The sequence below is a fragment of the Drosophila santomea genome, chromosome 3R, assembly GCF_016746245.2.
Source record: "Drosophila santomea strain STO CAGO 1482 chromosome 3R, Prin_Dsan_1.1, whole genome shotgun sequence".
Classification (NCBI taxonomy): domain Eukaryota; kingdom Metazoa; phylum Arthropoda; class Insecta; order Diptera; family Drosophilidae; genus Drosophila; species Drosophila santomea.
In genome coordinates this window covers 6,843,402-6,963,454 of record NC_053019.2, presented here as the reverse complement: position 1 = coordinate 6,963,454, position 120,053 = coordinate 6,843,402, and the positions used below count along the sequence as shown (strand labels likewise).

General features: G+C 39.5%; 2 protein-coding genes and 1 long non-coding RNA gene across 4 annotated transcripts; 1 reads left to right on the top strand and 2 right to left on the bottom strand.

The window, feature by feature from the left end:
* Positions 1-1,786: 1,786 nt before the first annotated feature.
* LOC120453779 lies at positions 1,787-1,954 on the top strand. The gene has a single exon (XM_039638626.1). It carries the CDS (start codon positions 1,787-1,789, stop codon positions 1,952-1,954), a length of 168 nt encoding a protein of 55 aa, XP_039494560.1.
* Positions 1,955-21,129: 19,175 nt separating this feature from the next.
* LOC120454387 (neuroligin-3) lies at positions 21,130-90,366 on the bottom strand. 2 transcript variants are annotated; one of them, XM_039639637.2, is made up of 14 exons: positions 56,380-56,563; positions 56,055-56,324; positions 55,128-55,511; positions 53,000-53,892; positions 46,787-46,950; positions 31,093-31,368; positions 29,960-30,157; positions 29,226-29,618; positions 28,683-28,719; positions 26,478-26,690; positions 24,875-25,013; positions 24,488-24,639; positions 24,191-24,303; positions 21,130-24,059 (listed from the first exon to the last, which is right to left on the bottom strand). In XM_039639637.2, exons 4-14 carry the CDS (start codon positions 53,644-53,646, stop codon positions 22,879-22,881), a joined length of 3,513 nt encoding a protein of 1,170 aa, XP_039495571.1. In that variant the 5' UTR covers positions 53,647-53,892; positions 55,128-55,511; positions 56,055-56,324; positions 56,380-56,563; the 3' UTR covers positions 21,130-22,878. The 2 variants fall into 2 exon arrangements, with proteins under 2 accessions (XP_039495571.1, XP_039495570.1); XM_039639636.1 differs by lacking the exons at positions 56,055-56,324; positions 56,380-56,563 and adding an exon at positions 89,801-90,366.
* LOC120454394 lies at positions 43,908-44,446 on the bottom strand. The gene is made up of 2 exons (XR_005616610.1): positions 44,343-44,446; positions 43,908-44,248 (listed from the first exon to the last, which is right to left on the bottom strand). It is a non-coding gene; the product is annotated as an uncharacterized LOC120454394 (long non-coding RNA).
* Positions 90,367-120,053: the final 29,687 nt, after the last annotated feature.

Below are 120,053 nucleotides of genomic sequence, written 5' to 3'. Positions count from 1 at the left end.
AAAAATTGTCATAAATCCCAAGAGTTTAACCCTTTTACAGCCGACTGGCCTGTTGAGAAATGGCCAAGAAAGGGATTGCTCGTATAATTTGAGCAGCTACTTAATTACACTTGCGCGCACTTTAATTTCCAGTTAAAAAATGCTTACCGAAAATCGTAAGCGACGGCAAAGAAATGTTAATTTTTTCCCTTCTCCTTCCTGAACCAAAGAATACCAAGTCAAGACGAGCCGAAACATTGTAAATTATAGGCTTAAGCCAAGAGATGTGGAAGAGGAGGTGAAGTCAGGCCCTCGAGTTGGTTACATGGGGGAGCTTATTAAATTAGAGGAAGATATTCGGTTGGCGGAGGAATCGGGGTGTGGTCTTAAATTTCCAGCATTCTAATCCCGATTTGAGCCATCGGGAGCAGCATCGGCGGTATCAAGTGAATTCAATGTCAAAAGGGTTAATTGAAAGTGGCGCAGCAGCTGTCAGCCCAAAATGAAATGTGGGAAAAGTGCCGTGGAGGTCTTTTCTGGTTCCCTGGTTCCATGGGTTACCTTCGCCAAAGTACACACATGGCACATATGCAGTAGTCATAAAATCAAAGTCTATAAAACGCTACCGACCCACCGCAGTGCATAAATATTTTTCTTTGGGTCTGGCTAGAAACTTTCATGTCTTGGGTCCAATTACGCTTTTTCTGACCGTCTTATTGCACCCACAGGGACTTTTCATTGACTCGTTGGGCCGAACTATTTCGAATTTGAAATGTAGAAAAATTTCTATGCGTCAAAAATTATGCGGGCCCCGGAGGGAATTTAAAATTCGAAGTGGGGTAGGCAGTGTCGTGGGAAAATTGTTTTCATATTTTTCGGAATATTGTTTAATTTGCCACGTGCCTGATTTTGATTTTGCCCTTTATTGTGCCGGCAGTAAGTTTACAATTTAAATTATTATTATTTTCAGTTCGGTACAACAATAGCCATATAAATAATTAGAGGCTCTGCGCAGCAACCTGACATAAAAATAGCTTTGTTCCTTCTCATAAATAAACCGAAATGAAACGGTTTAGAAAGGTGAAGAAATCGTTTTTAATTAAATACCAAATTTAAAAAACGGAAAACCCAAAAAACAATTGAAGAACTTATCAAGACCTAAAAGAAAAGGGTAAATTAACTACAAGCCGGTGACGCTAAAATCGGGAAGGTTTATATAGAAAATGGAAACCGTTTTGCATTTACTTTGCCATTTTTTACAAAGCAATTTGGTTAGAAAAGCAAAATGAGTAATTATTAAACTGTCGCCCAGGGGCTGAGATTGGGTTAAGCAAGGAGAAGCCCCTAAAGAGCGAAGGTAAGGGAAGTTTAAGGGTACTTCTTCCGTTCAAGGGGAAAAGGTGCAAACCATAAACTTAACTTTGCTTCTTTCCCCAAATACATACCTTTTGGGAGCCGGGAAAAAGCTGAGAAAAAGAAATAAATTAACTTTTCCGAGGGGAGAGCGGTATTTCTTAGGTGGTTGGGCTCGGCAAGTGCTCGGCCCCCATCAATGACAAAATAATGGACTGCTCGTCTCATTATTAACTGAATGCTTTTTGATCATGCTAACGCAAATTACAAGCTACAACACGCTTACTGCTTCGCTACCGCGCTGTTCAACGAACAAAGAAACATTATCTTGGCGCTGGTCCTGGTGTTATATATAACACTTTCAAATTGATAAGGACGGGCGTCGACTCCATCGTCATTTGCCAAGTTGGCACTGTCATTGTCTGGTGGCATTTGTAATTCACTTTGATTAAATATGCAAGGATGCTGGGCTCTCTCGCAGGACGCCACTGGACGAGGACCGCATTCAAATGCCGCAGCAATGCAACGACAGTCGAGGGACCCGAAATCCAGCAATCCACTATCTCACTACACTGGAAGAATTGTTGGGGATGGGTCAGATGGGTCAAAGCCTCCAAAATAACCTCTAGTAATATATTCTTAGCTGACATAGCATCGTGTTATAATAATATTCAGTTGCTGGTCATGTAAAAGAAAAGAAAATACTTAAAACGTAAAACATACTTAAAAGCTTACCTTCAAGAGTTCCAAACTTTTTTTCATCTTACTATTTTTTTTTTTACAAATTTGTTATAAATTTAAATTGACATAGATTGGTTTGGATTTATTTAACAAGTATTTGCTGAGTGCATCGGCCCGCTTCTTAGTCAAGTCGCCAAGAAAGCGCAAAACAAGTTTGTGAATTTCGGCAACGGCGTGTCCTCTGACAGGATATAAAACAATCAGTGCAAGCTAGCGGAAACGGAAGTGCTGCCCCACCCCCGCATCGCCCGCCCTCTATGCGATTCTGTTGTGTGAAATCGTCTAAATTGTGGGCGTGGCAGCCGCTGTCTCTCTTTGTTGGCTTTTTCTCCCTGGATGTGGGTGTGTGTGTGTGGTGTGTGTGTGAGACTCCTGTGAAATGTAGTCCAAAGTTGTTTTGTGGCCGCTGCCGCTCCAGGAGATGACTAACCAAAGAGTTGGACGGGAAACTGGGGGTGGGATATGAATAGTTGGGGGATCGCTCCGCCTTTGACTATTGTCTATTTTTGTGTCTTTCTCTCTGTGCTCCTGATTGCATTCCCTGGAGATTTTCAGCTGGGTTTATTAATGGGTTAAATTGAAATTTCACGCTTTGCTGGCTTTGCAACTCGTTGTCAGGGCTTGGAATAGGTAAGGTTGGTATCGGTCTCGTTCTCGTTCTCGTTCTCGGTCTCGGTCCTTGAAGGTATCCTTGAAACGAATGCATATTTATAGTAATGCGGGTCAGGTTAACCCAACCGAGAGATTATTTTAAAAGGATAATCGAATCCAAAGCAAAAGAATCTCTTTTCTAAATATAAACTTTTAAATATTAGAATAAAAATTGTAAATTAAATTAATAATCGAATTTCCTCATATATTTAAGACAATTCGACTTGAAGCACAATCACCGTAGCACCTTTTAGATCTTGACTTTTAAGAAACTATTGTCGGAGAAAGTTGTCATTGGCGTGGCTAAACTCAAAAACACGCATATATTGAATGACGAACTTTTACTTTTCAGCTGTCGCTTGCAGAATCCTAGGAACTCAGGACCAACAATGGGCCCTGAATATTTTTTGGCTGCTCCCTGCCCAAGATGTCAGCTGTCAAGACTTGGTGCGTTGTTTTCCTTGCTCGCCGCTGGGGCGTTTTGAGCGGGGATCTGAAAATGCAAGAAAACCAAACAGTTTTGTGGCATTTTCTTGCAGTTGGCCATCCTCTGCCCCTTCCCATGGCCCCCTTCGTCCGTCTCCCTAACTTTCTGGTCAATGCTCGTCGTTGTCGTCATCGTCATCGTCTCGTTTTGGTGGTTTATAAATGCCTTGGTGTGCTGTGGACTGCAGGCGGCGGAGGTCATCCTTTGTTCCTGTTGCTGACATCGTTGTCCTTCACTGCTGATTCGGCAGCTCCGAAAGAGACGGCTGTTGTGTGGGAGGGAGATGGGGAGTCGGGGAGCGGACTGGACCGGGGGCTCTTTCTCACAATGATAAACTGCTGCGCTGGTGGCTTCGGCTCATGGACATTTGGTACTATTTTGCTGGCCGGCAAGAAGAGTAACTCGCCCAAATGTTTGCTTCATTATACCCTAGAACGGGGTACCGCAGATATTTCCCAATCTGCCTTTATTCTCAGAGTTAAAAACAGTCGTTTATATATACATAGCTATGTTATATAGTGATTGTTTCATTTTTAGTTTTATCCTGTTTCTGCTCATGAGCTTTCTGAACATATATTTTACGCCTTAAGTTAGTCTAGAAAACGCCTCGAATCCTGAAGTGAATAAATAGAAAACGATTTAAATTAATATACATTATAATTATTTTATTCACTGTGGTGTTTTTTATTCAGCAAACAAATAAGGGTATTGCAAGATATCATATTGAAACCAGGCTTCCTTTCGCTTTACTTATGCAGTTAGTCATTAGTTGCCTGCGGTTTTGGTTGGTTTATATTGATGACTCTGGTGGGCTCCCAAACATTTGCTGTGAGGAATAACTCACAAGATGCATTTGGAAATGGGATCCCACCTCCAAGGGCCTCCGCATTTAAGTTTACACCCTCAAACAATTGCAAAGTCATTTGCAATTTGAGAAATTACTTGCCTGACATCGTCGAGGCTGCTCTCTTAATATTTAATGTTGTCTGTCTAGAAAATGTTCCTCCGTCGGTTCAGAAGCTAGGCGACATTTTCAGTTTCATATTCCTAAATCTTTTTTGATTTGTTCTGTCATACGAAAATTCACGAACTCAATTTAAATGATAAGAGCTGCTAAGAAACTATGTGGTACCTTTCACGCCAAATTTCTTGTGTCTGATTCGTTGAATAAATAAGCTTTATTAGCATTTGTTATCCATCATGCTGAGTGGAATTAGTTTCGGCTAAGCCCATTTAGCACAAAATGAAAAAATGTAAGCGGGACAAATAGGAAATCAGAAGCTCAAATATTAGCAAGTAAAATGTTTTTAGCAGCCACAAAATTGTTTGAATTTTAACATATTGGGATATAGTAAAATGAATTGTTAATTATAATTAGAAATCAATGCAACTGAACTTTGAGATAATCATAGACGTAGAACAAAGTATCCGAACCCATTTGAGATGGGGACTTAAAGTATCTCCAGCGCGGGCTTTCTCGCAACATTCTGATATGCCCCGCAGAGATTTATCATCTAATTTGGGGCAGAACTTGTCCCCCGAGAATCCTTCCCGTCTGAAGACATCGCTAATTAGCAACAGCATAATGTGCTTAGGTGTGGCGACACTGGCCGCAGAACCACACTCATTACAATGTCGCACCTAGTCGTCCTTTTCCCCAGCTTGCCCAACTATATGCCCCCGATTTCCCCGATCTCCCGGATCGGAGCCATAAATACTGAGTGCAGCAGACTCGGCGTCCCTGTCTCGTGTAGCTGTACTGTTCCGGAGCCGTGCCTCCCTGACATTCTGCTAATTTAAATTTATTGGAACGAAATTTATGCGCCGCAGTTGCAGCGGAGGCGGCTGGGCGAAGGGGCAAAGGGGCGTGGTCGCATCTTGGCCGTCGTCTGCATGCGAAATTTATGACATTCGCCTGCATTGACACTGGCAGGCTTCGAAATATGGCAGCCAACTGAACAACGGCCGTTTTTATTTTTGGCATGGAAGAATGGGCCGCTGTGAGCCCATTTGGGTATGCAAATGTTGCGGCTTGCCATGCTTGTTTTGTCAACTTAAATGTGAGACCGAGACCCACTTTTGTGCAAAACCACAGGGAGGTTATTGGTTCGGAAATGGTGTGCAAAAACCTCTCGAACTTAAAATAATAATAGTTAAGATGTAGACACAACTTTAGGTCTCTTTGATATATACGTAAAGCTTTCCCTTAAAGTTTTAGATATGTTTTGTTATATGTATGCCTGTTCATTGTTTTTTAACCCTATCCTAAAGACTTAAATTATAACATTGAAAGTGAACATTCTAAGGTAGGCTTACGTATCAATTAGGATGGAATTCGCATTACAAATTTATCTATAATCAAATAGTACTCAGACATATTTTTCCAGATGCTACGTTCGAGCGAATTTGTTATAATTCCACATCTAACTCACGTTTGCAACATTTTTTAGCACATACTTTGTTTGCATAATTTATAATGTAATTAAAGCGATTGGTGTTTGTTGTTGACATCGTTGTTTCGACCACGGGTTCGAGGGTGCCTAAGCCCATTTTTGGCCTTTGTTGTAGTTCTGTGGTCGTTAGTCATCCACCGAGTTTGCTCATAGGGGATACAGCCGAAAAAATAGCGGCATAGAGAAATTTTAATTGAAATTATAATAGCCTCATTATGCAAATTTCTTTTTTGTTGCTTATTTTTCGCCCGGTTGCTGCACACACAAAAATAAACACAAAACAAGCACACAGAATCCAAAATGTCGCTTTCTCAGTCGCCCCCCCGAGTTTTTGTTTATTTTCTATTTGTGTTAATAACACTTTTTGTCCCTGCTGTGTTTGTTTTGTTGCTAAAGCATTTTTATTGTTTGGCAGGGAATTTCCCACTTATACACTTTATTATTCAACAGTTATTTGTTGTTGTTCCATTTTCCATCGTTTTGTAATTTCCAATTTCAGCGCCGTAATTGTATTTGTTTGACGATTGCAGAAGGGTAACCACACTAAATTTTTAGGCAAGGGGATAAGGAACCATTGCGTCCAACATTATCCTACGAATATTTTATTGCACTCTGATTGCAATTTAATTTTTGCAACGTTGGTTTGGTCCAGTAACGGATTAATTTTAGACAATCTGAAATTTTCGTCGTAGTTCAAAACAATTTAATATTTGCCATCAAATTGGAACAGAAATAAAGCATGAAACCAAATTATAATTTAAAATTATGAATTCGTGTGTGCGAGTGGAACATGATTTGGTGTGGTTCCATTAACAACTAAGCAACTCCAATTGCAACCATTTGCCGTTACCTCTTTTGCCCCCTTTGAATGGGCACCGAAAATGGAGGCTGGACTCATTTACAAAAGGCATAAATAATGTAAGCCAAAACAAATTTTTAACGGCACAGTTTCGCACAACTGAATGCGCACATTGGGGGAAATGCACCTGTTCAGTCGGATTTTCGCCACTCCCTCACTATTTACATTTACCTGGGCCTGGGTCAACGGCCCATTTGCCCCGAGTGCGTGGAACGTGTGCGTTTTACCATTTAATAGCATTAACTTGAAATATGTAAAAGCAAACCCAACTCAATAATGGAGGACCAGCTCGAAAATTTCTGGTCGTGGGCATATTTCGTGACCACAAGAAGGATCATTTTTACTCTGTTAATCCAAACGAAATTTTTGAATATTTATTCTAGTGTAGTATGGCACAATACGTTTCATTTAAGTTTTTTAGTTTTTGACCGTGCTATAATACGTTCAAGCTTTGGTCAAGGGCTTTTCGGAAAGAAATCGCATTTGCAAACAGGAAAAACGAAATTCAATGTCGTCAGGCACTTCCCAAAAGTTCATTTAAAAGTCGCTTTGAACATTTCGTTTTTCGTTTTGACATTAAACGCCTGCTGCCTTTCGGGGCCATTTCATAAATATAACCAAAAGGGCATCAGCCCAAACGATCCGGACGAGCGCAGCCAATGAAATAACCCCGACAACCCTTTTTCCCGAATGCTCTACAACCAAAATGTGCAATGGGGCGTTGTGTATTGCATAAATATTTAGTCAGGCGATGCATTAAAATTAATGCAAAAGAGGCAAAACAAATTGGAGTCGTAAAATTCAGTGAACTTTGCGATGCCAATCCTTAAAGACGACTAAACTGAAAACGCCATAGCCATACCCATGGCCATAGCCATAGCCATTAAATGGAATCTCTCTTTATTTCCATTCCCGCCGCAAACATGTTCAAATGTCACATTAAAAATGGTTGCTACTGCTTTTGCATTAATTAAAACTGCGTTCGATCGATATGTTTGCTCGCCGGAGCTGGGATTATAATATTTCTGTAAAATGCAAAAATTGACAGAAAAATAATAACAATTGGCAGGCGCGAGTGTGTGTGCACAACAGATATTTCCAGAAAACATAACAATGCACAAATTGCACCCACATCGTACACTTTGGCTTTACGGTTCAAGTTATTTTGGGTGGGAGGTGCTCCCGATTATGAGCCAACTGGGAACTGCCGCTATAACCGCAATAATGGATACCAGAGTCAATGAAAATTAATTGTTGTTTTAATGATTTGCCTTTTCCTGTTAATTGAAAAATGCATTGAGCTTAGTGTTCTTAATTCCGAATGTTGTGGTTCGGGCATAAGGTGCATTCTATGGATTGTAAGCATTAATAGCACACATCTTGGCGTTGATACAGTGCTATTTTTGTTATGCGAGAAGTAGCCATTTAAACATGGGAAGGAGCTAATCCTTTATTTTGCATGCGGTAATATATTATATATGTATATTACCCTAAATCAGCAACATCAAACACATTATGTTTGCATTACAAACCCGTATAGAGAGTCGAATAAATGTAGAAAATAGAGGCCCTGTATATGCCCTGTATGTATACAATGCACGCTTTGTATTTCGTTACCGATCATAGATTTATCCCGCTCTAACGAATTAGGAATAAGAAAATATGTATAATAATTTTGTCATTTCTTTCGTTCATCGTTTGGTCGCAAATAAAATTCCGCAGCGAACACACGGTGTTTCTCTTATAAAATTCTGCCGCTCAATAGGTTATGGGCCCAGGCATTAGTGAATTTAATAAAGTTTTGATTAAGCGGTGTGTGACTCACGATCAAGAACAATGAGTGCTCTTTATCAAATTGAAAAGTTAGAGGAGAAAAACTATGATACGTGGAAAATACAGATGCGATCTGTATTGGTGCATTCCGGGTTATGGAGTGTGACGTCAGGAGAGCTAACAGCAACGAACATTCCAGAGGGACACAGCTTTGTGGATTTGGACAATAAGGCGTTAGCAACAATAACACTGAGTGTAAAGACATCTCAGTTGGCCTACATCAAGAATTGCTCGACTGCTGTGGAGGCATGGAACAAATTGAGGGACGTACATCAGCCAAGCGGGCCTGTACGAAAGGTACAGTTGTACAAGAAGCTCCTCAACAAACGGATGGAGCAGGGGCAGAGTATGTCGACATACATAAGCGAGTTTGTGGAAATTCTGGATGGTCTAGCTGGAGTTGGAATAGAGCTAAACGATGAGTTACGAACTATCGTTTTGCTGTCGAGTCTTCCAGAACAATTCGAACATTTCGTGGTGGCCATGGAAACACGAGATCAGTTGCCTACTTTCGAGATTCTGACCATAAAGTTGAAGGAAGAGAGCGAACGAAAAGGAATAGCAGAAGAGCGAATTGACAATACTAAGGCATTCGCTGCAACACAGAGGCAAAATTGGCAGACAAAGACGTATGGGCAAAAGAAACGAAAAAATATCGTTTGCTTTAGGTGCGGTGAGCAAGGGCACATTAAGTCCCAGTGTCGGAGTGAGAGCGAAGGAGATAGCAATCGCACGGTGCCAAAAAATTTGGTGAATCGACAAAGCAGTCTGCTGCATGCTTGTGACGTCAACAACGTACAGAACTCGATGTGGTGCTTAGATAGCGGTGCAACAAGCCATATGTGTTGTGCACGGGAGCTTTTCATAAAGTTTGAGAAGCACACAGAGCAGATCGGACTGGCCGATGCTGGATTTCTTCAAGCAGAAGGTATAGGTGACGTCAAGATTCAGACAGAACTGTGCATGTTGACTCTTAAGAATGTTCTCTACGTCCCGAAGATGACAGGAAATTTCATGTCCGTGAGCAGTGCTGTGCAGAACAGATGCAAGGTGACATTTGACCTAGAGAAGGCCATGGTGGTGCAAGATGGAGAATGCATCGTGAAAGCCAAAAAGATTGGCAATTTGTATTTGTTTGAAGGTGGTCGAAGCGGGTGTTTCGCCATGTCAGCAGTTGATGGGATTTTACTGCACAAGAGATACGGACACATTAATTTCTCCAGCATGAAAGAACTCGTTTCCAAAGGGATGGTGCGCGGCATAGAAAATATTGGTTTGCCAGAAAATATTAACTGCAAAACTTGTATGGTTAGCAAGATCCATGTTCAACCATTCCCAAGGACAACGTGTAATGGGGCAAAAGAGCTTTTGGAGCTGATACACGCGGATGTGTGTGGACCTTTCCCAACACTTTCTCTGGGAGGTTCAAAGTATTTTCTTACTTTCATTGACGACAAATCCAGGAGGATTTTTGTTTATTTTCTGCGTGGGAAGAACGAGGTGCTGTCAAAGTTCATGGAGTTCAAGAATCTGGTGGAACGGCAGACAGGCAAACAGCTGAAATGCCTGCGGAGTGACAATGGCGGAGAGTTTGTCAATAAGCAGTTTGATGAATACCTCAGGAAGTATGGGATTGCCAGGCAGCTAACAATACCGCATACGCCGCAGCAAAATGGCGTGGCGGAAAGGGCAAATCGGACGCTAGTGGAAATGTCAAGATGTCTTCTGGTCCAGGCGGGGCTAGGAGATAGTTTTTGGGCAGAAGCTGTCAACACTTCGGTTTATCTGCGTAACCGATCTCCGACCAGCGCGGTAAAGAGTATGACTCCTATGGAAGCGTGGACTGGTAAGAAGCCTTGCGTGAAACATCTAAAAGTATTTGGATCTCTTGCAGTTGCTCTGGACAAAGGTCCGAGGAAGGGCAGCAAGTTTCAACCCAAAGGCAAGGAGTATATAATGGTTGGGTACTCTGTGGCAGCCAAAGGTTATCGGCTGTATGACCCAGCAGCTCGACAACTGGTCGAGAAACGGGATGTTTTGTTTGATGAACATCATGCTGCGGCATCCAAAGATGATGTTGTGCTGATCAACTTGGAGGAACTCGACGAGCCCTGCCAGCGAGATGGGGCCGAAGTCGATGAAACCGTATCTGACATATCCGTCGATACTGGCAGCGCGGATGAGAGCATAGATCAGTATGAGAGTGCTGATGATAATGAAGAGCTGGTCCTAGAAGAGGCACGCAGAGGTCCTGGTCGCCCCAAGATTGTCCGAACTGGAAAACCTGGACGTCCAAAGAAACAATATAACATCTTGGGCGCTCTTGTTTCGGAAAATGTTCCGATCCCTTTGACCTGCAAAGAGGCGGTGGAAAGTTCGCATGCCATGGAATGGTGCGAAGCTATGGCTAAGGAATATGATTCCCTGGTCGCCAATCAAACTTGGCAGATTGCTGATTTACCGAAGAATCAGAGAGCAATTGGTTGCAAATGGGTTTTCAACGTGAAACGAGATAAGGATGGGCAAATAGAACGTTTCAAAGCTCGTCTGGTTGCAAAGGGATGCTCCCAGCAGTTTGGCGTAAATTACCTGGAAACTTTTTCGCCGGTATGCCGACTGGAGAGTGTGCGTCTAATGATAGCACTGGCCGCGGAGCTTAAGCTATATCTTCATCAGATGGATGTATGCACGGCGTATCTCAACAGCGATCTAAGAGAGACGGTTTACATGAAGCAGCCGGAGGGATATATTGACGAGAAGAATCCTGACAAGGTATTGGTGCTGAGGAAAGCAATATACGGCTTAAAGCAGTCAGGAAGGGCCTGGAACGAAAAGCTAAATAGCGTTTTGGTGGATATGGGATTTATCTCCTGCAACAACGAGCCATGTTTATACAAACAGAGCGGACAAGGTAACCTTTCACTAATTCTTGTATATGTTGACGATATACTTATAGCTTGCCAATCGCACGAGGATTTGGTGGAAATTAAAAACAGCATTTCACAATCGTTTGAGTGCGTTGACAAGGGTCCGTTGAGCCATTTCCTGGGAATGGAAATCGAGCGAGAAGGCGACCTTGGAGCCATTACTTTGGGACATTCGCAATATATAAAGGATTTATTGCGAACCCATGGAAGCGAATTATGCAAGTCAGCAAAAACTCCCCTGGATGCAGGTTTCCAGATAGATTGCACCAGCGACAAGTGCAAAAAGGTGGATCCCACGGTCTATCAATCTGTGGTGGGAGAGCTTATGTGGCTAGCTCTGACAACAAGACCGGACATACTGCATTCAGTGTCCAAATTGGCTCAACGAAACCAAAATCCGCATGCTGAGCACATGGCTGGCATAAAGCACATCCTAAGGTATCTCTCGTCCACAGTTGACGTGAAATTACATTATCAGCAATGTGGTCAATCGTTCTGTGGATACGTGGATGCGGATTGGGCAGGAGATAGGCTTGACAGGAAGTCTTACACTGGCTACATCTACTTGTTGGCCGGTGGTCCAATTTCTTGGCGTTCAGAAAAGCAGCGAAGCGTGGCGTTAAGCAGTACTGAGGCGGAGTACATGGCACTGTCAGCGGCTTTTAAGGAGGCGATAGTCATGCGAAGGCTAATTTTGGAAATTGGCTGCGGAGATGACAACACCCCAATCGTCGTATATGGCGATAATCTGAGCGCGCAGGCGTTAACCAAGAATCCTGTTAACCATTCCAAAACGAAGCATATTGACATACGTTATCATTTTGTTAGAGATGTCGTAAAGGAAGGGAAAGTTTTGTTAAAATATAAATGTACAACTGAAATGATAGCAGATATTTTGACCAAGAACCTTCCGAAGACCAAACACGAATTGTTTACAAAAATGCTAAATTTGTATTAAATATAATTTGTAGACATGCATGCATTGAGGAAGGGTGTAGAAAATAGAGGCCCTGTATATGCCCTGTATGTATACAATGCACGCTTTGTATTTCGTTACCGATCATAGATTTATCCCGCTCTAACGAATTAGGAATAAGAAAATATGTATAATAATTTTGTCATTTCTTTCGTTCATCGTTTGGTCGCAAATAAAATTCCGCAGCGAACACACGGTGTTTCTCTTATAAAATTCTGCCGCTCAATAATAAAGTCGTTAAAAACTATTGGTTAAGCCCACATAATTGATTATATTAAATTAACATTAAACAAACACAGAAACGTAAATATTTTTCATAAGCTGAAATCTAATTCAAATTGTGCAATCAACTGTAAACCTAATGAAAAACTATGATAAAACACATAATTAAATGGTAAACAAAGGCGTGAAAAAAGTGAATGGGAAACCAAAAAATATATACATGGCGTTTATATGTTTGCATAAATATGGCTTTTTTTGTATGTTTAACCAAATTTCAAAACGTTTTCACAACTGAGAAACAAGTTTTTAAATTAAGCTAATAAACTTTTATTTAGGTATAAAAAACATGTAATAATTTGTAACAGGGGAAATCATGTGTGAAATATATCTAATAATTAACCAGACTTTTAAGAACGTCAAATACTTTAGAATTTCTATTTTATAACGAAACTGACACACAAAGGCCAATAAGCCTTAACGAAAAGTCAATTTTAAAGGTTGAAACCCTTTTTTTTTAGATTTTATTTGTCACCCAACTGGAATCCATTTAGTAGCTTCAGATTAAATGTAAATTCAATGTCCATCGGAAAGTGTCAAATCCCTTTGTAGCAACTCCTGGCCACGTGCTAATAGCAGCAGCTGCTGCCAAGGACCTCCTGCAGTTCAACTGAATGGATATTCTAGTGTCCTTGGCTGCTGTTTTTCTTAAGACTCTTAGCTCTGCAACTTTGAATGCGGATTGCATCTGCATGGAGTTGCTCATACGCCATGTGGTCCATCCACCTCGAAACGAGAAGATAGAGGTTTATTTCCTCTTTGAAGCTTAAGCCTAAGGTTGTTAGTGAAATAACCAAACACAGTTTTGCAATCCCCTTTAAACGTGTTACTTTTTTATTGTCACTTAAAGCCTTTCAAAGGTGGGTTTGAAAATTTGTTGTGTACTTTAAATTAGATTTCAGATTTAAACTCTTAGAAAAATGCATTCATGAAGATTCTGCCTTTAACTGCTTAACCGAAACATGTTTGGCATCCAGAATTAAATAGCTTTGAGTTTCCTTTCTGTTTTTTTATACATTCAGATTGTTTTGTGATTTTATTTTAATGAGCAGGAAAAATAGTTTAATTTTTCAATTAACTTTCATTGGTTGAACACTATACGCTTCATTGAAGAGCCTTATTTTACGTAGCTGATTTGTATTTTTTAGAAGCTCCTTTGAATGGATAAAGGTAATTCCGTAAATTACTAATGATTTTGACTGACAAAAATGTAGCTCGCATTGTGCCCAGAAAAAGATGAGTGGCAAAAACACTCTTTTATGTCTCGTAAACACCCGGGTGTCTGGTAGACACTCAAGTGTCTGTGCTAACATAATTACTGAAAAACGAAATAGATTATGCCCAAAATCTATAGATAGCCTCCTTTTTTACCTTAATTTTATAAAAATTTAAACAACACGAAAGAGACATTTCATTTTATATATTATTTTATATGCTTTGTTAAAATTTGTAATATTTGCTTCCCATAAAATGTATAATTTTTCTTTTTAAAATGATAAAAGAAAACAAGCAGTCACAGAAGCCGCAACCAAAAGTCAGCAAGTTAAGCGTTCCTGTCCACATCCCCACAGGTACTCACACCTTTCCTCAACCTCTTTCCACGTCAGGGCTGATAGCTGGTTGTAGCTCCTGGAAAATAGCTAGCTCAGCTCCTCTGCTGCCACATAAAATCATTGCACCACTCACAATTAGTATTTAAAAAAAAAACATAGAAAAAGTTATTTAATTAAGTAGGATTTATGAGAAGCGCATAGAAGGGCACATATATTTCGGTATTATTTAGTATTATTTAACACTAAGTATTTAGTATTATTTGGTATTTAGTATTATTTAGTACTTAGTATTATTTAGTATTTAGTACTTAGTATTATTTAGTATTTAGTACTTAGTATTATTTAGTATTTAGTACTTAGTATTATTTAGTACTTAGTATTATTTAGTATCAAGTATTATTCATTATTTCCTCTTATTGTAACGTAATACTTTCAGCTATCTTACTTACATATATGTAATTTTAAATACTATTGATGCAGAATCCATAGTCATAGTGTTGCCACGCCCACTATAACGCCCACAAACCGACCAAGACTGCCACGCCAAATAATTTGAATAATTTTTAATATTCTCTTAATTTTATTATTTTGTTCCTCAATTTCTACTAATGTTCCAAAAATTCGACCAGCTGAGTAACAGCTTTCTGCAAGTCGAGTGGATCGACTATAGCGTTCTCCATTGCTTCTTTGTCTATCTGTATGTGAATCATTAGCAAAGTCTCTATGACAATGTCGTCCGAAACGCAGGATGTTTATCTTCCAATGGTAAATATGTTCGTTAATTATAATTAATTATAATTATAATGAAATACCTTTTATATATGTAACCCCTGCGAAGTGAATCTATCCATCTGTATAATAAACATCTTTGAATTGTGAGGCTTTGTTACAAACTTTCAGCAAAATAATAACATTTAACAGAACAGAAAATAAAATTGTCTTAAGTTTAAATAGATTAAGTGTATGTTTGGTAGAGGGTCCCGTAATGTTTTTCCCTGTGTGTGATGACTTGCTCACCGTTGCCGCTGCCATTAATTACCAAACTCATCCTAAGTAATTCTATGGGAAAATTAGTTTAAGCGGGCGTGGCAGCCGCCTTCGGATGATTCAGAGCTGTCAGAGTGTGGATTGCTGTTGGTGGAGCTGCCACTGCAATTATTATGCAATTACTGGCGGATGGGCGGCCGAACGTGGTGGGCGGTAGGAACAAGGGGGTGTAGGCCGACATCGTTTTTCCATTGGCTCTCGGAGGGATAACTACATAAAACTGTTACCTAAGCAACCTGCTGCACAAAGTTATGCCCCCCGCCTCCGAAGAGGAAGGCAATTTAGCGGTGGCAAAGCGTTTCAGCCTCTCGCTCCCACTCCCGTCTTTGAGCACTCCCTCTCGTTTTGGCCTTTTGTCTTCTTTACGCGTCGTCGGTGGCTGTGTAATATTTTGCTTTCTTTGCCAGCCAGCCGACTGCTCTTTTTGTGGGGCCCCGTTGCATGGAGGAAAAGCTCATAAAACTTTTTCAATTTCACTTTAATTTCGCCGGCATTCTCCGCTGTCTTCATCGCCATCTTTTCGACGGCGCGTTTTTCTAGCAGCAAAGGCATTTGGCGAATAGGCCTCTTCTTTAGTTGTGTAAAAATTCAATTATATGCATTACCTTTCTTTGCCCACCCCCACACACATACAAACAAAATATCACTAAAAAAATTGCAAATTTTTAGGTTCAGAAGTCTATGTAAAAGTTTTGTACCAATCGTCTAAACTAATCAGTCCAAAGTCCAGATAAGTATGTTTGGGCCTTTAATAATTTTTATATGAGATTTTTATAGGAAATAGGTGTTTGTATAATTTATTTTTATATTTAGAGTTCTAAATATTTTAAGTGTACGCATTATGTTCATGCAGAAGGTTGGATGAATTTGTTTCTCGCCTTCGCTGTCTAATGACAATCAAATTAGCGGCATTTTCCTTGGCGCCAAAAACTTTTTCCATTAAACGTGCAATTTTTTCTTAATTTATTTTTTTTCCCTCAATAAATTGATTGAGCAAAGTTACGCTGCGTTTGGCTAAAAGCAATTTTTGTGCTGTATTGTCGCCAAGCTTGAAGCGATTGGCAGCTTGGACTGCACTGGGTCAGATAAACTTATCCATTGCCGCCGCATTCCCAGTCTTAATCAAAATGTTTACCTCTAATTGAAGTTTCTTGTTACCGGTTTAGTTTCATGTTCATAATCTTATGCAGAACACCCGATTAAGTTTAGAACAGCTTTCTGAGGGCGAAGTACATAGTGGGCGGAGATGGGGGGGGGTCAAATGTGGGATCTACCTATCTGAAGCCATGTTTGCCCATACACTGTAGCTAGATTTATTATGATTTATTATCCAGAGATGAAAAAATAAGTTATATTTTAATTCTACACTACAGTTTAAAGAGATATATAGGGTGTTTTTTTTAGAGGTATAGAACTTTAAATTGCAATAAAACAACGATGGATTATTCGATTGACATGAATTTTATTGACATGAAAGATAATCTTGTGGCATTACATTTTAAATATGATTTCTGGCATATGACCGCCACGGCTGGCTCGGATGTAGTCCAATCTGGACGTCCAATTTGCAATGACTTTTTCCAACATTTGGCCGTATATCGGCAATAACACGGCGAATGTTGTCTTCCAAATGGTTTAGCGTTTGTGGCTTATCCGCATAGACCAATGACTTTACATAGCCCCACAAAAAGTAGTCTAGCGGTGTTAAATCACAAGATCTTGGAGGCTTATGAAAAATCGGGAACAACAGCAATCTCGTTTTGGGCCCATTCGACGAATCTACGCCTTGCTTGATGATCGTTTGGTTTCAATTCTTGCACGAGTTGGATTTTGTAAGCACGCATGACGAATTGCCAAACCAAACTGAGAATAAATCACTTGACAGCTGTTAAATCGGTCGCCATCTTGAACAGTAATGCCAACTTAAAGTTCTATACCTCTAAAAAAAACACCCGTTACTTGCCTAAACAAACGAGTTGGTAATTATATAGATGTTTTTAAAAGCACTTTGGAAACTTTGCTAACGGAGTTTGATGTTAATTAAAATGTTAATAAAAAATATAAAAATTATTAAAATAATGGCCTTCAAATTCGAATCTTAGCCTTATGCTAGGCAATACATACTGCTCCTTCGTCAATGACCCTACCGCAGAGCAGATATTTCCATTCGGTCATTTATAACTTTTCAATCTTAACCAATTTGATGCCATGCTCGTGACTCAACTTGCTAATTTTTGCCAGTGTCCCATTCCTTTACCCCTTTTAGTCATTCGTGGCTTATTGTAGAGTGAAAAGTGAAGTAGAGCCCGATTTCTGAAGAAAGGTGAACAGTTGGCAGTGTCATCGCATCATAAACATGAATAATTGCGATGCTTAACGGGCGTTGAGAGCTGGGAGACCTCTGATGGAAGATGAGTTTCCCTTTCCACATTATTTAGTATGTGTCTTGCCTTTGCTATAATACCTCCTAGGCGAAGAGATAAAGAAGCACTAACACCTATTAGTTCGGTTCGAATTGGTTCAACGTAAACTATGTTATGATTTGTGCGTAATCTTAAGGTATGTTAGGCAAAAGGGACCGTTATAGATCAATAATCCTTAATGTTTTAAGTATTACTTTCAATAATTGTTGATAACGTATTCCTCTATTTGGGATATGACTCTCTATAACCAGGTATTCCACGGTCGAACCCTTGGCTGATCTATTGGATTTGGTTCTGTGTGCGTTCGTGCGCAAGTTCGAAGTTGCCACAACTAAAGGAAAGGGGATTGGATGTTGGGGCATACATGAAAAGTAGCTTAACATTAGACAGGACGACATACGACACTTGTCGGGCAGTTGGTGCCTCCGACTCCCCTCCCTGCCACCCTGCTCGGGACGAAGCTATCATTGACAGCCATCGAGTGTGACCCTCGATGGGACGGATGAGAAGGGGGGATACAGAGGTGGATCGGGTGGGATTGTGTTGTGGATGGATTGAGGGCTGACCTAGTCTTCATTTTGCACTCTGCGTATTTCAGAGTGCGCTGCATCGGATGTAAGAACTCCTCCTTTCTCCTTTGGTGCATTTGTGATTCGATTTGATTTGGCTGAGTGGATAGATTATGGTTTCCATATATGTGCGAAATTTGGGTTAGTTGGAGATTGTATCGAATAAGGCGGATCGAAATTGTAGCAGGCCATTATTGCCGTGTGCACTGCATGTGAGATCTAAACTCTATAAAAGGGCCCTCCTAATAGTAGACGAGAGTTTCCACTCTCAAAACGCACTTCTATTCTATCGAATTTGATTTTCAGGAAAAAATCACCTAAGTCAATTGAGTAAATCTGGCTAATGAGCGGTTTTGACGGTTTTAAGACGGTTATTCATAGCTGTTGCCAATTGGATTAGAGTTTATCTGGCTACTGAATGAGAGTGCAAAGTTTTCACTCAACAATGGCAAAAAGACAATGGGCAAACTTTGTTATTTCTGGTTTTTGTGCCACGGGAATTGTAACGAAACCAAACGCGGGAAGCAAAAAGAAAGGTATTGGTAAGCAACTAATAAAACTTTCTGTGGCATTCAAAAAGCGTATAGTACTGAATCCTGTTTTCACCTGGTTCCCAAAAAAAAATGCGAGTGCAGCATGCAAAAGCTGCAAAAACACACTATATAAATATTTTAAAAGTTAAAAAATGCAACTTGGCACTGGTGCAAAAAGAACAAATATATATGGCAAAGTAAACTGAAAAATAATACAAACTAATTGCCGTCCAAATAAAGTTTACCCAACGAAAAACTGTTATAGGGTATATAACATTTTTTGCTCAGCTACTTTTCTTCGATTTCGTTTAAACTTTTCCAACGGCTTCTGGAAAAAACATTAACGAACTTTCCGCAAATTGTGCGAATTTTTTTTGGTCGTCGACCAATTTTTGTTAAGCAATCCCGAACTCAATTTTGGTTGGGATTAACGTTGAAGTGCTATAAAACTGGAACTAGTTAAACTTTTAAAAGTACTGCCAGGCCCAGCATGAAGATACGTTTGCGACTCCAATTCTCTCGCAAAGCAGTAATGGAGATATTTGCGACACCAACTAGTCTTTTATATACGTAAATATATGTTATATATCAGTTATATGTCTCTATGCATGACACGTTTTTAAAAGTGTTCTGTGTATTTCAGCTAAAAATTATAAGTCGTGACAGAACACTGCATAATTAAGCTGACACGGAATTAATATAAAAAAAAAACAAAAATGTACTTCCTTCTTTGTACGTAATGTTTTGGTTTTAATTTGATTAAAATCAGTTTAAAAATTCATTGCAAATTATAAACAAGCTAAACAGTTCGTTGCTGCTCACCAAAAAGTGGTCTACAAACTCCGGCTTGCCAAATCTAACTTCATTTCTTGACTTAGGTTGTAGTCATTAGTATAATTGAATAGGCATTAAAGCTACCCCTTGGACTTAAAATTAAATCATAAGAAAATAATAAGATTTACACTTAATATCAACTAGAAGTGCTCCATAGTTTCCGTGCAAATCTGAATCACCTTATATTAAGTTGTTCGCTATCCCTTTGGAGATACTTTTATTAGCGTATAAGGCAGTTTCCAGCAGATTTCGCAACATAAATTATCAACTTCTCTGGACTTCGGGTAACGGCAGGACGGATGTTCAGCTCGCCAGCCATCGAGGCTTTTGGCCTCACGCCCATCAAAGGGTCGAAGGGGCGTGGCGGGCCCCTGGCTTGTGACCTTTTTGGCAGCATTAAAAGTGATAATTTTCACTCATACGATGAAGGGGAGCCACTTGGAGGACTTTTATTATTTAATTTTGCCGGGCTGTGCTTATAAATTAAACACAGCTTGACTAACGCCCACCATCTTGGTTCCTGATTTTAAGTGAAACTGACGAAGAATAACACGTACGACCAATGAATGCATAAAGTATCTCAAAAGCTCAATTACGAAATTGAAACTTTTTCCAAGGGATTAAATGCCATGACTCGCCTTTTTGCCCCATTGCTATGCGACTTTCAATTGGATTTTGTCATAGGTAATGAAAATCAGACAAATCAGCCAAAAGAGGAGAGGGGGGAAGAGAGGACGAAAGCTAAGCTAGTTTGAAATTGTTTTGATTCAATTATAACGTTAAGCATATATGTATGTATGTACGTATGAGCTTCCCGAACAGAGGAAGAGTGCGGTTTTCCTTCTATTTGTTAATTAAAGACACTGATGGAGTAATAGCGAACTCACTTACGCCCTCCAAATTTACATAATAAATCTATTTGCAATGGATTTTACGTTCTTATCCATCTCTTTTCCGTTAAGGAAACTTTTATCCATCGAGCTCTGCCTTTGCCATTCTATTTTGCTATCAATAGAACCATTATTGTACTTCAGTCCGCAACCCACCCAACTATTTCCCCGCAAGTCTGTATTTTTCCTTTATCCTTGGGGCTGCAGCTCTGCGAATATTTGGTTAAAAGCTGCAGATGTGTGGATCCAGTATCTGTGTGAGCGCCAGAGCCATATTTGTTTCGCATAAAGATGTAGGAACTATCTGTATCTCAATAAACGAGTGTTGGCGCCCATGTGTGCAGCTGTTTAATGCTTCGATGGGAACTTAAAGCTCACATGCCTCCATTTCTAAACACTATCGTTTGATTTGGCAATTTTCATTGGAAATGGAAAATTTTTGGAAATGGAAATGTATTTTTACCTAGTGCCCATGCTGGTATTATGTGTTAGAGCACTGGCGCCGTCTAAATAATTCTTACCTCTCTTGCTACGTTTTTTAATAAAACACCTCAGTCGTAGTTTTTATAATTTTTGCAACTTTATTATTATTTAAATTTTTATTTCATCTTTATGCCTGCAAGTTGTTTTGCTGCACATTTTGGTTGTAAACCATTAAACTAATTTTTCTTCTCTTCTCTCATAGGGTTTTAATTTTATGTTCTTCTGGTTTTACTATACTTCAATTAGTCCGAATTTTTTAATGCTAAGTCCCTTTCGCAAAATCGTTACACATTTTCTAACGCAATAGATTTTATGACTTTTGGTTTTAGTAGTAGCCTTTTGTTTTGCCAGTTATGTAGCACTCTATATATAATTTATATATATTTGTTGTATTATTTTGCTAATTATTCTATGTTTACACCATTACATTAATATATAAATTTAATTTTAGATGTATGTATATGCATACAGAAGCTATAAACATACATTCTCAATGGGGCTGTAAATGGTTTCCGTTTTTCATTATAGTTTTCTTTTCGCTTTTGTTTTCACTGCCGCTAAATGTGTTTATATAATATACAAGTATTTTAATAAGCGTTGTAAATTGTTGCCATTTTCGTGCTGTTTCACTTTAATGAGCTGTTCCATTGCTTAATTTTCCCATTCCGTTTTTCTGGGGTATCATTTCCATTTTAGTTACAATTTTGGGCAACCGTTTGTAAATGGTTATTATTCAGAACGAAAAAAAATATAATACAACAACTAAAAGTAATGAATATCTGTTATGATTTCAATGCGCATTTCAATTGCCCCGCTGAACTCCTAATGGAATTTTTAACTATCCCGCAGCTGGAAATTTGTGTAGCTATATAGAGGAAATTCATGTTTTTTATTTTGTGTGGGCTTATATACGCATTTAATTTTAATGGCTATATAAATATTTATTTAGTTACATAACAAAGTACCTGCATGCTTATTTTTCGTTTGCTTTCTGTCGACCAAAGCTTAGTTCAGTTTTAGTGTGAGTTTAGTTTACGTCTATTGTTTTTCGGGGTAGTTGTACAGCTTTTATTTTACAAATCTTCTGCAAAAATTTAAAGGAACAGCTCCCTTTCACCTGTACATGATTTGATTTCATGGTTGCCATTTTTCTTGGACTTGTGTCTTCTTTTGGTTTTCGGTTTGGTTAAAAACTGCTTTCTCATATTAATACTTCTGAAAACTAAAATATACATATATGAGTGTTTGTTTGTACGTATAGAGTAGTACTTTTAATTCTGCAACTAGTTTTATTTACACACAATACACAATTATAATTCAGTCTTTGGAAGAATAACATTCATGTTCTTTTCATGTTCTTATTGCATTCAGAACACTCTTAGTTTTTCCTATATTTATTCTACCACAATTTTTTATACTAACGCCAACAGAAGGAAGAGAAGGAAACTTGTCCGTAACTTGGAATCGTATAGTTTTGATTGGTCCTAATTAGTTGCTAAACACATAATGACATGGAAAAAATACTACTTGAAACATAAAGTGAGATAGATATTGTTGTATTAAATTGGAAGAAACTAAAGCGTACAATCACCCATATGCACTAAATAAAATAATACAGATAAATGAAATTTGAAGAAACTGTAACTAGAATTTAGTGTTAAATGCTCTCCATCCAAAAGAAAATAAACACTAAAATCTAAAGACTTTGCAGCTTAGTAGTAATTCCAAGTTAACATTCCTTAATAAAGAGTTCGACAACAATCTACACTTAGTTACCTATTTACAGAATAATTTTTAAAACCAACTAGCAACAAAGTTGAGCGGAGAGGAGCATCTGTGCATATTGGATAGACACAGATCTTACTCTTTCGGGCTACCATATAGACTATGTACTTTATATATAGAGACAGCTGAAACGCATTGGGAAAGGAGTTCGGGTTGAAAAGCTGACGAGGCTGGGGAGGCTGTGCGTTTAGAGATCACATTTAAAACGCACGGTCAATTAATGTCACACACGCAGCTCATCCATCAGTGGATGTTGCTGCTGATGCTGCTGCTGCTGTTGCTGCTGCTGCTGCTGATGCTGATGCTGCTGCTGATGCTGCTGATGCTGCTGCTGCTGGTGCTGTGTGGTGGAGGCCACAATCACCGGCACAGTGGGTGGCGTGGGCACCACCAATCCACCGGCCGTGGTCAGCACAGTGGTCATGCTTTGATTATGATGATTCTGCAAGTGCTGCTGATGGGTGACCACATGTTGCTGCTGCTGTTGCTGTTGCTGCTGCTGCTGCTGCTGGGCGGGTGAGTGCTGCTGGGTTTGGGCCTGCGTTTGCTTCATGCAGCTCTTTTTGGTCAGAGTGCCGCACTGATTGCCCATCACTTGGAGGGCGTGTGGCGGCGGCATTTGCACCACACCGGAAACGCCCACCGATCCGCTGACCGAACCACCGCCCCCCGGATCCTGCAGCGATTTCATGTGCTTCGGAGGAGGCGGCGCTCGGTGGGGTATGTCTGCGAATTCCGGCGGCGGCAGTTGGTGGTGCTGCATGGCATGGTGGTGCGACAGTATTGTGGCGGGATCGCTCTTCGCGTGGATGGTCAGAGTTTCCAGATCCCCGCATATGTTATTCGGCATTTGTCCGTTTTCCTGCCTCTTCAGCTTGGTTTGGGGTCTGGGCTCGCTTAGTCGTGTCTTGTCCCTTTGGTAGTAGACTCCCGCGAAGATCAACACATTTAGGATCAACAGCGAGCATCCTATGGCGATAGTCACACTCAAGGCTGTGGAGTAGGCCGCAAAACCATCGTTATCCTGCGAGGCACTAGCCGCCCCACTTGCGGGATCCCCGTCCATCATATCGTCCGGATATACCTTACCGCCCCCGTAGCGTGTCCCGTTCCTTTGAAGCGACGAGGACGGTGAACTGAGATTGAGCAGCGAGAAAACCTGGTTGGTGAAAATCGTAAAGTTTGCCATGGCCGCCGCATTGGCAGCCCGTGAAATGTAAGGCGGATTAAGAGGCTTCACGGAGGCATCGCTGGGTATGTTGTTGTCCTCGTCGTCATCGTCGTGCAGTTGGTGGTGTGCGGCGGGCACGTTGTCGCCTCCTGGCTTATGCAGATCCGGGATAAGATTTAGCCAGAAGGAGAGGCGATGCGCTCTATAGTGGTTCTTGAGCTTTGGCTTGGTGTCTATAGGAAACATTTGAAATACAAAATAGAAACGGAATCCTAGTTAAATGTATTGTTCAAAAGCTAAATAAGCTACACTTAATTGAAAATGCATTAAGCTTAGACTGAACAGGCTGAATATGCATACTAACCAAAATTTAGGTATTTCTTGTGCACACTTTCGTAGGCTGTCCACTCGATTGTTTTATAGCGACTCCGTTCCTGGCGACTCCCATGCTCCGTTTCCATTTGCTCATTTGGATTGCTGCGAATCGGGGAGAGTGTGTGTTTAGTATCGGCAGTGGACGGATAGTGCTTGCATAAATTTGAATTGAGTTGCGCACACGGAGAGCATATAAGTCTAGTTAACACTATTGCTCAATATAAAAGGCGCAAGAAAATATTTCTCTCTCAGTGTTCGTGCCCGTGGCATTCAGAACTGCACTTACCCCGTTCGCACAAAGTTGGACCAATAGAACATCACAACTTCCGATAGACTGATTTCGGTTTTCGTGTAGTTGCGCGTGAAGTGATTAAAACCGCCGACGAGCGGGGCACCAAAGATGTAAGGCAGGTCCTCGCCGTGAATGCATCCCTGGCGCTGAAAAATCCCGGAGAAGCAGAAACCAAAGTAAGGATGGGAACTAATTAATTAATTAATTAAGGAGGGGCATACACACAAACCAACTCAGGTATTCGCAAAAGGACTTTAAAAATGTATGCGTTTACATTAAAAACCAGGAGCTAAACTATGCTATTGTCAAAAAATTTATATAGCAAAATAATTTGTTGTACATTAATCTGCCTTGTGATTCCCAAGCTGAACCTGAACTCACCTGAGGATAATCACCGAATCGCGTCTGGTAGTCGAACACGTACAAGTACGAGTTGCGATGATCCGCCGAGTGCAAATCCACCGTTTGAGCCGCCGGAGCCACCACCTGAGCATCGCTGAGCGCCTCCAGTGTTTCGTCCCTGCGGTAAATGTGGGAAAAAGCACAACATTAAAATCAAATAACAATTTTTCAATATTTGCCCGCCGGCGCCCTTCAGCTCGATTCCAATTTTCCGGCTATTTTGCCATTGCTCTTCGCCAATCGAGCTGTGTTCAAGTGCGCAACTAACAAGCCACTTTGAGTGCTGCCACTTTGGTTGATGTGGCTCGTATTTACCTGTTTACCGAGTGGAGCCCTCAACGCTGGCCTAAGCCTATTTCGGTTTAAGTTTTTTTTCACCCGTCCGATTTTCCGAATTTCTCTTATTTTTGTCTGTCCGCCCTACACACTTTTTTAGTTTGTTTAGCAGTCGAAATGCAGCAACGGAAAATTTGAATAAAACCCATTTGGCGCATTTGCATACATATCTTTTCAGTGCAGAAAAGATGAAACCACCAGGAGGTATTTGCGCCCTCGCTTTTTTTTTGTATTTCCGATGTACTCGCACATTTCGTGCTTAATTCTGAGTGTTCTTTAATGTTCGAAACTATTTTCAGTGCGGTATAAAAATTAAGTTTTAAGTGAAGTAAGTAATTATTCACTGCACTTAGTATTGTTGTTAAACAGAACTCTCTTAGGAAGCGCGGCTGGTGGCAGAGCAGCAAATCCATTTCTTGTATTGCTCCACCTCGCAGCACCTGCATTTCCATCCTCGGCACCTGTGATCAATGCTCCGGGGAAATGCGGCCTTGGCGGAGTTGAGGCGTAAAACGTTTGCCGTGCTTCATTGCAGGCCACTTAACGCACGTCCGCACAACTCCGGGAAATGCTTGGCAGCAGGCTGTGAAAGGCAGTATAAGTATTAAGTATACGCAACGCGTCGCGGTGGGGGAATCAATTTGTTTGGCGTATTTCTTTCGAAATATTGAAATGTAATTCCGCATAAATTATGCAAACACAAATAAATTGTTTGAGGAAATCGAAACGAGAGTCGAAATATATATTGGACATGATATGAATGCATTCTGCGTATGCCAGTATGCTAGCTGCGCTGTCACTTTGACCTAGTCGCAAACATAAATATTGATTGAAATCGAAAAATGAAAAGCAAATCATATATTTGATTGGGCTTGTGTGCTAGCAATTTCCATGCCACTTATGCGACCCGTTTGCGCACAAATTGCAGCCAAACATTATTTATGAAGACTGGCAGGCAGGCTTGCCGGCTGCCCGTTTGGCCGACAGCAATGGGCAAAAAATTTGCATTTCATTTGCCACAAGATTGAAATCAAGATTCATTTAAGCCCCTTTAATTGAAACCTGCTTGGGAAGCGAGCACCGGAGCAGCAGATCGGGCATGTCACTGCGTATTTAATTAAGAACGAAATATTTATTTGGCACACACCAGCCACCTGGCTCCCTGAAATCTCCGTCTTTACCCTTCCGCCCGTCTGGAATCTCGGGTTCAAGGGGCTTGGGTTCGCATACAAACGCAATTACTCACCGGATATTAATTGGATGCTGCACGGGCCTCTCCCAATCCGTATACTCATTGACAATCGTGGCGAATATCTCGTTCAAATGAAACGTGTACGTGTTCCGTACGTAGGCCTTTAAAATTCTCGACCGTCGATCCGCCTCGATTCCATATTGCACGTCGCCCGAATTGAAGCTGAAAAAGGCCTCGGCACGTGTCACGCCGGCCATCAGGTCGTACCTGCGAAAATTCGGTTGAGAAAGAGGAGTCAAATTGTGCACTCGAAAGTGGTCTCAAGCAGTTGGGTTAAGCCTTACAAATAAGTTCGAAATTTCGGTCAGATTATTGGGGCTTCGCTCAATTTGTATACAATTGAATGAACTACTTAACCCTTATAGAGTGACTGCTATATATTTAAAGTCCTATGTAGGTAGGGATATTGAAAGTAATGGTGGTTCAGGTTCCACATTTGATAACTCATTGCAAGGAGGAGATTCTTCTGATAAGTTGGGGAAGCCCAGTGGTCTCCCACGAATTAAGAAATAAACCAAAGGCGGACTTAAGTTATGCCTTGTAATTACAAATTTGCAGCCCACAAATTGCATTCCTCAAGCGTCAATTCACATTTATCTCTCTGCCACAATAATTTGGCCCGAAAACTTTAGATCCATTCATTTGTTAAGCAAGTTGAAGCACGCCCTTGCAACTAACCGCACTCTTGATAGATATAAAACTTTGAAGTAGCTCTTGGTCAAAAGCAGCTGGGCAAGTATATGCTGATACTCCTTGCAGCATTTGCAATTTTAAATTTATTTTTGCCCTATTTGTTTACGCACAGCGTGCGATGGACTTAGACGAAAGGAGAGATTGGTCGGTTGAAAGTTTTGCGTTTTATATTTGGCAAATTTTATTTGCTCTTTGTGCATGTGTTTAATGGAATTCCTTTGGATATTCGGTGTGTGCGTGTGTGCCCGGCAAATTGCTTTTAAATGTGCACAAAGAAATATTTATACTTCTTTGGCAGGGCGACCGACTAATAGCCCCCAGGACATTGACAGTTTACAAAGCGCACGCAGATAAATTCATGTTGGACCGACCCGACCCACAATGCAACGCTGCACTTTAGTTGCAGTTCAAAGCCAGGACCCCAAAGTGCTCCAGTTTTCAACTTAAAAAGAGTTCTCATTAACTATTGACTTGATTGCGTTTGATTGGCTGGCAGTCCAATTCCCTGTTAATTATCTATTCAATTGCAGTTCGCCGTGGTGCTTGACTTGAAATGTAGCTAGCCAGTGATTGGAAATACGGAAATACTATATGCACATAGATAAGTAGTTACCCTGATTATTGGATTATAGTCGGATATAAGGTATAAACTACGCACCAGTGACGATACTAGTAACACTTTACTTCCTAATACTTCCCAAATGGTGTTACCGTAACATAAAATCTTAATTGTCATTTATTAGGATAAATATAGTAAATGTTTCCTTTGCAACTACCCTATTTGAGTAATTGAGTAAGTAGTTTATATTACTTCCATCACTATGGCTAACAGCAGAGCCGCACATCAAATATGGAATCGCAGCTAATTAGCTGTTAATAATATATATTAACATTGTAGAATGCCTCAAATACAAAGTGCATAAATCAAGTGGCCCACACCACTGGGCTCCAGAAATTTACAAAAGCCACAATGGCCAGCAGCGAGTTGAGCATTGCGAAACGAAGCCCAACATTTGCGTGCCTAATGTGCATAAATTAATTATTTGCAAGTGGGCCCCAAGCAGGTTTTTGCCCAAAATCTTATCGCTAACTAAACTGACGACTCGTGCCGCGGCAAAAGTCAAGATAAAGCTTCTTTGACACCCAACAAGGCAAACACAAGCTTGCCTGAAAAGAAGTCGAAACTTTAAATTAATTATAGTCACAGTGTGTACATGTAGTCATGCACTGCGGAAAAACATCACGCTAATTGTTCAACCTTTACTTAGGATAAACATTTATCATAAAATTTGTACTTAAGCTAATGTATTAGCCATTTATATATTTCAATACCAAAATATACATTACAAATGGTTTCGAGTAACAACACTATACAATGTTGAAGCTATTTTGAATGTACTCGTATTTAGCTTTGTGTAAGCACACCATATACATATGTACGTGTTTGTGTAGGGGCAGGAGTTCAGGTAAAAATAATTAAGCATTTGCTGGCCTGGCCCAACTTACCTTGACAACTTGTTAATGGCAGTTTTTCTCATTAATACTGCATTAATTAAAAAGTCCGCCGCGCGTTGTGAAAGCGTGAGTGTTGTTGGGCATTCGTGCAACCATATGTGTGAGGAAACATGATGTTCATCATCGTCAAGATCATCATCATCGGCAAAGCCATTGGATTCGTGTTGGGATGAAAAGTGCGGAGGGAAAACCATCGCATTATAATTTATTTTAATTATGCAAAGGAAATGAAAGTAATTCCCGAGTTAACGAAAACCGCGTTCAGATACACTAATACAAAATGTAATGAATTTAATTAACCCCTTTTCCTTTTTTTTACCGTAATTAAATGAAGCAGAGTGCATTTGCTATAAATACTTTATACAAAACGTAATTTTGTAATAATGAGGTCTTTTCCAGTAGCACATTGCAATAAATAATTTCAACTAAACAAGAAAATTCATAATACCAACACGGAATAAAAATTATATACATTTTAACTAATGTCACACATTAATTCTGCATGCAACCAGCATGATGGGTTTCAAAACCCACCGATATTCTCGAGTTGTCCCGGTGTTCCCCAGCCGCCCGCAGCTGCGATTCCCGCCTCTCCGCCCAGTCCATTGCCGGCGGCCGTGGAAGCTTGAGCCTGAGCCTGGGCCGCCGGAGATCCGGGGGCGGGGGGCACGTAGTCGCCACCGTCGATGACCACGCCGTCGATGCTGGGCCCAAAGGCAAAGCCAAACTCCGGCGGACGAATGGGCACGCTGAGGAGCTGGTCCAGTGTCTTCTCGCGCAGGCACTTCATGAGGTGGGCGTGTGGGAGGTCTGAGGCGCAGTTCACGTGGTGGGCCACGATGGCAGCGTACTTGGCCGGATTACTGACCAATGACCATGGTGCCAGGCCTGATCCGGACATCAAGATGGCTCGGTTGAAGAGCAGGCCTAGGAAATGAGAGAGAGCACAGGCGAGAAGTCAGTTCGGAGTTCTTGGAAAGAATGCAAAAAAAATGTCTAGGGAAAACTATTTATTTTATAAGGTTTTTAGTATTTTGTTAGTTTCATTGAATGTAAATAAAATACATGTTCAATGTTATGTAAGAATCATGTTACGCAGAACACTATAGTAACAGCAGCTTTGTAGAGAAATTGAAGCCATCGGACCGATAACTCTTTTAAAATGAAATGGATAAACATATCACTTTTCCGAGTGACAAATGATATGGGGTCTGCCACATGTACATATGTAAGCTGCTACGGTCAGTGTGAATTGCTGTGGTACTCACCCTCCGGCACGGCCATCGACGAGATGAGGAAGTGAACGCAGGCGGCTCCCGTTCCGTGTCCTGCGAGGGTGATGCTGTTGGCATCCCCGCCGAAGGCCGCGATGTTCTCCTTAAGCCAGTGCAGCGCTGCAATGATGTCCATCAGGCCGTAATTGGCCGGCAGCTTGGAGTAGCGGTCCGTGTTGGCATTCAGAAATCCTGCAAATAGTGACCGGGGTTTTCCGCACTTAATCAGCACTTCTCCTTGCCGCCTGATTGGCTCGCGAATGGAAATTTAATCGAGTCGCCGCGTACTCGTGCAGTCAGTTGTTGGTCGCTTTGCCTATTTAAAATGTCAAACGCCACTCTTTTTTTCCCCGCTTTCCCGGGCGCGGAAAATGTGCAAAGTCACGCGTGCAAATCATGATGTCAGCACTTCCGTTTCCTCTGCAACAACAGAGGCGGCGGCAGCAACGGCAACAGCGGCAGCGGGGTAAGCAGATTCGGGGAGGGCGGCCGAAAGGCTGAGGGAAATGGGGCTGGCGCCAAATGAGGTCACACTTATTTCGTCTGTGCATTTGAATTTACACAGGGTATCGGGCCATGCACAGTGGCGAAATTAGCTACCGGAAACTAAACTAAACAGCGTAATTCTTTCCACTTTCAATTTAAAAGCAACACCATTAATAACGACGGTCAATTTATTGAACAAGTCTCTGAACTTAATGTGGATACTCCTTGAAGCGGTTGAATAGCTGAATTTATTTATTTTGAAAGCTATAATTCAAAGTTAAAAAGAGTAAATTTTTAGCTTTCAATTTAAACACCCACTGTGCCGCTGGCGAATTTTGAGCCAGATTGTAGCTAAATTAGTTGGATTATGGAATAAATGTACGACTGGTAGCCGCTGCAGTTGCTCAGCGGAAGTGCAGTTGATGTTGCAGCTGGATGGGATGGATAGGAAAGGAGGTTGAAAGGAGGTTGAAAGGAGGTTGAAAGGAGGCTGAAAGGCTGGGAAGAGGGTCTATTGGGAGGCGCACGTTCGCATCATTGCACTGACCTCACTCGCCCGTCCGTACGGCTGTCCTTCGTCCTTTTGGTCATGCCCTCGGCATATCAATTAGCATTAGGATTTGAGTGTGCAGAGCACTTACCCAGCACTCCGAGGCGATAATTTATGGTTACCACCAATATTTGTCCATAGCTGGCCAGCACGGATCCGTCGTAGGGATTGCCGCTGTTCCATTCATATGACTCGCCGTGCACGAAGACCAGCACCGGATACTTGGCGGGACTTCCACTTCCAGCCGACGAGGAGGACGATGAAGACGATGAGGAGGATGAGCTGGAGCCTCCGCTTCCCGATGACGAGGAGGTCGAGGACCCGGCAGACGAGGACGAAGAACTGCCCGAGGAGTCACGCGATCCAACTGTAACGTACAGAGAAATCAAATTATTATTAACACACACAAGGCATATTTATGGTCAATTTACTTTTTAGTTGAAGTTGTTAAAAAATAATACAACAAATTTCCTGAAACTCATCTACGAAAATAGGATCAAAACACAACAATCATGTGCAATATTATATTTTAGTTTTCATTGCAGATTTTTTACAGTGCATTGACGTGCAAAAAGAAATGTTAATTAACGCCATTTCAATTGAAGGAAACGACGGAGATAAATTTTATAATGGGAAAGCTGAAATTGATTGTCTTTCCGGTGGAAATCCGGCAGAAATATTTCAAGTCTCCAATGAGGAAAATAATTGCGGCAGCAGAGATTCACGGTCTTCGTCTTTAAACCGCTGGCCAAAAAGCCAAAACCATTAATCAACTCTGCCTACGAAAATAGGTAAACAAGACATTAAATCAGGTTCGATTCAGAGACAAATGTGCGTCTAAGCCCTGAAAATAGCCAAATAAGACGCAAACAACTCTTTTCCCGTTTGGCTTCTGTGACGAAAGCCCCAAGTCATCGAAGGCTCTCCAGGTCTAGTGGATCCTAATCGAAACGGACACGTTTTGGAGCTTAAGATATTTACGTATTGAAAGGCTTTTTCCTTTAGAAGAAAAAGGTATGGCAGTGAATTGATCCTTTCTTTTCTGCTGACGTGTGTGTAGAGTAATCCTCAGATAGGTATGAGCCATTGAAGTCGCACATTTGGGGATTAAGGCTTATACACCATCTTTCCATTTGAAAGTATTTTTTACAGTTATCATAGCTTTTTGTAATAGAAATTAAGTAGCATTAAGCCAACAACGTCAAACACTCACAAAATAATTAATATACTAAAAGTTATTACAAATAAAACAATGCAATAGTAACCAGTAACTTTAGAAATGTTTATTTGACGTGTGACATCTTAGGGCTTTCCTAAAATTCAAATGAAATATAAATAAAATTAAATATTTTATTTACAAAATATCAGTTCTCCCGTTCTCATGATATCCTAGTGCAGCCACGTTTAAGGATTGAAGTTTATTGGTTTAAGATGTAACCTAAAACCTAAAGTAATAAATCACTTTAAGGTTAGCTTCTAGTAAAACTTCATCCACTTTGAAGCAGAGAACACGAAATCGCTCGCAAAATGCAAACATAAATTTATCTTTGGAAAAGAAGGAAACGAGGAGGAAAGAATAGTTTGTGCAGCTGCATCTTTGCTAGATACATATCGCATGTATCTGAGTACACGCTTGTATCTGAGCTAGTCAACATCGGGCAAAGTCGCCCCACCTCCACCCTCGGACCACCCACCAGTCGCCACCCACCGAACAAAAGCCCCAACAACAAGGATAACAAAAGCAATATGAGCACGGGTTTCTCGCCTGCTGCCCACATAGAAAGTTCCTCGCTGGAACAAAAGAAGCTGCTTATCAAAGCGGAAAAAGAGTTGAGGAGGCGTGGGGGTTTTGGTTTGGTATATGGATGTTATGGGAGGTTTTGCTACCAAGAGTTAGAAGAAGTGGCGAAACGAGCACCACATAAAGGCCAAAGGAGAAAAGCAAGTTACTGTGTCAGTGACTTTTATAAATAGCGCGAACAAAGACTGACTCGTGGCACGTGTGTGGACCTCGTGCAATGAATTGAGGCGGGTCCACATCACATATAGATAGATACCTATTGAAACCTGGCCAAAACCCACTGCTAAACAGTGCTTGTGTGTTAACGTGCCACGAAATGGAAACCAAAGTCAATATGTGTGAAAAATGTTCTCGCCTTGATGTCACTGCGGTGTCACAATTCTCACATTTCCAGCTAATTCAATGATTTTCTCCGAAATAAAAAAAGCTATTTGCTCTTTTTAATGACTTTAAAATGTTGATTCATGTCAATTGCGACAATAAACGTTCTAAATTACTATGGGTTATTAAGATGACGTCCTCATCGTCTCTCCTTAACATTTAAACTGCAATAAGCTTAGACCACACCAAGAATTTGTTTATTTGTAAATTGTTCCCAAATGCTCCAACTATGATTACTAAAGAAACGTTAAATAGTTTCTTCTATTAGATAATGTGCTTATCTTTATCTTTACATTGACTCCTTATATTAAATTAAAAAGCTTTTAAGTACATCGTACTTAAGCGGTTAAATAATTGGCAAATGCAGAATGTGAAATTTTATTTCAGCAAATTACCCCGTAAAATTAATACAAATTTCTGTATTAGTTCTAAGAAACTTTTTAAATGTAACAAGCTATAAATTCCTTGAAGGCCGCAAAAATTCAAAGCCCCCAGTCATTACAGTAATTTGAGGCCAGAAAGGTTCTTCCCAAAACGAGGGGTGAAGGGGAAGCCACGTAACATGCAAACAGCATTTAAAACTTGTCTCCAAAACTTCCGACCACCCGCACAAAAACCCGGCCAGAAAACTTTTGTTGTCATTTCAACAAAAATGGCGGCGTTTTCTGCAAGTTGTAGGCCCCGGGGGATGCTACTTACAACAACCAGAGAGAAAGGAATTAAACTTTTATGACTGCCCTCCAGAAGAAGTCAGCACACATATATTGCACTGAGAAAAGCAAAGCATGAGTTTGCAAAATGGTTGTTTTTAGACCTGCTAAAATGCTAGACAAAGTTGAAATCACATATCTCGTTATATAACCAGAAAAAGCTTGAGCTTTATTAAAACAATGTATAAACTTTTCTTGGACATTTAATTTTATATGGTTATTTTCAATTGAAATACCAATTGAAATCTTTTCAAAATAGCCTTGAGCTTAACGTTTAAGGTCTCTGTGCACCAACAGATCGCAGTCAGACATAAGTTTAGCAGGAACCGCCTACAACTGCACGCCTTAAAAAAGTTGTACAATAGTTTTGCTGGGTGCTTGGCAAAAAGTTTGCTCCGCATAATTCTGGCAAATGTAAATATTTTGTAGGAACGCGTCTACAAATGTGTGTTGCCGGAAAACTAATGCGACTTGCGGGGCCCACTGTCGGGCTTGTTAATAAGTTGAACATGTTTTAATTTACATGCTCACGCTGAGCTCGGGCTGCCATTCAGTCAGTCCCATTTATTTGCGACCGGCAAATCACAACTAGGCAGTCAACTTATCAGGCAGTCTCGACTGAAAGTTGCCGCTGGGAGTTGCCGTCTTTCGGAGCAGTGTTATTTTGACTGGCATAAATTTAATCAAATTTGTGGCATGTGCCAAATGTGCGAACAATTTTTGACAGTGTCTGAATAAATGAAACTATGTGATTGACTCTGCTAAATCAGCACTCACATACATAAGGCAACTGGCGAAAGGATAGAAGCGTATGACAGGATTTAATTTTTGAGCTCGCAGAGAGAAGTTCTGAATAAAGTATTTATAATGCCATTTGTTTATTTGCAAATTTGACTTCCATTGTTGTTCAATTAAAATGTTGCCACTTGATATAGGATACTTTAATGGGATCGGACTACATACTCGTCTCTACCTTTTAATTTTAAATTAAAATCTATATTACATTTGTTTAATATTTTGTAAAAATGTTTACCTGGGTTTACTAATTGTGTGCCAACATTTGTTTCACAATTTTTGTAAACAAAGCTTAGTTGACACATCAAAAATGAAGAACAATTTGTTGATAATTAAGTTGCTGCTATTGAAATCCATTCTGAAGTATGCGCACACAGTATTGAATTGCTTGTTTTACACCCATTTTACACCACATTTTTACACCCAAAACAAAACCAATGAACGAAAAAAGGTGTAAACCAAAACAGAAGACGGAGAGGAAACTGTGTCGGAAAGAAAAGAGCCTTCAGGCAACCAAAAACTAGGTGAAATCAATATTCTCAACTCATTTTGCTTGGCCTGCTGGCAGCCGCATTGTCGTCGTAGTTTTTAGACTTTTATACAAACTTAGAGAAACCCTTTCATTTCCTGCTCCCCAAACAATGCTACTTGGGTTCGATGGAAGATGCTAAAAATCTAGTTCATTTCGGTTATCGTAGTTCTAGCGAGAAAATTTCATTTCGTTCAGCTTCAAGTTTAGCGTCGTCCATTGTTATACACCAAGTGCATTCATTGAAGTACATCAAATTCTGGTCAAGGGGCATTATGTAAGCTGGGCTCACAAAATATATTGCTTCAGAAAACTAAAATAAAAATGCAGGTCTTCATCGGGTGTTAAATACATACGAGTATTGAGTATTGTGCAGACTCATTGTTTGCTGTATTTAAGAAATTTCTCTAATTGTTTGCTGTCACAAGTTGAATTTGGAGTGAATACTAAAAAAAATCATGATCTTCATCAGTTTATTTTCCGTCAGAGTTGTTCGTGCTTTTTGTTTCCAGTCCTTATCGATTTAATAAATTTCAGAGTCGCTGGGTCTTCAATTTAAGGTTCATTGCGCTTTCGGTCCGTGGAAATGTTTCGCCGGGCTTTGAGTTATCCAGGTGACACAGTTACGGTCACGTAAGTTTTCCTTTTCTATCATTATTTTTTCGACATTTTGCACTTTATGGCCAAGCTGCTGGTCCCCTTAACTCCTGAACCGAAGCTGTCCCAAAGCTATTTTTCCCGTCCTTCTGGCTTTAGGTGGCGAGTGCATTTTCGGTTTCGTAGTTTATTACTTTCGCCTAAGTTTTTCTTTGCGACCCATTTTTATGTTTTCGAGTCTGCGAAACTTTTAGCTTCTACAAATGAATGAAACTGATTGAATATATTTTCCATATTTTTTCAGACCTTTTCTGTCGCTTCCTGTAGTTTTAAAAAGCTTGTTAAACTGTTGCCAGTATTATAAATAATTCAGTTGGCAGATAAGATATAAATTGGAATTTCAGGTTATGCTGCGGAAAACAAGAAAATGTTTTGCTAAAATGTATTAGCCAAAAGTCCATTGGTTAAATACCAATTAAAGTTCCTGTGGTCATTCGCAGAAACTTGATTTTCCACTTTGTATTTGTCTCAAATAGCACGAGTGAGTAGGCAAATATACTCGTAAATGCAAAAAGTCATTTAAACTTCAAGTTCTCGGGGTGGTAGCTTTCACAAATTTTATGAAAAGAAAGTTTTCGAATAGACCAAGGCGAGTTGAAAATGTTAGAGTTTAAATTCTGTACGCAGCTGGAGAAAAGCTGGCAATTCCAACCTAAATGACCCATATAATCTCGAGTAATCTGTGACTCTATATTGTTAATAAACCCAACGGATGAATTCTTGGCATTTAAAATATTGCACGTACTTTGCGAATATATTAGATGTAACCAACCACAGGAAACAAAGCAAAATGTCAAAAAACGAAGGGGAGATGAAATTATGATTTCGTCATGCAAAATGCGGCTAAGCACTCATAAATAAAAAACATAAAAGCTCATAAAAGCAATATTAATGCGTCTGTGAGAGCGGGAAAGTATGAAGTTATCACGTGACTCCTTACGCACATTGCACGCCATAAATTACAAAGTACTTTGCCCGCCAAAACTCAATTTACATTCATGTACACAACACCCAAACACACACGAGCTCCGCTCACCCACACAAATGCCCTTTGCTTCCTTGCTGATAAGCCCGAAATGAATGGGAGGAGCACACGGAAAATGCGACTGGAAAATGCTTCAGGAAAGTGGGGAAGCTGAGGAAAACCCAGTGGCAGGCGCGTGAAGAAAAAATTGTTGCATTAAATTAGGCGCACAGAAAGAGTGGAAAACTTTACGATGCGTCACTTGGCCCACGCCACACTTAAATGCCGATAAATCATTAAAAGAAAAAATAAGTGAAAACTCTGCGAAGACGAACCAAATCGAGTCAAATGCAAATGGAAAATGTTGCTGGCACAGCGCTTGATATGCTCTTTTTTCTCCTTTTTGCTGAACTTTTACAACCCACAAAATACGATTTTTATTGCCTTGGCCCTGTGGCAGCGTCTGGCACTTCATAAAAATGTAAAATATTATGATGCCTCCGGACACATTCACTCAAAACGCATTGTGCGAGATCTTCCCGACTTTTGCTCATATTTGCCGTGCCGCAAATGGGAAAAATCCAGGCGTGTGCGATAATTTCTTTTGAAATGTCATCTAAAATGTTACTGGTGGAAAACATTGGCATTTCGGGTTTCTTTAACGATGCACTTAGCCCATCACCTGTTAGCCCAAGTAGCTCCAGCTGCCATTTGCAAGGTAGTTAAACTCATGTAGGGACTTAATGTGAGCCAGCGATACACCCGGCGTATACGTAATAAATGGTTCTGCAGGCCAGAGAAGGCGATTCTACGATGGCTGCCTGGGATGCGGCCAGAAACAGAACCCGGCCACTTAATCTTAATGCATTCTGCCGCTTAACCCTTGCATCAGCTTAACTCCGGCTTAAGCCAGCCAGCCGGAGTTTTGCATACGAGCGCTCAAGTGAGACTGCATTCTAACGAAACCAATATGCGGCAGACACATGACTTCTAAAAAAGAATTGTGGGTAAAAACGAAAGCCCTTGAATGCGTTGCACACCGCGGAAAAATTTTACAGCAACACAAAAATGTAAATTTAAACGAGCACTGAATGGAAATACATTCCTTTTCAGCGTGACTTATATATGTGTATGGAACATTTTCGAGAAATTTACCATTGATAAAAGATACAAAGGAATAGGATTCCAAGAATAAGAGGCTTCCAATCTTTTATTTCGAAACCGAAATTCCATGCCAGCGTCCTATAAAACCAGGGCTTTTATTATTTAAATTAGGTGGGTATTTTCCCAAAGTGTCGAGCTGCAACGGGAAGATAAGGGGGCTGGATGGGCGGAAGAAAATGTCTGGACCAGAAGGGAGACCCGATGTGGCTCCTGGCCCTGAATGTTGTTGCAAATTGAAATATGCAATTTGTCGTGAGAGATTTTCTGTGGCTTTGCCGCTGACTTCGACTGCAAGTCCTGCTGTGCTGGGTCCGCGTTCCCAGCGTACCAGCTCCCTTTTCTTTCCGTTTCCATACCCTTTTCAATTTCAACGTATTATCGGTTAACAACATTATGTCAGCGTTCAGGCGTAAAACTGCTTAAGAAAATTGCGGACTGGGAAAAAATGGCGAATAGAAATTGGTTGGAAGTCGTTTTGAAATCGAAGCAAGTGCTTCGCCACCTTAATAGTTTTCCTTTCCTGATTTTCCCCCGGACCCATAGCAATTTATGTGGAATCTGCCACATAATTGCGTTCCAGTTACATTTTGTGCACAGTTCTCGAACGCGCATACTTTTCTGCATTTGTTGCAGCCCCGTAAATGTGTCATACATTGTGCCGGGACACCAGGGCGAATGCATAATGTGCACCCTATTTACACTCGGGCTTTCTTATTCGCATTTTATGCTGCATTTTAACGATCCCGTGTGCCTTGTGCCATCCATGGGGAAAAGTCCGCACATAATTGATGGCCTGCACATGGCAAGCTCATCAATAACTAACATGACGTATGTGTTATAAACAAATAAGCACAAAAACTCATCCATCGTCGGCATCATCAATATCCGCTAGATACGGCGAGAAATTGTCAAAATATTAATGGCCATCAAGTAGTTCGATCTGCCTGTTGTAGCAAATTTATGTCTATTGCTACAACTATTCGAGAGTGTTCTTCCCCAGCCGTTTTTCCTGCCATCTTTGATTGATAAATTTCCTTTTACGGTTGCCATTCTTTCAGTCTTTCTGTTGTTTGCCCGGCCATTTTCTTCTTATGGCTTCGTTAGTAAATTATGGCCACTTCCGTTTTTGCTGTCTAATAAACTGAGCCGTCATATGTTGTGCGTAAGTGTGTGCGCGATGGCTTACTTATGGGATGCTGCCGTTCTGCCGTCCTGCCGAACTTCACTTTTGTTTGGCCACCGAAAACAAATTGACGTAAGTCGTGTGTAATTTATAATGAAATATTATATTCGCTCGTGTAGCAGTTAGGCAGTCAAGTGTGTGGGAGGTAATAAATGACAATGTGTGGTGTGATATCTGGCCGGCTGGACGTGTTTTTGAGACTTTGAGTGGCACTGGAGAGTATTTTTGTAGGTAATTAAGTGCGTGTTTCCTGGAGTCATGAGGCGAAATCTCTAAAAATGTTTTAACAGCTAAGTTTGATTATGCAATCGATTAAATCAATTCAAAGGCAGTTCATGGAATTTATAATTAACGTATGTGAGATTTAAGAAGGTTTGTTAAAACCAACGCAATCGAAGACTAATCAATAAGAAACCTTGGCGGCCTCTAAAGGTTTTGTAAATTACGTTGGGCAAAGAAAACGCAAAATTTGATTTGCGCCTATGTAAATTATAAAGAACTCAGACCTAAAGGTTCATTTACACCGATCTTTTGATTACCCGCAAAGCTATCAAAAGGAATTTAGTTTTCACTTAAACTTAGGATTACTTGGCGTGCAGTTGGCAGTTTGAAATGCGAAGAGGGGTGGAAGTCTTAGGACATTTTTTGTTGCACAAATTAGGCAAATACCCAAAATACGTAAGTCAGCGGTTCACTTATTCGGTCGACTGAAGCCAACAGCTCAGATTTTTGTGTGTTTGCAAACATGCCGCTACAAATTCGTGGCTATGTGTCTAATGCACAGCTAGCATGCAAAATGGCAGTCAGTATAACGCCCTGTAATTAGACTATGACACGCTAAGTGCACGAACACATGGAAGTAAAATAGAAATTCAGTAAGGACCTTCGGGGAAATGTCCTGGGGTAAATGCTGCAAGTGCATGCAATGAAAGTTACTTTCCGCTTTCTTTCGACGGATTGTGTGCCATTTGCATGTTCTATTTGCTTGGACTTGCACATTTTCCATTTCAATTTGGCCACACACTCCTTATTCTGTCTGGAAAAGTATTCCTTTTCCTGATCTGTAAAGCCTTCCAAACTGACCCCCGGGCAAGTTGGAGGCGTAAGAAGCCAATTATGAACTTTGACTTATCAATTTCTTGGTAAATGACCGCACACACTAAAATGCTCAAATTCTTTTGGACACATTTAATGCGCAATTTAAATTCAATGCCTTGGGTTCTTGCTACATGTATAGCTCACTTTCGAGGGTCAAGTGGCCATTGAAAAGGTGAACTCACTTCGACCATTTTCCCGGGATGTGACAAATTTTTCATGCATACTTTATACGATGGCTTTGAGTGTTTCACGGCCCTAACAGTGTATGTGTGTGATTGGTTGTGTGTACATGGGAAACTTTGTGTGAGTGACCCCGGGATGGAAAAACAAAAATACACATTTTACAAGGTGGTTTTGGGTGGAGTCTGGGCTTATTCCTGCGCGGTTATAAATATGGTTGGCGCTTTAAAAGCGCAATTTTCTGTGTCAATATTGAATATTTAAATTTGTATAAAAGGGGGGACATTGAAATATATAAAATCCGACATATCATGCATCGAATATTAAGTGCTCTACAAAAACCCATAGCTTTAAATTAACTTTTCAATTTTCTGTTAAATACAGAATTATAACATCATGTGCTTCGAAAAATTTCACCTTCTATTACCAAATTAACTCATCATTCATTTTGCAGGCTTACCTGTTACTTTTTTTGTTCAGACAATATTTTATGAAATTAGAAAAGCCTATCTAGCGAACAAGAATTATCCTTCTGCGTACACAGTGTTTAACAACTGCAACGGAAAAGATTATGGTATATCCGAAAACGAAAAAATGCCAGAAGTGTCATGCGACATTGTTTCATAACTGTAAATGACAGAAGGAAAGCGGGAAAATGTCACACACACGAGCACATTTATACACAAATGGCGGCCATCAGCAGAGACTTTGCGTTTCATACATATTGTAGATTTATTGATAGCGCTCCACGTTCACACAACCAAATACGCAAGCCCATGAGCAGAACGCATCTGCACAGAGAAAAATACAGGAAAATACCTGATCAGGCCATTCCGGCTCAATTACATTTTAGATAAAAACAATGAAAACTTTACAAAAATTCGTAATTTGTTACGCTTTGTGTGCTTTTTTTATGTATAAAGAAAGTGAAATAATTTTCCTCAGTGTAAAGAGCCACGGCGACACATACACAATCAACATAAACGCTTTCAGTTAAAGTCAATATGTAGTCAAGCGCTTCGTTTATAACACAGAGTTGACAAAAGTTTCAGACGCCCCTTTTCTGTCAGCCGCTTTTTTCCACTCATATTTATGGCTTCTATCGTCACTTGAAGGTAGTTATTCCACAGTTATTGTAGAAGCTTGTATACTTGTATGTTGGCAAAGCCTAGGAAATTGCAAGCGCAAGCAGCAAATACAATCAGCAACACAAACGCAGACACAATCCCAAAGGACGAGTGACTATCCCTCTCGACGAAGGAGTTGCGCAAAATGAGCGATTTGATGTATGTACTTATGTCCTGGGAATCCCCTGATGAAAATCGATTTGCGGGTTCTTGTTTAAGCCGTGATTGCAGGCCGACTAGCGGACTAGAAGCGAGAAAGGTTACTTACTACTAGTTGGAAAGCTTTAGAAACTGAAACTCTAGTTTGAAACTGTTGTATCGGATGCACTATAAAAGTAGGCTGACATTTAAGATTTTGTAATATAAAATTACCTTAAAACTATTTATCATACCTAAAATAATATTAGTTAGTCAATAGAGAAGAACTTGTGTTTGTATACAATTAATTATTTCCGTATGATTGAAAAAAAATAAAAATGCTAATAAGTCGTTAATCTCCTTCCAAAGTACCGCTTATATTCAAGGGAATTTAAAAATTCAGCTTTAATTTTTGTATAAATTCCTCAAGTTTGCAACTAAAATTACTTTGGAATCAGCATTTTAGAAGTTTGTTCGTCATGAAGTGTAGCAGAATCCTCAAAATCAGTTCAGTTTCGTAAATGGAAGATTCAAGTTTCAGGAGTCCGCTTGCTTTAAGACATGCAAATGCTGATGGAAATCTTTGGGAACTTGACACTAAATGGTACGCAGGGGCTGGGGAAATAATAAATGTAATTTCGAAATTTTCCGTTTCCTACTCTCCCTTGTTGCGTTTGGCAATTGTGTCTGGCGTAAGAAAATGAGAAAAGTAACCTCATTCTGGTCTTTGTCTGACCCGATTCACTCCCCCACCGACAATCACATCCAGCTGCAACTCTTGTGCAAAGTTTACGGGAAGCAGACAAAGTAAAAAGTTTACTTGTTTTTCTTTCCTTTTTTCAGCTCTGCAGTTTATTTTGCTTTGGCCGCTTTATTCCGCGTTAATTCGACTACTGTGTAACAGAATGGGTCTTGCCTCCATTGTTGGCATTCATATGCATAACTCTTATATCGGCAGTGCTCAGACAAAAAAAAGTTAAAAGAACTTCATTTCCGTGTGAGACCAGGAACACGCACCAGGCGGCTCTCGTTTCGATTTCCGGTTCCGCTTTCGGGACCGACTGACTTGTGCCGCCGTTGCGTGTGGAATGTGGCACGCACTCGGGCACACATCAATCTCCCATCCCCGTTCACGACCCCTATCTCATTAATAATGTATATTCAAAGGACTGGGATCTCCCAATTTGATTGGTTAGGGGATAAGCAGAGGATTGGTTATAATGAAAATCTGTACACAGAAAATAAAGTTTTCCCTAAGATAGTTCTTTAACTTTTAATTTATTCCGTACATTTATATAACTTTTTTTTGAGTTGTTGCTTCTTTGAATCGAGAGTCACATATTGAGGATATTTTTACAGTGCTCATGATAAAGATTTGTTTATTTTCAGGTGAACGCAATCAAAGAAGCTTTTGGCAACGGTCGATTGGCTTATTGAAAACCATTATCGAAACCATAGACACAAAGGAAATATTTCATTATGAATTCAGCCTACATTGCTGCGATGGATTATTGAAAATATGGATGCAACTGTTTCTATTTGCATAGATAAACAGGTCAAGAATACATTTATCAATTGGCCAATGGGCAAGAAAGCCCTCATAATGCGCTATTAAGTGAGCCTTTAAGAGCTTAATCACATGGAAATGCTAGAGATTAGAAATTATGACATTCATTTTTCACCAATCCCCGATTTGGGGGATATAGGCCATTTCTCAGTGGGCAAACAAAAGTCAGTTAAGCACAAAATATGGCCAACATTCAAGCAGCTGATAAACTTGAAATCTACACACGAACGAGCAGACCAGATGAGGGTTCAAAGCCCGGAGGGGCATGGTTGTAGGGGAATAAAAAGCCCAATGGACTTTTGCCTGGAAAAGCGGCAAATCATGCTTAATGTGGCATTTGTATGTTTATTTTTTTTAACATTTTCCTTCTACGCTTTCCTCAGCGAGAACAAGCCAAGGACTTAAAAGGGACACGGCAACAACAATAATGCCGTAAAAAGGCAGCAAATAAAATAAAATAAGACGAGATGCGATGCGATGGGAAAGGGCACAAATGAAGAGCAGGGCCAGGAGCAAAACGCAGGCAAAAGCAGTGGCGATGGCATGGAGCAAATAAAAGCCACAGAGGCGAGAAAGGACTTCACTAAGCAGCGGTCCAAGGCAGAGAAAAGCTAAGATGATATAAATTTTATTGTTATGTCCAAGTAGATTAAACTAGCTGCATATCCATCCGAGTCCAGAGTCCCGAATTCCGAATTCCGGCTCGTCGAATCCCGTGGTCGGAGCTCAAAAAGTAGCTACCAAAAAGGCGAAAGAGATTTATGTGCTTATGCGTCTGTGCTTCTGTGTGTGTTGAGGATAATAACGCAGCAAATTCATATTCGGAAATTGAGGGGGCCGGGCTTCACACAAAAAGAGCTGCACAATCTTTCATTCTTTTGACATTCAGCCGTGAAGTAAGATCACCTTGAAGGCTCTAAATGCTTTGCGGTACAATCTGTGGCAGTAGTAGCCTGTATGAATTATTTTTCGGAAATAAATCTTTAGCCATATTTTATTGTGTTGGCATGAAAGCGTGGCTTGTATCGTATTTTTTTTAATATTCACCTATCTTTTCCATCAATATTCCATTAACAATTTAGCTCGGCTTTGTATCACCTTTCTGTGCCTAACTCACAAAAATATAAAATGACTTATTTCTCTTGGTGCCCTTCTGACAGTTGGACAACCCCAGGCAAAAAACGGAGGCTTCAGCTCATTAGGATAAACTGTACAAAATTTACATATTCCGGTTTTATTTTCTCCTTTTTAAACGATTTATTATGAAATGCCCAAGGTCCTTGATTGGATGAGTTTGTTATCCGTTGTAAGTATGTCCTTATGTCTGCTGCCTCTGCTTTGCGCAAAAAGTTGTCCTGTTTTTCAGTTACTGCTTATCCAATTATCAAAACCAGACATTTAATTTTCCCTTTTACTGGCGCTTGCCCTCGACAAATTGCTCGTTCAATTAGCTGCCCTTGAAGATGATCACTGCACTCGAAAAGCGTACACATTTTCCAATTCAATTTAGGTCCGCGTCTCAAGTTTCGGGGCAAACAATTTATCATAATTTTCCAAAGAAATAAATGAGAAAAATGAAAACTCTTGCAATTCAGCAGGGTTGGCACGCCTTCATCGACAAGAGACCTTTTCTGCCATCTGCTGTCGAAGACAAATTGCAGGTAAAATGTAAATTCTTTCATACTTGAGTGAATCTTTATTTATTTTATAGGTATTTACTTTTATTCATTTTTTATGCTGAAACAGGACGACATTTTCCTTACAGGCTAGCCGAAAAAGTGAACCGTTGTTATACCAACATAAATTCATTTAATTGGACACTCCTAATGCAAGAGTCTGTGGGGCTTAGCTTTATATCTATGGGCGGTCCGAAATCATTCAATAATAAAAAATAAATAAGTAATAAAAACATCATTTAAAAATATTTATTAAATATTTTAAAAATATTTATTTCTGCCTAATGCACAATTATACAATCTTAAATTACGTTGTAACTACAAATGTCAAAAAGCTATGAAAATATATCTAAATTTCATTCGGAGGGGGGAGCTCAGCAAATACATTAAGTACACGCCTCGGCAAACTGTAAGTTAATTGAAAGCCAGCGGCGAAATCAAGGCAACTGTCTCTTCAAATGATAGACGACTGTCTTGGTGAGGAACTGCCTGACAGACTGAAGCAGTCGCTCTGCGGCTGAAACTCCATTGCCGTCGAGCAGTATATTAAATTTAGCTCTTAACGCGCTGATAGACAATCAAATTTACTTCGATTCGCAGTGCAGTCTTCGACTCCCCTGCTGACAGGTGCCGCGCTATTTGAGTTGCCAGAGTTGGCTCAGTAGTTGGCCCAGTTGGCTCAGTTAGATGAGATAAGTGAATGCCGCTGATGGTTCCCTTTAAGTCCCAGTTACACGTCCGGATTCCCCACGGCCACTGCTCCTTTGGGTTTTAATTAAAATGTAATTTACTACCCTGTCAAACGGCGGCGGCTTCGGTGGAGTTTGCTGCCGTTGCATTTCCCAATGGCCAGCTGAAGTTGACTGGCAGCCTGACGTATAGACATCCAGACAGATCGATACAAAAAGAGCTGAATATTTAAAGAGCATTCGGATTCAACAAGAGAGGACGCTATGTTACTCAAGCTGTTATAAAAAGAAGTGAATATCAAAAAATATTCATATTCAGCAATCGATTTCTTTAGTCGAATACCTCGAATACCAGATAGCTGGTACCAGATACCAGATAACAAATCTCGAACTTTAGAAATTCAAAGGCTATGGGAGGTTTTTTTAACCCAGCAACATTTTCTTACTGCCAAAAATTAACAAATAAATTGATATTTTAGTGGAAAGTTAAAAGGTTTAGTGCGTTTAGCCTACAACCAAACCTGTTTTGAAAACTGACTGAGTAAAGTGAAGTCTCCCGTGGCCATTTTAGACCATACTGAACTCAATTTATAAGATGAAATTTAATGGATCCCCAACTACTTTCACGCCTTTACAGCTCAAAAAGCAAAACAGCTGCAGACAAATGTGGCAAATCGCTTTGGATTTTCTTCTGAAAGGACCAGACATTCTTTTAGGCATAAATTTGGCCACTTTGCATTCGGGACCTTGAACCTTCTTCTCGGCTTAGCGTATTTTTTTCGGAATTTGAAAAATGCTCAAGCATTTGTCCAATTGCGTGCAGCACAAGCACAAAAAAATATTAAAACCCTTGTGAGAAAAATCCAAAAAAAGATATTTTAAACTTTACCAACGCTGACCCTTTTCTGGCGTTGGCCTTAGGGATTAACGGAGGAAAGAAAAATTGAGCAGAGTTTCCCCGACCAGCTGGCTGCCAATTTATTCAAATGCCTTGCAAAGTGCTAAATAAACAAGACTCAGTCCCCCGACATGGTCATGTCATTTTTCTCGGTTTTAGCTGGGTGCAAAAAAAAATAAAGCACTCTTATTTGGTGTTGGCCAAAACCCCGTTCGCCCTCGCACTCACCTTGTATGGGCACATAAATATTTAGATAGAGGCAGTCCTCTGATTGATTCTGCAGATAGGGCAGCAATCGCTTCAGATACTCTAGTCTGCCCTTGGGCATCCGTTCCAGGGCCGCCGTCTCGTTGTGAATGTCCGGCAATCTCTGCGGGCAAACCGGGCTGAATCTGCAAAATCGAAAAAGATTTGAGTGGCGAGCTTGTCAAAGGAGAAACTTTCCTTCATGGCATTTTGCTTGTTGTTAAAAAGGTTTCCTCACCCCGAAGAATGAAAATACAAGCAAAAAAGTTTTTGGTAAATAGGCTTATTTTTATGCCCGGCCTCGAATGTCGTTATAAATAGATTAATTTGCCGGAATTGTGTAATCTTTGAGGGATTTTTTTCAGGGGCGCTTGTAATGACTTGAAGAGAGGCCAAACCAAAGTCAACTTTGTGATTGTCTTTTGGCCGTAAGAGCTTTTTGATTTGAACGCAAAGTTTGCGCTTTAATTTGTTTTTGTGAAATTGCCTCCTTTCCATTCATTTGCTTCTGCATTTTCCTCTTTTTGGCCGAGACTTATTTTCGATCTTGGTAAATTGGTTTTCGATTTGGCTCTTATCGTTCGATTTTCCTCCTTGACAAATCTCCCTTTGTGTGTGCACTTGTGCAATTTACTAATTTCCTCCCTCTATTCCCACAGACAGGACATGCAAATGCCAGAAGCGCACTCTTTTTTTGGCCTTGCACTCATTTATGAATCTGATGGGATTGGGAATACACTTAAACAAAATTGGGGTATTCAGTAATGTCAAGAAACTTATATAATTTTTAGTTCTTTAACTTAAAAAAAGAAAATATTTAACTAATATTCGCCGAAAAATTCGAATAAAACTTGATGATGATGAATAACATAAGTATATATCTCTATTAAAAAAAATGGTTCGATTAAAAATAAATATTTTTCACCAGTGTTCCAGGAATTGGGTTCTGCCATCCGTATTTAGCTGGCAGTGCTATTATTTGTTTTTAATCTGATCTATAAATGGAAGAGTTAAACCCATTCTGCCAAGTTGAACCCATCTGTGTTCCATCGATCCATCGGGAAAGACATGCTGCCAAGGTAAATTTACGTTCAAATTTATGTTGCCAGCTGTAGATTTGTGTCAGCATAGCCTCTTAAAGGATTGGGAAACGAGCGAAAGGGAAACTGTGGCCACTAATGCATTAAGGCCGATCCGATTTGTATCGTGAAAGGCCTCCACTTCATTCATCAAGCCTTTGTGGCCCTTAAAGTAGGCGGCTTAACTCATTAACCGCCGCAACTCCTGTTGGCCATCAAATTGTCATAAAGCGAAAATCAATAGGAGCATTTAAGAGAGAGTTCGTCCTCCATTCCCCCGGCTGGCTGCCCATTATGAGGATTCCTCTTTCAGTCATCCCAAAATGCATTAACATTAATGACATTGCGAAACGAGAATTTATTTTATTTAATTTCCTTAACTTTATTTCACCGCTGCCCTTTTATCTTTGTTATTACCGCCCACTCTGATTTTTGTTTACCATGGCGAGTATATTTAATTTTTGCTTTTTATGGCATTCCAAACGCCTCGCCGAAAATTGGGAATCTACTTGGAACTGACCCTCAGTGGGTTGCCAGTTAATGGACGCTTGTGGTGGCCATGCGATTGCCATAATAATCATTAATTTTATGGCAAAACAATAAGGCAGGTAATAAAAGTTTCATTTTCGGGATCCATTTTCCCTTCGCCTTTTTTTTAATGTAATGAACATGGTGTCAACCTCGGAACCCTGCAGCCACACGAAAGGGAGCTGGAGCAGCTTGGATGAGCAGAAAATATTAAAAATAATGAAAGTGAAAAGTTTTTACGGCAACTCCCGCGCAGTTGTAGTGGCTGCCAGTGGTTGCCAGTTTGCCAGTAGTTGCCAATGGTCCAGGGTACAGGTAACGAAGTCCCGCTTTATCCTCTCCAGTTCGAGGTCATAAAAGCCACATTTTGCCTTTTTAATGTTGCCCCCCTGGCAAACGAATGGCGCACACTTCTCAAGTGGCAAGCGATCTTGTTTATGCCACTTTGCAACCGCTGAACTTTCGCAGATAAGAACGGGTGGTGGCATGGAATACGGGTGGTGCAGGTGGGTTATACATGTGGACTGCTGGAGGGGAGTGGTTGAGTGGCGCTAATAAAGCGGGTGCCGCAATTAAGGTCAGGGTGAGTTCTTCCCGCCATCGATGCTGCATTTGCAAATGGCAGGGCATTAAAAACTTGATAATTACTTGTAGATTTTACAGACAGCTGGAGGGGCGAATAATCATGTTTCCCGGCGGAGCAATTTACTGTAGAACCATCTTATGCTTTACTATTTTCATTTTACTGAGATGATACGTGATAAAAGTAGGTAAATACCATTGGATTGCTTTTCGAAAATAAACAAAGTTTTCAAAAGTGTTTTCCACCGCTCTTTTAGGAACGTTGCGTTTTTATTTCAGGTTTAGTGGCACTTTTGAAATTTACCAATTGCAATGTATATATGAATGAAATACTGGCACTTTCTTTTGAAATGTCGTACTAAATATCTAGTTCACGTGTTTAATAGAAATTTAGCTAACATCTTAAACATATTTGCCTGCTGACTAATAACTAACAACTAATAGCTTGGCTCGGACAGCACCTGTTTTCCAGGTAGATTATTTGCGACAAACAGATATCTGCGAAATTCTAGCAAACAATTTGAGGATTGTGACCCTGGCCAGTGGGAAACTGCTCGGTAGCCAAAGCACGCGGTCAAAAGTAAACAAGGTTATAGCCACGGCTCCTCCCCATTCCTCTGTGTTATTCCGAAATACATGCAGTTTGGAATTCACAAACAAAACATAAAGCAAAGCTCGCCCCAAATGCTCCAGTTTTGTGTACATTTGAGTGGAAGGCCAGGATAATCTGCATGCAGGGGAAAGAGACTCAAGAGCAGACAAGGCTTTAAGGGTCAGGGCTTTGGGGATATAATGGCGTACTTTTGCGGAGGAGGAGTGCTAACGCTTTGTGGTAAGTAAATGGTAGCCAGGACACCAGCCCTGTCAGATCCGCTGGCGATTTCGGCTTGAATACATCAAACAAAAGCATAATCTTAGCCATGCAGAAAAATACACGCATACACCGGGAGAAAGATGTACAAACATATTAAATATTGGCCCATCTAATCATTTTAACTGTCTTGGACTCGTATATCTTTGGATTGACTAAAATATAACATAATCCTAAAGAGCTTTAATGAAGACACATTGACGTGCCTTTATGTGTTTTAAAGTTTGACATGTTTTGTCCAGTACTGCGTTTTTTCAGTGCAGGCTTTAATGGAATGGGCAGGTGATGAATGAAGGGCACCGGATCGCATAAAATTATACGCGACATTGCGGCCACGTCAAGTAAAATAGATTAATTTTACCTGTGGCCAACGGGCCAGAAGGTTGTCGTCCTCATCCTGATTTTTCCATCCCTCCAACCGTGCACACAAATTAGATTGGCTGGCGACACAGACTCAGTCGGAGTCGCAGGCCCTGGAACTCACACCTTCCCGGAAAATCTCCCTCGGGCGGGCGTAAAGCTTTCTTGCCTCAGTCAAATTAAATAAAATCCAATTTAAAATGAATTTTCGCAATTTCATTTAAAAAGGGCAACAGTTTGTACCGCCGCCGCCGAGTCATTCGAAAATTCATGCGGCTGATGTCCTGGGGATGTCTTCCCACCTCCACTCTCGGCCCTTAACCCTCCGCATCCTTGCGGTTGCCACTTGCTCTTGAGCCTCAAATTGGAATTAACGTTTTTAATGACGGAGCAAGCTTCTGTTTGCCGGCGCGAAAGAGATGCCTCACGAACTGCTGCACGCATTTTCTGATGGTGCTTGTGGTGGTCCTGCCCGCCATTCATTAATGCGCTTTTTTATTAGGAAAATCGTTAACTTGAGTTTCTCCACTTAGCGTTTTTGCGTCAAGCTTTTACTTTCGTCTTTATTAAAAACTTTGGCGTCATGCATAAAACTCGCCAGTTTATTGCGATTTTTACACTCCGTTTATGAGCCAGAACCTGGGACCCTGCGATCCTGGAACCTGGAACCTGGAACCTGGTCAGGAGAGGTTGGCCACTAATCCGCTTGTTTTTCATAATCCTTACGCCACAGGCAACGGCCAGGACCAATGTGCAGCCGTTGGAACAACAGCAGCAAAGTGCAAAGTGGCTGGCGGAATTTATTTCATTTTTATTAAAGACGTTGTGGCGGTAAATGCGTGGATGAGGTTGGAAAAGCGGGTGTGCGGGTGTGCGGGTGTAGGGCGCTAGAGTGGGTAACCGGGTGGTTTGGTGGTGACACGCGTGGCTTGTCAAAGCCATGAACAGCTGCTGCCTTTGCCGGGCTAGGAATATGTGGGGACATAATTTTCTCTTTTCTCTTTTTTTTTTTTATTTATTTTCTGCGTTGCCTCCATTTTTTGTGTGGTTGCGGGAAATTATTTTTGCAATGGGGCCGATGAAAGTTGACGAGTAACTTGTGGTGGAAAGGTATGTGGCCTTTGTAACGACGTTAGATTCTTGTTGGAAGTGTTGAAATCCAGGGCAAACTTTAGTTGAAAGCACAGAAGAGGTGACGACAGGTGAAGAGTGCAGGATAGAGGTGAATAGACTGGCTACTGGCATTTAAAATATGCAAGCGGTTGTACCCAAAAATTATATTGTTTGTTTGCCTCGTTGACTGAAAAAAAACTTCAAAGTTAAGCCACAGAACTAGAATGGAAACTCAATCTAAACCGCGTAACAACAAATACATGGTATTCTAAGCGGTATTTAGGTACATTTCCCAAAATCAGTCTAATGACCTATTGTGCCAGCTGCCTATGGACAACTTTATTACGCTGACGTTCTGAAAAATCTCCCGACCATTACTCAAGCCGTTTTATTGGCTCCCTCTCACAAGGCCGCCTTGGTCGCCAAATAAAACCGTCCACCTATCCGGAGAAGCGAAGATGATGCGGCGGAGGAGGCCTTGAATTACCCAAAACATTGGCGGGAAATTCGAGAATGCGAAAATGCGAGAATCATCTGTCTGCTGCGCGCCGCAGGTGCTGTTCTTTGTTAAACTTGAAAAATTATATTTTATTTGCCGGGGCGCACTGTGTGCCGTAGTGATTTCGCGGCCCGTTTTCATTGGCATTGTGGGTCTGGAGTCCGTGAAAGGGGGAAAACTTTTGCTGCTTGACGGCCCCAGTTCGCTGGCCCTTTTTTACAACAATGGAAAGTAGGGGGAATGTGAATATCTCTGGGCATCTTTGTGAATAATGATTTGCCACTCGGGAGCATTTGTAAATTAGATGCCGCTGTGTAGCTGCTGCTTTCCCGTAGCGCTGTTTGCTGCCGGGGACGGCGTAAATATTTAATTTGCGAGATATTCCGCGAGGAAGTCGGCCGACTAAGTTGACCTTTGACTTGCGTTTTCCCCATTTTTTTCCGTCCTTATTTTCAAAAGCCATTATCGTTATGTCCTTTGTTGTCGACGGCCGGGCACGGGTTGTAGCATTTTCCATTATTTTCATTACTTTCAGTTACACTTGGCCTTCAGTATTTTCGGACCGCCGCCTGCGCACTTGACTCAATAATGAGTCAGTTAATTGAGGTGACAATTGTTGGGTCCTCTTGAGAGAGTTGACTTATGGCATTTTGATCATTTTATGCACTCGAAAGGCAAATCAAACTCAACCCTTTTGGGAGATGATTTAGTGCTTTTACATGGACAAAGCCTTTTGTCAGATGGTGGAAGTCGGCAGAACTCAGGATATTTATTAAATTATTTAAACGACGGATGGAGCTTTTTCTAATGAAATTGGAAGGACCAATTGTGAGGCTTGCTTGTAATGTTTGCTTTTTTTGATAAATACTGTAGGAAGTTTTTTATTGTATTGACATCTCTATGTCCGCGACCGATTCAACAAAATTAAAAACAATTGGGGTAAAAACATATTATTTACTCATGTTTATATAACAAGGTTAAATTTTGACTTATAGTCGTCTCATAATAATGATATAAATATATGCAGTAAATGTTATTGTGCTGTTTTTTTCCCTGTAAACAAATATTTAAAACAGTTTCTGAGGTGTACGGAAACATTGAAGCTAATCCAGTTTAATGGTATACCCTGATATCCCGCGACAAAATGCAAAGAGACGACTCACCTGTCCGCCTTCTTGACACCTGACCACATGGCCGCGGAGACGGGCGGCATGAATCTCAAATTGCCGACCGGCGGCGAGGCGTAGGGTATTCCTCGGTATGCCTCCACCGGATCCAAGTGCCTTCCGTCTAATTGGACAATTACGCCCGATATGGCGCCATTGCGTGTGTTGATAATCCGCGAGGAGAGCTGGGCGGGTAATTGATCATGGTTCGGGCTGTAGTTCGAGTTCGAGTTGCTGTTATTGCTTGTGGGTCTTCCACTGCGGTTGCTGCCATTTGATCCGCTGGTGCTCGTGGAAGATGAGGAGGAGGATGAGCTGCTGCCGGGGGACGACAAGCCCGCCGACGATGATGAAGTGAGGGATAATGAGGGTACGGAACTGGAAGTGGCGCTGCTGGAACCGATCAGCACGAGTCCGCCATTATTCACCGACGAGGGACTCTTTTGCGAAGTACTCAGGTTGCCGCTGTTGCTGCTATAACTTATGCCGGCTGCCGAGCATCCAGACATATATATGTTCAGGACGACCAGAATTAGCAGAGATGACCACGCCCACCCCGACCTCCTCGCCGTGGGCGGCACTTTCCGCCGCGTTCTTGTTGCTGCTGATGGCGGGAGTTGTCGGTTCGAGAGCAGCATGACCATTATTATTATTGGTCAAAATGGCCACGTCGCAATGTTGTCGGTATTTTTTCGACAACTTAATGTCCGGCTGGTGTTTTATCTTTTTTTTCGCTCCGCTCTTGTATAATTGACCACAAGTAGCTGTTTGTGGCGTGGCCTGGTTTCCGCTTTGCTTGTTTCAGCAAGTATTCTCACTTTTTGCTTCCCATATACAATTTTCCTTTACAACAGGGTTTGTGCAAAATATTATATGGCAGTTTTAGACATCTGGAATGAAAAGACATGTGGTTGGTTGGTTAGAACTAATACGTTTGGAGACAATTATTCAATGGAATTTACTGTTTATTGGAAAATGTTCCTGGATCACACAATCACGAGCACAAGTTCAATAATTCAACAATGAATGGAAAATTTGAGAAGCAACGAGCAGATATACTAATTAAATATGAATTTTTTAGTTCAATCAAAATGTAATTGAGTGAGCTCAGAAGAAGGAAACTTGCTTTATCTATAAATATCTAAATGTGTATAAATTTAAAAATCTTTACTTCGGCTCTGGTGCTCTCTTCAAGGCAATTAAGTGAGGTGTGTTCCTTGAACCATTTCTTGCTGTCCTTTCTGTCGTTTAGTATTTTTACTTTCTATCCCTCTTGATAGAATAGCTCATGAAATTGGTAAAAGTCCCCTGCCCACTGCTCGCACTTCCACTAGCTGAGTAACGGGTATCTTATAGTCGGGAAACTCGACTCTTCACGTATGTTTGCCAGCTGGAGCATCACCTTGTTTGCACTCGGTGTAGTGTCCTTGCCCTTGTTGTAGTTGGCAAGAACAAAACCCATACGAAGGGGTTTTGTGGATGGGGTGACAGGAAATGGGCTGGGTTGGGTGGCCAGGACATTTGGCATTTTGCATATGCCAGACATGTCAGTTTCGCAGGCAGGCAGGCAGAACCGAGTCCCCTGACAACACAGGGGGCATGCCTACGTGGAATGACTAGGAAGTGGCCGATGGAGGCTATTGGTGCAGGGAACAAAGCTGTAGCCTTTTCATTGGCCAACTGACATTCGGTCATTGGATCGACAATTCAAAATAGTTAAACGGAGGATGTGGGCGGCCCATTTACGGAACTGGCGGAAGGCTTATTAACGGATTTGTTTTGGGGTCATTTTTGGAACGTTTAAGGCAATATTTTTCTTTTATATACTTGAAAGTGTTTAAAAATTGTGTATTTATAACAAGTATCGTATAATTAATTATTTAAAAAATATTCATAATATATTTTATTGGAAACATTTAGTTATAACTAAATTTCTGCTTAAATCGCACGTTTCACGAGGAGTAATTTCTTTCTTTTCCTTCTGTTCTACTTATGGCGTCAGTAAGGTGCTCCACGGTCTCATAAGCCGCAAAGCAGCAGTGCGCGTGATCCCAGTCACCTTTCTACCCCAGAAACCGTATTTTTTTGGGAGGAAGAAGGGCATTTTTATTCAGCTGGCACTTACTTATTCCGTGCGTTGGCTCTTCTGCTGTCTGCTGTCTGCGGCTCGAGTGCAGGTGCTAAGCCCTCCTGTCGTGCATGTGCGTTGAATGTTGGATGTGGGATGTATGATGTCCTTGCTCCTGCCGCAGCGCGTCCTTTTCGTCTTACTCCCGCTGCTTCTTGAGAATCCCTTCACGTACTGCTCGCTCAGCCGCGTCGTCTGCTGTTGCTGCTCCTGCTGCTGCTGCGTTTTCTGAATGCCGGCACGCTACAATTGTCATGCAAGCTGACATTCTCCACGGAGACGTTCAGTTACTCAGCGACGAACAGGATTGTGGGACGGGACACAAGACACTGGCCGACTGCTTATGGGGCTCCAGTTGGCGTCCTTCCATCGCGGATTATGCTGCAATCAGATCAGAGAGATGGCACACTTTATTAGACCTTTCATTCCATCCCATGTGGCACTTAAGCAATGCGTAGTAATTATCCGGCACGAGCCATTTGCGTATTTAGATGCAAAATAGTTTGCCTTGCTATCTAAAAAATATACTGTGTTGAAGAATACATCCTTTACCCTTGTGTTTTTTTTTAAATTAAATTAAATAACCCATTCCAATATTATTCATTATATTATAAATTTTTTGGCTTAATTAATAAATGCTATGTTAACTAATAATTCAAATAAGCACTCCTAAAGCAAAGTACAATTATTCCCATAGGTCGAGCGACTTATCTGCAGGGTATTAATTGAATCACTGACTTGGGCTGGTGGGAAATTTTAATTATACGAAGCCCTCAAGTGTAAGTAAATTATTATGCAGATCATTAGCAAAGTAATTAGACTCGGCTGCCGCCTCGCCCATAATCCTCGGCTCACTAGTTGAATTAATTGTATTCCTGGAAATTCCTGGAAATTGAGTTGTTCCCACATTCCATCAAATCATACCGCTGTCTTCAAATACATTTCCGCACATAATTTCCCCCAGGCCAGGACCGGGAAAGTCACATAAGTATACAGGGGGAGAGCAGAAGGGATTTTAGAGTGCGAGTTGCTTAGTTTGCTCAACAAATAACATCATCAAGTTGTCCGCAGCAGCAGTGACTTTACTTAACTTCACTCCGGCCCACTCCCTGGTAAACATTGTAAATCATACGCACTGTTGCACAGACGCTTTGTTTTATTTTGCTATTGTAAATGAGTTGAGAGCCCGTCACACTGCGGTGGAATCCTTAAGTTAAGCAGTGTGACAAATATACAAATATCCATTTACTCGACCAACAGCTTTTACATTTCCGTTTCCCGCTTACTTTCTTGTTTTTTGAGTATAATTGAAGGAGGTCTAACTAAGATCCAGCCCAAACGCACTCAAAATCTCTGTGTGCACAATATTCACAATAATGCCGCCTTATTACATGACAGGAAGAACATCTCTAACTTTGCTGATTCTTTCCCAAAAATTCCGAACGAACTTTTGGACTTGAAACAAAAAGTTGTCAAAAGTTGAAATTTGTATTCAAGTGTTTGGAACGACTTTATTCACATTTGTAATTTGTATCTCGCTTCTCGAAGAGATAATTGGATTCGAGAGTGTTCATGTTGTTTGCCTAATTTAATTGCGAATAAACGAAACAAAATTCCAGTTTGTGAAATACTTTTGCTTTAATTAAAAATCAAAACGCGATAAGCGGCCCAGGGAATTACTATGGAAAACGTTTTATCATGGTAAGTCGGTCGGGGAATAACATCTCCAGCAAAAGCAAGAAGTAGTCTCTTGACTTTCCAACTGGCCGCAATTTCCGCCATGCCGCAACTTTTTCTGAGCTCTTTGCTCCATAAATTCCGCGCCAGCTAGGCGGAGCATCCGCATCCGCCTCGCATCCGCATCCTCAGCTTCAGCTATTTCACCCGGTCCAAGGGTCATTAATTTGTCTTTTGAGGTGGAGTCGAGGGTGGATGAAAAGGCATTCAGGACGAGGAGCCGTCGTTGCCGCCGAGGTAGTAAACTGCTTAAGTAGCACAGCTAAATTAAGAATTGTGGGCCAAGCAATTAGAAAGGGGGCAGCAGACAATGCGCAATAAAGTTCAAAGTTGGTCAATCCTTAGATGTAATGTATATTTGTGTGCCACGATTTTTTGTAATCTATCTTCTCCAAAGCAGACTGCTAGCACACACGCAAGTTTAATAAAAGCCAGGTGATTCATGAACAAAATCAGAGGACTTCAATCCGATATTTTTGGCGTTAAAAATTAATAGCATTTGTATTTGTAGTATTGTAACTTTTCACAATAGTGATATACTTTTTTACTTTTTAAAAATTCCTTTTTTCCGGTCATTTCTCTGTGATCAACTAAGCTTAAGTTGAATTTGTTGAAAGACATCAATATTGAATGTTCCCGTTCCTTTGGCCGTATGTGAAAAGAAATAGCTTTATAGAATATCGATTGGTACGTTCGCAGTCATGTATTTCCGGAAATTTAATCAGTTTTGGTGCTTAACCGAGTTGTGGAAGCAAACGAAACGAAATATAAAAAGAAATCCAGACCCAAAGGCAAAGGAATGCAAGGGCAGCAGAGAAAATGATAGGGGGTTGGGGATGGGAAGCGAAATTGTTTAGCAGTTGTCTGACTGGAAATGGAAATGAAAATGTTTCTGACTTACTTGCCTTGGCATTGTTATTTCAGTTTATTGAAATGACTGTCTTGCCTTGCCTTGCCTTGCTTAAGTGGGTATGAAAATATCCGTGCAAGCCGGGAGAAATGAAGAGAAGATAGTGTATTATGGAAATGCTTTTGTGTGGAAACTTTCCCTGTACCTATCAGCATCGACTGTCTGGCCTTTTTAAATATAAATATTTTAGTAAATACCTCGGACCACAAAGAGTAAACTAACAGTTTCCAACACATGACTCCAGGGACCACTATTGCACTTGCATAAAGCTACGTCTGATAAAAACAAAAAGAGACCAAAGAGAAGACAGATACTCGGACCAACTCAAACTGCAATTTTTCATGCAAATTTATGCAAAAATGTGAGAAATTCGCTTCAAGAAAATATGAGCGAAAAATGCAATCTGCAAAAGAGTTAACCAAAGGAAAATGAAAAAACGAAGACTTAAGTGGGTGGAGAACTTTCCAAGTGATGGGAAATAATGCGACTTTTTAACTACGTTTTAGTTAAGCCAAATGCATTTTGCATGTCAGAGTTCGTCTCTTGATAATAATATCCGAGAAAAACTGTCTGACTTTTTATCTGCGTCTCTTCATTGCCCTAATGGGCATCCTCCTTTTTGCTGCGATTTAGCTTTCATTATGTTGGCTATCCGACAAACAAAGGCTTATAATTTTTTGCTCACCCAGGCCCTTTATTTATGTATGCTAGAGCACAACTACTCGGCCCTATGACTGGAATCCGGCCTCTGCCAGCAAAAAAGGTCAAAACAATGGATTTACACAACAACGAACGAAGAAATTAAACTGCCTTTCATCAGAAAGAGCGTAACTGAAAGTCAACGAGAATAAAATAGAAAACAATTTCTGGAAAAAAGTGAGAATTACAATACATTTTCATTTTTTAAATAAAAATAAAACGGGGGAATAAGCAGCTTCAATATATTATTAATATTACCATAAATGCTTATATAACTGAAATATGAAAGATAGCATTAACGGCAAATGGAAAATATTAGTTAAGTATCCCTATGCAAATGGCGCACTTTGTTTTTGCCGGTTAACTTCAAGCTTCTTCAATTATTTAATTTATTTACTTGGTTCAATAGCCACCATTCCATACGAGTAAGAAAAGGTGAAATAATAATAGTAGCTTTGCCTTTTTAAGCTTTGGGTTCAGTGCGAAATACTTAATCAGAAAATGTTTAAATTATGCAATGTTCGACGTTAGGAATTCTCCTAATGAGATACACATGTATTTATTCTTGGGCAGAACACAAGCTAAAGCAATAAATTTTTCGCACAATTGGGCCCGGCAAATGCATGGAAAATTAATTTTCCTCGGATTTTACAATTCCCTTTTCATACATGACATAAATAAAGCGCTCGCGGCTAACAAATTTCGAAGGCAAATTTTCGACGCAGTTGGAAATAAATTATCGTTTAATATTGGCAAATAATACGATGCCAAGGGATTTCTGCCTCTCTTCCCAATAATTTCTGTGTTTTTCGGCCCTGCCAGTAACTCGCAAATTGAATTCGTTAGTCGGCGTCGCATAAAATAATTTTGCCTTGGAGGGTCACCAACAGCAAATGACAAAATTATGATATTAAAGCAACATTACACCATTACGTAGCAACACACATGCAAAAATAATTGACGACAATGACGCAGACGACGTACATAGGCAAGCAAAGACATTGCGCATACGCACAGTAAGCCAAGCCAGAGAAAATAATGAGGGTGGAGGGAGAGGCAGGAAGAGTTGGCAGAGTCAAGAAATGGAGGAATCGGAAAGCTAAAAATTGTCATGTCAAGGGATGGCGATTGCCTAACCTGTATGATTACTTTATCACCGAGGCAATATAAAGCACTAAAACTCAAACTAAATAAACTTCAAAATTGCTGTTTGAATTTAAAAGTTGAGTTTGAAAACATTATAAGCACTTTATATTATAAGGGATTTCAAATCCAGTTTACTATATCCAAACCTACATTTCCAATCCTTATCAGCCGGCCGCTCTATCACGCCTAAGGCCACACATCCGAATGAAAATCAATTTGCACCGCACACGCCAAAGGACACAAGCTCTAAATATTCATCCCGACTGAGCGCGTTTGTCTTAATTAATTTCCACCCACGACCAAGCAGCGTCCTTGGCTTTGTTCGGGATTACTTTTGCTAGGAACTAAGCTTGGAACTAGATGCTCTTTGGGGTATTTTAATGACGTTTTCATAAACAGTCGTCGTCGTTCTGTGTTTCTTGCTTGTGTCTTTCAATGCGTTCTTAATTCCATTTTATGCCGTGTGCCTCGGCCTTCATTCTGCGTATTTGTTTTGTTTGGCCGAAATGGCAGATAAAATAATTTATTGGGTAAAAAAACTGGCCAAGAGCTAAGCGCTCTGGTTTCCCAAGCTTCGTTTTTTCCCTGCGTTGTCCTCGCTTTTGTCTTTTGGCTCATGTTATCTGCAATGGAATATCTATTTGGCCATCGCTTTCGGCCCTTCCATAATGTTGGCGCCATGTTGATGTTATCTTAGCGGAAGTGTTGACTCAATGTTTACTCAATGAGGGCGGTGCTGGCGCGATATTACAACGGGTCCTTAGTCCTTTGGGCTTTTGTGTGAGTGTATGTGCGGTCATAGGAGCATTCAGCGCCATTTTGTTTCGCTTCGGGCTTTGTTTTTGGCCACTTAGTTAATACAATTGCTTGTTTCGCTTCGCCTTATAAATATGCAAGAGCAAATCATCCGCTCCCAATAATGCAAGGTCAACACTGGATAGAGTTACATAACACGACGGCCAAACCTTAATTGACCTTTCAACAAAGCATTGATGGGAAAAATATTCTGGGATGACAGCTTCATTTCTGCCTAGACAATAGACATCAATTAGGTTAAACCAAAGAGGCTGCTTAAAAGTCCATATATTATTGGAAACGATTTTATTCAGATACCAAGAACCTATTTAGTCTCGTTCACAAAACAAAGTTAAGAAATGTCTCTTTTATGTGATAGATAATTTTGTGATTTCGAATTATTCATTGTTGATATATTACAATTGTTTTATGTATGTTAAAATCTACTTCAGTTTTAATTTGATTATCTTGATTATATTATTTGTGGTCTGTGGTCTTTGCCAGATCGTTCCTCCCTATTGAGCTGTCATGTTAATTTCACAGCAGAGAAAATGCCCGTTAAGAAACAACTCACAAATTTGGTCCTAATGAGTTTTAACCTCCTGCTATAAGCCGGAGTCATGGGCAGTAATATTTCAATCTGAACAATCTCAACCTTACCGCATAGGAAAGCCTGTTACTCTAATGAGCAACACCTGGGGAGACAGCAGGAGCAGCAGCAGCTGTAAAGGTGAAATAGTTATCCCCAGACAAGTTACAAAATTTACAGCACCAGCAGCAGCAAAAAATCTGCCTTACCACAAAGTGGGTAAAATTGTGGGGCTCTGGAGGGTGGTGGCCGACCTAATGGCACATCTCCAGGCTATTTGGGCTTGGCTTTTGTGTCCGTCCTGGTCCTTGGTCCTGGCGTCCTTGTTGGCTTTGTGTGTTTCCGTAAACTGTCATTTCCGGCTGCTACTGCTCCACTGCTTCTAGCCCCCGTTTCTACGTTTCACTCCTCAGCTTTCAATGCACAATAATTGTTATCTTCAACAATTTGCGGATGTTATAAACATATACGACTGCTTCATATTGTCTGCATGTAAATACAGCATTATGGAATGGGAGCTCGGATTTTGAAAGTGGTCCGTGGTGCACTGACAAAATGTTGAGCATTGTATGAAATGTATGAGAAATTGTAAGAATCTACTTTAAATATCTAAAAAACAGACAAACAGTTCTTAAAATGAAATGAGATTCTGGAGTTGTATTTATTTCGAAACGATATTTAAACAACTTAATCATTCTAGCTGGAGATTATTTTGGATAATCAGTTTAATACTCGTAAATGATTCTAATTCTAGACTTACTTAAGATGTGTGAACGAGTATACATAAACAAGCGAAAATAAATAAAAGTTCCAATTGCAAGTCAAATTTTTCAAATACAATATTTATGTAGATATCTATTAAAGTAGAATCGAATTTTTTATTTCTTCCCGTGTGGACTTCGATGTTTGCACTTGTCGTTCGTTTTAATGGGTGGGGCAGGAGTGCACCTGCTTCACTCGAATACGGCGAGTACGGTCCCCTTTTCAAAAGCTCCTCCTTATCCAGTTACACGTCCTCTACCTCCGCTGGCTTGTACAACAATCGACATCCTCCCAATGGAGAACAGGCACGGAAGACATTTAGCTAAGCGCTTCGCTTGGCAAACAATTTTCGATTTCAGTTCGGGTCCTACATCCTCGCCCCCACCATTTTGGCATTTTCCCCTGGGGGGGATACGCGCAATTTGAAGCTCATGTGCGAAAACTTTCAAGCAGTGAAAGTTGTGAGCACCAGCAAGAAAAAGTCTCGAATTACAGAGATATGTGGGGTGGCTCCTGGGTTACGGATGGTATTACATGCTAAGCCTCGGTTCGGTAACTTTTGGCTGCTAAATTTGTTAGATGAAATATTTCGGAGGGACTTTTTCAATTCCCCGATTGGGTTTCATGCATATTTCAGTTGTACAGCATGCCCGAGGACGTTTAATAGCTGAACGAAGTATTCACGCCCCAGATCTAGGCCATAATTAAGGAAAGGTGATTATCCTGTGCACTACGCATACGCCCCATTGTCTCAGTGGTGGACTCAGTGTGTCACGTCGTCTGTCCCGTAAATTCACCTGTTTGACTGCGTTACTCATACGCCTACGTGCCTCATTAAGAGACGTGTGTCCGTCTCCCTTCCCCACTCAACTCGGTAATAGAAAACTTTGCCATAACATTTAGGCTGCCTAAACTTAATTAACAACCCCGAACAGGTAATCGGCAGGCAGTTGAACTGCTCTCCCCGCCAATCTCACTCCTCGAATTTCCCTACATTGTTCAGGCCATTTCATTTGCAAATGTTCTCTGGACACAAAGCGCCATGGAGCTTTCCGCCTTCCCATTAAATTGGTCATTAGGCGTCAAGTGGCCTGCTGGCGCGTTCCTGGCCGCTCCAGCTTTTTGGCCAAACGATGGCATAAACAAAGGCAACTGAAATTGTTTCGGCTTAATTTGAACGCCCCGCCCATCCCGAACGTAGACTTTAATTACTCGCCCTGCTCGGCTGGCACATTCAATTAAATTATTGTGTAGGAGGTGGCTTTAAAACTGGAGGACCTCTTCCAAAAAACGGTGCATTCAGTTCCTGTTTTGAAAACAAAATTCAAGCTGGAAACAAATCTTTTTAATGGAACTCTTCCGCGGCACAGGAGGTAAAGGAAAGTTTCTCGTGAGTTTGTTCTGCCAATTTCAACGCTTCTATTTGGCATGGTTGACTCTAGTCTCTAACACGAAAACAAGAAAATTAGTTAAAAACTTTAGCAAAAACAGCGGACGTCTTTTACCTAAGGCGAAGTAGGAGGTTTGTGCAGGCTATTTGATCCGACATACCAACAGTTTTGAACAATCGAACTGAAAACGTAGCCATTTGCCAAAATCTCTTTCCCCGAATATCTGTTGCAGAACGAGCTCTTCATTTAGGGTCCATTTTCATGGCTGAGGCACATCCATTTTCTGGTATGCACAAATTTATTCATACCCAACACTGCTGCTTTGTCCATATAATTTTGCACTTCTGGCTGCAACTATGCAGAAACCAAGAAAGAAATTTAAATTAATTCTCAACACAACACAAAAGGCCCGTGCATATACTCGTATGACGGAGAATAAGCGCATAAATAAACTATTTGTTGTAAAGGCAGGAGGTTTTTAGCATTTAAGACTCCCGTTCTGCCCGGCTCCCTCGACTTTTTGTAAACGGCATACAGAATGGAAGGCAACAAGGGGAGCCGAGAAATCTGTTGAGTGGAAAATTACAAAAACTGCAAAAACGGCGTTTACCAACATTTTCTGCATGCCGCATAGTGCCTCATTCTCCTTCTCGGGCCCACGTGTGTTGCTTTTAAGTATTTTGGCAAGTTCTGCATATTTTAATTAGTTTCCACAGGCAGCAAGCAGGTTTCGCCTAACAAGCGAGCAGGCGGCAGGCGAGCGTAAGACGTGGCGTATACGCAATCTGTGACCTCTTGGCTAAACTTCAGGGTGCGTGCTTGTCAGTGTCAGTGAGCGTGTTGATGTGATTTATATGAGCGAGTACTAAAACGAAGCCAGCTACACCCTTTACAGGTAAAACTGTTATGTACTGACATCAGCTTAAAAGTTGGACTCTAAGAAACTATTTTATATTAATGTGTTTTGAAATTATAATTACACAAAATGTATAAGATTTGAATTTCCACTAGATCTACGATTATAGAAATTAGTTTTTTTTTCATATTTGGCGATTCTTAACGTTCATCACACCTTTTAAAAGCTTCCCATATTTTTTAGTTAGTTTAGTTATTTGACATTCATTCACAATGTGGTGCTCTTTCCAGACCCACCACGTAGCTAAACTTAAACATCACTCGGGGCTTGTCAATGGCTTTTCGCCCCTAAAAACTCCGCTAAAAAGTCCACAAGTTTGAAGGAGCTGAGTTATGGCAAGTAGCAAAGTCAAACAAATGTCAAAGTGAAACTAGTCACACACCCACTTGCCAAATCTTGGCTCAATTCCATGCGGGGTTTCCGCGTTTAACTATTTAGGTAACGCATCTGCCCCTACTAGCAGATTTTGATTGCCTCTAAGCGCTCCGCACGGCATTTAGGGTCGACAAAAGGCCAAAGCATATCAATATGCGAGCGAACAGGAGAAAAGGGGCTGAGAAACGTAATGGAAGGAGAGGGTAGTCACCTATGCAAATATTTCCACACTGCCTTTCTTCACTTTCCTCTTAGCCATTCAAAGTTTCTGCTTCAGTGGCTCGCCCGTTCTCCGAATGTATGTATCAAGATACAAGTACTGCAATTTGTAGTCTAGCTCAGCTAGCTCTGCCTGTCGCCTTTCCCGAGATTGGCTGTCATACACAGGTGCACAAGAAAACGGATATGGAAAGTCGAAATAATAGTAAAAAATAAAAAATAACACATGGGCATCGAAGCCGCAAATGCTAAGCTGTATTATTACTTTTGTATGATTTTTCATTTTTAATAATATGATTGCAGACTATTTAACTTCCCTACTTTTCAGTGTAAAACCCACCCACTTGACTGCTCGTTTTGGCTTTTCTGCCATTCAAATCCCGTCTGTATCCGAGGCCGCCGCCCACACAGAATGCATTGCACAGCAGACTGCTCCACACGGAGCATTCCACTTTCATTCCTTTCCTTTTCGATTCGATCCTTTTGGCATACACGGCTCCTTGTGTTTCTGGGGCCCGTTTAATAGTCACAAATTGGTTCTCACACTTGGAATTTCGATTGGCTGTGTGATTTGGTAGGGGCCTTTGACTTGAAAATAGATGAGAATCGAATGGATTAGAAGTAGCGACTGTTGACTTGGTTTTTGCTTAGCATACTAACAAAAAATAGCATATAATAATTTCATTTAGAATTTCACAAACATATTTTTTTTCTTTTATGATATCTTAAATCAAAGAAAGTTAAGCCACTATGCCCTTGAAAAAGTCATTTTACCAATTAGACAGTCAACCTGACATTTAGTTGTGAGCATTCGCTTATTCAATGCAAAGCAAAATCTACATTGCCAACCACTTATCGCCCACAAAACAAATAAAATCCAACAGTTTCTGTTTCGGGTTTCTAAACCGCAGGGGAAAGCATTTTATTCGACTGCGGGCTGATCCCAAAAATGAACCCGCAGATGGCAGAGCCCGCTCATTAAAATTTGTTGCCAAGGCAATGGATCGCAGAGGTTGTGCGCCATAAACAGGGTGAGTGTATTGTTTATGGGTTCGTCTTAATCGCAAACGTAAGCCGAAGCCATCAAATACACAGCTCACAGGCCATGAGGGTAGCAATAGAAAAGATATCAGGATTTGTGTATTTCACCTTAATTTGCGGGGGCTAATCAAACTTTTTTACCATTCAAGGAAATTCCACGAAATGCGCAATAAAGTTTCCATACGAAACTGAATAAATAATAATTATTGTTGTAATGTAAAAATACAAAAATACAAAATGTTTGTGGACTTAAAGCAAAACTTTAAGTTGCAAACACATCTTCTATTTAAGTACCACAATGAAAAATGTGATACTCTGTTCATATGGCCACTGACAATGTTAATATCCAAACAGGGTTTTCGCCCTTCTCACCTTGGCTTGAAGTATTGACAAGGATTGGTTTATCGATCAGAGCTCGACAAACGCAAAAACTGATTTCGCTTCGGGGAAGTTAATAAATTACACTTCAATGGTGCAGTCAAAGCCAAGTTCGATATAAAATATGTTGTGGCAGTCGGTCTTGCGATTGTTTGTGTGGGAGTAAATCTGATACTCGCAGCCGTCGTCTTTGATGCCCGTTACTGGCAGGGCCTGTCAAATCAAATAATTGAACTTTCATTCCATTGTGAAAAATGAAGCACATCCTAGCGGCTGGATAAGCGAAGAAAAACGAGACCAAATGCCGCACATTAAATGCGATTTAAAAATAGGAGCAAAAACCCGTGGCCCGATATGAAGCTGAAACCTTCGCCTCCGTATACTATACACACACATTTCTTCTTAATCCATTTTTGTACTCAACGTTAGCTGATGGATTACTCTCGTTCAAATGTCGAGTCTTGTTAGCGCAGCTTCCCAGCCACCTATCCCGCCCATCTCACGGGTCTCACCCACCCACTGCCCACACCCACTACCCACACCCCCTGCCACCACCCACATTGCAGCAAAAAAAGGAGGATATGTGGCTGGAGATCCGTTGACTGGGCCTGGGGGCCTTTTCTGGGGCGCCACCAACATTCCCCGGCAACAGATGCTGATGGCTAACAAGCCAACGGGAGCACAAGTGTCGCTGATTTTTCACGCTCTAGGTTCGAGTTGTGTATGGGTGTCGGTGAAACCTGAAACATGCGAAAAAAGACCCCTCAAACACACTCGTTTCACAAATAATGTGAAAGAAAGTCCTCATTAAAATGTATGCAAAAAATTCAGATAAATTGCTTCATTGTATTTGGTCTGTATGATTTTGCCTGTGATACATCTTACAACTCAACTATCCAAGCTGGCTCGGGAATTCACCTTGCAGTTTTTCCGATAATTACTGGCCAGGTTACTAGTCTGGTTTTCTTCAGGTTTTCCGGCTATGCCTGCCTCTTCCATTTAATTCCCTCGGGCCAAGGTCTTAGTAAGCTGAAAACATGAAATTTTTTGCATGCCTCTGTTTTCTTTAGTTTTCCCAAGTTGTTTTTCGATGCCAGTTCCATTTTTGCATGTTTTTTTTGGGTACTTTTCCTTTGTTCTCCTTCTTTTCCTTTTTGTCTGTTGGAGGTTCCTGTTTTCTTGCAGGGAATTGCATACCAAAGTAAAATCTATTAGGGCTAAAGGTATGTAGAGATTCTTTAATGCTATGTCAGAACCATTTATCGCTGCTTTCATTATAATATAATATCCGTTGGATGAATGATATTCTTATGTTTATTTAAAGATGATAACCTCTTGAAGTATATGATAATATGACATATAATAAAGGCTTAATGTAAGAACTGATGTAAAGTAAGACAATTTAAAGCTGTTATTATCGGCTTAGTAAGATTTAGAGACAACTGGTTCTAAAACAAAGTTAATTTACCTAAAGTACTATTTTTAATGTGAGTATCTGCCCTTCTTAAGCCAAGCATAAGCAGCATAACAATCATAAAGAAAGACTTTCAACAAAACGACTAGCGGAATCCCCTCGTGTAATGTGCCGCACCTGCAGTGCGTCACTCGAGCTCGCCGTTTTCCTCTCTGAAATGAGTTACATTTTTTATGGCTTGACCAGCCGAGCCACGCCCCACAGGTCCTGCCCAAATACACACATACCTATGCAAAAGGCAGGCGTTAAATTTAATGAAGTTACATTCAGGCTCGAAGTTTTTCGCCAATTTCCGGTGTGTGCGAATCGTCGAGCTGTCATAAAATTGCTTTGTTGTGTAACGTATATACGCGCATAACTGCGGACAATTAAGCGGTTTATGATCTAATTCTATTAACAAAGTGGGTAGGCTGTCAAATGTTCGCTGAATGCGTGTAGTAATTACGCCAGAAAACAAGTGCCGACAAAATGCCGGGCAACATGCAATTGGCCTTTCTACGCAGAGGTGTGCAGAGTAATGTCTGTACACGTAAGGTTAGAACAATTAAGAAAAGTTAAAGAAAAATTAAATGTCAAACATTTAATCTAAACAATATTCTGTAAAGAGATTCAAAATTTTAGACAGTGCATATCTAAGTGTTTGTTGTCCCACAAATGCAACATAAGGAACTAAGTCATAGTTAATACCAAGAACATATGTAGGGAACTATTTTTCTAAATTATCAAAGAAAAATCTTTATCGATGTAATTACATACATACATAGCTTTTTATCGTTACATTAAGACAAAATACTTTTGAAACTCATAGAAAGCATTTGAAAAAGCCATACTACTCTCTTTATCGTTCAGAACATATGGGCTGTTCCATGCTGATTTTGCTGATTTTCCTAAAGTGTTTTTATATCAAGCAGTTAGCCCACTAAAATTTATTTTAGACCGATCCAGTTTCTGAAAATTTAAATCTAATTTTTTTATTGATTTCTCCAAAACTTCTTTTTAAACCCTAACGAGGACTAAGGCGTCTTAAGCAACAATTACTTCGAAGAGCGGTATTTTCAAATTTTATTAGAAGCAACCTTTTGCGAATCAAGTTGGTCAAGTTTATGAAACTATGTTCTAACCCATTTAGGATGCACAAACCGGCGCTCAGACACTTATGTGTTTCCACAATATTCGCCCATTCCTACTATTCCACTATGTATAGATATATAGATATATGTATGTGTACGAAGGGAACTTTTTCCGTTGCGACATGTTCAAGTGCTAGCTAACAAAGTCAACACAAGATTACTAATACGCACCATTGTACGTGACTTTTTGCTGTCAGCTAAATCAAGTTTCATTATGTGTCAAGCCTTGTAGAATGAGGGGTTGTGATGAAATACGGATAAAACCGCAGCCATGAGGAATATTGGGGTAGAATCGAAGCTTCCTGCACACGTGGCGACTTGTGCATGAAACACCTGCAGCAACTTTTGCTAATTGTGGGCAGACCACATGCTTATAAATGCTCCTATCCACTGGTTTTTGGAGCACACCAGCAGTATCGAGTGTGGCAAGTTTGCAGCATAATTAAGGCGCAGACACGCCTCCGGCAAGAAACCCTAATGGCATTTGCATGTGAGGCACGCACACTGACAGGACACCTCTTAGCATCTCCAGAACCCTGAGGTCACACAGAAATAACATCGAATGTTAAGAGGACTTCTATACACGAAAACAACATGCTCTTAAATCAATTACCTGTAGGTTAAGATTTTTTAAAAGTAATGCAAAGATACAGCTGTGGTAAATTAAATTCAATATAGAGCTTTTCTTATTTAGTTTTAGCTCTTGCGCGTTTAAAATGTACATAAATGGAAGCACTAATTTATAGTTACTTGAATGAAAGATGGTCGGTAAAAATACTAGGATATATAACGGGTGTTTTTTTTAGAGGTATAGAACTTTAAATTGCAATAAAACAACGATGGATTATTCGATTGACATGAATTTTATTGACATGAAAGATAATCTTGTGGCATTACATTTTAAATATGATTTCTGGCATATGACCGCCACGGCTGGCTCGGATGTAGTCCAATCTGGACGTCCAATTTGCAATGACTTTTTCCAACATATTTGGCCGTATATCGGCAATAACACGGCGAATGTTGTCTTCCAAATGGTTTAGCGTTTGTGGCTTATCCGCATAGACCAATGACTTTACATAGCCCCACAAAAAGTAGTCTAGCGGTGTTAAATCACAAGATCTTGGAGGCCAATTCACAGGTCCAAAACGTGAAATTAGGCGGTCACCAAACGTGTCTTTCAATAAATCGATTGTGGCACGAGCTGTGTGACACGTTGCGCCGTCTTGTTGGAACCACAGCTCCTGGACATTATGGTCGTTCAATTCAGGAATGAAAAAGTTAGTAATCATGGCTCTATACCGATCACCATTGACTGTAACGTTCTGGCCATCATCGTTTTTGAAGAAGTACGGACCAATGATTCCACCAGCCCATACAGCGCACCAAACAGTCAGTTTTTCTGGATGTAACGGTGTTTCGACATACACTTGAGGATTAGCTTCACTCCAAATGCGGCAGTTTTGTTTGTTGACGTAGCCATTCAACCAGAAGTGCGCTTCATCGCTAAACAAAATTCGCTTATGAAAATCGGGAACAACAGCAATCTCGTTTTGGGCCCATTCGACGAATCTACGCCTTGCTTGATGATCGTTTGGTTTCAATTCTTGCACGAGTTGGATTTTGTAAGCACGCAAACCAAGATCCTTCCGCAAAATCTTCCATAAAGTGGATGGACACAGATCCAATTCCTGTGCTCGATGGCGGATGGACTCATTCGGGTCTTCCTCAATGCTACGCTCTACAGCAGCAATAGCTTCTTCTGTACGCACCGTACGGCGTCTCTGGGGATGCGAGTTATCAATAAGAGTAAACGCGGTGCGAAAACGGTCCATGGTTAATCGAATTAACTGCTCTGATGGACGATTTTGTCGACGATAAAATGGACGTAGTGCGCGATACGTATTCCGCACAGAACCATTATTTTCGAAATAAAATTGCACTATTTGCAAGCGTTGTTCAGGCGTGAGTCTATTCATGACGAATTGCCAAACCAAACTGAGAATAAATCACTTGACAGCTGTTAAATCGGTCGCCATCTTGAACAGTAATGCCAACTTAAAGTTCTATACCTCTAAAAAAAACACCCGTTACTATATATATTCCCCAATGGGAATAATCTGATTATGTCAGATAGTTAGTCCAATTAGTTGGCTGTGTATAAAAGTCCAGTGCACTTAGCCTTCCAATCATCTAACTGGAAACGCCGGTGATGTCAGTGCCGAGAGTGATGCTATTATATGTGGCACGCACTGAATCAGCCAGCAAAAAGGATAAATATTTAACGCAGCCACGGCAAAATTCAGCTTTTCCGATGGCAAGTGCAGCTGCTTATTATTTATGCCTCCCCAAAGACCTGGAAAATAAACAAAAATGTGGGGAGTGGCATAGATATTCTCGCACAGTGGCTGCGGCGAACCAGAAACCCCAATCCGTATCCGTATCCAAGTTTCTCCTAACCAGAAAATAAAAGAACAAGCTTGGCCTGATTTTCGAAACGATTTGAATGTTTTCTTCTCCCCAGGACATTTTATTATTTTTGGTTTTCCCATATGTGTGTGCGAAAGGTCTTTGTCCCGGGCATGTGTGTTTACCTTTTGTATCATATTTTGCGGAGCACCGTTTTATGAGTTCAAGTTTTTAAGAAGCTTTCAAATTCAACTTGACACATTGATGGCAAATTGGGACATCTTCGGTCCCTGTATTTCCAAGCGCGAAAATACGTTTTATAAAGCAAATTTATATTAATGCCATTCGACAAATGCCTCAGTAAGGCTCTCAAAATAAACACACCGCATTCAGTTCATTAAAACAGCCTTCGTAAAGAAAACAAGTAGCAGTGTCCGCTTTATCTTGTAATTACAGAGTCATGTTAACGAATCTTTCGGTGTGGATGCAATTTAAATATTCAATTATTTTGCCAAAATTGCAATTTTCCTTTCGGGCCTAAGTGCGTTTGTGTGTAGCACGGGCACATAAATAGTTAAAGTCTTGCTGGCCAAATAAAATATTACAAAGGAAAATATGTACGTATAGTGGCAAGAAATGCCTGGTGTCTGGAGGTGATTATGCAATCTAATAACAGGGCACTAACACAATCTATACCCTAACCCACGTGGTTGCCACGTGCGAAAGAATATGTGGAGTGGGATACTGGCAGGTCAAACACTGGCTGGCAGTCTCATTAACCGCAACAGCAGCTGGAGCAGCCGCAATGCATTATAAATTTAGCTGGCTCGCACACATGGGCTTTGCCCAGGCGAACAAGTTTCTTCATTTACTCCATTATTCAATAATAAATGATAGAATAGCAGTGTCTGCGGAATACTGGCGAAGTGCAAAAAGCTTTAGGCCTTGGGGTCTATGAGATGGGTATTCGGAAACAAAGGAGCATTTATTCATATTTAATGCTTACTTAATGAAATTATAAATCGAAGATTAAGATGATTAACCTCCACATTTACAATAAGTCTTTAAAGCTGTTTAATAACAATATTCATTAACCCAATGAACAATACATTTATGCTGAATTTGAATCTGCTTGGAATAATTTTGGGTTGGCAATATTCTTTGGAAGTATTCTTATTCTTATAATTGGCTCCACTGTATGTAACGAAAATCGTCAACGGTAAAGGCAAATTTAGAGAGCGCACTTAGGGCCGAAACCAAGTCTTGCCTAGACACTTTGCTAAATCTTAGGCTGAAGAGCTGGGCCGCATTTTCAACAGCCGTAATGAGAAAGTATAGATGCATATAATAATACCCAGCGTATGCTGTGGAAATTCTCCCAAGTTAACCGCACTCAGGAAGCACTTTTGTCTGGCTGTGGCTTTCCATTCAGCATTATCTGCTAGACTCCGCCTTGTAATTTCCACCTAGGCGACTTTCACTGCTGCTGACGGTGGGCAAAGTGGCGGGCATGCATGAAATGCGTTTGTCTGATTTGCATTCTGGCATCGGCATCAGGACCAGCAGCATAAAGTCCTTGTGGCTGTGTACTGAATCTACCCCAGCAGCTGCCTCTGTCAAATATTTGGCCTTACTGTGGTAATGTGGCTTTGTGGCCAACTTGGAAGTAATTCAATTAATATTTTACCTTTTACCGTTTTGCTGCACATTCAATTTAACATTCACATACCTGAAAGTAGAAGCAATAAGCTGTTGTTACAAGTGCTGCACTGACGTGGTTACCAATTGTCATATAAGAAATGTGAAAACTAGCATACTTAACAGATGTATATAATATATAAAGAAGCTAAGAGCTCAGTTGAAAATGAGATTTAGTTAGAATTACATATTTTCTAAAAGCCCTTACTACACTTCTTGAAAAACCGAGGAGAAGTCAAGGAAATGCCCCCTGGGGAGGAGTGGTAAGTATGACAAAGTTTCGTAAATTTCAAGCCAAAAACTGAACTCAATAGCACGGTCAACGAGTCGTATAATTAACGTTATGCCAGAGCGAGAAAGTACCACTTACTAAGCCGGCGGAAAAGTCTGTGGAAAGCGGGCGGAAAACTAAAGACAAAGTCAAACACTTGTCACAGTTTCGACTGGAGGTGGGGAGCTCTGAAACTTAAACAGTTGCACTTTTCCGGGGGGCGTGGCCCCCGAGGCACCTCCTATTTTCTCTGTGTGTGGGTGTGTGTGGGTGTACTTCAGTCATTAACTGAATGGCAGCCCGACAAAACCGCCGCCAGAATTCATCGCAGCACATAAAACGCACCACAGGCACAGAGTGAATGACCCAGGATGGTTTGGAGTGGCCTGTCGCAGCTTTTGTCTTAAATTGGCTAATAAACTGCCATCTGCCGGAGAAAGGGGCAGTGAAAAGTGCTGGTCGTGTGACGTTATGCGGTTGGCAATTTGAAATGCTTGCGGCTTCATTAAGCGTCCATAGCATGAGCGCAAGAAATTGAAATGTTTGGCTGTCATCAAGTCATCCAGTGTGAACTCTAAGCTAACCCCCAAAAATAAATTTCTTTTAATATGCACAAGGCACATTGAGCCGTAATACGAAATCTGAAGTCAAGAATTCCATTAAAATTGTAAAATAAATTATTCATTTTTCAAAGCAATCTTATGAGTATTTTACCTTGTTATTAATTGTCAAATTTCACTCTAATAAAAGATAAAAATTGTTTGTTCTCATAATTGAATTTTTAAATGTTGAATTTTTGTATTATTATTTTTATCTATGTTTGAGATTGTATTTGTTGTATATTAGTTTAATTATTGTGTAACATTCATTCTTTCGACTGGATATTTAAACCATAGTTTAACCTCTTCTAGATAATTACAAAGACTTAATAATAAACTTCTACTCTGTTTTATTTTGGTGTATTACAGCTTGACTCTTTTGTGTTAAGATCGCCAATAATGAAATTATTTGCGGCAAAGCAGTACATCCTTATTAAAATTATAACTTGTTTTATTGTAAATAATACCCCCTAAGACTAATAGCGCCAGTCAGAACTAAAACGATTGACCAATCACGTAATTAAATCTATAGACGTCGTATTAATTACTGTGACTTCTTGATGGACGGGTAGGTAGTAGGTATTCATAAGCACAATTCCAATACATTTGCATTACAAATTTGGGCTGGTTCTGAGTAAATGTCTTAATTAAAATACAGTCAGCACTAGTGTTGTGCCATTAAATAACCCTAAGAAGGCAACGAGATGTATAAATAAATTTGGGAAAAGTATTCACATAAAAGCTGAAGCGCCCGATTTTATGCCATAGGGTGCAAAGTGGGTCGGATTAGTGGGCTGGGGAGCGGGATTTCAGTCTAAACACATTCAACTTTGTTGCGGTTTAAGTGCCCTCCGTTCAGAGTTGGCTCATAAAATGTGTGACCCACTGTTTGCCTGGTCGTTTGCTTTGTTTTATGGGTGCTCCGGCTTTGGATTCGACGCTTTTGGCCTCGCTGCTTATTGTCAAAGTTTCCGGCTGCAGCAAGTAGTGCGTAAAATTTCAATGCGAAATCAAGAAGTTGAGCCATAAAATTCTAAAATTATTGGCACAATTGAAGTTGAGCTTCGAAAATATATTTCTATATTCGCTTATATGTATATCGAGTCCCTGGCCCGATTTGTGGGCCCAAGGCTTAATCGATTTCATTCGTTTCATTTCAATGGCTAAGTTAAACATTCTTATTCAAAATGGTATTCTTTCACAGTTTTCAACATGTTTAGAAGAGATGACATGCTTTGCGTGTAGCCGCACCTATTGTTAGAAGCACAGCTCTAAAAATTTTCTTCAATAAGACTTTACTAGGCTATCCATATTAAGTTGAGCGAAACTAAAAGCCTACTGTTAATTAATGGGAGAAAGAGCAGCCAGAGTGTAAAGAAATGTCTTTCTCGCAAACAACGCGCTTTTCTCATCCTTTGCCAAGTTCTGGCTGCAAACATAGGAGATCCCCTTGGCGTTTAGCATTCACCGCCTGCTTGGCAGTGGGCTGCTGCTGAGGGGCCGTCTTCTTGGCCAACTTGTGCTGCAGCAACTTTGACAAACTCATTAACTCATTATCTGTGCAAGAAGTTGACACAACGCTCGAACAAGTTTGCAGGCGACAGAGCAAACGGCATCGTCGTCATCGGGCGTCGGGAGTCGGGAGTCGGGCGTCGGCCAGCACAAACGGCAGTTTTCCCATCCGCATTTAATTAGTTATCATTTACATGACGGACAATGCAAGAAGAGCTTGGAATTGCAATCGAGTTGGGGGCGGGTGGACGTGGATATATCGCATCGCCCGCATCTGGGATCCACGTCCTACGCCTCATTGAGCACCTTAATTGATGCTAATTGATTGTGCAGGGTCTGTTTGTCTTCCGACTCAGATTTACGACTGGACAAAATTAAATAAAGCAAATTACTGCGCGCCCAAAAGTATGCCGAACAAAATGTGCTGGCTGAGGGTGTCCTGCGTGTCCTTCGCAGTCGCATCCGGCAGGGCTGTTAGCCGTTATCGCATTTGCAATGGCGGCTGGTCAACAGATTTTTTATTTCATTTTCGGAGGCTTACAAAATAAATTGGACTACGCATTCACAGATACCGTGCAGTGCGGCGGACGGCAAACAATTCCAGTACGAGTTTTATTTAATTTTGGTTGATTTCGGTGTAAAACCCTTTTGGCAAATCCGCCACATCCCATCTATGGGAGAGATTCCTTTGTTGTGCGGCCATATTCAAATAACTGCGCCACACGACTTGTGCGGCAAATTTATGTTGCTTCAATAACAATTTCAACACAAAAACAGCAATCGTTGGTGCTTTCAAATGGCATGTTGAGTGTATTAAATTGCCATTTATTTGATTTTTGTTTTCGCCGTTGGCCCCTTTGTGTCCCACTTTTTACTGCTGCCGCCCTTACATTTGCATTCCCTCTGCTTCATATTGCCCGGATTTTTTGTTTTTGCTGTAGCATATTTTTGGGAAACATTTAAATAATGTTTATATTTGTACGCCATGGATTTGTATTGTTGTGTGATAGCTGTCTAAGGTTTCAACAGTGTGCGCGTGGCAGGGATTCGAAATAATTCATGCTGTTGTGATGGGGGATTTTACTTGGGTTGAGCAGGAAATCGTGACAAAGAAATCCGAATGATTTCCTGCACTTATAAACATTCTCCTAAATAATTAGAAAATTAAAATACTCAAGCCATTTTTATAGATATTTCAAAAAAAGTTGAATCAGTGCGAACAGGTGGTAATCTTTATATCTAATATAATGATTTTGCCTTAAACAAATGAAAGAAAAGAAATATGGAATCGGTATTACTCAAAAGGGTTTCTCATCTATCTCGAGGAGATTTTCGGTAACTGCTTAAAATTTTCTATGGATTTTCTTTAAGCCCGAAAGAAATATCATTACATTCGAGATTTCAGTTCACTTTCCTCAGCTTTCGTAGAGATTTCATGATTTTTTAATGTTCACCTTTTTTGGTACAATATTACTGTGTGCTTTTCGAGGGTCAAGCAGGCGAATTGACTTGACTTTTATGGCGGTCGTAAAAGAGACTTTAATGTGTTTTATGTCCCTTGCCAAAATGCGAAAGCAAACTTCTGCTGTCCTTCACATAAATCGCCTTGAAACACAGCCGGAAAGTCCGATGGAATCATGCGTGAGCGCACATCAAATGAGCAACAAACGATGTTTTCTACTTTTGGAATTTATGCCAGGACTTCACGGCATGTGTGTGGCCGGGGATAGACCAGGCCTTGGGCATTGGCTTCTTCGCATCCAAATCAAGTTGTCAAGTCGGAAACACTAGGACTGTGTGGCAGGCACGCATTCAAATGAGCTGGCATAAATCCTCGCCGCTAGCCAAATATTGATCGACCGACGTGCTTGAGGTACAAACCCCCTCCAGCCTTCCAGGAAGTCGGCTCGCAGCGTTAGTTTGTCGCCCTCGCCTCTGCTGACAATCTGTCAGGTGCCACTTAACATAAAGGTGGGGTAAGCCGAATAGAGGCGAATGCGGATGCGGATGCGAATGGTGTTTACCTTTGCCTTTCAGCATGCACGCAAATCCCCCGAAGCAATCAATTTGTTTTTATTGAATTTGGCCCAGCTAGCCAGCACTTCGGTAACGCCTGTTTGGCGAGGGCATTTATTTTGAGTACGCATGACGAAGCTCACAGCTCACTGATGCACAGAAAACGATTTTGGACCCGACGGCTAAGAATATAAGAATAATAAGATAATAAGATCGATTTTTACAGTTAAGCTCGACTTTACAGTTAAACATATAAAAATGGAAGCTCCCTTTTAATCATATACAAATGTTTTACTTTTAATAATTAAATTTAACACTAATGCACAAAGAAAAACTTTTATTTTGTTAGAAGCTCAGAATTATTATGTTACAATCAGAAAACCCAATAATTTTGTATATGGTTTCTTAAAAGAAAAGTATAGTCCCTCCATTTTCTGTTTTTTTTTTTTTTGTGTGCAGCAGCTTAAGACTTACTACCGCCTGCATCGTATCCTGCCGGGCTACCTGGCGTATGAGTGACGTATGGCCAAGCATTTGTTATGGCTCAGCCATCGCCTGAGTGTGTGTGAGTGTGTCTCTGTGTGGGTGCCAGTAAGTGTCCGTTAGTTTGCTCTTCCTGCCATCCATGTAACATTTTTTATTGCTCGCTTCCTGCTGGTCGGTCAGGGCAATCTCGGGTGTCTGTCCGTGTGAGCTGGCTGTCAAAACTTATACTGCTCAAATTTCGAGCACAACAGTAACGTTAAGTATAGGTCGCCGTCTGGCCTGGAGAGTCCTGGGATAGCTGTTGATGTGTGTGACTGATCCGTAAGAACAGTTCTTTTAGCGGACTTTGAGTTTTTCTGATATAACCACACCATTCATTTACAATGTTAACGATGAAGAAAGTATAAACATTAATTTACAAAGCTGCTGACTAAAGCCAAAACAGGGGTTCATTCCAAGTGAAAAACGCTACTTTAAATATTCCTGTGCACATAGACAAACCCAGTTCCTAATACTGAGTGTTTCCAAATCTATATCGTGAATCAAACACATCCTTCTTGTTCCATCCCCACTTTTGGGTTGCCCATTGTTCGCCGTGTTTGTTTTTCGTTGCTCCTGCTCTTTTGGACCATTTTTCAAATTGATGTCTATCGCTTTGGCTCCTTTTCAAAGTTTTTGGCATTTTACATGTGCTAACCAACAAAGCTTCGCCCGGGGATCGAAGGGAATATTTGGGACGAATTGTTTCTGTGGACTACTGAGTGGTGGATGTGGCTTGAGTGCTGGCTTTGCCGTTGATTGTTATCTGGTGGTTCTTCTAGAAAGAGCAAACCGTACAAGTGCCACGAATCAAAACCATGTTGATAGTGGTCCTTTTCTCTTCGAATTGTTATTTTTATAAAAGGGTGTTTACTGCGCTTTCTCCCACACCGTTCATGTAATGCGATCTAGAAATAAACAATTTTGTATCACGCAATGCAGCTCTCATTTTTAATCAGTGTCATTCAACTAAAACTTGATTATTATTGATTGCTTGCCATTTAGTCGAAATTCAATTTGTGAATTCAATTTCGCATGGCTATCAATTGTGCAAGTCCAACCCTGACCTGAACAACTAAATCAGTTTTGTGTGCAAATTGATTTCAAATATTATTTTAAGTGGGACAAATTTTGGGTCTAAAGTGATTACATTTTATTTGCCCTCAAAGACCAATGGGAAATGTTTATTTTCAGTTACTGCTAAAAGTTCGCACGTCCTAATAATGCCTTCGTTGCGAACTCGTGTTTTATTTTTTTACACATATTAGTACATCATTATCATTAGTAATAATATTATGTTATAAATATTCAGAAACCTATATTGTTTCTTAGGCGGGAAAAAAATATATTTTAATTTCATTAAATGGATGAAAAAAATGCAACTATAAAAGTGAAATGAACCAAGAAAGCGAAATGTTTTTAAAGCCATTGATTTTTTTTCACACATGGAAGATACACACCAAGTTTTATGAAATCTACCAAGCCCAAGAGGAAAAATACAAAAAAGGGAAATATTCTAAGGGTAGGCGTGAGCTGGCTTAAATTATATTGTGTTGAGGGTCGCGTACAATTTGTATTTAGGCGGTTCCTTTAGCCTGTCCTCCCCTTTCGTCCTGCCTGCTTCCCAGTCTTGCAATTATTATAAAATGGCGCACAGCATCAAGGACAATGGCGGCAGAAGGAAGAAATGTGGCGCGCTCCTTGGAGACTCATTTTCAAGTACTGGGTCGCTCAAGTGGGTCAGCCCAAGTGGTTTAGGAAAGTGGAGGTTGTGGGCCGGCAGTTCAAGGATTTTATTGTTGCCAGCATGTAATTGAATGCAATAAAATTACGCAGCCTCTCAGTTTTCTTACTGTGCGACTATTTGTATGCAGAATTTAATTGCGTTGGTTGTCTCCGTGCCGCTTAAGTTTTAGTTTGCTGGCATTTTCCGAACAGAGTTGCATAAAAAAATACAAGGTTTTGAATTATTTAACGTCTATGAAAAAGGACTGTCTTAAAATATATTTAAATTATAAAATGATGTAAATTATTTCTAAGAAGAGATGATGAGTTGTAAAATTCCCATTTCATTGTTTTGAAGCGCCGTATAAAAGATTTTCCTTAATGACATAGAGGACAAATCGATTCACTTCTGCTTATAAGCTATTATTTTAATTTCATTCAAACATTCACCCTGACCTACGACTTCAGTAGTTTTGCTCTCATCCAAAAAGCTAAAACAACATATTGCTCCACACATGTGCCAAGTAAGTAAACAAAATCCAATCTCATGTTTATATAATTTTCACTTTTACTCCTTCACTTTTTTCCCATTTGTTTTTTTGTTTGTATTATCTTTCAATTTTCTCCTCCACTCACAACTTAATTCACATGCCAGACTGTTCAACTGACCAGTAACTGAGCCACAGTGCCCATTCAGAACTCAATCAACAACGGACTGACCCATATTTTATGGGAAATTTTCGGGCTGGTCCCAAGTAAAAATACAGCTCAACAGCCTGGGCCGCAAAATAAACTGCTAAATAAAAAATGTGTATATATGTTTCCCTATACCTCCTCGCAGTTGTCTGCTTAGGTCTGCCTGCAATTTAGGCTTATCACTCTGGTTCCAGACCATTGCGTATTAAAAACATTTTTGCTACGCCAATAAAAAGACGAAACAAATTTTGCATAATTCGGGTCATAAAAATGAGTCCAAAGGAAAGTTGTTGTTGTGTTGACATTCCAGTCGGACAGAAATCTAGGCAATGGGGTTAGGAAAGCGCGTACAACTTTCTAGACTGGAAAAGGTAATTTACCATTTCCCTATGGCCGTTGCTAAACACATAAATGAAAAAATATTTAGTTAATTATGTAATATAAAAAAAATGGTTTTAAAATATACCTGCTTGGATAGTTAAAACTCAAAACTTTAAAAACCAGGTGTGCCTTTAACTTGGTTTTTAACTTGGTTTTTATTATGTTTTCTAGAGATTTTCCTTTCTCTGTACACGCTGTTCATGTGCAAAGTCAGCCCAGTTATGCTGCCTGCTTTTTGAAAGCCCCGAGAAATGGGTTTTTTTTTATTGCGCACATAAAATGACCGGGCCAGACAGCATGGGAAGTTGCACGAGGAGAATTTATTTAGGGTCTCGGAAAAATCACCCATGGTGCTGACAGACGCCTGATGCTGTGAATTTGCTCAGAGACATCTACTCAAGCCTCCAAGCGGTCATTTGTCAGATGAAAAACCATCGCACAAACTATGTATATTGTTTGTCATTAACAAGGTCACCAGAAAAGGCGGCACAGGCCGTGCAAAAACGTGAGTGGAAGGGCGAAAACTAAACTTGCTTTGATGACCTAAAGCTGTTACTCACACTCTAAAAAAATATGGCTCCAAATGTAGTCACCGTTTTGTTCATACAACGTTTTTGTGTATATAATTATACACAATAAAATAAATATAACTGTACAGGACCTTATTTAAATTATAACAATATTCAATTAGAGGAATTCTTTAGTGAAAACATGCTTTTACTAATTTAAAAATATTACCAAATTATACAAATTTTTATGTTTGTAATTCAGGTGGATATGAGATCATGTGGTACTATTTTGCTCAGCACCAAGATCTCTTTGAGGGTGCGCTGAAAGTGTTAAGTGGGGTGTGCAAACCAACCTGACCCACAGCGCCTGACATTAATTTTGTTTTCATAACTTGGTGCAGCAGTTACAACCAACATACATCGGAGGGTCCCTGAGTAACCCGGCTTCTCCTCAGCATCGCAGTTGCTGGCTGGAAAATGAAGACACTTTGTTGCACTGGTGGCGTTTCCTCTGTCGCCTCCTCGTTTTTTCCTTTTCGGGGTTTTTCTTTCAACCAAAGCGTGGGCTTGATTGACATGCTGTCTGCCTGCCGCTTTTCCCCGTTTTTCTGCAACGTTTTTCCCACTGCTTTTTGTTTTGGCCAGATGGCCATGGCAAAAAAATAAACACATAAAGCAAACACGACACCAAGTGCAAAAACAAATTAGCACAGTTCTCGGCTGGCTGTTGATGCTGTGATGCATTTTTGACAATGAACATCAGATGTCAGCCAGTGTGTTCTGGTCACAATGGGACAATCAGTCAGCAAGTCAAGGTTTGGCAAAAGAAGGAGGATACAGAAAAACTGTCCCTTTAAAAGTGGTTGTGTAGGATAGGACAAAAGAAAAAAACCGCTTATGACGATAAATACTCATTTAAATGTTCGAAATAAAAATACTTCAAGAATTCTTCTGATTTTATGTATCATAGTATAAGCAAAACGGTAACTTTACAAATGTTATGTTTCTTGCTAAAAATCGAACTATTTTAATACAAGCTTAATTATACCCGTTACCCGTTCATTGAATGTATGTAACAGGCAAAATAAAGCGTTTCCGACCATATAAAGTATATATATTCTAGCCGAGTCGATCTGGACATGTCCGTCTGTCCGTTTGTCTGTCCGCATGAATGTAGAGATCTCAGAAACTATAACATCTAAAAAGTGCAGATTAGTCATGCAAATTCCAGAGACATACCAGGCAATACGCAGTACAAGTTTGTTAACCGATGTTGCCATTTTTTAATTTTGTTGTTAGTTTTCTCCGTAAATTTTTATCCGTTTTCCAAATAACTTTTATCAAATTTATCAAACAATATTTAATATTATCACGAAACGTGTTTCACATAAGTTATCTTTTTTGAAACCAAATTTTAATTTTAGTACCTGACACCAGTTTTAGCTTCCATTTCAATTGAATGTGACCCAAGTTGTTAGACAAATTATGCAATGCATGCAGCCACAGAAAAAAGGACACTTCAAAGCCAGTCAACCAACTAACAAACCAACCCAGAAACCAGTTCATACACACACTGTTCGCATTACGTTTAATTTATTTAAAGCTGGCATTTTCACACTCCAACGCTCGCCGGCGCTCTTCTTCTGAAGCCGTAAAATGGAGCAACGCTCTGGCATTGGACTTTGTTTGTGTATTGTTGGTTATTTGCATAAAAATCACGCATACGACGCGTTGCACGCCGACCCTCGCTCACCAAAGAAGCCTTAAGCTCGTTGTGCAGTGATTTCAAGGTTAGCAGGCGCCCAAAAAGAGTGCTCTGAAAACAGAAAAGTTTTTGCAGTAATTATGGAGATTCGTGTGCAACAATGGCGGATTAAAAATTATTGCTGCACACACTGCGAGTCGTTGGTTTTGTTCTGCCAATGTCATTGTCGCCGAATGATGCACCACAAAAGTTTCATTTCCCTTCATGTGCACTCGCATTGTTTGGCATTGCACTGAAATGGGCATTAATAGTCTCCGTAGTCGGTTCCGTATTTTTCTGATTTTTCCCGCTTTCCTCGCAGTTTTGTTTTTCAATTTCTCCCATTCAGTTGATGACTCTGGCATTGTTGCCGAAACAGAGCGTCTAGGACCGGGTTTATTTTCAATTAATCAAGTCCTGAGTATCAGACTCATAATGGATCCCATTTGAAGGTTCCCTTGCTGCGATGTGAATGGCTCTTGAATACGGAAAGCGGTGAATGAATGATTAAATACAGCACTGTGTGCCACGAAAAAAGTAGTTAACTATTGACAGAGACGGCGAATGGAATATTAATTGCCAGTCGCGGTCCTCTTTCTTCAGCCACCATATTTCTTGTGCCCTCTGTTTTGTTTCCTTCCGTTGTCAACGCCATTGTCTTGTAATAAACAAGTTCGGAACAGGGGTGGTCCGGATCCTGGCCCATAATATTGGCAGGGCAACATAATAAACATAAATCAAGTGCGCTGGCATTGTACTCGGTTTTACTGGATGATTTGATATTGGTCGGCCTGCGATTCCGATTCGGTTGGCTCACACAAACAGAAAGCTGAATGCGAAACTCAAGTAGTTCCAATACAGGACATTTGATAATAGAGCAACTAAGAATAATATATATTATTTAACAAGATAGGTTAAAAAATAATAGTGTATACCATTAAATAACAAGTTTAAAATTTGATTGCTTCTCTATTGTTATATTTTTTATTATTTTCAAGTGGAGTAATATTATTATGTATATTACAGACGTTTTAAAACATGAAATCATGGCATTTGTGCATGTATAATATTTGTAATAGAAAATTTATTCCCAGAAAGATTGACAAACTTCCGATTCTCATTTCTCTGTGCATTCCGGTATTGGGCCATTTATCTTAGACGGTTTCATTGCCCGACCAGGCTGCCACACATGCATATCATACTCGTCATCGTTTTTATTATCGCCAACCAAGTGAAACAAAAGAAATACCGTTCCTCCTTCGGCTCCATAAGTAAGCCAGGCCAAGTAGAAAAACAATTCTGACTCTAATGAAAGTTATGGGTGCGGCCAGCGTGTGAAGTTTATGTCTTACACTGCGTGGCACGAGCAGATTTCACTGTTTTCTTCGGCTTGGCTAATAGATATTTATCTGGGATTTTGTGGGTTCATTTATATCTTGCGCTGAGGGGAATTGATTTTCCCACAGAAAAGTAAATAGCCCAAGTTGTCGTGAATTTTACGTAATTACTCAAGTATTCCCCATCCAGAGCGTTACATCACACACTTTTCTAAATGAGTTGAAATCAGTCTGTAAACATATGTATAAGTCATCACATTAGGCCTTTTCCCTCTTTCATTATTACTCCAAAGACTTTGCCTGTGTCTAACACAATTTTCATATTTTTATGATATTAACTCGTCGTCGTGTCACTTAAAACCTCAACGTAAATACCAAAAATACCCTCGGCATTCTGGCAGGCATTTCCAAATTAAAATTTTCTATGTAGAAGCCAGTGAGAAAATAACAAATTTCAGCTTGTGATGAGGAGGGTTTTCATTTGAAAAAAGAACTCATACGAGCGTGAGTGATGCTGTTGTCTTTAGACAAGTGACACTCGTCTCAAAATGGCACTCTTTTAAAACATTTATGAGACGGAAAGCTGAGAGAAATGGGAAAAGGGGTTGCTCCAGGCAGAATGTTTTTCATTGCGCACCCTATTTCATAGCAGGCGGTCTCAAAAATTGCCAGCAAATCATGGAAAAGAGTTGACTGGCATGTCTGAAACAAATACGTGTTTCGGAATGTATTTCGAAAAGGTGTGACTCTGTAATTGAGTCAAAAAATCACTCGTGAAAGTATGTCTTACAGACGTATTTATTTAAACGTCTCTTAATAATGAAGTTGAAACATTCTTGACAGCTTAAAATAAATTACTTTTGTTTTGTTTTCTACATTTCTTTTTTTTTGGGCCCAGTTTAAAAATAGACTTGGCAGCATGTTGCAAAAAAACAACTTTCAAAAATACATTTTTTCAGTGTAAGTCGTGAAAGTCCTTGAAGGCAGTTCAAGACACGCAATGACTTAAATTGGAGCTGGCAGAAAGGAGGCATTGATATTTTATGGTTTTTCGGCGGATTTGACAAAAAGCTTCACTTTCCTGGCGCTTTACGAGTGCCATGGGCGACGATTATTCCCTCGACAACTTGTCAGAAATTTAAAACGTATCCACGCAGAGGGCTAATGTGGCATATTTTTAATGTATGCAAATTAAATTTACCGCTCACATTTAAATCAATATTTGTCAGATCTTCTGCTGCGCTTTTTAAATATACGTATTTCTGTATAGATGTCTTTTTTTAATTATAATTGAAAGTTCAGCCACAGATAAATTATCATGTGCTCCAGAGAAAAAAGAATTGCTATTTAATTGCTGCCACAATAAAAATTTATATTCGCCTTGGTCCTCGGAATGGGAAAATAAAAAGTCAAAGGAATGCTGCGGGATCAGAAATGGAAAGATATAATTGCAACAAAGACTTAAACTGTTCTGTTTAATGTAAAGTTTAAATAATAATTAATTGTGAAGCCTGGTAAAGCCTCCAAAATTATTAAATCAAAGCTCATAAGCTAGTATATGTTAAGCTTTTCTTTGCATTACAAACCAAGCCAATCCATAGGGGCGATCGATTCATTAGTACAAGTATCTCTTTGGTAATCCATTTGTTAAATTTTATTCATGGAAAAAACCTTGAATATGCAAAACCATCAAACAAACGTAAGGCCATTAAAAGGAACCACCAGAAAGAGGCCAAAATAAATCCTTAATTAATTTTCGATTTTATCAATCGAAAAAAGAGAATTCGGTTTCATTGCAGCTGGTGTATGTCCTCATAAACTTGGGATACATTTGCACCCATATGGCTCTTTGCTAGTCTGCCAATCGCTGGGTGTAATAACTGCAGAATAAATTCAACCCAGAACGGGCAGTAAAAACAATTAATTGGGCAGCAGCATCAGCATTCATTCCATTATGGATGTCAGCAGTCAGCGCAAAAACTGCAAAGATGATGGCCAAGGTGGGTTAAAAAACGGGGTAAAAAGGGGCTCCGGGCGTCCTTGTTGTCATTGTTGTTGCATAAATAAATGTTGCTGGCATACACGGTATTTTTATTTTGCCTTCAGTGAATGCATTCGATTCACGGCAGGGTCTCTCGTTCACCTGTTCAGCCTGCCATGCAAATGCCACGCCCCTTATGTGAGTTATGGGCGTGGGTGGCGTATGATTAATATTCAATTACATGGCGGATCGTCCTGCTCCCCGAAAAACTATGCATGCGACAGGAGCCCCCTCGCAGAAGTTTGCTTCACTTCTTTGCCTTCGCTGGAAAACTTTGCTAATTGCCCCCATCAAGAAAATGAAAGGAAACCAAAGCAAAACCAAACAATATAATGAATGTCCGGAAGAACCAGAGTCGATTTCATCAAACTTTACATTCGGTGCTGTTTTCTTTCCCCTCGCTTCAGATTTTCCTATTTTTCTGCTAGACAATGTGTGCCTCCATATTATTTAATTATGCCGTGCTGAAACGAGAAATGAAGCTCTGGAGGTTAACGTATTCGCGAAAAGCAGTGGTGTGAAAGTACATTCCTCTTATCACGCAGTGCGTTGAAAATTAGCTTGAAGCGAAAAGAATTTTTATTAGCATAATTATAAACCAATTTTGATGCCAAGCCATACATAAGAAAGAAATTATGCAAACAAGAAGTTGAGGTAAAGTTTTTGGGAAAATTTTGTAAATAATTCGCAGCTTTTAAAATGGATTCACAGAAATTTAAAAATTTGTTTTGGGTATCGGTATTTCTAATTTAATAAATTATATATTGTTATACAGAAAATATGTTACGGTGTTAGTCTCCTAATACAGGAGCATGATTTATAGCAATTTTCTCATGTGTATTTATTAAGCTAACACATATCTTTCGTATCCTTATATGTACAAATAATACTACACAGCTTAAAAAATAAAAAAATATTTTTTTTTTGTTAAATCGTTATCAAAACGAAATAATCAATTTTATCAAAACAAATTGTGTAAATACATATCTACGCTGGAAAGCTACAACACTTTAAATAAAAATTCGAAACATTTAAGTAGTAAGTTTGAATTGAGGCCCATTTGGTCTACTTTAATTTACTTTTTCCCGAGTATTATTCAAATAACTTCAATTGCGGTCTGAGTTGGTATTCCGATTGCGTGTAGTTTTGGCATTCGCCAGCCGCATATATATCAAACTCTTGCCATTTGACAAGGCCAATGTCCATGATTTATGGCTGCTATTATTTTATGTTTAGCTGCACGGATTCGTGACATATTATTACTGCAATTGCCAGGCAACATTGGGGTCTACGAATAATTTTCTTATCGGCACAGTTTACCCAGCACTTGCTGGAAACTGAAAATGAATTTAGCCAGCCGCTCTCGAATCACTCACTTTATTATTACCCAAGTAAATATCAACGCTTCGTCTGCTTGAAGTAAAACATAATGTTTGCCTGGTGCGGCTTTTAGTTGTTTAATGTGTTTCGCTGGGCATCAAAAATTAATTGCCATTTTACGAAAACAATATATTTTTTTGCGCATTTGTTAAACTTTTCAGAGTACACTATAATTTTAATGACAGATGCAATTATTTGTTTACTATACGCATATCCAATTCAACTCGATGTGGAGGAAATTAATTAATCATTCTGCTGGAGTTGCCATTTAATAAACCTTATTCATATTTTACGTCGTTGGTTACCAAAAAGTTGGTAACCTTTCATTGGCGCAGCATATTTGATTATGTTTGCGATTGGTTAAAGTTTTATTTGCTTTTTTAATGCGGCAGGAGAATAAAATGTTATAGTTTTCCGCCTGCATAATAATCAACTGATATAATAGTTCTCGATTTTTTTTATTTTATTTGAGCTTCCCCAATTGATTCATGCCCAATTCATTAACCCATATGTGTCGTATGAGTGCCTAATGTATCGCACATTCGCTTGAAAAGCGCATCGACTGAGCGTTTATTAATTTATGCATTTAAACCATGCCCGATTGCACATCACCAGCCCATCACCACGGCATAGCCTGCGCCAAATTTTGCATATTAATTGCTCATTAATTGTTGATTAGCTTTCAAGTGCCGCAACGTGGCCGCTCTGCCAAGCCCCTGGTAATCCTTAGAGTTCAGACTCAAGTATACGCCGAACTTATCCGAGGCAGCTCGGCATTAGTGCGACAAAATGTGGTAATCAATCAAAAAGGGGAAGGGCCCCTCCGCAGCCCGGGCGGAGTTCTTTCCACGGGCGCAAATACTTGCAATTAGGCATTATTAATCACAGCGACTAAGCACCAGCACCAGGAGCTATCGGATATAGCTTCGGAATTACCCAGGGCTATGCATGAAGTGAGCACTTCCGGTAAAGGCAAATAATTACATTGGTCATCGCCGTTGGTGGTGGGCCCTGCGCTAATGTGCTAGTATTATTTTCTCATCAAAATTAATATTTAATTAAAAGTCAAGTGCGGGGGCTGGGTGAACACGCGCCAAGAAAAGTTAATTTCCTTTTGGGAAATCCAAATCCACCATGATATTCATTTTTGTTTTGCCAACTTAATGAAGTTTGGGATGAAAAATAACTACACAGCTGAATAATGCTGCAGCAAATTAAATTTAAATTACAGAGGGTAAATATTACTTTTCTATTTTACATTTCACATTTATGGCAATGTTTTTTTGTATTCTCTGCGATGTTACTTATTGTTTTCGATTAAAGAATGATTCATTTTGAAATATCGTTCATTAAACGTAATATATAATTTGATGAAATTCTTCATTGTTAGTTATAATAACGGAAAATTCACGTTCATTGAATAAATTATTCAATTTTTCTAATGAGTTTGTTGTTCTGTTCTAGCATAATTAATTAGAAGAATTAATTATTAAACTGAACCTTATTAAAATAAAATTATAAGTAAAAAATTAATTAAGTATAAAATTACTTAAAATTATAAGTCCTTAACATTTTTGTTCTCTATGTGCCATTCCATTAAGAATCGTAAACACTTAAGATAGAAAACAGGAGTGCAATGATAACTCCGATTTTCAAGTGTCCCCGTTGTTTCACAAGCTCGCTGAGTGCAAGGATAAATGGAAAATGAATGAGCAATTGCATTCGCAGCAACGGAATATCATGTTCGAAATCCGAGTCCAAAAAAAGTCTGCCTGAAATGCAAATACACAAAGCGACAAGCAGCAAACAATTGAACTCTAATGACTGACAGAGTTCATTGTCAGGTCGCGGATCAGAATCCGATTTATGGACTAATTGCGCTGCTCATGTCAAATGCTCAACTCGAGTGTGTGGGGTCGATTGTCTGTTCGTATGTATGACAGAGAACAAGGGCAATCGAATAAAGAAAGGCGCCAATCGGGCAGAATATTCGTGGCCAAAACACTTGACTTGTGCGTGCCCGCAAGTCGACAACTAATCAATCAGTGGAAGAAGCCCTCATGGTCCATGTGATTTCTCGCTTTTTTTTCGAGGTACATCGTATGATGGATTAGATCGGTCTGAAGTTTGATTTTCGGTTTTTTTTCGACACCAAACACTTTTATCGCCTGCAAAAGCCCATTTCAAGTTTAATCTCGCGTGGCGAAGTGACCAAAGAACGCAGTGAGTTTCGTTTAATTATGACTTGATTTATGACTCAATTACCGTTTAATAGTCCAGACCGGATCCTAGTGCCTTGCTTTGATTTGCAAATTGTGCGTACTTTCTCCGGAATGGCTTTTCTTTCTCGTCACACTTCACTGGAGAATTTAATTTTCTTTAATATTTCTTTCTGCGGTATATGCTTTTCACTTTTTCTGCCTTTGGGCTGCCATTTGGCTGAACTCTTATTTATATTTTGCTGCCGGGGCAAGTTGGCGCCTCACACACACGCACACTTGAGCTCAGCCACACACACTGGCACAACAACTTAAATTTTTGCTTGGCTCTTTGCGAATTCCGTCGTTGCCCGCTGCCTTTTATCTTCGTTATATTTTCTCGAGTAGGTCAGAAGAAGTTGATATATCCGTTGCCTACTTATCTGGGCGTTGTTTTCGGTCGCTCCTTGTCAATGCAACAACTTCAATACGCACACAGCCACACATAACAGCCAAATCGCACACTCACACACACTCGCTGGGTGGTATTTTTGAGAACGATTTTTGGGAATAGGCGCGACGCGCTCGGTTCGTTTTGAAAGCGCTTGGACGGTCGCCCGATTACCGCTACCAAACAACACAAATATCGAACGTGAACTGACATGGAAATTCGCTATTTCAGCCAGCCAAAAAGAGGCCCTGGCCACAGGATGCCTTTCGTTCCTCTCGGCCAACTTCGCTCGGGCGTAGCCGATTCAAAAGCACTGACAACTGCAGCGCCAAACGGGCGTGCGACAAACTAATCCAGAGAGCTCGGAAAATTTTAGGGATCGGGCGCATGGCATTTGCAGGCTTTTTGGAGCGAAAAGTCCCAAGAGAAACTTACTCCTTTTAAAGGGGAAAGCTTTTCGATAGGGGGAAATCTCCCCTTTTTGTAGTACTTCGAAAAAATTTAGCTCTCTTAACTTGTTGCTAACGAACATCAGTTCGTGGATAAAGTACAGTCAAATATTTTTAAGCTAGAGGAAGGAAAAAATATAACTGAAATAAGTTTGAAAATACATTCAAAAATTATTATTATGACTGTCTTATGATAATTTAGAGTTCAAATTGCCAGTTAATAAAGCTACAGGTGTGTAATTTTGGTTTCGGTAAGCGTCAAACCACTCCAACATATTGATAATAATTATTTAAAGGGCCGAAGAAAAGTTAGTGTATGTACCGTTTCTCAATTTAAATGTTAAGTTGTCGCTCCCCTAAATACGTCAGTGAGCTGAATGAATTGTCGCGGGCCGAGCAGTAAGATCCCCATTTCGAAGCTAAGTCATTGTTTTAACGTACTTGACTTTGCGGGATAGCATCTTTCTTAAAATGTATTTACTAACGCATGTCGTTGTATTCGTTTTCACAAGCTATTACAATCTAACAAATTTGTGCTTTTTTACTGTTGATTGAAAACATAAGATGCAATCAGAGATAGGAAGATCTAATTTTAAGCTGAATTGATTAAGCTTTCATTCTGCATACTGGTTGTAATATTCTTCGCCATTGACGTAATATGGACCGTTTCGTTATAAAGATAAACAAACAAATTAAAACAAATTATTAAACAAATTTGTTCTTACATATGTGTAGATATGAGCAAATGATTATGGTAAAATGAGACCGTATTTGTTATAGGATAAGACCGATTCTTCTTAAAATGTGAGTGTAAGAACAGCGGTATTACAAATCCGTTCCTAAAATTATACCATAATTTCTTATAATGATACCGTTACTAGATTCGTTAAAAAGTAGTTAACAGGCAGAAGGAAGCGTTTCCGGCCAAATAAAGTATATACATATATACTTGATCAGGATCAATAGCCGGGTCGATCTGGCCATGTCCGTCTGTCCGTCGGTACGAACGGATGCAGCATGCATATTCAGCATGCAGACTCCAGTGACATGAACGCAGCGAAAGTTTGTCGTGTTGCCACGCCCACAAACCGGCAAAAACGGGTTTCAGACAGTCGGGGAACTCGACTATAGCGTTCTCTCTTGTTTTTGGTATAGTTTGTATAAATATATATTTTACGAAAAAGTACCAGTAGCAGTAGTCGGTTCGGGTACAACCGGTTGAACATCGGGCTAAATTGTAAGCATCTTTGTTTTTGCCATAAAATGCAAGTGCATAATCACCGCTCAGTTTGTAAGGATTTTTATCAAAATTAAGTCGCATTTCATTTATAATTTGAAATAGAAAAATATTTGTATAATAATTTGGTCTTTATTAGATAGACAAGATAGCACGTATAGTAGAGATTTCTATCAGATTTCTGTTATCAACGAAATTTTTCACCGTTTATTTTTGTCAAAAAAAAAATAAAATAAACAAATTTGCTAAATTAAAAAAAAAAGTGAAGAATGGATATCCCACAGGCAAGAACTCCGCGCCCAAATTCAAACACAGCGCATCCCTGGGATGCGATCGCGCGTTATTGTCATCGAGATATGCACAGCTGGTCACATTAAGACCGACTAGCCCTGAGAGAGTAAAGCCCATTGCACTATCTGGGCACACTAGTCGGCGGCTATATATCCAACATCACTTCCCAGATACAGTCATTGACGTTCCGGCTAGAGGTGGAGAAACATCGATTTTGGAAGCTCTTCTAGTTATTGAGGGTCATTACAGTCGGCCTTTATTAACCATGTGGTCTCGTAAAGGTAAGAACATATAAATAAGAAAAAAATTATGTTCTTAAAATATACTTCTTGATTTCGCGTTCGAATTTCGTTTAAAACCGTTTTTGTAGGCAGCCATTTCTGTACGGTCGTATTCCATTTGCTCGTCACTGGAATTAGTTGTGGTTGTAGACATTAAGTCTTCCAACTTCCGCTTCCTTTTGGATTTGTTCTTGTATTTATTTATATGTATATTTATAGCGCACTTCCACTAGCCGAGTAACGGGTATCAGAGAGTCGGAAATCTCGACTATAGCTTTCTCTCTTGTTTAAGATTAAAGTTAAAGTTACCCAGTTCAACTGGGTAACGCATACATATATGTAAATTTTGTATATGTGTTAACAACTGTATTAAGTAAATACTTCAGCCCGCCAGCACAAATTAATTGCACACTTAGAAATTCTTTTAATAAGAACTCCTCTTCTTATTCGTCGTCACCCATCGCACACGGCAGTCAAAATCAAAGTGACGCGTGGCCTAAGCAGCAGCGATCATCCTATTCTCTTCCCGTCTTTACCTTTTTGATATTTAACTGTAAATGGAAGGAAAACACAAGAAATATAGCTAACAGAAAATTTGCGGGAATAGGTATTTAGTGAAAATAACATGCATTAGTTATCTTTTTCCTCACAGATCGTTGTCTCATGAAGTGCATTCCTGGCAAACTGGCTTGCTTGACGATACGTTAACCTCACGTGACCATATTCTATGCTGCGTCGACACACTTACAAGTCAAAGCTTCTTCTCCGGATGTTATTGGAGTGTGCGTCACATTTTTGTCCCACCAGGACTTGGACGGCATGCATCAAACTTCACGGGCTCGGACTGGCCAAGGCTACAAACTGGCGATCCGCAACTGCTCCGAGAAGAATCCATCTCACCATTCCAACTGAGAGTTTATGCCTGCGCGCAGTTCTGCTCGTTGATATGGGTGAATCAGGTCAGAGACACACCAATCTCCTCAGATTGTTTTTCTTAAATTTCATTCCTGGCCAACTGGCCCTTTTCCTTTCACTTGGCGGTTTTTCGGCAAGTCGCCGACCTTTGTCGCATAAATAGTCCAAAAAGCAACACAGCGCTAATTTAAATTCAAGAACGAATAATTTGAGAACGAACGTTCTGGATCCAAGTACGAACATTTGATGGGATTAAGAACGATAAAGTACAAATTAAAAATCCCGCTTTAAGTATGGGAAATACTTAAATTAAATAATTATAATACTAGACCTGAACTCGACAAATTTTAATATGTGCATTAAAAATTATAGATTCAAGTTGACAACTGAAGTGTGAATAACGTCTACTTTAAGTAAGAAAAGTTCCTATTTTATGAACTAGATATTCAAATTTTAGAGCAAACACTTTTATTTTAAGAACGAATCGTTCCTATTTTAAAATATTTACTCTTTATATGAGGAAAAACAATTTTAATTGAAACTAATAATTTCGTTATTATTCTGTATACATAAAAATATATAATTATTGATGGCTTCCTCCAGTATTAGTGAGCCAAATTCTGTCCACTTCCTGTAAAGTCTTCTTTTTTAGTTATGTTTATCCGTTTTCATTTTCTAATAATAATAAACCAATTCTGTAAAAAAAATTATACGTTATATGATACGAGGGTCGTTTGATAAGTCCGTGACTTTTTGAATAAAATATATTTTTTTCGTCAAAGAAGCGTTTTATTTGTCAACATAATCTCCTTTTAGCTCTATACATTTAGTCCAGCGTTTTTCCAATTTTTTTATTCCTTCCAAATAATAGGTTTTCTCAAGGCCCTCAAAATAGTCGTTTGTTTCTGTGATGACCTCTTCATTTGACCCGAATCTCTTACCGCCGAGCCATTTCTTCATGTTTGGAAACAAAAAATAGTCACAGGGGGCTAAATCTGGAGAATATGCTGGATGGGGTAGCAGTTCGTAGCCCAATTTATGAAATTTTGCCATGCTGACTACACACGTGTGCACCCGTGCATTGTCCTGATGGAACAGCACTTTTTTTTTCGCCAAATGCGGTCGTTTCTGCTTCAAATCAATATCGAATCTGTCCAAAAGCTCTGAATAATATTCGCCGGTGATCGTTTTACCCTTTTCAAGGTAATCGATGTGAATGATACCTTGTGCATCCCAAAAAACTGTGGCCATGACCTTGTTGGCCGACAGACCCACCTTGGCCTTCTTTGGTGCACGTTCACCCGGAGAAACCCACTGTCTTGATTGTTCTTTGGTCTCTGGTGTGGTGTGGTGGATCCATGTTTCGTCTACGGTAACGAAACGGCGCAAAAATTCGTTTGGATTGCGGTTGAACATCGCCAAACACTCCTTTGAAATGGTCACACGGTTGCGCTTATGGTCGTGTGTGAGCAATCGCGGCACCCATCGCGCGGAAAGCTTTTTCATGTCCAAATATTCATGTAAAATGTGATGTACCCGTTCAGTTGAGATGCCTACAGCCTCAGCTACCTCACGCACTTTCATTCTCCGATCATCCAATATCATTCCATGGATTTTGTCGACGATTTCTGGCATGACGACCTCTTTTGGGCGACCTGAACGTTCGGCATCACTTGTACTGGTACGACCACAACGGAACTCAGTAAACCATTTCTTAACCATTGAAATTGATGGTGCAGAGTCCCCATAATATTTATCAAGTCTTTCCTTGGTTTCGGTGATGGATTTTTTACGCAAAAATTAATGCTTAATTGGCACACGAAATTCACTTTTTTCCATTTTCGTTAAAATTCACGAGATCGTCTGCTTTCAATGCCTATAAAACGCAAACCAAAAAACGCAGCTTTCTCAAAATTTTACAGTCAGCTGTTAATCGATAACTGCTGACAGGAGCAGTGTTGTATTTAGAGCAGGTGCGCGGCAAATACAAAAAGTCACGGACTTATCAAACGACCCTCGTACCATAATTAGGGATACAATTACGAAATAAATACCTTCTTTAGTACGAAGGTCTTTCATGGTCTTCCTTTTCTTTGCTTATAGAAGGTTTCTCATTATTAAAAAATATATTAAAAAAATGTTTACATTCCTGTGTGCTCTTTTAAATTCCATTTGCACTCCAAATTTGGGAATCACATCTTTTATTTCTTCTGTAATATCTTTAAGTATCGACAGAGTCACTCCAGCTTCTAAAAAATTAAAGAGAAGAGGCTACATATATACTTATAATTAAAATATAAATATATAATACATTTATATCATACTTGCATACATACATATGTATGCGTGTGTAGGCCACCAACGCACTATGGGAAATGTGACCCCTTTTTCTGGCCAAAACCCATTTTCTGAAAGTCGGAATTAAAATAATTTTAAGTGTACGCATTCATAATTGACCAATCTTTAGTGCAGCATACCAGATATTTTTATTGATGGCGCCACAGCAAAGAAATCAGCTGTAAACAAGAGAGAACGCTATAGTCGAGTTCCCCGACTATCTGATACCCGTTACTCAGCTAGTGGAAGGGAGAAGGAGAGTCTTAAAGACAGTTTTTGGCGGTTTGTAGGCGTTATAGTGGGCGTGGCAGAAAGTTTTTTTGGCAAATCGATAGAAATTTACAAGACTAATACAAAAATGAAAAAATATCAAAACATTTTTCAAAAGTGTGGGAGTAGCAGCTTTGGGCGGTTTGTGGGCGTTAGAGTGGGCGCGTCAAAAAGTTTTTTAGCAAATCGATAGAAATTTACAAGACCATTACAAAAATGAAAAAATATCAAAACATTTTTCAAAAGTGTGGGCGTAGCAGCTTTGGGCAGTTTGTGGGCGTTAGAGTGGGCGTGGCAAAAAGTTTTTTTGCAAATCGATAGAAATTTACAAGACCAATACAAAAATGAAAAAATATCAAAACATTTTTCAAAAGTGTGGGCGTGGCAGTTTTGGGCGGTTTGTGGGCGTTAGAGTGGGCGTGGCAACATGAATCGACAAACTTGCGCTGCGTCTATGTCCCTGGAGTCTGTATACTTAATCTCAACTTTCTAGCTTTTGTAGTTCCTGAGATCTCGACGTTCATACGGACAGACGGACAGACAGACGGACGGACAGACGGACATGGCCAGATCGACTCGGCTACTGATCCTGATCAAGAATATATATACTTTATATGGTCGGAAACGCTTCCTTCTGCCTGTTACATACTTTTCAACGAATCTAGTATACCCTTTTACTCTACGAGTAACGGGTATAAAAACAGCTTTTGCGCGTGCAATAAATAATTATCTGCAACGATAAGTTTTTCCTCTGAAACAAATATTTTAATATCTTTTGAAACAAAGCGTTTCTTTTCATTCTGCAATATGAGATCAATGAAATGTTGTAGCTTATTTACAAGGTCCGGCACTCGAAGTGTAACCAATTGAAAAGGCCATAAATTCAGTTTGGAACATTACTTTTACTTGATTCAAAGTACAAAATGTGTAAAAATAATACAAAATTTAGAAACAATTTACTATTGCTTGATATGACCACCTTTTGACTCACTATGGCCTTGAGACGGTCCAAAAACGAATCGCAAGCTGCCCGAATGTGATTTTCAGGTATTTGGGCCCACTCGCGGACAACAGCTGTTTTTAGCGCCTCGAGACTGGTGTATCTTTTAGTTCGGACCTTGCTCTCCAAAATGGCCCAAAGAGAATAATCCATCGGCTTCGCGTCTGGTGAATTCGAGAGCCATTGCAATGCATTGTGTGGTCGTTATGAAGTTCGGAACGTTTTTTTTTCAGCCATTCTTGGTTCACTCGAGCTTTATGAGTAGGGATGTCGTGATTTTAAAAAATATCGTATCGATGATATTTTTTTTATCAAAACAAAATGATGATAATATTTAAAATATCAAAAAAAAATATCGATTTATATATTTTTGATATTTTTTTTTTCAAATAAAATTTTATTTCCCCACAATGAAAATATAAAACTTTCTTATTAACTTAATTTTCATATTTTCATTTAATTTTAATATATCATAACTTAAATTCATGGATTTCTAATACAGATCATAATAATAATAATAAGGATATAATACAGATAATAAATTCTCAGTGAAATTTTGAGCTTCTGAAATTTGAACATACGCACACGCACGAACATATGACATACCTTACTTTTCGCACATTTTACGAAAACATGATTATGTTTATTTTTAAGGTGCGAGGACAGCTTTGAAGTGTTTCCACAGGTTTTTATTATTCTTCCGAACAATTTGCATTTTGCAGTCCCGTTTTTTATTTCTATGTAATTTGATTTGATATCTATTTTATCACGTGCTCGTGTAGTTGGTATCGCGTCGAAATCAAAGTGAGCGAAGGGAAAATATCAAAAAATATCGCAATTCCGACATTTGGGCAAAAAAAAATATCACTATATAAATATATCATTTTCAGAAAAAATATCGATATATTGATATTTTGATATATTATATTATCAACAACCCTATTTATGAGACGGTGCCGAGTCCTGTTGAAAAAACTCGTGTTGTCCCAGTAATTTAGTAAAAATGTAAGTTGCCTTACAAAAGTAATTATACCCGTTACTCGTAGAGTAAAAGGGTATTCTATGTAAAGTATGTAACAGGCAGAAGGAAGCGTTTCCGACCATATAAAGTATATACAGTGGCGTGCAAGTATGAGTACATGTTTGCAACTTTTGACTATTGGCCTGAATAAAAAAAGGTATTAGTAAACCAAATGAACCCAAATTTTTACTGTTGATTCTTTGATTATTTATTTACAAATTCTTTAAAAAAAAATAACAATAATGTAATTCTTTTCGTTAGGAAAAAAATAAAATTTAAATTAACTCGCATGTACTTAATTATGCTCAATTTGAATTTTTCAACAAAAGCTTATCTTTTAGTACTTAGTCCAAAGACCCTTATTCCTAATGACGCTTTTTATTCGCTTTGGCATACTTTCCACCAGATTTTAAATAATTTCCTTCGGAATAGCTTTCCATTCTTGCTGGATTCGTTGCCACAACTCGTGTTGGTTTGCTGCAACCGATTCGTAGTGTCCCAATCGTCTTTTCACAATCGACCACAAATTTTCGATTGGATTGAGATCAGGACTCTGAGCTGGCCACTCCATTAACTTAAAGTCTTGATTTCCGATCCATTCCTTCACGATTTTGGACGTGTGTTTCACTCTCATCATAAACGCATTTGTCAACAAAATAGATAGAATCGCAAAATATCTAAATAGTCCTCTTTTTTCATAGTTCCTTCTATTTTCTTTATTGGTCCAATGCTCCACCAGGTAAAACAGCTCCAGACCATGACATTTCCTCCTCCGTGTTTTACTGTTTCCTGTACGTGCCGTCTTTGCAGCGACTCTCGAGGCTTTTTCCAACAATATTGTTTTCCGTCCGACTGGTATCGATTGAATTTTGATTCATTAGACCATAAAACTTTTTTCCAGTCGTCCACTTCCCAATTTTTATGTGCCTTCGCAAATTTTAGCCGTGCTTTTATATTTTTATCGGACAAGGCCGGTTTCTTTTTTTTTAATTCGGAAACGTATCCAATACGCTTAAGTGTTCGACACGCTGTCCACTGGCTGACAGGCTTGCCTATAGCTGCAGAAGCATCCTTGCGTCTACAATTCTTATCCTTTTTAATATTTTGCATCATAAGCCGCGCATCTGCATCGGTCAACAATCGACGTGGACCTCTTCATTGAATTTTGGGTACCGCGTTTCGCCTTTTTTGAACACGAATGACTGCTGATTGGCTTATATTTAACTTCCCAGCTATTATACGCGTCGAAAATCCATTTTCAGTAAGGTTAATCACTGAATCTTCAACATTTATTGGCAATTTCTTCATATTTTACGTTTTAATAGTTAAGAGCAAAACCACGTGGAGATTCGTACCTTTTTGGTTGAAAGCTTTTATATTTATACTTTGATATTAAACTTTCTTAAAAACAAACGGTAAATTCTAAAATTAAACTTTCAGTTGAATGAGCTATCCAACTTTTGTTGAAAAGTTCAAATTGAGCATAATTGAGTACATGCGAGTTAATTTAAATTTTTTTTTTTTAAGAATTTGTAAATAAATAATCAAAGAATCAACAGTAAAAATTTGGGTTAATTTGCTTAACTAATACCTTTTTTTATTCAGGCCAATAGTCAAAAGTTGCAAACATGTACTCATACTTGCACGCCACTGTATATTCTTGATCAGGATCAATAGCCGAGTCGATCTGGCCATGTACGTCCGTCCGTCCGTATGAACGTCGAGATCTCAGGAACTACAAAAGCTAGAAAGTTGAGATTAAGCATACAGACTACCAAGACATAGAAGAAACGCAAGTTTGTCGATTCATGTTGCCACGCCCACAAACCGCCCAAAACTGCCACGCCCACACTTTTGAAAAATATTTTAATATTTTTTCATTTTTGTATTGGTCTTGTAAATTTCTATCGATTTGCAAAAAAACTTTTTGCCACGCCCACCCTAACGCCCACAAATTGCCAAAAACTGTCAGTGTTTAAGACTCTCCTTCGCACTTCCACCAGCTGAGTAACGGGTATCAGATAGTCGGGGAACTCGACTATAGCGTTCTCTCTTGTTTTATAATGCCTAACTTTGAATAGAGATCTAAAGTGATTGCTGCAGATTTCATCAATGAAATGTTGTAGCTTATTTAATTATTGTTCAGATTATTGTAATTTCAAGATACACTTTTTTCCGATTTTGGGAGAAATTTTAATTTTTAGGTGGTAACCTCTCTTTTCAGAATGTAAATGTGTTCAGCATATAGCTAGAAGTCAAAGGAAAAGTTGCAAAGAAGGATGCCTTGTTAAATTATTTTAAAGCTTCAAGGCCAGAAGTTGAACAGGAATTGCATTATGCCATTTTTAAAGAAAAATCTAGAGATTTTTGCTATCGCTTGGCTGAAATGTGGAAAAAAGCCCACTTTAATGCCAATCAGTTTCGCCGTAAACATGGAGATTGGCTGGATTCCAAAACGGTAATAAAGTTTCCAAAATCCAAAAAGACCGTGGGAAGTAGAGCTGGGGCGACCACTCACGATAGTATCGATATATGGAATATTTACTTTTTAAGCCGCTATCGAATATTTGATTACGATAGTGTTATCACCACATTTTCTTAATTTTGGCGCAAAACGTTGGCGTTGGCAAAAAAGTGGTGTTGGCGGCGTTTCAAAAATAACATGGATAAATTTGTCGGAAGTGCATGTGTCAAGGGTAAGTGGTATTAAGCGACAACATAGATATTAACTTTTTGTTTTAATTGCTGGTAAGGGGAAAGATGAGGATAAATCGCATGTTGCGAAAAAAAATAAAAGTTGGCAAATCAAAAGCGTGGGGTAGCTTTGACCAGTCAAACGACGGTCTGTCTGCCAAGTGCATTTATTATGCAAAAGTGTATAAAACAAGTGGCAAAACATCAAATTTGTTTGACCACCTTAAAAGGCAGCACCCAGGAATTCACTTGGACGATATCCCAGAGAAATCGCATTCAATAGTTTCTTTAATAACAAATAACTACGCTCCGTCCTCAGAAAGGAAAAAACGGTTAGATAACGCCTTCGCTGAGCTGATATCTGACGACTTTGCAAAGCTATTAGACCCTCGGTACGTTCTCCCGTGCAGAAAAACGCTGAAAAACCTAAGGCTGCAAACATAGTGCGCGCTGAGACGAAGACGAAGATGAAGACGAAGCTGAAGACGAAAAACAGTGCAGAACAAATCATATGAATTCGCTCGCCCGCAAGCATAGTGCGTGCTGAGACGAAGATGAAGACGAAACGCAAGCAATCAGCTTCAAACGCTGCTGTACTGATTTTGAAGACAAATCGCTTGCTTTTTTACCGTTGGTTTACCTTAACGTCACAATTAGCCTTTCAGCAGGCATAATTGGGGTTTTATTAAAATTCGTCCAATTGTAATGGGGTCTTATATTTATATGACCTTCGAGTCGACTTGAAATGTTTAAATGTTCAACATTAAAACATTTCCATGTTCCCCAACTAAGCTAGTTTTCTAACTATTGCTTTTTATAATGTATTGCCTCGCTTTTTATTAATTATATAATTTCATTTTTTTAGTCGTCAATTATTTTAATGTTTTAATTTTTTTCACTTGTGAGATAAAATGCTGAGTTTAGCTTGCATTTGTTGTCTATCAGCAATAACAGTCCACTTGCAATGTTTAAAAAGCAAAACTTTTCTAAGTTTTATTCAAAGATCTATTTTATGCTCTGATGGAGCTGTTAAATGTTCGGTTTCTTTTAAAATTACCGATCTGCATTTATCGCAACGTGATCCCTTTGAAATATATCCAACAAAATATATATTTGAAGTTAATTCAATGGGTATATCATTGCACAAACAATTATCTATATTTCGGTTAAAGTACCTCTCATTGCCTTCAACAATTTCAGAAAATGATACAGAGTATTCTTGTTGCTGTATTTCTTTTTTTCAATGCAAGGCTGATATATAATCGAATCGAACTCTATTGGCAACATCACATCATCATCTGATTCGCAATTAGAGTTTTGGAAAATTTAAAAATGTATAAGGATATAAGCTTGGCAATTATTATATTAAATTCATTAACTGAAGGATTTCTGTAGTTACCACCTTTTGCTCGAACGCAAGCAAATATATTTTCAAGGGGGGATCCTGGTTAACTCTACTTGTTAAAAAGAAAAAGTGGTCCGTGTGGTCCTTAAATATATCTTTGACCAGTCCAAATATAGCTTCAGTAGTTTGGATCTAGCCATCAAGACAATATATATTATTCCCGTGATATTTTACGCTCTTTAGGTATTTCTAAACAACACCCCTTACTTTAAACCCTATATATTCAGCAATATTAATGTTTTTATAAATAAGCTTTTCTAAGCAATCGCCTTTTATATTTGTTTCCGGCACGAAATAGATCAATATACATTTCCATTTCTTTAAAATACCCCGAATCACAAATACGCAAATGTGGCTTCCCATTTTATTAGAGCGATCAATTAAATGCTCTAGTCCATCTATTATTATATCAACTGATACATTATACGTTAAGTTTTTTTTTATTGCTACTTCATCACAAGTTACGAGTATTATGAATGCACTTGTGTATTTCTGTATTGTGTACTTTTCAAGAGTATTTACACACTCAACATAAAAAAATATATATCACAAAAATACCCTCTTGTTCGAAGAACCGTTAAGGCTGTACATGATAACCCAGCAAACAAAGAGCGGACATAATGCGGATGGATCCGAAAAATGTCCAATAAAGATATTAAAAACGGACGTAGAATCGGAGTTTCCGCCTAATTATCGAAACCTGACCCGAAAACGGGCGCTACCGATCGTCGGCGGAGACTGGTGGCGGTGGCCCGCTTTATATAGGGCTCTGGCTGGCCTAGTGTGCCCGCTTATTTGTCGTTATTTTCGCCGCCTTAGTGTGCCCACTCCCTCGGTGGAACAGTGTGCCCACATCTGCTTGGCTCTGGCGCGCGCGCGCGTATTGTTTAAATTTGAAGTTTATTTTATGATTATGTTTGAAGTTCAGTTTATTTCATTACTTTAATTTACTTCAATATGTATTCATTTTACTCCATCATTTTACTTTTATATAAATTATAAATTATATATTATTATTATTATTATTAGTAACTATAATAAAAATAAATAATAACAATTTAAAGTAAAATAAATCATTGTTTTTTATATATATGTAAAAAAGAAATAAAATTATTATTATTATCTGAAACGAATTTATTCGAACACTTTTATAATATTATAAAAGTATCTCAAAAGATACCAAATACGTCCCGTGAATAATATTAAAAAAGTATCGCGAATGATACAAATCCGTTTCGTAAATAATATTATAAAAGTATCGCGAATGATATCGAAATCGGCCCGGTTTTGATACCGCAAAAGGTCCGCAAACTCAATCATTTTCGGGTTTCGAAAATGATAGCTTTTGCTGCCACAAAACCCCTGTCAGATGATTAGCTTAAGTATCGTTCACTTTTTTTCTAACTTCAGACAGCACTTCAATTTTCTGCATTTCCTGGCCCTGCGGACCATGAAAATGCTGCACTTGCTCTGTCTTCGAATAAACGCGAGTCTTATCCGCACTTAGATAAACCCGAGCTTTGCAGTCTTTGATACGACACACGTACGCGATGTCACCTTCTTTTAATTGTCCATTTTTAACATAGATCTGATTGTCATCTGGCGTATACAATAATGTGGAGCACCCGGCTCGGCTTCTCTCCTTAAATTCAAATTTAATATCCATTTCTTATTTTTTCCTTAAAAAGCGACTGAACACTGTGCCAAACCGAAATCAAATGTCTGTAGTCGCAAAGTAAAGAAGATCAGTGGCGCCAAGTCATACTGACGTTTACACAGAAAAAAATATTTGTATACAACTTCAAGTATTTATTAAGAATAATCTTATTTTTAAACCCACAACAGAATGCAACCTAAAAACTATTTAAAGAATATACATACTGACCAAACAAGAATTTGTATAAAATAATAATATATAATAACATACTTAAATGTAAAATTAAAAAAAAAAATTTTAACGTGTATTTATGCGCATTTATACATGTACGTACTTAGAAAAGCGCATTTTTGGCGCGTGTCTTTCTTTGCAAATGATCATATACATATGTACATTGTATGTACATATGTACATACATATATATACCATATATACTAAAATATCATATACATAATATATATCACCGCTAGGAGATATGTCGTTTTGAGTTCGGAGGAGATATGTCGTTTTGAAAGCGTCACATCTCCGCGCGGAGCTATGTAGTTCTTAATTCGGAGGAGATATGTCGTTTTGAAAGCGTCATATCTCCTCTCCTCTCCGAGAGGATTTTTTTGAGCTCGGAGGAGATATGTCGTTTTGAGTTCGGAGGAGATATGTCGTTTTGAAAGCGTCATATCTCCTCTCCTCTCCGAGAGGATACGAGTATATGACGCTTTCAAAACGACATATCTCCTCCGAACTCAAAACGACATATCTCCTCCGAGCTCAAAAAAATTTCGGGAGGAGATATGACGCTTTCAAAACGACATATCTACTCCATAAGCACATTTCGTGTTTGACCCAGCGTTTCTGTATTTTCTGACACCTTTTCATCATTTTACTCACTAAACTTAAATACTACAATGATTTTCAACCGAAATAACAAAATTAGTAGCAGATCTAATGGAAATTTTAAAAAAAGAATTCAACAAATGGATTATATCTTAAGAACTATGTTTAAAGAATCTTAATATTTGGTTGCGTGACCTTTGTTGGCGATGACAGCTGCGCATCGTCGTGGCATGGAGTCCACCAAGTCCTGGCACCGTTTTTGAGGAATTTTGCTCCATGCATCCTTGACCACACCCCAAAGTTCCTCGTTATTATTGGGTTTGGCTTCAGAAACCTTTTTATTCACGTCCGCCCAAAGGTTTTCGATTGGATTCAAGTCGGGTGACTGAGCAGGCCATTTCATTACTCGGATCGATTTCTGCTCAAACCATTTTCGAGCTTTCTTGCTCGAGTGTTTTGTGTCGTTGTGTATGTACATATATGTATTGATGTATGTATTCGAAAGCAAAGAAATAGGGCCAATAATATATATAATATAATGTATGTATAGTCCTTATTTTCTTTGCATATATATTCATGTGTACATGAGAAATGTATGTATATATATACACTTTATTTAATTATGTGTACTTAAGCTCAATATCTGTTTCCATATTTTGACTTTCCATTTTCACTTTTTTCACTTTGCTCACTTGTACTTCCACGAACTATTTGACACTAAATGCACGCCGTGTTGCGATCGATTATCGAAGAAGCATATATGTTTCCTTCTTCAACAACACAAAAATGTTATCGATACATAAATGAGAAACGATAAATCTTTGTGTTCCATGAGTATCAATAATTTCGCTTTTAAAATGTGAAATTCAAGTACAACTAGTACGTATACGATAAAATTTTTAAGAACGTTCATTCTCAAATTATTCGTTCTTCAGTTTTCTGAGTTCAGTCTTGACGCTTCGATTCGACAGGATGAGTTCTTGAGGTAGGCAGTGTCGTCTTAAAAACGGTCGTAACGCCATTGAAAAATGAAATTTCAAGAGACTAAAGAATTTATGATCAATTTGGAACCAGTTGAATTGCGAGTGTAATATCTAAAAGCCTCCTTAAGCCATAAACCATCTTAAAAAGTTTTATGTTGATACTCGAGTTTTTAGCTGATAGCATGCTATAGTACAAGTAAGGACATAAACCTTATACATGTATCTCCAAATTCTACTTTGTAAAAAAATTTCCCATTTCCGCAACCAAAGCTTTATACAAAAAAATCCTTTCCATTTCTCTAGCTCTTTCAACATTTGAATAAAAAGCTTCATAATAGCTTCCAGGAAGCGAAAGCACTTAAACGGTACATGAAGCTCATACGGAATGTTGGGTGTTCCTTCTGCTTTATATTGAATTGAATTTTGTAGTTCTAGTTCTTTTTATCTCCGCAAGCTGCGTCCTGATTCGTTGCATTTTGCTTTTAAAATTAATTTCATTGCTATACATAAGGAAAATTAATAATTTAATTCACTCAAATATAATAGCACTTTATCTGGCAATAGCACAATTTATGAACATTATATGCAATTGCCCAATAAAATATAATTAAGGATGGTCGTTACAGATTTCTAAAAAAATGCATTAGAAAGAGCATTAAATTAACAATGCTGCTATGATGTGAACTATGCTGACTGTGGCTTTTTCAAAAAATATAGCTCACCTGCAACTAAAAGCAGGGCATAACTCAGTTTTAATTTCACATTTTCTTTCACAAAAAGGTGGAGATTTGAACAGTAAAAATCAGGGTCAACGGACCAAAATAATAAAAGAAAGTGCTACATAGGAGTGTGTTTTAAGTTTGGCAATGATTTTAGTTTTGGGAGTTTCCTTGTGTCTGTGGCTTTGTGTTGAAGCTGGGAGTGCAACTGGCTGCTGGCCTTATAAATCATAATTTCCAAGAAATAAATCCTTCGCGGACAATTTAACCGCTGCACCCGTTTCAGGGCCAGAACTGCAACAGTCGTAGGAACTTTGTGTCTCGGATTGCGTATCCTTTTTTCTTTTTCCAGGATGTTGGTAAAGGTTTGGTGTCTGGCAGCCAAAGGCCAAACAATAAAATGATAAACGGAAATGCAGTTGTACGGGGGAATGTGCTTTTTCTTTGAAAATGACTAAGCCCCCTGATGAACTAATGGAAGATGCTGTATTTATTTGGGCGTCCAGTCAACTACATTTGCAGGTGAGTGATAGCAAGCGTGTCAGCTGCTCAATGTCCATCTCCTGGCAAATATGTCATCCCATATCTTCGCAGTACACAATCGGATTTGTGTTGGGTGTTCCATAAGTATGCTGATGATGCATTTGCTTTTGGGGTAACTATTTCGCAATATGGGAGTCACTTACCGCACCACAAAACCCAAGCGAAGCATTCCAACTCATGGGATTATGTACAGAAAGAAAATATATCAAAGCTGGTATGGCTTATTACCTTTTCAAAATCCATATTTAATATAAGACTTGAATGAAATATGAACCTATGTAGTCAATTTTAAGTATTTAGTATGTCAGGAATCAATATGGGGCTAAAAATAAAAATATTATGAATTGGCAACCTAATATTTTATGGTGTAGATTTTCCAGCTATTGCTGCATTCTCATTGAGTTTCCATTTGTCTGTGCATTGATACCTGGACGCAGAGCTACTTGCATTTCACAGCGCGCTCAAAAATGTAATTTACAAACCTTTCTCATGCAATGGCTATTTTCCACAGACGAGGAGTGCTAAAGATGATGCCAGTCCGAATGTTTTGGTAATGTTGAACATGACATTCCGACAATAGCAGTCGGACTTCATTTTAAATTACCCACATTTGCATTCCCGCACTAAGCATATTGTAGGAAAAACAACACACATCAAGAAGTATCGTAGAATTGTTCATATTATTTTAAGATTTCTTAAATACAAGTTTTGTGCATTTGTTCCCCAAGTCGTATATTCCGAACAAAGTTTATATTTGCTTATATTTCATATGGAATTTGCAGTGTCAAAACATCGACACGAGTTCTCGAAGCCACTATTCAATGGGGTTCCCGCAGACTCAAGGGGGACGCCCTACGCACACACCGAATCTGTAGACATGTGCAAGGAGTGTAAGCAATTCTACTGTATCCCGGGTATGCCCTTCCCATAGGGGCACCATGTCCCCCGATATTTTCCTCTCTTCCAGGAGCTAATTAAAGCGCGCACGCGTGTGTGATATGCCACGCCAGATGTTAGCTAGTAGATGTCTCAGCAAACCAGCGTCAAAACCCTAGGAACATGTCGCAAGGGGAGCGTAAAAGTAAAGCAGTAGCTGAGGCGTGTACACTGGAAAGTGAGTGTTTCATGAGTTTCAATTTATTTAGAGTGTAACACAAAAATGAGGTGATTACTTCATAAATACTTGTTACGTAAGTGCCACCCTTTGAAACTTAGCTATTAGGACTATTTTTATTGAATGACTTTACTGTATGAACACTTTTTATTTTGAGTGTTAAGAACTAAGTGCTAGGATTTAGGATTACAAGAAAACAGAAAATCAAAAGGAAATTCAATTTATTGTATTAAGCAGCGCAACACTTTTACTTTTACTATTTCCAGATTTTTGAAATTATTTTTATAAGAGGTCTTCAGTATTTTGCTCGGTGCAAAACCCTCCCTCTGCCGGATCCTAATCTCTACCGCAACATATTTTAAATTTTGCATAACATCGAGCCCCAAAGAGGAGGCTGGATGGCATCTTTATGCAAAGGTCGCCTCATCAACAACATCTTGGGATGGGAATGGGACCCCTGCCGCCCTAACTGCGGGGTGTTTGAACTGAGAGTTGGCGATGCGTGTGCTGTTTTGATTTGCTTTTTGTCGCCGCCACCGCCGACGCCATCAAAAAGGTAAACAAACACTTTTTATTTTGTCCTCCGGGGACGTTAAGTATAAAAATTTCAAGGGGCTTGAAATAAGCTTAGTTCACGGAAACGCTTAGATTAAATCCGTTAATGTAAACTATGTGTTTACGTCAATTGTACAAAAAATCCATTTCGCGTTTTCAAATATTTGTTCGAATTTATTATGTTGTTATGCAATATTTGCAACATAATCAATTGCAAGCCATTCAACTGATATTTACCTCAGTATGCATTTTTATAGTACTACCTTAAATTTGTCAAATATATTTTTGGATTTCAGCTCTTCAAGGTGAAATGACTTACCCAACGATAAAATATCAAAAGAAAACTGAGATAAGAGATAAGTCGAAATTGTACCGAGCTCCCTTATTTGCATATGGCGGGTGGAGTATCACTAGAGTATTCAAATTCGATGGAAATACGCTGATTATATCTGAGGATGCTGTTTGGTTAGACTCACCCTTTAGGCAAGATGCATTCATTTGCAGTCATTTTTAGCTGCTAGCACTGCGCCACGGCTACAACGTACTGATTCCCAAAGATTTTATTAAATGAGCGCAGGAAAAGCAGTCGTTTGAAATGATGAAAAGCATTTGCCACTCCATGCAAAATAATATGCTGGGACGCGTGGTTTTCGCTCTGAACTGTGCAGATAAACCGGGAATTGAAAATCAAAAATGCATTGGCATGGAACGAACTAGCTTCAGCTTCCCCCACTCAACTTGTTTGCGATTCAATATGGAATTTATATGAAATATGCAGTATTCAGAATTATTACAAAGCACAAAATGCGCGAGCAACTATCAGTACATAAATATAGTAAAAATAGCAATACAAAATGTTTTTAAGCACATTCGCCAATTTGCATACTATACTTTAGAAAATGTATGGAAAATACTCCATCTCCGGTGCAATAATCTTTTTTCTCGCAAAGTTCGATCAAATCAGTAAACCACTTCATTCCGAAAAATTGATGCACTTATTTTAACGTCAATAAAGGCATCCATATCTGGCCTTTGTGTGAATTCATAAGCCATTAGGTGTCATCGCTAAATTGACAAAGGGCATCATCAAACTCGGCTAATCCACGTTGTAAGCTATTTCTGTCCATTATTGCTAACCAAAAATATGCGCCAAACAAAAGCCTTTTGAGCATTTTTGTTTGCAGCTGGATAGGATCGCCCGACCTACGCGAATAAAAAACATTTTTTAGCAATAACAATGAACAACACATAACACAAAAAAATCAGCGATACTTAGAAACAACGTGCGGTGAAACACTGCTTTGGCGTATGTTTTCGCCAACCTAAGAAAAAATCATAAAAAAGTAACTCACAATAGGGGGATGGGCTGAGTTTTTTCTATAAAAATGTACGATTTCAAGCTTTTCTTTTTGCTTCAGATTTTTATTCGGCTTGTACACGGCCAATTGTTTTGTTTATTCCGTTCGGCTTACTCTTTGTTTTCTTTATGGCGAACTGGTGAATAAATTGCACTGAGAGTGCAGGGAAATAGTTAAGTGATTGATTTAGTGCTGCCTGGAGGCACCCATCCTCTCTCTGAACATTTTTCGCCGTTTGACAGCTTTGGGGCTTGGAAAGTTGCAAGCCGAAATTGATTTCAATTCGGGGCGTTTTTGCTAACAAATTGAGTGCTGGCGCTCGAATGGGGGGCTAAATATTTCGATGAATGTATTAAGCCCGAAATTTATTAACAATGAAATGCGATAGGTGGACCAGAGAATTGGGGGAAATGGTCGCGAAATTTGGCCTGATGCTTTGACCCGAAATAGTGGCTTAGTTAGAGGAATGCGGGATCATATGATTGCAAATTTGCATTTTTGGTTCAATCAGGAAAATTTGAAAAGTTGAATAAATAGATTGAGTGCACAGAATGCACTAGTACGCGCTTTAAATGAAGGGGAATACGAATTGACTAAAAGGTTTGAAGTCTCAACATTTTTATTTTCTGTTTTGTAGGCCAAATGAAAGTTAATACAAATAAACTAATTTTGATGTTAGCTTTACATACTTTAATATTCTTAATAAGATGCAGAAATTATTCGGCGATCCCAGCGTTGTTGTGTTTACTATGTTAATTTAGTTTCTTAAAAAGAAACTACAATTTCCTTTTAAAAACGTGTTGTCTTAGTCCAATCCATGGCCTCGAAGTTGTTTAAACAAACGAACCTCTCGCATTTCAGGGCGGTTTGGGTCTTTAAGCAAATTGCAAATGCAGTGCCCTAGCTGGGGCTTTTGGGTTGGCACAAACTTGCAGCTTGGCTTAAATACTTCATGACTTCCCGGGCGTCACGATGCGCCTGCCACTTGAGCCGCAAAGCGGCCATTAGCCGACTGATGCAGACAGCTGCGAAGGATGGCTGTCAGTGTAAGCCACCATCACCCATCACCCATTACCCATCAACACACTCCCACCTCCAAGGACGGTTCAGAATGACGGCTATACCACACTCTCAGGAACGTTAACGTGGTACTGCGAAAAGGCTGTGCTGGCAACTGGCAACTGCCAACTGCCAACTGGTAACTAAAGGCACGCAAACTATCTCGCCACTCAGCCGAGCCACTTGAGTTATTTTCCAGCTCGCGAAGGTAATGGTAATGGTAATAGAGTTGAGTATTGAGCCCAGATGAAGACGCTAAACGGAATCCGAAGACAAAGACGCCGGCAATTCATCTCGAGCAGTGCAAGAGTAGGCAACAGCAGTAGACTTTCTCGTTTAATTAGCAACAGAGCGCCAGAGCAGCGAGCCTACAACTTTACAACCGTTTTATAGGGTTTTGGCATTAACTTTTATTTGCAATTTCTGGCTGTTGAAATGGCACACGTACAGCGTCTTAAATTGTCAGATGACGCCGTTTTTAATCACGTCGAAAATTGCGCTAAATCATTTTCTAATTGCCTCCTCTTGGCAGTGGCTCACAGCGGCCGGAGTTCTCTAATGAGTTCGCACATTTGCACGATGTGTCTGCCTAACTTCCAAGCTGTTTGCCATATCTACATATCTACTGTGCATACCAACCAGACACCACGTACGCACATGTGTCAATATAAAGATGGAAATAACCAGAAATCAGTTTTTTTCATGGGCTCCGGGTCGAGTTACTTTTCGAGTTACTAGATAGCGGGCGTAGTTACATTATTTAAGTAGACGCATTTTTTTTTCTGATTAGGTATCATTTATTATTGGTTATTAAGTTTCAACTTAAATTAGTACAAAGTTATATAATAGTCCTTTCATTTAATTTGTATGTATGTTTAAAATATCCAAAATTTCGAAATCATTTTGAAATTAGGTAAATATAAAATTGACTTAAAGAACTAAGTCATAAATTCCAAACATTTCCAAGGCAAATTTAAATATTTCCCTGAAACACCATCTCTGGAAATATTTTACACCGCATCCACACTCCGGCTTGGCCAAGTTGACCATCTCCATCGCAAGCCAAGTCCGCTCTGGGTGAGCCGTGTTTGCATATTTGTGCTGCAGGCTGTGTGCTAATTATGCCGAAATATGGGGGATTTCAGGGTTTGAGGATGCTCGGATTTTCCGGCTTAGAGAAGACGTCTATGAGTGCTCGACCATAGTGGCTCTTGTCACGACTGGGCGCCCATTGTTGCTGCTGCCAATATGGCTGGGATGTAAATGCCTGAATGGGCTATTAGCTTCCAATTAGTTATTGTTAATTTGTCGTTTGGTCCTTGCAGGCGGATCCTGTGGTGGTGTTGCACCTCGGTAGTTGTCCTTCGAACTCTGTGTGGGTTTATGATATGAATTTCGAAGACGTATTAATTACGGCTGCAATGTGTTGGTTTCTGGTTTGGGTATTGAATAGTTTTGTAATGGCTTTTCTTATGAATTTTGATTAGTTTGTTGGTTGGGGTGGACGATTTTAATTGATTTCCAGTTTCAATCATATAGGTCATTTGAAGTTAATGTGCACTATCTAAGCGAAGTTGAAAGATGAAAACATCATATTAATAAAAATTTAAATAAATAATAAAAACGATAATACTTATATTTAACGATCTGGATAATAATTGCCACTATAAGTGTGGTCACTGATATTTCTATTTGATTTTAAAAACGTTGCCGACTACAGTGATTTCATATAGTCATCCGAATGTTGATTCTAATGATGCGTTGTTCCAAACCAAGTAGCTAACTCTTTTCCCTGGCAGTAGCAGTCCGTTTTTCCTTGCAATCTGCGAGGCTTTTCCGCCTAAATTGCTGCACTTGCGGACTTGTTTTGTCAACCCTCGCGGGCCACAGGCTTTGACAGCGCGCTGTAGCGGCAGTACATGAAATTCGTGTTTATTTTGGTACGCGCGTGGCAAGTGCAGCGCGTAAATGTGGCATGCCCCTCATCGGCGGGCACGTATATGTACATATCCCCCACGGGCACAGCGGAAAGCCGGAGCCATCAAACGCCCGGAAAGTGGAGTCAGTGCTGGGGGCCAAAGGGTTGTGCACTTGTTGTCATCATCATCATCTCCACCATGCTCATCCTCAGCCACATCATCCGGCGAAATAGCAACATCAGTAGCAGTGCACACGGAGAGAAATCTGGGGTCACTACACTATTGCAACCAAGTTACGTGTTTACGGAACTTAATTGATATAGTATTATCTTCTATATTATTTCATCAAACATTACATTTCTATTGAAGAGTAATATTTTGATTAGATTTTAGATATTAGATTTTTAATTTCTAGACTTCTAGACTTAGCGCTTAGATATTAATTTACCACTTTATAAGTATTATGAAATATTGAGGCAAAAAAGTATAAGAAAGTGTATTCATCTTCTTTCTGTGCATAGTGGGAAATTGCATAAATAACAGGGTGTACTCCAAAACTGCACTGGTTGACTGAGCATGATGACGTTGATTATGTTTTGGAGGCAACAACTGTTGTCTCCTCGTCCGCGAAAAACAAATCCCCACTAAAAGACCCCTGGTATTGCCAGGAGCACTTCTGATTGAAAGAGGTCTTCTGTGGAGGTCTTACTTGTAGTGCTTCCAACGCGATTGATGTGTGCAGCCGCAATCTAAATGCAAAGCAATGTATGTGGACTTATTGTGATTTTCAGAACTTCTTCACCCTGGAAAAACCTTTCAGATATTTTAAAATATTGCGTTGCGCTTCTGCATGCAGCATTGTGTTTTGCAAACCATGAGGACTAAAATGTGCGAATATTTTAGTAAAAATCCAAGCCCGGTACCTTCTTGTCTACCCAGTTTTTCACCAAGTCGACTTCTGCTCGTTGAAAAATTGCGTTTTAATTAAAAACGCTCAAGTGCACTTAAGTGTGCGCTTTCTCAGCCACGTCAACAATCAGACAGGCAGCCATTTCCCACCCACTCCCACTTACAATGCCAACAACACCAGCAGCCAGCAGTAGCAAAAACAATATGAGCAACAACAATGGCAGAGGGACCTGGAAAAGGCACAACAACAATTAAGCCGACAATAGTCCCGAAGTGTAAAAAAGCACAAAAGACAACAAACAGTGCAGAAATAAAGCAGAATAAGAATATACATATACATATATAAATCAGAGCGAAGTCGAATATCAGACTTACTACCCAACGGCATTGCAAATATTAAATTAGGTAAAAATATAATATCCCATTTATGAGATAACTAGAATTAATTTCTGCAGTGCGCTTCGATGTAGAAGATATAGAAGTATAATATAGGAATAGAATGGTTATTGTTGGTGTGGACAGATGCATGCGTTTATGTACAAATACAAAGTTTTTAAAAATTGTAAGGTATTTTTTTATACATAACCCAAGCGGTAATAGATAAGATTGTGACTTAAAGTATCAATGATCTTACTGCAGGTTTTTGCTGTGCTGTATTCTTGCATAAAAGACTCATGCTCTACTCGACATTATTACAAGTTTATTATACCATTTTTTGCTCGGATTTTTTCTCCTCAGATACCAAACATTTTATTCCTCGCACGGTTTTCCTATATACGTTGAGAGGTCCCTCTTTTTCCAACAGTTGTGTGTCCCAATAAATACAGTTATCTATGCATTACCAAAGTTAATACGCAACGAGATCACGTAAGGGTATATCGAGCTGCATTGTAAATAAGCAGGGAAATTTATACCATTTTGCGCCGATTTACACAGGTACCTGGAAGAGAAGACACCGCTCCCTGTTTACACTCAGCTCCTCAGTGCCGTTCAGCAAATGAGGAAACCTTCGGTTGAGTTGCTACTTTGCCTGAGCTTCCCGAGCTGCCTGAGTTTCCCCCTTTGACAACGTGAAAGATGGGGAGATGCGCTTCCTTTGAGGCTTCTTCAGCAGAGTAACTGCAATTGCAAGTGGGTCTGATAAGCTGCTCGGTGTGCCTGCAGGAAACAGGATATGACATATTTATAATGCGAAACAGATGCGCACATTTCGGCCGGAGCTGCGATGCTTCCCTTTTCGATATCACGAATTAATTTCATGCCATTTTCATAATGTGCCCCGCTGCAGCTGCCTTTGTCGTAATTATGAAATAATCAGAGTCCTTTCGGGAATAAAATCGTCATAAATATTCAACCAAAAAGGTGCAAGCCGAGATGGTCGCGAAATTTGCATTGCAAAATGTATAATAATCACAAGAGTCGGAGCCAGAAAAAGAGGTAACAATAATAAATGGCTAATTAAATGCAAATGACAAAGACATCTCGATTAATTCATTTTCGAACAGGCAGGGGGGTCCTTGTGAAATATTATTTCAATGCAAAAAGAGCTCTGAAAAACTAGCTCAAAACGTAATTAATAAACTGTCCAGTGGAGTGAAAAAATAATCCGAGAAGCAATTTAATTAGGTTGGCTTGAATTAATGCGAAAGCCAATACCAAAAAACTTATCTGGATTTATTTACACCCTTCAAGTTATCAGGTAAATTATCCCAACTTAAATTGCTATCTACCGCGTTTAATGTCGCTTTCTGAACGGCCAAGGGAGTGCGATGAAAGGAATTGTTTAATCCCCTTCTAGTTGCAAGTTGGGCGGAATCTCGGATGCCATTTGCATGGGCAGACCGACCACTGACCAGCACTTTAATGGAAACTGACCCAAAATGAGATGGGCAGCGAAGGGACAGGGATCTGGAACTTGAGCTAAATGACACACACGCAAGCAGCCACGCGTTAACAAAAAGTGTCGCAACTTTTCCACTTCTCATGGGTTGTTTTGCAGTTTGAGTCCCCTGGTTTTTATAAATGCATAAACGTGGGCGGGCGACGAACGTCAGTTGCTGGCTGCCGAAAAAAGGAAACTAGAGGAAAACTCGTTGTTTCATTTGCTTACTGGAAAAACTTTTGTGCCGCCGCCGCATGGACATTAACAACACTTAAAATGCCTGCGGCGTTTTTCCTTTAATACAAGTGACAGTCCGAAGTGCGGTCGTTCAGGGTTTTTCTTTTTTTTTTTCAAGCTTCCACGGCTTACCACTTGAAGAGGAGACTCTGCTCTGGGCCCCATTTTTCAGAGGACTTGGTCCGTTTTGATTTAGTCAACGTTTAGTTTCCTTTTTTGCGGATTTTGTTTACTTGGTTCTTATTTACACCTCTTTTCAGGAAAGCTCGAGGGCGACAATCGTAAACGAGTGTCATTTAGTTTCAGTTGAGTGAAAGACAGATTTTAAATAAAAGCGTCTCTGGAGAGATTTAAATGCAAACGAATGAATCGACTGTCTGATTCATTTGCATATGCACAGGGGACCTTAAACACACAGACCACAACAAAGAGCCTAGTCTGTTAACGCTTTAGCTAAGTTTAGTTAAATTTCCGTAAGCCTAGCTGAGCTAAAAATCAATAGCCTATTTTACGCCAAATTTACTGCCCTAAAGCCCATGAGGCAGTTCTGGTTGCCGTTGGCTGTGTTTTCTGCTCAATTGGGTTTGGACCACTTCAATTTGAGTTGCGGGTTCGTTCCGCTGCAGAGAAATTCCCCCTGATTAGCGGAAAGTTCGGGCAAGTTTACGGAGCGGAATTCCAGCCAAAATGAAGCGAGGGAGAATAAGTTTGCAATAATTCAACTTGCCTATTTTCTTGCCTGAAAAAATGGTTGAATATTTCGTTTTCTATTATATAATCGTATATATAGAATCGTTGAAAAGTATATCACAGTTAGAAAAAGCGTTTCCGACCTCATAAAGTGTATACATTCTTGGCCATTTCCGTCCGTCTGTCCGTCCGTATGAACTTCGAAATCTCAGGAACTATAATAATAAGCTATTGATAATAAACTAACTCGTTTGCACTCTCACTAGCTGCGTAACGTGTATTTGATAGTCGAGTAACTTTTTCAATATCTTTCTCTCTGGCTTTTGTATTAAAGGCTTTTATATTCATATGCCTTAATTATTATAATAACAAACTAGACTAAAATAATTACTGTTTAATTCATTTAATTTTAAAGTGTAGCTGTACCGTATTTAAAATAGGAATATTACTGTCAAAATTTAAGAATTTTCCTCAATTACTCATCTTTTTTGTGTGTGTACGTACCTCTACTTATTTTTGTATTCCACTTTAACCAAGTTTTTTGGCGAGTCAACAAGGCAGAGATAAGTGCATTTCTTGGGGCATTTCTCGAGCAATTTTTGTCTAATTTATTTGCACTTCACTTTGTGCTGGCAGCCTCAAGTCAAATACTTAACCACTTTAATTCCGTTTAGAGCCGGTTTCTCTATCTCAGTTCCTTCGCTTTATTTTCGGTAAATACTTCCTCTTTATGGTAACCTAAAAGCACCCAACTGCATTCATAATTTCTCGACTTAAGGCATATAATTAGCAGCAAATAAGTTGACTTGACCGGGTGCACTTCCGAATTAAATCATCCGCTGTGGCTGTTCCTTTATGGGAATGCCTTCAGTCATATCTGCTGCAACTTTTCCTGATTCTGGTCAGTGCGAGTAAAGGAAAACGCTCTTTTCGTCTTTCCTTTTGTGTTTCTGCAACTTAACCATTGCCGACTTAATTAGAGTTGGCTTTCATTTGGCACCGTCGCCTCTTCCTTGACAGTTTCCCCCGATTTTTTTGTGCTCCACGGCCTTCGTTTAACTCGGTGTAATGTGGCCGCCATATGGCCAGAACCGGGACCCAATTGCAGTGGCAGCGGCAAAACACAATTACGTTCGCACTCGCTTTTTGTGTCATTTTGCTTTTCTAATTTCAGCTCTTTTCTTTCAGTTATCCTTTTGCCTGCGCCATGGCCAACTTTCGTTTTTCGCTTGATTGCGACAGTCTAATTTTTTCTTATCTAGGGGTAAAAGTGGGCGTGTCCCTTGGCAGAATTATGCACCACGAAATGCAATTATGTAAATGTCCTTGTCGTTGGAATCGAAGTTAATTAGATTGCAAATTGCTAGTCATTCGGCCCCAGATCCCTGACCCTGTCCCAGTGTGCCAAAAGGGATTGTGACTGGGAATTTAGCAAGAAATCAGTTTTTAAAAAAGGCAGCTCTTTATGAGCTAAAATGAGCTTAGTTATTTAAAGCATGATATACTTGCGAAGCTAAAGCCAAAACGCTTCAAAGACAACGAGGATATATGCTAATTTTATTAAACATCGGCAAGCTTGCTTTTAGTTGGCAATATCAAGGCAACTGACTAAGCTTTTAGTCACTATAAAGAGGGTATATGGATATCAGTCAGAAGTTCCCAACCCAGTAAAGGGAAATATGCGACCATTGCTCAGTTTTCCTTCTAATGCATGTAGTATATAAGTCATAAAGGGCTGAATCAGGCCACTAAAAGGGAAACATAAAATTATTTAGCTATTTTTTTTTAGCTATATTCTTTGTTTAAATATATCCTTACTGGAGGGATAGGATAGGCTTTGGCATACATACTTGTTTCAGTAATAGGAAGAAAATGTATTTGGTTACACAATAAGGAAAAATACACGTCAAATTTAATAACTATGTATTACAAAAGAAAGGAGATCTTTATTTAGATCATTTTTATTTTGTGTTTGAGAAGAAAACTGACAGGACCTAAGAAAAAATTATTGGAATAATTACAATTTGTAAGCAAACTGGACTAATTTGTTTTTGCAATCCATTTGGCACCTAGATGAAAACCATGAATATGAAAACTAAATATATAAAAGAATAAAATAACTGCATTTATTGAGAAACATAACAAGCATGAATTATACAATGTTCTTAAGATGAAAGATGTATTTTCCGATAAATTGACAGCCTGCAAACGAAACTTTTATAGATATAAACAACATGGCCGGACCAAACTGTTTTTTTTAAATTGTTTTTTTGTAGTCCCATTCAGAGATGAAAGTGAGAGGGAACGCTTTAGTCAATTTCATCCATTTTCAAAAACCTTTTACTTAGCTAGTTTGAGGGAAGAGTGAAAATTTAAGATTTTTAGCCGTATCTTTAGAAATGGTCACAAAATGGGTTACAGTGGGTGTAGCCAAACATGTCTTTGGCATAACGATAGAAAGATGCATGGCACATATGAAATTGATTAAAATTCTGTGGTGGTCGCAACGTTCAGAAGAAACGTTTGCATCCATTGTCTTAACTTCATAGCTTTTAGTGATCCCGATCTACGATATATGTATATTGTAGGTACGAAACGTTAGCTTCTACCTTTAGATACCTTTTAGATACCTTGCAGCGAGTCTAGAACTCCCTATTTACTGTTCGATTAACGGGCATAAATACAGTTTTTTCAGATTTGTATAATCTTGCTTCATAGAAATTTGTAAGGCTTGCCTTTTTTCTGGAATGAGTGTATGCCGCCGCATTGACGTCGAATGTGGCTATTTTTAAATGCCCTGCTGACGTTCCCAATGGCGCTTCTTCGGTGTGCGTGCTCTCGAGTACTGCGTCTTGGGCATGGGGCTTCGATATTAATTAACTTGCAATTAAACAAAATTTATTGGCGCACTTTGATGGTCGTAAATTAGCTACTTGAGTTACTTCGAAAATGTCAGGCTGTTAAATTCAATTTCCCCAAAAAAGCGTTTTAGGTGTGTAACCAAAGAAAAAGAAAGCCGGGCGTAAAGCTCTACGAAGCTGTCAGCCGTTTTTCTATTTTCCTTTGCACACACTGAAATGGGTTTGAAGGTAACATGCTGCAAAAGGTGATGTGAGGTATATGGGTTGTTGCCACAATGGATACCTACATATTTAGAATTAATTTGGCAACAGTCAAATCAATAGCCGTGAAAACTAATGGATCCCCTTAAAATTAATTTATCAGTCAGTGTTTAGCCAACTACAAAGTATCTAAAGCAAATAAAAATCTATTAAAGAAATGGGAACAGTTTGGAACATTCATTCGGTTTGTAGTCTTAGCATCGTAAAAAAAAAAAGAAAATCTTTGGAAGTCCTATTACCTTCGAACCCATCTACTATATATCACTAATGGTATTTCTCCTAGTCCTGAGACTAAAACCATGCCTAGTTTGCAAAAAAAAAACCCTTTAAAAGGCGGCTCCGTCAATCCCCTTTAATATCCTGCCTTTTGTGTAGTGGCCTTACCAAATTG

Excerpts from the sequence above, each read along its gene's own strand:
- LOC120453779 (XM_039638626.1), top strand. The coding sequence starts at position 1,787 with ATGCAAGGATGCTGGGCTCTCTCGCAGGACGCCACTGGACGAGGACCG.
- LOC120454387 (XM_039639636.1), bottom strand. The coding sequence starts at position 53,646 with ATGGTCATGCTGCTCTCGAACCGACAACTCCCGCCATCAGCAGCAACA. Across the intron at positions 31,369-46,786 it reads TATTTATGTGCCCATACAAG|TTGGATCGCGTGACTCCTCG; the intron begins GTGAGTGCGAGG and ends TGTACGTTACAG. Across the intron at positions 26,691-28,682 it reads GCCATTAACAAGTTGTCAAG|GTACGACCTGATGGCCGGCG; the intron begins GTAAGTTGGGCC and ends GAATTTTCGCAG.